The sequence below is a fragment of the Stegostoma tigrinum genome, chromosome 10 (genome assembly GCF_030684315.1).
Source record: "Stegostoma tigrinum isolate sSteTig4 chromosome 10, sSteTig4.hap1, whole genome shotgun sequence".
In the NCBI taxonomy this organism is placed as follows: domain Eukaryota; kingdom Metazoa; phylum Chordata; class Chondrichthyes; order Orectolobiformes; family Stegostomatidae; genus Stegostoma; species Stegostoma tigrinum.
Genome location: NC_081363.1, coordinates 83,102,767 through 83,224,662, shown reverse-complemented (window position 1 = coordinate 83,224,662; position 121,896 = coordinate 83,102,767). Strand labels below are relative to the sequence as shown.

At 41.2% G+C, this 121,896-nt stretch overlaps 1 protein-coding gene across 1 annotated transcript; it reads left to right on the top strand.

The window, feature by feature from the left end:
* The first annotated feature begins 3,871 nt into the window (after positions 1 to 3,871).
* capn3a (calpain 3a, (p94)) lies at positions 3,872 to 94,255 on the top strand. The gene is made up of 23 exons (XM_048538135.2): positions 3,872 to 4,532; positions 22,399 to 22,468; positions 40,975 to 41,093; positions 42,984 to 43,117; positions 43,913 to 44,081; positions 53,756 to 53,893; positions 57,057 to 57,140; positions 57,695 to 57,780; positions 59,036 to 59,113; positions 62,075 to 62,235; positions 63,241 to 63,410; positions 66,018 to 66,029; positions 66,937 to 67,145; positions 71,026 to 71,062; positions 77,610 to 77,699; positions 79,290 to 79,367; positions 80,125 to 80,182; positions 83,656 to 83,717; positions 85,559 to 85,627; positions 88,316 to 88,394; positions 89,339 to 89,455; positions 90,922 to 90,980; positions 94,121 to 94,255. Exons 1-23 carry the CDS (start codon positions 4,296 to 4,298, stop codon positions 94,145 to 94,147), a joined length of 2,343 nt encoding a protein of 780 aa, XP_048394092.1. The 5' UTR covers positions 3,872 to 4,295; the 3' UTR covers positions 94,148 to 94,255.
* Positions 94,256 to 121,896: the final 27,641 nt, after the last annotated feature.

Genomic DNA, 121,896 nt, shown 5'->3' with positions numbered 1-121,896 from the left:
TTTCCCCTCATGCTGCTCCAGGACTCAATCACCCTCACATCACTGTGGGACTCGCTCCTCTTGCGCTGCTCAGGGACTGTTTCCCTGCATGCTGCTCTGAAATCCATTTCCCCTCCTGCTACTGGGGACTCACTCCCCTCAGTGCTGCTCAGGGACCTGTTTCCCCTGATGTTGCTCAGGGACTGCTTCCCCACATGCTGCCCAGGACTGCTAAAAAGAGAGACGAGAAAATTTTCAAAAAGAATAGGCAGTGCAGGTGAGCCCTGGGTGGAAGCATCCTACTCTGCTCCCATCTTGTCAGAAAGGCTACATCTTTATATTTTTCTGTGTTTTTGAGCGTGGAATGAGACAGGAAAAAGTCTGTTTGGAAATACAAGAATTATTGAAGGATTACTGCACTTTTAAAAAGCATATTACCTGTCATTCTTTGTAAGTGCTGTTTACACAGCTGTCAGTTGAAACAGTGGGGCAAATCTAGTTGCCGACAAGCTGGAACCACTGGGCTGTGTATGGATGGAGATTTTTTTTTCTGGCAACAAATACCTCATTGGTCTGTGGAATGTTGACTAGTTATTGATGACAGGCACCTCCTGCCTCCCAGTAACTATGCGATTGACTGCCAGGTAGCTGAACAGTTTGTGGGTGTGAACGTTCAGACCAGAAATCATCAAACCTCTGAAAGAGGAGCTCCTTTCGCTCTGGAGTAGAAAGCATCTCAAGACTGAAGATGATCAGTTTATTTCCCCTTGTCAATTGCTCTAAGTTGTTACTTTTAAGAAATTGTAAGTTTTCCTCCAACAAACAAGAGAACATGCCTGGTGAAGTGGGCAGGAACTATTAAACAGCTTTTTCAGTTTTCCATATGCCCATAACATCCTTTTTTGTGTCTGTCTGTGTATGTGTGTAGTGGAAATGTTTATAAGAGGGTTAGAGTTTTAAATAATAGAGTTATATGCTGATGATTCCAAATTGTTTATCTGTTGTCAATATCTATTTGTAATAAATAGTAATGATTGTTAAGATTGTTAACCTGGACTGTCCTGTCCAACCCGGGTCTAAATGACAGGTAAATTGGGGAATTCTATTTGCTTGTTCAAATCTGTAACTTTTGTGACTACTGTGAGAATAGCAGGGCTTGACTTTTATCCTGCTGCTCCAGTGAGGTGTAGCTCATGCAGAATTTTCTGGAGAACTCAGCAGTTCTGGCAGCATCTGCAGAGATAAAGCAGTATTGGCATTTCGAGTCTAGTGATCCTTCTTCAGAATAGGTCACAGGACTTAACGTATAAACTGGTGTGCTTTCTCTCCGAAGATGCTTTGAGACCTGTTGAGTTTCTCCAACAAATGCTGCTTTTATTTTAGAATTCTGGCATCTGCAATTCTTTGTTTTATTGAGATATATCACAAAACTGACTAAAAAAACTTAGTCGTTAAATATGTTCAAGAGGGAGAGTGATGGATTTCTGTGTTCTGAGGGAACTACATGACATGTGAGCAGTATAGGAACATGGGGTTTAGATGGAAGATCAACCATGGACTTGAGTGGCAGAGCAGACATGAATGGTGAAATCACCTGTACCAGCTCGTTTTTCTACGTTCTCAAGTTTGTTCACACCCTGGGATCTAGGTATCATTCATGTTCTCCAGAGATAAGTGTGATGAGTCACTTAACAAGAGTGAGTAGTAAAAGAGAGATAGCAAGAACTGCAGATACTGGAGTTAGAGTTAACAAAGTGTGGAGCTGGAGGAACACAGCAGGCCAGGCAGCATCAGAGGAGCAGGAAAGTTGAAGAAAGATCCTGATGTGAGTTTTTCTGTTCCTCTGATGCTGCCAAGCTTGTTGTGTTCCTCCAGCTCCACACATTGTTGTCTTTGAGTGCTAAACGACACATGACTCGATATTGGTTGGATTTAATGTTGCACATCAGGGTGAGAAACATAGTAGCAAAGCCCACTTAATGTTTGGAGAGGCTCCATGTCAATCTCTAAACAATGGTAGATCTGCCCCATTTAAGTGAGGGAACAGAAAGGGTAGCATTCGTGGCCATCAGTGGCAAAATGTCAGTTATCCTAATTAATAAGCCAATTGACATCTGTTGCTCCTGAGCCTGCTGCAGTTTAATAGTGGCTAAGGGATTGAATGGAGGTCGTATTTTTCTCCCAGATCACGTGAAGTCCACCCAGCCAACCCAAAGAAATTTCAGGCCTCCTAGAAAAGGGGGCACCATAGAAATAAACTAGGGGCACAAATAGGCCATTGGGCCACTTGCCACTCAATTTGATCGTGGCTGATCATCCAACTCGGTAGTTTCTGCTTGCTCCCCATACTTCTTGATCCCTTTAGTCCTCAGAACTATGTCTATCTCCTTCTTGAACACCTACTTTGTTTCCCATGGGGGATACTGGCCGCTGAAAGCCAAACCCTGTGCTACTGTGTAACATTCATCCATCCTGGCAAATCCTGTTCTACCTTCTCTGATATTTGGTCTGGGTGTGTGTAGTTCCAGTTGCAGCCACCACGCCTGCTGGTGCTCGAGGCATCAGGAGCTCTGCAGGTCTCTGTAGGTGGGATTTCTGCCATCAGGGTCCTCAAATACAGTCAAGACCTATCTGTAGCCATCTAAGTGCCTGAAGGTTATTTGATTTTACTGGGCTTCCCTTACTGAACTGGCAGGGTTCCCCACCAATCCTGCTACCAGTGGGCAAGATCCCCTTTCTGAGTGATTGAATATGAAAGTGATTGATTGAGGGAAAATGACAATGTGAGAATGAGCTGGAGCGAGTGACGATAAGAGAGTCAATTAATCTGACTGTAGAAGTGGTGAGATATTGAGAAAAGGCAGGAGTCAGTAAGTGATTCAGTGAAAGTGAGTGAGATTTTGAGTAATAATTGAAGAAATGAGTGAATGAAATCACATTTGTGTGAGATTGAGAGTAAATTTATATGGGAATAAGACTGTGATGACAAAAGGTTGAGTTTACTGAATGACAATGAGACACTGAGTGAAAGTCTGAGTCAGTGAACAAAATGAATCAGCGATAAAGTGTGAATGTGTGCTTGACATGCCTCAGTGAATGATACTGAGAATCCACTGAACTAATAGAATATGGCAGCTGTTTTGATGTTCAGCATTCACCCTTTTACCCGGCTGAATTGTATTTCTACCCACTGCACACATCCTCCAAGCCCAACCTACTCATTCTAACCCAACCATTTAAAACCCCTACTCACTTGACTAACCTATTCAACCTGTCCTTACTCACCCCTCTCACCCTCTTGAAATCTGTCTCAATCCCGTTAACCACCAATAAACTACTCTTCCACCTTTTCACCCCATACCAAATGGTCTCACCTTCAGATACTCCTTTCATCCTCCTCTCATCCCTTTCATCTGTCACTCACCCTCCCAGCCTTTCACCCCTCACTTATCCGACCTCACTTACCCACTGCACTCATCCATCATTCCATTTCTCCTAATTAAACTGCCCACCCTACTACCTCCCCATTCATGCTCACACCCTGTTATCCACCACACTTATCCTCTCATCCATTCCACTATTTAGCCTAATTATTTAGTAAAATGGAATGATTTCTAACTGATCCTTGCTTAAAAGAAATGTTGTATAGTTGTTAGTTACTGTTATATTGTGACCACAGCATCTTCAAGAGAAGGAAGAAAAGTTGAGAAAAACAGGATAAAAATGATAAATGAACACTGATGTGTCTGAGTATATGTGTCCCTGTGTAAGGAGCCTGCAAAAACAAATACAGTTGCCACAAGATACAGCCTGTCTAAGATTATTTTTAGCATTTGATCTTGCTCGTTTCATTTCTGCATTGAGCTCAGAACAGCTGGGAAGCCTGGGAGAGTGAGCCAAGGCCAATTCTGGAAAATCCAACAGACGTATCGTTCAACAAGTGGATGATTATTTGATTTTTAAAAAAAATTTCAATGTGGAAGACTGTGGAGAAGGCTTACTGAGGTTATACAAAACAGCATTGAATCTTGTGAGCAATCCGGAACCAAAACGTTTTTGAAGTCCCTGGTGCCACTCGTGTTGTTTGGTGGAGTAGTCTGTCCAAATGATTTCTGCCTTTTACCTCAAGGAAGCTGATTGAAATGTTTTGCTAGTGTTTATAACTGAAAAAGTAACTAACCTGTTTCCCTGTTTTATGAAACCAGGTAGTTTCCTTCCTGTGTCTGTGGCCTGCATATCTTTCTCTTATTAACAGATCTCTTTTTCACTGCACTGTTTTGAAATATTGTGTTCCTGTGCCTCATGTCATCAACTCGATGCAGGAATCACGACCAGTCCAGACCCAATCCAAAATGGCTGGCAAAGCTGCATTGTATCCTATCATCAATCGTAACAAGGATATTACCTATGCCAAGAGCGGGGTCTTTCAGCAGCTGAAGGACGAGTGCCTGAGAAAAGGTGTCTTGTTTGAAGACGAGGAATTCCCTGCCAATGACTCCTCACTTTTTTACTCTGTGGGTATGCCCTTCAAGCTGGAATGGAAAAGACCCCCAGTGAGTGACATACTGTTTATTCAATAGTAGCTTAGTCTGTGGGATACATTTATACTGGCCTGCTGTAGCGTGATGGAGATTTGGGATTTGTGTTTCTTGTATATATTTAAGGGTGAGATTGATAGATTTTTGATCAGGTGAGGAATCAAGAGTTGCAGGGAATGTGTGGGAAAATGGATGTGTGGAATATTGGATCAGTGGAACAGCCTCCTGTTTCTATTTCTTATATCAGTTTGCAATATTTCCCTAGTCTGATAATTACTTCCGTTAACTTGTTGCATTTCTTTTAATGTATGTGGATGACTTGCAGCATGGTTGCTGTGAAATTTTGGCTGGCTTGCAATAAACGTACAATTTAGGAGTAGGAATTGACCACTCGAGCTTGCTGTACCATTCAATAAGGTAATGTCTGATCTAATTGTGGCCTCAACTCAACATTTCCAAAACCCCTAATTATTACTGACTCCCTTGTTAATCAAGGATCTCTCCAACTTGGCCTTAAAAATATTCAATGGACCTCACTTTGACTGTTTTCTGGGAAAGAGAGCTCTGAAGATGTACATCCCTTTCAGGAAGAAAAGAATCTTCATCTCCATCTTAAATCAGAAATCTATTATTTTTAAACTGTTCCTCTAGTTATAGTCTCTCCCACTAGGGAAAATTTCCTTTCAGCATTTAGTCTGTCAAGCTCCCTCAGGATCTTATATGTCTCAGTATGATCATCATGCAATCTTGTAAGCTCTGCAGTTGGCTACGTTGTGGTTCCAGATTTTATTACCCATCTGTTTTTATTGTCAGATTGTTTGGCCTTGATATAGAGTCCCTGCTAATGGCTGATTCATGTTGGTATTCAATAGGAGTGATTCTCTCTGACAATTGGCCACATTGACTGTCCAGTTGGTTGGTGGGAGGGAGCACTACCATCAAGGGGCCACAGTCAGGATGAGAGCATCAACTCCAGGTAGTGACTGGGAGCAGGGAAAGCTGGGGAGTTCCTCGAATAGGTAGGTAGGAGTACTCCCTCACTTCTTGGCATCCAATAATACTGACGGGCTGCTTACTTTGGGGAACTTGCAGCTTCTGCTTAGGCTCAGTGGCTGAAAAATCCCACTACGCAGGCCTTCACCAGTATGTGTATATGTACTGCACATTAAATAGGTCCCTGTTTGCCTTCTGTGCAAGCCCAGTCTGTGCCCCAGTCCCTGTGCTTTAAACTTGAAAGGGACAAAAATAAAGTTAGATTCTGAAATTTTAATCCATCCTTAGGGCGGCATGATGGGTCAGTGGTTAACATTGCTGCCTCACGTGCCAGGGGTCCAGGGTTCAATTCCACCCTCAGTTGACTGTCTGTGTGGAGTTTGCACATTCTCCCCATGTCTGCTTGGGTTTCTTCCGGGTGCTCTGGTTTCCCCCGCAGTCCAAAGATGTACAGGTTAGGTGGATTGGCCGTGCTAAATTGCCCTGGAGTGTCCAGGGATGTAAAGGCTAGTCGGGTTAGCCATGGGAAATGCAGGCTTCCAGGGTATGGGTGTGGGTCTTGATGGGTTGCTCTCTGGATGGACTTGATGGGCTGAATGGCCTGCTTTCACACTACATGGATTCTGTGAAATATTCTCCCAGGATTTAGGAGGTAGTTAAAATTTGTGATTTTGATACATTGTAGACAAGACCAGAATCAATTTCTTATCACCTGATGCATTCTCATCAAAATGAGAATAAACGTTCCCCTGTAGTTTGTTGTCATTATACCTTTAAAAACAACATAGTTACCTCTTTGATAACAAATTGTGGAGCTGGATGAACGCAGCAGGCCAAGCAGCATCAGAGGAGCAGGAAGGCTGACGTTTCGGACCTAGGCACTTCTTCAGAAATAAAACAGCAATTGCCCCTCCACTGCATTCCACTCATTGCTCCAGCTACAGCATTCAGAATGTAAACGATCCATAAAAGGAGAAAACAGAATTTATTAGTAAATTCACTAACCATTACATTGTATTCACAACTACAAAAATGGGACATTGAATTGGAGATTATTTTGCAATTCTTTCAGTCGTATTTTTTCTGAAGAAGGGTCTAAACCCAAAACATCAGCCTTCCTTGCACCTCTGATGCTGCTTGGCCTGCTGTGTTCATCCAGCTCCACACCCTTTTATCTCAGATTCTCTAGCATCTGCAGTACCTACTATCCCTGAAACATAGTTACTTCTTTGTTGTGTGATTGATCATCATCACTGCTCAACATGTTGTGTTAGCTCTATGGACTATTGGTCACTGTTTTGTAGATTTGCTGCCATCATGCTCCTTTTAGTTTACGATCTGCAAGGCCGTCTTGGTCTAGAGTGGTAGAGGGAAACCACTTGAATGAGGAGAGACCTTTGTCTTAAAAACAGTATGTAGTTTCTCGCTTGATGGTAAACAGGTTACATTCATACAAAGGCATTGTTACTAAATCAATACTCAGGTGGTACCATGAAATTTTGAAAGGGAGGATGGTTTTTTTAAAAAAGTGAGAAATAACATTTCTAACATGAATAAATAAGCACAATATCTATTGTGTGTTTGACTAGTTAAATCACTTGTGTTTCAGTGTAGGGCAAAAGACCTGACCTTTGACCAGTAATGGAAAGTGGAACATTTTTGTGGTCAAACAGTTGAGTCAACCTCTTACGTTCCTTTTTCTGAACATTCTGTTTACATTGTTTTAAAGACTTCAGTGGTCCAAGTAGAATTCAGAAGCTGATTACATGATAATATTTATATGGAGGAATCGCTGATCCTCCCAAAAAACACAGCAATTGCCCTTCACTGCACTCCACTCATTGCTCCACCTACAGCACTGAGAATGTAAACGACTCGGAGGAAATAGAAATTATCAATAAATTCACTAACCATAACAACTCCAAAAATAAGACCTTGAATTGGAGATTATTTTGCAATTCCTTCAGTTGTATTTTGAAGATTGGTTATTCTGATTAATTTAAATCCTTGAGAGTTACTTGTAGGTTAATAATAAAATCAGAAAGTGTTGGATTATCTCTGCAGATTTGGCACTGACTGTGGAGAGAGACGTTATCCTGGTGAGGTGATTCTTGTTCCAGTGTTGATGGGATCCTGTTGGATACCCTCATAATGTACTCCAAAGGATTGCCCAGGAAATTGAATTTTCTGCTGGCAATGCCTCCACACTAGGGTTCCTCCAGAAGTCTTGCAGTAACTCTGAAATTAAGTGAAATAGTTATGCAGGAAATGTTGGACTATTAGACACATTAGGCTAACTCTTGAGTAAATATTGAATGGACCCGATACTCACCTCACACCCCAGCTACACCAAACATGGACCACTTACACACTCCAAACTCTTAGCTGACTAGCCCCCTTTAAATCTAACCAACCATTCCCTTCCTCTCACCAGACTTGAAACCCCCAGGCTGGTACCCAACACCTTCACCTTCAAACTAATTTCTGAACCATTTCTCTCACCGACTCCGATCTACCCTAAACACTGCATCACTTACCTGCTCCCTCCTGCCACTTTGCATCCTATCCCCCTACCCATCTGGCACTCTACTCTCCTAGAACCCAAAGTCTCACCTTATATACTTAGCCATTTTGACAGATGCATTGAATGGTATCAGGATCTTTACATTTCCGAGTGTACTAGCTAACTGCTTTGAAAAGGCGGCCTGCTTTGTATTCCTCTGACAGTTCCACAATACAAAAGAACTGTCAGAATTGGAAGTATTGCTTCACATTCCTGAGGGAGACCTAAGCAGAATCTCCTTTCAGAAATTCTGTAAAGCATAAGGTCCAGAGTGGCAATCTGCGCAAGATTTCTCCTCCCTAGATAAATTGACTCAAAGCTGAAATTTTGAGTCCGACATGACTTCTTCCAGGAAGAAGAATCATCGTACTGAACTCAAAATATTCACTCTGTTCCTCTGTCCACAGGTGCTGCCAGACCTTTTGAGTTTCTCCACCACTTTCTGTTTTTATTTCAGCATTGGCAATGCTTTACTTTTATTTATAGATTTGTCTCTCTCATTCCCCTAAGTGCGAGTTTTCCTGGAAATGTGCCATTCTTCACAGCTGAGTTTAAGCATCTGCTGCCAGGGGAGTACTTAGCAGTGGGGGTATTAACAGCTGAGTCTAATTCTGTCTGTTGTTGACCCACACATACTAACCTGAACAGAATTTCCCTTAGAACTGCTGCATTAAAGGGGGCAATTCTTCTTGTTCTGGAGCATAATAGACAATCGAAAAAGCCACGCATTATTTGTACCATTTCCAGTGCTACTTCTAATGAAATAGACATAATAATAGCAATTTAAAATGTGTGCTGTCATTGTGATGTATTGATGGCTTTACGATGTATGTTGATTACATCATTTTTTGGGTTTTTACATATCCTTTCTGCTTAAGTTTCATCAGCCACTCCTATAAAGAAACTCACATCTCCCTGCCACAATCCAAAAAATACCTTTAACTACACTGTGTTAATTTGAATGGTCTGGGAATGATAATGGACAACTTATTGTACATGGATGATAAGCAGGAAAACTAGACTGATCTAATCAGCCTATTCCATACGTATCCCATGTTGTGGCTTGGTTAAGCGGATGCAGGAGAACCATTGTGATTCATATTAAAGTCACAAGTTATAGACTGTTGCAAAAGGTGATTACAACCCCAGCCAGAAATACATCTGGCTTTCACTTGGTGGATTTAATCTATATTCCACATGACACTATGTTTCTTCATTACTCCTTAGAGAAAATAAACTGAGAAGTACTGTATAAACACAGGGTGCAGTGTCCAGCCAACAACTAGTTATTCCAAAGTGTATGAATGGCTTGAGATTTTGACAGTGAAATTTGTTAATCTATTTTGTTTCCATGTTATGGAAAATGGTAAAGATGGAGCTAAATAAGCTGATTTTTCCTCACTAAATTATTGAAGCCATTGTTTTGACTTGTAAAATGCTTCTTACCTTCGTACAGTTAAAAATTGAGATTTTTTGGTAATTTTGAGGATGTCATTTTAAATTTGGTTTAAATCAAGGAGGTCACGTGACCTGCTCAGCTGTCTTCTGGAATGTAGTTGGATGGCTTTGGGTCAGAGAAAGGTTTAGATCGTTTCACCAGAAAGAAGATGTACTTACACTCGGAGACAACGAGCTTTCTCCTTTATAGTTGTCACACAAAGCACTGTCCACATAAAAAGTAGGAAATAGTCCACAGTTGCTTCCGGTTTCTATTAGGCTACTTCGCTTCTACTTTCCTTGTTGGATAACTTTGAATCCCAGAGTTTACTTTCACAGTCAGTTTTGATAAGTAGAACTTCCAATCTTATCTTAGTACAAAACATTTGTTAGAGCTCTGCTGGAGTATTGCGAACAGTTGTGGGAACAACATTATAGGAAGGAAAAGTATGCATTGGAAGAAGTACAGAAGCAGTTTGCTAGAATGATTCCAGGAATAAGTCACTTCAATTGAGCCAGCATGGTGGTTAGCACTGCTGCTTCATAGCACCAGGGATTTGGGTTCGATTCCGCCCTCAGATGACTGTCTGTGTGGAGTTTACACATTCTCCCCGTGTTTGCATGGATTTCCTCTGGGTGCTGTGGTTTTGTCCCACAGTCCAAAGATGTGCAGGTTAGGTGGACTGTCCATGCCAAATTACACATGGTGTCCAGGGATGTGCAGGCTAAATGGTTTAGCCATTGGAAATGTCGTGTTTTGTGGATAGGGAGGGGGATCCTGGGTTTGGGTGAGATACTGTTCAGAGGGTCAGTGTGGACTCAATGAGCTGAATGGCCTGCTTCCACACTGTGCAGAGTCTGTGAATTTTCAGGATAGACTGAAGAAGTTGGAACTACTCTCCTTGGAGAGAAGAAAGCTAAAAGGAGAGCTGATAGTGGTTTTTAAAATCAGAGTGGGCTGGATGGAATAGATAGGGAGAAATTGTCCCCACTCATAAAATGAATGAGAACAAGAGGACATCAATTTAAAGTGATCTGCAAAAAAAAGCAAAGGTGATGTGAAAAAGCTTTTTCTATTCAATAATTAGTTAGGGTAAGGAATGCACTGCCTGGCTGTGTGGTGGGGGCAGGTTCAATTAAAGCATTCAAGAGGGCATTAGATGATTATTATTGAGTGAAAATAACGTGCATGGTTTTTGGGGAAGAGACTGGAGATTTGCACTACATAATGATCCTTGTGTAACTATCTGGTGCAGGCACAATAAGCTCAATGGACTCCTTCTGCATCATACGACTCCTATGATTCTGTGAAAGGAGAATAGTGTTTAGTCAATAGTGTTTTTTCATCACTTAGAAGAAAAGTTTTAAGGTGTAAGATCTCGGCATGTCATTCTTTTAGATAATAAATGGAATTTGAATCTCTCTTTTAAAAGTTATTGATTTCAGTGAAGATTGTAACCCATTACTTTGTTGCTGTCTAGGGCACAACCCACGTACTACTGGAGAGTCAGCAAGACAGAAAGAAAGAGAGCTCCCTTAAGCCTGTGATAAAGGGAGGAGTTTATCCCACCGAGCACTAATCACTATTATGTGAGCAGCTAGATCCCAATTGTCTCTCCAGCTATTTAAATAGAAAGGAATTTTGTATTATTACTCAAGCATTTGAAAAGTGTTCCTCTTACAATGGCCTGAAATAATTGAGATTGTATTCTGTGATACCCAATTTGTATAGCTTATTAATACTCTAAATCTTTTCAGTAAAAGCTCTGGTTGCAGACTGCTGGCTTCACTTTGAGAGAAAATTCTGAATTGAACATGACAGAAGTATTAGAAGTTCTAAAATGCTGCAAAAGTGGCGCAGGCCTCATCCACCTTGTGTCGTTGATAAATTATGAAAATGACAGCTGCACTGAACTGCGAAGGCTGGAGCTGACCAATGGCTGACAGATCTTTCAGGATCAAAAGCAGAAGTGTCTGGAAAAGCTCAGCAGGCCTGGCTTTCCTCAAGGTCACTGGACCCGAAACGTTAGCTCTGATTTTCTTCTTCACAGATGCTGCCAGACCTCTGAGCTTTTCTGACAACTTCTGTTCTCGTTCCTGATTTACAGCATTTGCAATTCTTTCGGTTTCTAAATCTTTCAGGATGCTTGGGAGAAAGGAAAGGCCCCATACATCGACCTGGCATAAGATCTAATACTTGTGATTGCACTTAATGTTCCTTCAGCGCTGTGAGGTAAGAGCACCCTAGTTACTCTTGCAAAGATCTCTGAAAGTTCATCACTATATTTGGCCAAGCAGCATTAACCCTTTTGAGAGTATATGTTTGGAGATGATTACTGTCTTGAAAGGACCCTCACTTATATTATGAATACATTAAATTTTCAAGAGCAACTAGGGATGGACAATAAATACTGACCCAGCTCACAACACCCATGTTCCATGAATGAATTAAGAAAACGACACATTGAGAACTTGCTATGTGTTATATTATTGTGTTAGTTAGTGTTCTGCTGTCCTTGAATGAAGATGGTCACTCTATCTGGAATAGCGAGTGTGATTTTACAGGTTTTCTAGTGCATCACCTCAGTAACCATTGCCTTTATTGCTTTAACGGCGTTTTGAAATTTCTGAAACGTATGTAATGTTAAGCCCAGAATTTATTTTTGAAGCCAGTAGTCTGTAACCAGGATGATTGCCACAGTTGTGCCGGGTTGTTCCCAAGTTTTATTCCTGTATATGATTCATTGTCAATCTATTTAAGTAGTCATCAAATAGATCACTTTATATAGAATTTTGGAGAACAAAGAACAAGACAGCACAAGAACTAGCCCTCCAAACCACTAAGTCTGCGGCAATTTTCCCAAACTTTCCCCCTCTCACCTTGAACCTGTGCTTTCTTGTAGTTGACCTATCCACCCAGGGGAAAAAGCTTCTAACAATGCATGTTATCTATGCCTCAAATAATTTTGTAGACTTCTGTCAGGTCACCTGTCAGTCTCTGTCTTTGCAGTGAAAACAATCCACGTTTATCCCACCTCTCCTCATAACTAAAACCCTCCAGACTGGGCAACATCTTGGTAAACCTTCTCTGCACCCTGTCCAATGCATCCATGTCATTCTGATAGTGTAGTATCCAGAGCTGCATGCAGTATTCCAAATGTAGCTTAACTAAAGTTTATTTAGCTGCAACATAACTTACTAACTTTTATATTCGATGCCTCTGCTGATGAAGGCAAGCATTCTATATGCCTTTTTGACCATCTTATCCACCTGTGATGGCACTTTCAGGGATCTGTGGATTATGCCCAGATCCCTAAATATATCAATGCTCCTAAGGGTTCTACCTTTAATTGTATAATTCACACCTGAATTTGATCTTCTTAAATGCATCACCTTTGTTTGTCCGGATTAAACTTCGTCTGCCATTTCAGTGCCCAAATCTGCAATCTATCTATATCCAGCTGTATTCTTTCACAATGCTCCTAAGTAGTTTCAACTTTGCCAATATTGGTGTCATCTGCAAACTTACTAATTAGACCACCTACATTTTCCAAAGTTGAATATTTCTCAGAAATTGAGAAAAGTTGGCAATAAGAGTTTGCAGTGTGACAGTTGTAGGCCATGCCCTGTGTTAATGTTACAAATGTCACACCTGACTGTGCATACCACTTTGCATTTTGTATCATTAGCCACCGTCCTTAAATGATCTGAGAACCCCAGTTAAATATGAAATAATATAACTATGGGGGGAGTTGGTGGGGATTTAAGGTGAGAATATTTTTTCCAACCTGGAGCTGATAACTGTGCATTTCCTCAATTTCTCCCGATGTAGTCTGTGTAAGTGCTTAGTGAGATGAACATAGAGGTAACTCATGAAACTACAATTTCTGATCAGGCAAATATGCAGAATAATAATTGTGATGAGATTAGTTTATTTATTTCCATTAATTAAACCTATGTAACTAATGATAATGTAATACATAATAAATGCATGAGTAATTCCTATTTCAGTTAGTTTATTTTGTTTGATTTGTGGCAAATTTAAGCTTAAGGGCAGGGGTTGGAACTAGTTTAGAGACCAGAAGCAGATGACTGAAAAAAGTAAAGGAAAAGGGATACAATTGATTGTGAAGAAATTGGCAAGTATAAAAACAAGAAGAACCTCTCCAAATATATGAAAAGAGAGAGAGTAGGTAAAATGTGTTTGTCCAATTTTGGGCCCCACACCTCAGGAAGGACATGCTACCCCTGGAGCGTGTCCAGCGGAGATTCACACGGATGATCCCTGGAATGGTAGGTTTAACGTATGATGAACGGCTAAGGATCCTGGGATTGTACTCATTAGAGTTTAGAAGGTTGAGGGGAGATCTAGTAGAAACTTACAAGATAATGTATGGTTTAGAAGGGGTGGATGCTAGGAAGTTGTTTCCGTTAGGCGGGGAGACTAGGACCCCGGGGCACAGCCTTAAAATTAGAGGGGGTAAATTTAAAACTGAAATGAGATGACATTTCTTCTACCAGAGAGTGGTGGGCTTGTGGAATTCATTGCCACAGAGTGCAGTGGAGGCCGAGACGTTGGATGCCTTCAAGGCAGAGATCGACAAATTCTTGATCTCAGAAGGAATCAAGGGCTATGGGGAGAGTGCAGGGAAGTGGAGTTGAAATGCCCATCAGCCATGATTTAAATGGCGGAGTGGACTTGATGGGCCGAATGGCCTTACTTCCACTCCTATATCTTATGGTCTTATGTGTAGGATCCTTGAAGGATGTAATTGAGGAATTGATAATTGGGAACAAGGCAATGTCAGATAGTTTAAACTAATATTTTGCTTCAGTCTTCATGATGGAGAACACTGTAAACAGCCCAAAGATAAGGACAAGCAAGGTGCTAATGGGAGGAAAGATCTCATAGCAGTCTCTTTCGTGAGGGACAAAGTATTTGACAAGTTCTTGGGATTGAAGGCAGACAGGTTGGTAAGACCGGATGGGTTGTGTCCAAGAATTTTAAATGAAGCTAGTGGAGGCATTGGTTGAAATATTTTGAAACTTGCTGGATGTTGGGAGAGTTATAGCAGATTTGAAAACTGCCAATATGATGCCATGGTTGAAGAAGGAATGGAGACTCTAGGCTGGAAACTACTGGCCAGATAATCCGATATCTGTTGTTGGGAAAATGGTAGAGCTGATCTTTAAGGAACAAATAACAGAAATTTAGAAAAGCTGAAACAGAGTCAGCATGGTTTTGTGAAAGAGACTAGGGGCTTCATGATTTACTGTTTATATCAATGACTTGAGGGGGGGCAGAGTGTTATGCATCTTAATTTACTGATGAAAAATTGGTGAGAGAGAGCATGTTGTAATGAGGATATAACAGGAATCTATAATGAGATATTACCAGTGGGCAAAAACTTGGCAGATGGAGCTTAATGTGGCAGATTGTGAGCTCATGCACTTTGGGACTCTGGCCGATAAATATGAACGCTATTTAAGTACTTACTTTTATTCTTCTTTTACCTCAAAAAGGCACTGGCTTGTGCTGACAGGACACTTTTCACTGTCTCACTCTGGGTATATGAGACAATAAATAAATCATTCATCATTCATCATTCATTCTTTCAGGAAGAATCAAAAGGCAGCCTGTTACTTAAATGGAGAGAGATTCAAAAAAAAGTGCAGCACAGAGGGGTCTGGGTGTTTTTGTGCAAGAAATACAAAAGGTTAGCATGCAGGTCAGGAAGTAATTAAGAAAGCAAATGGAACATTAGAATAGGATAGCCTTTATTGTCACACATAGTCAAATACGTGCAGTGAAAAGTTTGTACTGTTGCTTCTTGGCACCATCTTAGGGCCAAGATACTTATGTACAGATACTTTAAGTGCTGTCACAGAATTTGAACAGTAAAAAGAATAAATTAGCATGGAATACAGAGATTAAAAGGCCAGAATGAGAATAAAAGTGCCTTTAAAGTACTCAAGTCATAGTGCTTTTCCAACATGAGTCCATACCCGCTGGGCTCCAGAACATGAGCCCATGCTCCTTTGACACACTGGCTTCAGTTCAGAGCTTGCTCTGCTGCCGGTCTGGACTCTGGCCCACATCTTGCTGTTCTCCCTGCACTGGGACTTGGCCCATGTTGGCTATCCTGCATCTCTGGGCTCTGGCCAGAAGTCATTTTTCTCCCCATTCCAGGACTTGGCTCACACTCGTTCACTTGCCACTCCAGGCTCCGGCAGTGACTTGTTTTGGTTCTCACTCCGGGACATGGCCCAAGCTCGCTGTCCTACCACTCTGGGCTCTGACTGCAACTCGCTCTGCTCCCTGCTCTGGGACTCAGCCCGCACTCACTCTGCTGCCACTCCAGGCTCCAGACATAGCTCATCTCCTTCATCTCGCCTCTATTCTCCGGGTAGGGTAGTTAAAGAAGTTAAAAGTTGGGAGGCGTTGGGGATAGAAAAACTGCTATAAATAGGGAAAAATAATTTTAAAAAATGGAACTGGTGAGCAGAGAAGGCCCGACTGAGAAGCTCTGCACCATGCTGAATGTCATTGGGCTTTGTTGCTAGGTGTTTGGAGCTTAAAAATAAGGAAGTCTTGTAGTAATTGTACAGGGTGTTGGTGAGGCTGTATCTGGAATACTGTCTCTGGTTTTCGTCGTTATTTAAAGTTCAAAAGAGATCCATTAAGCTGATACCTGGGATAAAGATGTTGATTTATTGAGAATGCTAAACAGTTTAAGGGATTTATTCATTAGAATTTAGAAGAATTAAGAATGATCTTATTAAACATGCAAGATCCTGAGGGGGCTCTGTTATACTCTGATATGATCTCAGACTTAAACAAAGGACCTAGACATTTTGTACTACTGTTACTGCAACTACAACTCCTCTGCAATAGTAATTGCTAATGAATCTGATGATGGGAACCTTTATATTTGATCACCACACGTTGTTGTATTATTTGACTATCTTAAAGGTAAACGGCCTACCTGGTTTGTAATCTGTGCATTAGTGCAACACCTATGTATTTCAGCATTCTCACAGACAGTTGCTTTATGATTGCTTCTCCCTTTTTTTTCCAGTGTTCCTCTTTGAAAGCACAATGTTACTGTTTGATGTCAGTCAATCTACCTCCATCCCCTGCTGAACCAAATTCAAAAACTTTGCTTGGTAATGATGCCTCCTAAGTTCTAACCAGTAGAAATTTTGCAGCAGCTTTGAGTCTGAATAATAACTGGAATGTCAAATTTTCTTTTCATTTCTACCAATGCGCTGGGTCAGGCAGTTACTCCATAAATTGATGCATGACACCAGACCAGATGTCCTCTGAATGTAGTGCTTCAGAGGCTAAGTGTTGTGCCGTAATAGCACTTTTAAAGTATATAATGCCTAGGTAGTTTAGGATAATTAAAATAGAACAATGTAGCCTATGAATTACTGAAAGATTAACAACCATGTTTCCAAAATATTTTACTATTATAGTTTGGCATGTGCATTTTTAGCTGGATCAGGAAATTTTAAAGTACAAAATATCAGTGTCATATTTTTGAGTCAAGAACGTGTATCTGAGCAATGGCCCGTGCAATTAGCATGCTTCCATCAGTGCAACAAGATGAAATGCAGCCTCAGAATTTTAGTGAGATGAGGCAATGTAACCTGCTTACAGTTGAAGTGTCTTCTCCATTTGATTTTTGGCTGCATTGCCCAGTCGTGATTTAGAGACACAGCCTTGCCCAATGTTTACATTACCTCTTCATGTTATAAACTAAATACTAAAGAAAGGCAATTTCAATGACTTGTGGAATCCACTCAGATGCAGGAATGGCTGAATGATTGTTAAAGGGACCACTGGCCATCAACGGGATCGACTTCTGTGCATTTGACTGTCCTGAGGCAGACACATAATGCAGCATGTACTACTTGACCCATAGCTGGGATCTGGTTGGAGGACACCAGGCATGTCAGTTCAGTAGCAAGGCTGTATATACATCTCTGAGAGACAATGTTTCTCTGAGCTAATCTTCAATATCTCCACAAAGAGGATCTATAAGATGTCTTAGTTGTGCAGGAGCTGGTTGGGCCAGCATTTATTGCCCATCATTTGTTGCCTGTGAGAAAGTTGTAGTGAGCTGCCTTCTTGAATTACTGTAGTCCATGTGTGTAGCAAGCATTTCTTGGTAACTGCTTACATGATGAAACTCGAAGTAGAGTCTGTGATTCTATGATAACAAGCATTTGGCCAGTGTGCCTTCACAATACAGTTGATTGACCATAACCAGTGCCTTGATACAGATGAAATTGACCTGAGAAAATACACTAAAATTGCAGCATCTACCCTGTCAGAGTTTTGGAAGATTTTGCAGATGTATCACTGGTGGCATATCTTAAGGGATTTGCAGTGTCTGCTATCCGTTGTTCATGTTTCCAATATGTACAGATGCACTATTTGCCTTGTAATTTGATGTTGGGTTTGAGGTCTCTGTTATCAAGTATTCTGCTCAAATGACCGAAGCCTGCACCAACATACAGGAGGCAATATTCAGTCTCATCATAATATTTCCTCTGCTGAGAAGAGGCTGGCCACTAAGGATGATGAAATAATTAATAGTGATCATTGAATTGGGCTTATTTGACGACATTGGTTAATCCCTCATTATTCTAAACTCTGGTGGAAACTAGTCTACCCAACCTTTCCTCATTAGACAGCCCTCTTGTCTAGGTATCAACTGAATAAACATTCTCTGAACTACCTCAAATATTTTTCTGAAATAAGGGGACCAATTCTGCACACAGGAATTTGAGATGTACTCTTGTAATTAAATGTAGCTTGTTTCTCTCAGCACAAGTGTTGAGTGTTGGGAAGTAAATCAATAAGATCAGAGAGAAATTCTCCATAGGAACTGAGAAGTGCACAGATTAGAATTATGGGGGAGAAAAAATGCCCCACCTGAAGTCATAACAGCCCAGCCAGGCCCATAAGATCAATATTCAATGGATTTGCATCTCAACTGGATTAAAGTTTATAGTGTGTCTCACACACAGCTCGTTGAGTGCAGCTTTATCGTGAATGCCATTTTGCTGAGGCAGACAGAGCCTCTTTCAGCTCTTTGGATGCAGAAAAAAAGATGCTTATCTCTATGTTTCTTCCTATTCTTCACCAACATTATCAACACAACCCTTCTGGCTGTTGTAACTCAGCAGTCCCTCAGTGTGTAGTTTTTGTTCTTTCTCTATTGTATCTCAGCCAATGGCCTGAGGGAGATTGTCTTTTGTACTGCATTCTGCAGGTGTGACGTTGTTTGAAATCCATCCAATCAGGAATGAGCAGCCTGGATTTATGCCAGGAGTTTGTGTCCACTGAAGGTATTGTAACGTACCAACTGATATCATTTGCTGCTGAGTGTGGTAGTCGCTGCCTCAATAGCCGTCTGTCTGCTCATAGAGATCCAAGTAAAGATCTTTTGCTGGAAACCATGCCATACACACCAACTGGGCACTTCTGTGACCGTCTGATACATGAGAGACAGAGGCGGGAGGGGGAAGGGTCGATTCATAAGCCCATCAAATTTAATGAGCAGAACTTTGTAACACTGAAGCAGGACTGCCTGCAGCAAAATATTCTGTTTGAAGATGACACGTTTCCAGCCTCAGTGGAGTCCCTTGGGTATAAAAAACTGGGACAAAAGTCCTCAAAAGTGAAGAACATACTGTGGAAACGACCAAAGGTAGGGATCCAAGCAAATTTACTTTTTAGTGTGTGTCCAACCTGATAGGATTTGTGAGGGGGAGCCCCTAAAATTTCTGAGAGTGTGCGTCAGTGCTCTGTGATAGGTGGTTGAGTATTACAGTTGTGGTATGTGAAGTGCAGCATGCACTATGATGGGTAAGTGAGGGTGAGGGAGCTTGTAATTACTATAATTGAAGAGAATTCTATGTAGTCTGAGAATTCATGCACATTTACTGTAAGTAAAGGGAAATCTGCACTCTAATAGAAGTGTGAAAGCAGGAGTACCTGCATTTACCATAAGTATATTTAGCACCCTGATAAGGGATTAAGGCTGGCAGTACTGGAGTGAATAGAAGGCAGTGCTCTGATGAGAGTGCAAGTACTCTCAGTTACTGTAAATGAAAAGCAATCTGTAATACAGTTTTATTTATACAAGTGTGACCACTCACTGTTGCTTTTGTATAATGTAATGGTTTTGAAGTGGTTATTATTCATAGTATGATGGCTCCACCTATTCTAATCAACTCACATATAATCTGTGGGTGGAGACAAGGAGTTCAACTCGTTTTCAGAAGGGCCGGATATATCTGTGAGAACTCCCTAGCATCCTGTCATTATGCCGAACTAAATGTAGTTGGATTTATTGCTGTTATGCACGGTACACCTTGTTAATCTAGGAGCAGTGTCTCTTCTGAATATATTCTATGGTGGTATATCGTGTACCACTAATCACTTGATAGGTTCTAAACTAAGCAAAGATAAAGCTCCCTAGTTCTAGTACTCTCCTACAAGAGGAAATTTCCTTTCCACATCCACATTCTAAACCTTGGTGGGAGCAAGCCTCTTACATAGCACAACCATGAACAACACTGTTTAGAGAAGGAAATAATTGTCAAATTCATTTCAAATACAGCCTAGAAAAGGTATTGATGTTGGAAACTGTTTGGGTCTCAAGGAAGAAAGGCTATGAATCTGTTAGCTTAACACTGTTATGTTAGAAGTTGTTATTATAACAGGGCATTTAAGAAAATTCAAGGTAATGATGCAAAGTGAAATGGCTTATGAAAAGGAAATCATGTTTAATCAATTTATTGGAGTCCTTTGAAGAAGCTCTGAATAAATGGGAACTGGTAGATGTACTGCACTTAAATTTCCAGAAGGCATTTGATAAGATATTGCATCAATTGTATTACAGAAAATAAAGGCTCACGGTATGGGGGGATTGATTGAAGAAAACATGGGTTTGGCTAACTAACAGGAAAATGAGTAGGCATAAATGGGTATTTTTCTGGTTGGCAAGATGTAATGAGTTGTGTGCCATGGGGATCAATGCTGGGACCTCAATATTTTACAGTTTATCAAAATTGCTTGGAAGAAGAGACTGTAGACATATTTCCTAAATTTGCTGGTGTACGCAAAGATAAGTAGGAATGTAAGTTATGAAGAGGATGAAGGGATGCTACAAAAGTATGTAGCTGAATTAACAGAGTGGGGCAGCAATCTGGAAGATGAGGTAAGAGTGTGAAAATGTGAAATTATTCATTTTGACAGGAAGAATAAAACAGAAGTATATTGTGAAAGATTGCAAAGCTCTGAGATGCATAGGAGTCTTGGTGTCCTGGTGCATGAATCACAAAAGGCTACTGTATAGGTATAATAAGAAGTTAGGAAAGCAAATAGAATGCTCTCATTTACTGCAAGGGGCATTGAATGTCTTTGTTATTTTTCAGCTATAAAAGATTGCCAGACAAATTATAGTAAATATGGTATAGATCTCCTTATTTAAGGAAGAATGTAAATCCATTGGAAGCAATTCAAAGATGTTTCATGAGAGTAATACCCTGAGTGGATGGTTTGTCTTTGGGGGAGAAACGTTAGTCGGCTTGTGTTCACTGGAGTTTAGCAGAGTGAGAGGAAACTTGATTGAAACTTGCAAAATCCTGAGATGACTGTAGAAAGGATACATCCTCTTGTGCAAGAATCTAGGACTACGGGATCATCAATGAAAAATAAGGGTTCATTCAGTTAGCATTGAGATGAGGATTTCTTTTCTTTCAGTGGGGTATGAGCCTTTGGAACTCTTTTCCAAAAGATGGTGGAAACAAAGTTTTTGCATAATTTTGTGGCAGAGGTAGAATCTACCATATGCAAGAGGGTGAAAAATTATCGGAGATAGTTTAGAATGTGGAGTTGAGGTTACAATCAGATCAACTCTAACGTTTTTGAATCTTAGGCTAGATTCAGGGCTAAATGGCGTCCTTCATCTCCTTAGTCCATCTGTTCATGTGTTATATTTAGTAAAACGTATCTTTTATTTCTAACTAAAGTAGTTGTGGTACCCGTTTCAGGTACTATTTTCAAGCACACTCTCAACCATGAATGAAATTTTTTGAGTCTGGCTTGTGTTTATATCCACTGCCGTTACTAAATTATTGTTTGTTGGCTAATTATAGCATGGGCCTTAATGAACACATTCATTTATTTGACATTATGCATTTTTTGATGAGGACATTGAAAACTATCCACTGAGTCCAAAAATCTGGTCCTTTTAGTTGTTTCAATGACTTTCATTCATGAAGGATCATAATAACATTGGGCTGATCATTGATATTGATGATATTATTCTTCTTATTGACATTCTAGTTATTAATTTACTTTACAAATGTTGGTTGCATTCATCAAGGGCACCAATCATTTGCACTGCCTAGTGATTTTAAGGATATTTAAACAGTGCTTTCAGACACAAACCTTGGCATTTTCAGTAACAATCTCAGTGCCAGTTATGCTTAAATTTGTGTCTCAGTGAAAAGAAAAGAACATACGATAGAAAATAAAAATATTTGGTGGCCATGTTTTAAAAAGGGATGAAATTTTACCAGGGTGAAGAGTGAAGTGTTTTAAAAAAGTGTTTTCAATTGTTGATAGGCTCAGCTAATTATGTGATAACAAGGTGTAGAGCTGGATGAACACATCAGGTCAAGCAGCAACAGAGGAGCAGGATGGCTGACATTTTGGGCCTAGACCCCTAGACCCGAAACATCAGCCTTCCTGCTCCTCTGATGCTGCTGGCCTGCTGTGTTCATCCAGCTCTGCACCTAGTTATCTCAGATTCTCCGGCATCTGCAGTTCCTGCTATCTCAGCTAATTATGTTTTGTCTTGTCAGGAAATCTGTGAGAATCCAAAGTTCATCATTGGTGGAGCCTCAAGAACTGATATCTGTCAAGGAGATTTGGGTAGGTCTTGTTTCATAATTTCTAAGACCTTTTTGGCGGATAATATGAAACCAACAGTCAGTAGCTTCTACAGCACGGATCTGCTGTTTTAAGATAAACATATTAAAAGATTGGTCAAAAAAGTGAACATAGGGATATTGCATGAATACTTTAAAACTGAGCCAGCAATACATTCTATTCAGGGAACCGATATGTCGAACAGTCAAAGTAGCCAATGAAGAAGACTAAAGGGAATGGTAATGGCTGAAAATATAAAAGCACTCAGTAATAAGGAAAAATTTCTTCTGCCAATGTGAGAAAATTAGATACCATCAAATTGGCCATGTTGGCCAGAGTGGAAGGTCCTCTCTCTCACATTACCATGTTGTACCTCTGTTACCAAGAATTTCTGTCAAGACAACAAGGGTAGAAATGTTAGTTTGACATCACAAAGATGTAATGCACGATAAAGGTGCACATTATTCATATGTCGCTACTGAAAGGCAGGTAGTGAAATTAAGCTGGTGGTTATAGATATTTTTATTACATTTTGTTACAAGATTCAGATGAAAAGGAAAATGTTACTGATTTGTTGGCTGATTTGATCATTTTGGCTGTTGATATCACACAGAAAATTCAGGACCCTTCAAGTCATTTTGTTATTATGCATAAGACTGCACGGCCATGGCCCAAGAAACTGAAGCCTGCCTCATGGTGTGGTGATGAAGGTTGAATTTTCACTGTGTGATCTTTGACACTCTGTGAAACCAATTCTTCTCCTGCTTCTGAATTCCCTAAAAGATGGAGGTACATTTTGTTCTGCTGGGCTCCTCACATCCTTTTTCCTCCAGAAATCCATTTCTGCATTTTCTCCTTTCTGACCAAGAGCTGTGGTGCAATAAAAAAAAGTTGCTACATCCATGAACTGATCCTTTATGTTGGTTTCTGAGATCAAATTTTGAATCGGTATGATCAGCTTACTGATTAGTTGACTTATTATGAATTCTCTTCTTACATTTACTAGTAACCTGTAGCAGGCTATTTCCTAGATAAAGTTATTGTTGCTATTAGGAAAAGAGACCATTTGGCCATAGATAACTCACAATTAGCTGGCTCCACCTTCCTGTTTTTAATCATATACGTCAACTTTTCCTCTTCAAAGATCGTTGTTTGCTGAACCCAGAAATGTACTGTTTCAGTAGCCTCCCCTGCAAACTGCTGTAAGACTACTATCCTTTGAAGACAAAGCTCTGCTGAACTTTACTTTCACTTTTCCTTTGTGGTCATTAGCATTTGAGCTTCAGCTTCCTATAAGCAATTAAGGAATACATTTGGAAACCTTTTACGTGGTTACAGTGATCAGTTCTGATAAATTACTAAGAGCTAGCAGTTTGAGCTTCTCTTACAGAAATATATATAATTAGCAGTCAGCTAATGAAATTGCAGGAATATTCAAATTTAAAACGCATTTAGAAATTTGTTAGTACCCAACATGGAAAGGCTAGGACAGGCACCCCCTTATGTTACATCTTGGGCCCCATTACAACTTAATCAGTGAACTTATGACAGCTAAACATTATCTTCAGGAAGCTCACAGAGGAATAGATTTTCAAGATTGGGCCTTTTCAGTTGTAGCACTGGCTCTCGGATAAGTCAACAAAAAGAACTGGGGGTCAGGGAGATTGAAAGAGGATGGTGAACCAAGAGAATGGATGGGCAACCATGGAGGGTAGGGATTGGGATTAGGAGGTAGCGACCGCTGTTGTGCAGAATGACTTTAGTGATTTTGATGGTTTCAGGTTAATGAGGATAGGTAATGGGAATAGTGGCTGGAAGCAACTTGCATGGTTTGACGTTCAGGAAGTATATTTTGACACTGAGTAAAAACAGAAAGTACTGCGAATGCTGTAAATCAGAAACAGAAATTGTAAGAAAAGCTCAGTACTGATTTCTCTCTGCAGATATTTTAACATTTACCATGTTCGGATTTGATGCAGTGATGTTAGTCGAAAAGTAGATGTTTCATCTAGATTTTTACCTGGGCTCATTGCTTATGCCTCTGAGTCAGAGATTTTGGGTTCAAGCTTTTCTCTAAAACTTAAGTACAAATATCAAGGGTGACAGTCCAGAGAGTAACTTAGGGAGTGCTGCATTGTCAAAGATTCTGTCTTTCGGTTGAAACATTCAATCAAATCCCTGTCTACCCTATCAGATGAATATAAAATATCCCCCAGTACTGCTTCAATGAAATGCAGGTATCCTAGCCAATACTTACTCTCAATCAATGTCACAAGAAAAAACAAATTACTATCACATCATTACATTTCTGTTTGTGGGATTTTGCTGTGGGCAAATTGGCTGCAGAAGTACTTCATTGAATGTAAAGCACTTTGGAATATTTTGTGTTTGTGAAAGGTACCATATAAGCAAACCTTTCCTTCCTTCCTGATGACAGCTATGTTCAGGCCAAGCTAGTCTTGCAGAGTGTTTGCAATCTCCTTTCTTAAGCTAAGTCTGCTTGAGGTCACTACTTAGCAAGCTGTGTTAGCAGAAGCAGAACTGGGATGGAATCACTGATAACAAAGTGTGGAGCTGGATGAACACAGCAGGCCAAGCAGCATCTCGGGAGCACAAAAGCTGACATTTTGGGCCTCGACCCTTCATCAGAGAGGGTGATGGGGAGAGGGAACTGGAATAAATAGGGAGAGAGGAGGAGGCGGACTGAAAATGGAGAGAAAACAAGATAGGTAGAGAGGAGAGTATAGGTGAGGAGGTAGGGAGGGGATAGGTCAGTCCAGGGAAGATGGACAAGTCATGGAGGCGGGATGAGGTTAGTAGGTAGGAAATGGAGGTGTGGCTTGAGGTGGGAGGAAGGGATGGGTGAGAGGAAGAACAGGTTAGGGAAGCAGAGACAGGCTGGTTTGGGACACAGGTGGGGGGGTGGAGATGAGCTGGGCTGGTTTTGTGATGCAGTGGGGGGAAGGGAAGAACTGGGCTGGTTTTAGGATGCAGTGGGGGAAGGGGAGATTTTGAAGTTTGTGAAGTCCACATTGATACCATTGGGCTGCAGGGTTCCCAAGCGGAATATGAGTTGCTGTTCCTGCTACCTTTGGGTGGCATCATTGTAGCACTGCAGGAGGCCCATGATGGACATGTCGTCTGAGGAATGGGAGGGGGAGTTGAAATGGTTCGTGACTGGGAGGTGCAGTTATTACGATTCACATTTGAACACTGGCCATTGGTATTTGTGCAGTGGCTCCCCTGTACAAATCATCATGGATGAATCAATTAAAGAAAAATTGGACAGCTTTTGAACTGTTAATAAGTGATATAAGAGCAGAAGGATTCTTCCATTCTCCATTTAATAATCCATGGAGCTGCTGAATGCTGACGAGCATAAAATAACATTGTGTGAGGTAGGTCTGAACCGCGGGTCAGTGCTTTGGAACAATGCCCATTAGGAGCTGCATCCCAGCAAGCTGCCGACCTTTGTACAGTCTATTGTTTCAGCAGACGATGTCCTAACAATAAGATATGCTGCCAGTTGGATTCTCTGTGTTCAGATTGAGCATGCTCACTCCCATCAGCAACAAAATATTTCTTTCTTGCAATCTTTTTGCGATGAGGTTGTCACTGGTTAGACCACCAATCTTTTGCCCTTCTCTAATTGCCCTTGAGAAGGTGGCAGTGAGCCATCTTCCTAAACTGCTGCAATCCGTTTTTTAAAAACAAAATCATGGGACATGAGCTTCCCTGGTTATGGCAGCATTTACTATCTACCCTTGTTTTCTTTGAAATAGTGGTGATGAACTACCTTCTAGAATTGCTGCAGCCCTTGGGGTGCAGACATACTCACAGTGCTGTTAAGGAGGGAATTCCAGGATTTTGACCAACATCCATGAAGAAACAGCAGTATGGTTCAACAGGATCGGGTGTTGGTTGGAAGGGGAACTTGCAGGCAGTGATGCTCCTGTGTATCTGTCATGGCCTTGGTGAGTTGCTGCAACACATTTAGTAGATAGCACACACTGTTGACCTTATGCACCGATGGTGAAGAGAATGAACGTTGAATGCTGATCACCTTGGCTGCCTTGTCCCCGATGGTGTCAAGCCTTGTACCTGGTGGTTAAACTATGGGTAGACAGGAACTGAATTAATCATCGTAGGATTTGCACTCTCTGACCTGCTGTTCTTACCATAGTATTTATTTGACCAGTGCAGTTCAGTTTCTAGTTAACGGTAGTTCCTGGAATGTTGGTGGTGAGGGATTCAGCGATGGCAATGTCATGGAAAAATGTCACTTATCAGCCTAAGCCTGAACATTGTTTAGCTCTTGTTGCCTGTAGACACAGACTGATTTGGTATCTGAGGAGTTGTGAATGGTCCTGAACATTGTGTAGTCACCAGCAAGCATCTCACTTTGGGCCAAATGTTGGAAGGAAGGTCATTCATGAAGTAGGCCAAGGTGATTCTGCCTGGAACATGTCCTTGAGGTACTCCTGGAGTGATTTACTGGCCTGAGATTATTGGCCAGGATCAACCATGCAACCTTTGTGTTAGGTGTTGAGTTTTCCCCTTCCCATTGACTTCAGTCTCCCAAGGGATCTTTCATGTCACCTTCTCATTAGCAATTGAATGCTAGTGATGCCAATGTCCCTGCAAAGAATAGAACTGGAAAAATGGTCATAGTCGTCAAGAGCAGTCACTGCCACCTCTCCTCTGAATTTCAGCTCTTATTCTTCATTTTTTGACCAAATCTACAACAAAGTTTTGACCCGATTATTCAAGCCCAAGCTGTGCATTGGTGAGCAGCTACTTAACAAATACTCTTCGTTTGCAGCACTGTCAATTGCTGGTGATCGATAGTAGATTGATGGCTTGCTACTTAGCTGAAGGGTAGGGCCTAGGAGAAACCTGGACAATGTCCATGCTTGGGCTGACACTACCCATCTCAAATTACCATTGAACTGAATGACTTGTCAGAGTGCAGTTAAGACTTAACCACATTGCTGTCGTTCTGAAGGCACATATTGGCCAGATTGGGTAAGGGCAGCATATTGCTTTCCCTAAAAGACATTAGGGAACCAGATGGGTTTTTGAGCCAATTGATAATAATTTTACGGTCAACTCCCTATTTATTAATTAATCAAATTTAAATTTCACTAGGGACGATGGAAACCAGGGAATTGAAACCATGTTGGTAAGGTCAGTAGCAGGTGGCCACAGAACCAGATTCCAGAAAGAGCCAGAGGCTGTGGAAGAGATTTGTAGCAAGATGAGAGAGGGTTTTTAAAAAAATTATTTATGCATTACTAGGTAGACCAGCATTTATTGCCCATTTCTATTTGCCCTTCAGAACATATTGCTTAGTTGTCACACCTGAATGGTTGGCTGGGTCATTTCAGAGAAAAGTTAAAATCAACCACATTAAAAGATCTGGAGTCGCACATAGGTCACACTATGGAAGAACAGCATATATCCTCCCTGAAGGACATTAGAAAACCACATAGATTTTAACGACAATCCAGTTGTTTCATGATCATTATTAATGAAATTAGCATTTTATTCCAGATTAATGAATTGAATGGTGGGATTTGAACTCATATCTTCAGAGCATTGATTCAGGCCTCTGGATTTCTAGTTTAGTAATAATTTAGTTATAAATAATTTTGTGTGGTCTGCTGTCTGTTTAGGGGAATGGTTATGAGTTCACACTGAAATACACAGACCAGGAAAACCCTGGATCAATTCAGGTGATCATAAATGGGTAGGAGAGTAGATACCATTGATCTTGATACTTATAGATTTGAGAAGGAAAGGAGCAACCAGGATTTCCACAGTTAATAAGCTATGACATTGGGTGAAAACTGGATCGTACTCGAGTCCCTTGCCCTCAGTCAGATAGCCAGCCAGTTCCTACACCAGGCAACATAGACAAGAAGGCAGGGACAGCTTTCCCCCTGGAATTATGGGTAAAGGTAAAATTGCCATAGCCCTACCAAGACCATTGGCTGTTATGTCATTACACAGAGATGACCAGTAGTGGTTTAATCTGAGGGTTGTATACCGTAGCGCAAATGAGTGCCTGTAGGAGAGGAGTAGGAAAGAGAAAAAAACTGGGAGATCTTTAAGGATGTGAGCTTTGTCATATGATCAGCTGAACAAGCTTGCTCGTGCTTTTTCTAAAGTTTCTTTTTTATTCTCCACGTTTTTGAGGGACTAAGGGAGTTCTCCCTCTGAGTTCATTGACACAAATAAATCAGATTAATCAATTATCAGTTTCATTGTTCATTGTTAAATACTGTAGTGGGCCAAAAGGTTGTTGCACTTGTCTACGTGACTTCAAAAAGAAATTTGTGTGAAATGCTGGTGCACATTCCTCTAAGATTTACTGATGTATGATTGAATTTAGTCGAGAAGACCGGGCTCTCATCTGCTGGTGGTGATCCAGTATAAGCCTGATCTGCTTCTTTGGCGAAGGCTGATGACATGAAGTATGCCTTACGTGGCCTGCAGAAGAACTCAAAGGGCAGAAATCCTTCTCATCATCCTATGCACAGTTCCCCTTCTACAGAGCTTCTTTTTATTTCAAAACTGTCCTTTATTCATGACAAATCTTCGTATTCATACAAAGTCACTGGACCATTTAAATTCTATACAGTCTTTGTGCCTTGAGAACAAATAAATGCGATGTATTTCATACTAGTATAAGACTTTATTTGCATGCATTTGAAGCACTGGGAGGACCCAATAACTGAATGGGCTCCCATTGTACTTTGGCAGAAAGTGCTTAAATGGTGGTCTTTCTCCATTGCATCCTGTAGCAGCAGACCCAAGCTTTTGTGTGCTGCATTGCATGTAGTCCTGGTCCATGGAATGTGCCATTTTGCAACGCTCTGTTGAGGTCAACTCCTTCCTCTGGAAGACTGACAGGTTTCGGGCAGACCAAAGAGCATCTTTAACCGAGTTGATGGTCCTCACAGTGCAGTCAATGTTTGTCTTTGTATGTATCACAAAGGATCAGTCCTTAAAGCACAGACTGCTTGGGGCGAAACTTGACAAAGACCATTGCATCTCTCACCAGGCTTCCTTTGCAAAGGCGCATTTCAGCAGGAAATGTATGATAGCGTGGTAAAAAGCCATAACTCCAAGTCATTATGGAAAGGGATAAGGATAGTGCAGAAGTTGAGTAAATTTGTGGAAGGCCAATTGCAGTATCATTAGACAGGATCTGACTAACATAGACTGGGAACAATAATTTGCAACTGGGTTTACATTTGGAAAGTGGGGGTCTTTTGAAAGCAGTACAGAGAGAGTCCAGGGCTAGCATGATTCTCTAAGGGGAAAGGTCAAGTGCAAGAAGCATAGGCATCTCTGGATATATAGGGATGTCGAGAGTTTGACAAAGAAAAATAAGGAAGCATAGTGGTAGATCAATAATTTAGATCAATATGAGGTGCTGCATTTTGGAAAGGCAAATCAGACGACTTGTACACTTAATGGTAAGGTTCTGGGGAGTGTTGCTGAACAATGGAACCTTGGAATACAGGTAGAGTCACAGGTAGGCAGGATAGTAAAGGGGATGTTTGATATGCTTGCCTTTGTCAGTGCATTGGGTATAGGTGTTGGGAGGTCATATTGAGGCTGTACTTGACATTGATTAGGCCACTTTTGGAATACTGTGTTCATTTTCGGTCTCTAAGCTATAGGAAGGGTGTTGTGAAACTTGAAAGGTTTTAGAAAAGATTTACAAGGATGTTGCTGGCGTGGAATGTTTGAGCTGTCAGGAGAAGGTAAATAGGCTGAAGTTACTTTTCCTGGAGAGTTGGAGACTGAATGGCTACCTTGCAGAAGTTTATAAAATCATGAAGGGCATAGATAAGGTGAATAGCCAAGGTCTTTTCCCCAGGCTGAGGGAGTCCAAAACTAGAGGGCATAGGTTCAACGTGAGAGGGGAAAAATTGAAAAAGGACCGAAGGGCAACCTTTTCTCGCAGAGGATGGTGTGTATGTATGCAATGAGCTGCCAGAGGAAGTGGTACAATTACAAAATTTAAAATGCATCTGGATGGGTATATGAATAGGATGGGTTTAGAGTGATATGGGCCAAGTGCTGGCAAATGGGACTAAATTAATTTAGGGCCTTGGGTCAGTATGGACGAGTTAGACCAAAGGGTCTATTTCCGTGGTATACAGCTCCATGACACTCTATGTTAGGTTCAGAGTGTTAAAAGCAGTTGAAGTCTTTGAGAAGTATAAAGAATGTAGAAGCTGCTTTAAAAAATAAATTAGGAAGGAAAAGAGAGGCCATGAAACATGTTTGGCAGACAGATTAAGAAAATTCTTAAGGCATTTTATAAATGTATTAAGGAGAAAGAGCATTATTGAGGAAAGAGTGGATCCTAATGGAGACCAAAGCAACATCAAATGCATGGAGCCGGAGGATGTAGGTGAAATCTTAAGTAATGTTTTTCACGTGTATTCACAAATGGGAAGGACATTGTGGCTGGCGATTTCATTTGGGATGGTGAGATTCTAGAGCATGTTAAGGTTAATAAGAAGGAGGTATTAGACATTTTGGCAGGCATAAAAGTATATAAATCCCCAGGCTTGATGAGAATAATCCCAGGCTGTTATGGCAGGCAAGGGAGGGGTTCTGGCAGAGATGTTTAATATTTCCCTGGCCACAGGTAAAGCTCTAGGTCACTAGAGGACAGCTAATCCCTTTGTTCAGGAAGGGCAGCAGGGATAGGCCAGGCCATGCAGACCAGTTAGTCTGTCATTAGCCGAAGGAGGTGATGGTCTAGTGGAATTATTACTGGACCGTTAATCCAGAAATCCAAGTAACATTCTGGGATGCAGTTTTGAATGCTGCCGCAGATAGTGGAATTTGAATTCAGTAAAAATCCTGCAAAAATTAAGAGTCTAATAACGGACATGAATCCATTGTCAATTTTTGAAAAAGGCCATCTGGTTCACTAATACCCTTTAGGGAAGGAAACTGCCATCCTTACCTGGTCTGGAGTCTACATGTGACTCCAGACCCAAAGCAATGTGATTGATTCTTAACTGCCTCTGGGCAATAAATGCTGGCCTAGCCAGTGAAGCCCACATCCGGTGAATAAATTTTTAAAAATTGGTGGGCAAATTATTGGAAAAGATTACACTTGGAAAGGCAGAGGTTGATCTGGGATAGTCAGCATGAATTGGTTGGAGTGAGATCTTGTCTGATTAATTTGAGTTTTTTGAAAAGGTGACTAAGTTCATTGACAAGGGTAGTGCGGTTGATATGGTTTGCACGGACTTCAGTAACGCCTTTGACATGGTCCTGCAGGGAAGGCTGGTCCAAGGCACATTAGCAAACTGAATCCAAAATTGTCTTACAAGTAGGAGGCGAAGGATGATAGTGGAGTATTATTTTTGTGATTGGAGACTTGTGACTAATGATGTATCGTAGGGATTGGTGCTAGGACCCTTGTTTGTTACATACATTAATGACTTGGAAGTGAATGTAGAACGTATAATTCGAAAGTTTGCATGTGACTCAAAAATTGGTGGTGTTGTTGATAATGAGGATGGTCTTAGGCTATAGTCTGATATCAATGAGGTGGTAAGTGAGGCTGAGCAAAGGCAGATGGAATTTATTCCTGATAAATGTGAGAGTATGCATTTTTGGGAGGTCTAGTAGGGGAAGGATATGCACAATGAATCCCAAGGTCCCTAAGGAGTATTAAGGAACAAAGGGTCCTTGGTGTACAAGACCATAGCTCCCTAAAGGTGTCAGCGCAGGTAAACAGGGTGTTGGAGGATACACATAGGATGCTCACCTTCATGAGCTGGGATGTAGAATATAGGTGCAGGGAAGTCTTGTTGCAATTTTATAGAGCATTGATTAGGCCAGAGATGGAATGCTGTGTGCAGTTCTGGTCGCCATACACACAGAAGGACACAATTACACTATGGAGGGTGCAGAAGAGGTTCACCAGGAGGTTCTCTGAGATGGAATGTCTTAGTTACAAGGAAAGACTGGACAGATTGTGTTTGTTTTCTCTGGAGCAGCGGAGATTGAGAGGGGACCTGATTAAGTTTTACAAAATTATGTAGACGGGGACAGGGTAGATGGTGAGAATCTTTCGTCCGTAGCAAATGTGTCTAACACCAGAGGGCATAGCATTAAGGTGAGGACTAAGCAGTTTTGAGAAGATCTGAGGAAAGATTCTTTCAGCCAAATGGTAGGGGAAAATGTGAAATGCGCTTCCTGAGAGGGTGGTGGAGGCAGGTATTATTACCACATTCAAGAAACACCTGGACTTAAAATACCAGGGTACGGTGGTCTGTAGAACAAATGTCATTCAAGGCATTAGTGTAGTTTGTTGTTTGTTGACCATCATTGACATGGTGGGCCAAAGAGCCTGCTTCCATGCTGTATGACTATGAAACCATATCCTGGCTACTGAATAATGTGACCCACAGCACATTGTTTTTAAGAGCTCATTCAATAATAGAACTGACAATCTACCCTCATTGAACAGAAGTAATGTCACCCAAGGTCATCCAATTGGACCATGGTTTACTAATAGACAGGATAGCAAGAATGTAACTTAGTATCCAACTGCACTGTGCTTGTCCTGGGAGTGCTTGCTACTACTGTTGAGTAATGACAGTGGAAGATGGGAACAGGAAAGGATGTAATTTCCCACTATTTATTTGATGTACATGAAATTCATCAAGTGAAAGAGCCAAGTTGTCAGCGCTTCAGAAGTGTAAGGGTGCTGGCTTCAATTTCCTGTAATTTGACGCAATTCCTTCAACTCAACAAGGACCATCCCGCAGACATCACAGTCAGTAAAGCAAATCTGCTTGGTGAATTGACATTCTTGAAAGTAATCTGATCAGAATACTGTGTGCTGAATTTAAGTTTAAAATACCACTGATCAAATTTATTGGTGTGAAATTGTAACAGGATCAAGCATTCAAACAAATGCTTTAAAATGTGAATGGATATGTAAAGCCAGTGGAGTGAAGGATTGAAACCTTGTGTCAGTTCAAATAAAACAAATTGGCTCAAGGGCAGAAAACAGAGTCATAGTTTTTCAGACTAGCAAAGTAGATAATAATGCTGTGCAATTCGTGCTAGGAATATAGTTTGTTTGAAATAGAAATGAGTTAGAAATTGGCATACAGAGTGAAATGATGCAGTTTGGTAATGATGCCAAATTTGAAGGTGTTTCATACAATGAGGGTGATACGAGTGAACTGTAACAGAACAGGTTAGCAGAATTGATAGCCAAGTGATTATGAAATTTTGTGCAGAAAAATGTGAAAAACGATGCACATTGATAGAAGACTTATTGGGCGAGGCAATGGTGAGGAAGGACATACAGGGGAGGTGGAGGGAGGACAAGATCTTGTGTGTAGATCTTTAAAAGTTGTAGAATGTGTTAAGAGAGTTGTTAGCCAAGCAAATGGGATCATAGGCTTCATTGATATATAGAGTTGGTGAATTATGTTGAATCTTTTTAGGGATCTGATTAAACTGTGCAGCTGGAACATTGAATTCAGTGCTGGGAATATGTGAGAAACCTTGAGAGCATGCAGAGGAGAATGGTTCCAGAATTTTACCAACAAGCTTAGATTGGAGTAGCTGGAGTTGTTCTTCTTGAGGAAAGGATATTGAAAGGAAATATGATGGAAGTATAGAAGATTTTGATAGATTAAGAGGAGGTGGACAAATCAAAATCACTCCCTTTGGCTGATCATGCAACAATGAGGGGACATGTTTAATATTTTGGTCAAAAGTTGCAGTAACAATGTGAGGAAGAACTTTTTCACCCATTGAATGGTAATGACTTGCAAATTGCTGCTTATGAAGGTGGGGAAGCATAGATGACAAATGCTTTTGAAATGGATTTGGATTTGTGCTTGGGAAAGTAACAATTGCAGGGCTGTGGAGATGGAATTAGGATATGGGTTGATTGTTCTTCAGAGAGCTGACTTGTACTTGATTATCTGAATGATCTTCTTTTGTGCCCTAATGACTTTTTGACTCTGGGCAAAATTTAAATCTGTTCCTCAAGACATGTCCAGAGGTGTGGGGAGCATTTCCTTTGGTTAGAGAGTAGAAGTTGGGGAATCTATTACCAAGTGGCCTATGTCTTGATTAAGCCAGCCTGTGGCTTTCCTGCCTCTGCCTTCATTTCATTAAATATTTGGCTCTTTAAGTCTCACACCTTACACACCCTCACCTCCATCCACTACCCATATCTCATCCATGCCAATCCATCCCTATTTCTACTTTCAGCACTATGCCAATTTAGTAAAAACATACTCTCATCCACCACATTTAGCCCTATGTCAGTTTAGTACCAACAAGTGTGAACTCATGTTGCTATATACCACCGTTTGCACTTACACCCATGCCAACTGACCCAGGTCCACACTGGACGGACCTTGGGAGGCATGCAAAGATGAATAACATGTTGTTTTAAATATCTAATACAGAGCTCACTATATAAACAAAACTCACCTTCAATAAAGTTAAAAGTTCTTAAACTTACTTAAACATTAAATCCATTATAAAATAAAAAAAATTACTTCAGATCGAGGACAACTTATCCTTTAATAGCATCTTTAAGCTGTCAATCAATCTGTGAAGTTACAGCACGTCTCCCTCACTGTGATAACCATCAATTGAAGAAAACAGTCAAGCAATAATAAAGTTATAACTTTGGCAGTTGGGATTATTTCAACAAACTGCAATTAAATCTGCTCACACAGACTTTCTTTAACTCACTAATTTAGGCGGCCTACTTCTTCTCAACTGTTAAAGGTCAGGCCTTTCAAATAACTTCACAATTTTAATTGTCTATTTACCTTAAGCACACTTCATGATGATTTACATCCCTTCCAAAAACCTGTAATTCCCACTCTCCAAGATAAGGTCCTTGCATTAGTAAAAATAGGGTCTGTTTCAACTGTAGAATCACTACAATGTGGAACCAGGTCATTTGGCCCAGCAAGTCCACATTGACCCTCCAAAAAGCATCCCACCTAGAACCATCCCCCTAGCCTTTCCCTGTAACCCTACATTTCCCATGTCTAACGCACCTAGCCTACACATCGCGGAACACCAGGGGCAACTTAGCATGGCCAATCCACCCAACTTGCACATCTTTGTGTGGGTTTCCACCCATAGTCCAGACACAGGGAGAACATGCAAACTCCGCACAGACAGTTGCCAGAGGGTGGAACCTGCATCTCTGGTGCTTTGAGGCAGCAGTGCTAACCATTGACCCACAGTGCTGCCCTTAGCACTGAGTACAAATGGCTCTGCTGAACCTAAGTTTCCCACGTCTGGAAATCATGTCACATCCCCTTTCTCCTCCTGACATAAAAGGGGTGGATGTTCCTGATCTCTCCATTTTTAAAATTCGTGAAATCTTTACAACTCCAAGGAATCACTCATAACTCTGTTTTGCAACTCTCTGTAACTCTTTTGCATTTCTCAGATGTTATCTGACCTGTGAAATGTTTCTATTGTTTTCTGTTTTAATTCCAGGTTTTATTGAATTATTTTATTGCAGATAAATAGATTTTCTAAAAGAAAATGTTTAAAATTCAAGGAAATGAGACAGTGTAGACAGAATAGGAATTACAACTGTAATTATGCAGTGTAGGCCATCAAGCAAGGGGCCAGGTTGTATAAGATTAAGTAAGAGTTTTAATTAGAGAACAGGAGATTTTGTTATCAGCAGAGATTTTGTAAAGAGCTAATAGTTAGTGATTGAAGCAGAGACCAAATCAACATTTCAAAGTTAGTTCAGGAGATGGCTGAAGGAGTCAACTTTTTTCTCTATGAAACTTGAAGCAGTCCACACATTCATTTTATCCTTTAGCTCCCTGTGTCAGCCTATTGCATGTTGCTGCTAATATTAGAAGAATGATTAGCTCTGCAGAGTCCAACAGATGGTGCATCATGCTGAGCTTAAATGTCACAGCAATTTGCTGAGGGAGTGCCCTGTTTCATATCTTGTGACGGTACGAGAAATATTAGTTTTCTGTTAATTGCAGGATAAATCTGAAGGTACAATTCACCTCCATTACTGCTTACATTCCTTGACTTTGGTTTCATTCTTCCATTTCATATTGAGCACCTTCACTAAGCTCAGAATTTAGCCAATTACAGAGATTCTTTGCGGTGTCTCTGATTTTATTAAAAGGCCTCTCACTTACTGGTGTATAGTTCTTGAATAATTCGTGCCTTTCTGGATGTCGTTCAAGTGGTTGTTCCTTGTGTGTGAGGGCAGACAGTGAGCATCAGTGGCAGGGGATTGTTTTACTTGGTAAATTGGGGTGGGGGAGTATATGACATCTGAGCTCCATTCTGTTCATACTCAATATCAGCACATACAGGACTAGGACTGAAGCTAATAAAGGGAAGCACTTGCCCAGAGACATCAACAGCTTCTCCAACAGAAGTCAGTAAAATCATAGAATTGTACAATGCAAAAGAAGACGATTTGGCCCATTGTCCCTGTGCTGGTTTTCTAAAAGAGAGGTCTAATCGTCCCGGATAATAAAATGTGAGGCTGGATGAACACAGCAGGCCAAGCAGCATCTCAGGAGCACAAAAGCTGACGTTTCGGGCCTAGACCCTTCATCAGAGAGGGGGATGGGGTGAGGGTTCTGGAATAAATAGGGAGAGGGGGGTGGTGGAACAAAGATGGATAGACGAGAACATAGGTGGAGAGGAGAGTATAGGTGGGGAGGTAGGGAGGGGATAGGTCAGTCCAGGGAAGACGGACAGGTCAAGGAGGTGGGATGAGGTTAGTAGATAGATGGGGGTGCGGCTTGGGGTGGGAGGAAGGGATGGGTGAGAGGAAGAACAGGTTAGGGAGGCAGAGACAGGTTGAACTGGTTTTGGGATGCAGTGGGTGGAGGGGAAGAGCTGGGCTGGTTGTGTGGTGCAATGGGGGGAGGGGACGAACTGGGCTGGTTTAGGGATGCGGTGGGGGAAGGGGAGATTTTGAAACTGGTGAAGTCCACATTGATACCATTAGGCTGCAGGGTTCCCAGGCGGAATATGAGTTGCTGTTCCTGCAACCTTCGGGTGGCATCATTGTGGCACTGCAGGAGGCCCATGATGGACATGTCATCTAAAGAATGGGAGGGGGAGTGGAAATGGTTTGCGACTGGGAGGTGCAGTTGTTTGTTGCGAACTGAGCGGAGGTGTTCTGCAAAGCGGTCCCCAAGCCTCCGCTTGGTTTCCCCAATGTAGAGGAAGCCACACCGGGTACAGTGGATGCAGTATACCACATTGGCAGATGTGCAGGTGAACCTCTGCTTAATGTGGAATGTCATCTTGGGGCCTGGGATAGGGGTGAGGGAGGAGGTGTGGGGGCAAGTGTAGCATTTCCTGCGGTTGCAGGGGAAGGTGCCGGGTGTGGTGGGGTTGGAGGGCAGTGTGGAGCGAACAAGGGAGTCACGGAGAGAGTGGTCTCTCCGGAAAGCAGACAGGGGTGGGGTTGGAAAAATGTCTTGGGTGGTGGGGTCGGTTTGTAGATGGCGGAAGTGTCGGAGGATGATGCGTTGTATCCAGAGGTTGGTGGGGTGGTGTGTGAGAATGAGGGGGATCCTCTTTGGGCGATTGTGGCGGGGGCGGGGTGTGAGGGATGTGTTGCGGGAAATACGGGAGACGCGGTCAAGGGCGTTCTCGATCACTGTGGGGGGAAAGTTGCGGTCCTTGAAGAACTTGAACATCTGGGATGTGCGGGAGTGGAATGTCTTATCGTGGGAGCAGATGCGGCGGAGGCGGAGGAATTGGGAATAGGGGATGGAATTTTTGCAGGAGGGTGGGTGGGAGGAGGTGTATTCTAGGTAGCTGTGGGAGTCGGTGGGCTTGAAATGGACATCAGTTACCCCCGTTTCATTTTTAAATTTTATATGCACTAATGATTTGAAAGCTACAATTAAACTTGCCTTCACACCCTCTCAAATTTTGCACTCCAGATCATGACAACTAGCTGAGTGAAAAAGAATTCCTCACCTCTATGAGGTTCGATTGCCAAATATGTCAAATCTGCATTCTCAATGACTTGATCTTTCTGTCAGTGAAAAGGTTATCCCTGTCTATCGTATCAAAATGTCTCATAACTTTGAGCAGCTTTTTAAATCTTCCTTCCCAGAAAAAAAGTTTGAACTTCTTTCGTCTCTCCATATAACTGAAGTCCCTCATCGCTATGACAATGAGATAATAATCAGGTATTGGAATCTTGGGGTGATCTGTCTTCGCTGATGTTATTCTAACTGAGATCAACTGAAACAACCATAGATTGGCATCAAAATTGAGACCTTTCTTGTTTATTTAGAAAACTCAACTTATGTTCAGGTTTCAATCCGAGCTGGATCTTTAATAAAACACATGAACTTTAAAGAGATACGAAGGTGTAGAGCTGGATGAACACAGCAGGCCAAGCAGCATCAGAGGAGCAGGAAGGTGGAGAACTGGGACAGTTCTCAGAGTTTTAGAGGACATGTAGTCAAGTTGGCTAGTGGAAGAGAGGGATGGAGCACAGGATTGTTTGAATCTTAGTGACAAATTGATTCATAAACTCCTCGCATTTATAGTTGGAGCTGAGGATGGAGGGAACAGGGGTTTAGGTTTAAGAAGGACAGTTTTGCAGTAATCAGACAAAGCCGGGTTGAGCCTGGAATAAAAGTCAGTTTTTGCATATGAGATCAGGACCTGATACTTCTTTACATAGATCTGGCATTGAAAGGCTAAACCAGTTGTGAGCGTATCCTTCCATATGTATGTCATTTGAACGTAAGGTACCAGAGATAACAGTCAGGGTGGAAGAAAAGCAATAGTTTTACTTGCTATCAAGGCATCAAGGTGGAGGTAAGGATATCATTGAGCGAAAAGTAGCTTCTTTGATGGCACTTGCAAAAACAGTTCTTGTCACTTTGAAGGACAGTGGTGGCAGGTGCATGGGAGTACAGTTGCCCCCTTGATCTCTGAACTGATCTGACTTGAAAAGATATTGCTGCTCAATCGCTGCCACTGGGTTAACATTCTACAAGTCACTACTATTAGTCCTGAGGAAGTACCTTCAGTGGTACACCAGCACTGCCTCAAGAGTAATCAGAAATGAACATTGAATTCTGACCTTCGGTAATGTTCACAACTCACAAACAAATAAATCTTGAATGATGTGCCACTGCTGATTCTAATTATGTTCCTACATGTTACACTGAAGTCTACAAGGAAGGTAAAAACTTCCCTTTATAGGTTTGTGAATGAGAACGTAAAAACCACCCATTATTGGAGACTGATCAGAGAGTCTGTATTTTATGACAATATTCCTTCAATATCCTTTTCAGCATTCATGCACTGGGGGGGTTGTGCAAACTGTGCAAGCACATTGCTCAGATCTGTGTGTTCTTCCCCTTGACCTCCAGCAAATTGGTGATATATTCTCATCTATTGGCACTCTGCCATCATCATTGTGTTCTGTGAATTTCTCACCCTCCCATTGGATGAAAGAATTACAGCTGCTAAGTGTGGAAGCAAGTGATTTTTGGAGCTGAAAACATTAGGCAGAAAAATGCTCCAGGGACTTGCATGTTGCTTGATCCTGAGTATCCGGTTCCTTCTCTTTCTTCACTTGTCTTTGTTATTGTGCTGAGCTTGAATGAATGAATTACATAAGCTCAGAATGGGTGAACATGAACCCCTTGAGATTAAGTGATGAGAGAACGGTGTTGAAGATTATTGGCTGTGTGGTTCTTCACCAGACCCACCAACCATAAAAGTGCTCAGTTGCTAGCCTGGTGCTGCCGTCAATCCCATTGTCTCCCTCGCAATAACAGATTGCATTCCAGTGATGTTGTCTCTGTAATGAAGTGTCTCAGGCTGACAATGCTACCTCAACAAGGTAAAGTATAATTTGACACCCCTTAAAGATTGATGCTGTAGATGAGCACCTCGTTCACTTATCTGACCCCAACGTCAGGAAAAGGTCTTGATTTAGCCCTTTTGATTAGAATGTGGGTCTGTGTGTGGGCCTGTGACTGCGGGACTGGAATTTTTCAGATTAAAACTGGGATATCTTCCCTCTATCCAGAAACCCTACCATAATATCAGATGTTATCAAAGGACTAAGTTTGTTTGAACTCCAAGTTGGAATTTGGGAAGAAAAGCTTATTGTTATCTCATTCCTTACATCCCATCCTGGTAGTCAAGTTATACAGTGATGGAGTTGTTAAATAATTGGATTAATCAATCCCTATGGTTAGTTTTCAACATAGCCAAACATAATATGAGAAAATCTCCAGTGGTGAAAAACCTTGGAAACCCACAGGGATAAAGTCACTGAAGGTACTTCCTCAGGACTAATAGTAGTGACTTGTAGAATGTTCTCCTAAACATACTTAAGTTTGTATGTCATATCTCAAATTACTCTGGTGCTTAAGCCCTAATTTTGGGTTTGGTCTGACTGGACCCTGATGATTTCTGTTTCTAACTAGGTGATTGCTGGTTTCTGGCTGCCATTGCATGTCTCACTCTTAATGAGAAGCTGCTGTACCGGGTTATTCCTCGTGATCAGTACTTTACAGAGAACTATGCTGGAATCTTCCACTTTCAGGTATTGTTGTTTACATTAGTAATATCAATTAAAGAAGCAAGCAAGTTATTGTTAGATTCAGTGGAGCAGCATGTTACAGCATTGGCAGGCTCTGCCTCTGTCTACAATTGCCAAGGACAACATTCAACCCTCTCTCCTGGAGTCCGTGTGCCACAGGAAGTCCATTGGGATGGCCTTCTCTGACCATTATTAATGGCATCGTTGATCTGGGCACATCATATGATTGACTTAGATGTGGTGGGCAGACACATCTCTCAATGTGTAGCAAACAGACAGGGAGTACACACACATCTCTACCTGGCAAAAGTGAACACACAGACAAATCATCCTAGGCAGGCACATCCTCTAGACAGATAGAGAATTAACAGACAAATCATTTCCAGAAAGATAGGGAGTACACAGGTGCATCAAATAGACAGACAAAGATTATGCAGATGCATCTCAAAGAAAAACCAGGAACACCAGACACATTATCCAGATAGTCAGGGAACATACAGGCCTGTTTCTTCCCTTCCAATCCAAATAGCTGGATGTTTCTCCCCTAGACAGATTATATTCCCTAGAGAAGGATGAGGCATCCATGAATATTTTGAGAGTGTTGAATACTTAAGTTAGGTGTATAGTTGTCTGGTCTGTTATTCTCTAATTGTTGATGTGGAAGTGACTAGGCACGACGTATTGGGAAATATCTGACACTGTTGCTAGTAAAAAGCTGTTGATGTCAGTTTGATGGAACATGTCAGAACTGAAGATGGTCATATAGAATTAAGGTGGATAGTTGGACATTAGATTTGCCATGATCAAGTTAAATCGCTCACCAAACTCAATAGTGCAAAATGATCTCATGCCAACTCTAAGTCACCCTGAATATCACTATAGTGTGCATAGAACTAAAATTAAAGTCTGCCGGTACTTGGTGTTGCTGCCAGCACTTGAAAGGGCAACGTCTGCGTCAGTGGGCAAATCATTTCTATTACAGTGCTGAAAGAAGAATGTCCTGTCATTGAAGTCGGATACTGATGACATTCTGCAAGGTGCAGTTCTAACTGGTCATACTCCCGCCTCACTCTTACACATCTCCCCCTTACACCCTGCTACACTTTACCTGTCAGATTCCTGGCCCTACCATGTGGTTATGGCTTTGTAGAAAATTTAAGGCTGGATCTTCTAAAATTTCAGTTGACACCTGAAGCTTGAAGAAAATTCAATTCTGTGTATTCTATAGTTAAAAGGCTTGGTTAAATATCCCAGAATCTTCAGATAACTGCAGGAAAATTGACAAGTGAGCCGGACGAGTTTCAGTGATCCGCAGCTCACATCTGATAAAATCCAGACTGCTCCAGTAAGAACATTCTCATGCATTCAGCTTACTGGTTTGGTTTTTATTTTGCTGCCCAAGTGTAAAATTAGCATTGTATCCCTTGTCAAAACTGTCAGATGACCATTTTTTAGAAGATGGGAAACTGGAGTCACTTGATAAAATCTGGTGGAAAGGAGCAACTTTTGGCCACTCAATGGACAAAACTTACTTTTGAATGAATAACTACAAGGTATTTGTGGAACTGCATCCATCTGACATTTGCAAAGAACAAGGGAAACAGCTCAATTGTCTGTGCCATTTTTTGAGTTCCACGTTAACCTCCTACCATTCCTCCTCATTTCCCCATTCAAAATATCTCACTGTTCCTTTCTCCCTCAGATGTTTACCTAGATTCCTGAATTTCCTAGTGACTATTTTGTACTTAAATCCATTGTAATGTAGTCTCAAAGTGGTTGCTAGTGTTTTGAGTGGGATTAGATGCCATGTCATATTTAATGAGGATTAAAAATACTTGATCATCTGGTGAAATTGGTAAATTTTTCTCTTCTCTGTTTCACTCTTTATTGCAGTTCTGGCGTTTCGGTGACTGGGTGGATGTCACTGTTGATGACCGAATTCCCACATTCAACAACCAGTTGGTTTTTACCAAATCTGCTGAGCGAAATGAGTTTTGGAGTGCTCTGTTGGAGAAGGCCTATGCCAAGTGAGTCATTGGGGTGAACTGCACTCTCATTCTCAGTCACAGTGAGTCTAAATATCCAATGTTGGTATTGCTGGTTAAAACTTCCTGATTGGTTGAAAGAAATTCACAGCTTCATTGGGCGGCAGGTGGCTCAGTGGTTAGCACTGCAGCCTCAGAGCGCCAGGGACCTAGGTTCAATTCCAGCCTTGGATAACTGTCTGTGTGGAGTTTGCACATTCTCCCTTTGTCTGTGTGGGTTTTCTCCGGGTGCTCCGGTTTCCTCCCACAGTCCAAAGATGTGCAGGCTAGGTGGATTGGCCATTCTAAATTGCCCATAGTGCTGGGGGGGTCGGGGGGAGTGGGTTATAGGGGGATGGGTGTGGGTGCGATGCTCCAAGAGGCGGTGTGGACTTGTTGGGCTGAAGGGCCTGTTTCCACATTGTAGGGAATCTAATCTAATCTAGTCATTGCTCAACTGTCTCAGAGTTAGCAAAGCTGTTCAAGCATTTCCAGGAACATTGCTGGTTTTCACCTGAGTTTTCCATGATGTTGACTTTCAGATGAATTGACAGCCCCTAGTATCCTTGTACTCACTTAACAAGAAAGCAGCGTGTGGTCAGATTAAAATTTAATACCTTCCGACCTCTGTGGCCTCAAATGGATGACTGGGTAGGTTTCTGTAGGGTGATGTTTTTTCTTGGAACCCTATCTCAGCAAGGAATCAGTATTATAAAGAGCAAAGGTCAGATAATTGGGAATTAGCTTGTCAAGAAATATTAGGCTATGCTTTGACTCTTATCCTATCCTGTCATCTAGGTTGCATGGATCATATGAAGCACTGAAAGGTGGTAATACCACAGAAGCCATGGAAGATTTTACTGGTGGTGTTACTGAATTCTTTGAGATAAAGGAAGCCCCCAAGGATCTGTTCAAGATCTTGAAGAAGGCAACAGAGAGGGGCTCCCTTATGGGTTGTTCAATTGATGTAAGTGTGCTGGTATGCCAGCTCTTGCTACTGCTCTTTTCTTCAATGATTCTGTCATTACATGTACACACCAAATGGTAATTCCATTGCTTACTTGGATCACAGAGTGGCCAAAACAGACTGATTGAGAGATGTTTTATTACAGTATATCTGTTATTTACTGATACGATCCACCGGCTGGTGCACTTCAAGGAGAAATATCAGAAACAGTAAGAGAACAGATAGTGCATTGATTAATTACAGGAGGAGTTTCCATGAATGTGATACAATACTCCCCACTCTCTTCCCCATGTGATAGCAGACCCCATACTCCAATATGATATCAGACTCTTCTCCTCCCTTCCCCATGTGATTATCAGACGCTCCTTCCCTCCCCTGCTATACAAGACCCTCCACATATGTGACATAACATTCCTGCCTCTCCCATCTAAGATTACATTCCCTCCTCTACCAGTGTGATATCAAACCCTCACTCTATATGATATCTCAGACATGATGTTCCTCCCTGTGTCTTACTGTGATTTGTAATTTGAGTTAGATTGTGTTTGAGTACCTAAGTGTGAGTAAAACCTCATGTATTACCCTTGATGATGTGTTGCTGAATACATGGTGATATTATCTGGCAATTATTGATGCAACATTTTATCAGAGGAGTTAACTTGGTTATGGCCATCATCTTCTGATAAGGTTGAAAATAGAGATGTGAAATCAAGTTAGAAGTTTCTTTGATTCTTGATTGTACTATTTATTCGGACCAATATGAGGCAAGTGTTAGAAACAGTGAATTATGTCTTGGGGATTCAATATGCACAAGCTCTGTGGGCCGGGAAACAATTCAGTGGGACTAGTATTGTGCACAGTTACTTTAACACAGTTGAGGTGCGCAATCTCCCAGCGCTACAAGTCAGGTCGAAAGACGTTGCCATCTATCTACCGCACTCATTCAAATCCTGATGATATCTACTCAAGTTGAAGGCTGTCACATATGCCCTTCCAGTCAAGACTTAGAACATGAAACATAGAACATAGAACATTACAACACAGTGCAGGCCCTTCAGCCCTTGATGCTGCGCCGACCTGTGAAGCCAATCTGAAGCCCATCTAATCTAAACTATTCCATTAGCAGCCATAAGAATTAGATGAGAATACAGAAGACATGGTTAGTAAGTTTGTGGATTGACCAAAATTGGTGGGATAGTAGATAGTGAGGATGGTTTTCTAAGATTACAAAGGGATCTTGAACAAATTGGGGCAGGTGGAGTTCAATCTGGATAAATGGAGGTATTGGATGTGAGTTTGCTCACTGAGCTGGAAGGTTAGTTTTCAGACGTTTCGTCACCATTCTAGGTAACATCACCAGTGAGCCTCCGACGAAGCGCTGGTGTTATGTCCCGCTTTCTATTTATCTGGTTAGGTTTCCTTGGGTTGGTCATGTCATTCTCTGTTCTTTTTCTCAGGGGGTGGTAGATTGGCTCCACACATTGACTTGGAGCCAATCTACCACCCCCTGAGAAAAAGAACAGAAAATGACATCACCAACCCAAGGAAACCTAACCAGATAAATAGAAAGCGGGACATAACACCAGCGCTTCGTCGGAGGCTCACTGATGATGTTACCTAGAATGGTGACGAAACGTCTGAAAACTAACCTTCCAGCTCAGCGAGCAAACTCACATCCAGAACCTCAACCTGAGCTACAAATCTTCTCAAAATAGAGGTATTGCTTTTTGGTACAACAAACAATGGTAGAGCTTATACAATTAATGGTAGGGCCATGGCTTGTATTATGGAACAGAGGGACCTAGGGGTTGAAGTACATAATTCCTTAAAATTTGCATCACATATAGAAAGGGTGGTTAAAAAGGCATTTAGCACACTTGCTTTTGCATTCATTACTCAGTCCTTTGAGTATAGGAGTTGGGAGGTCTTGTTGATATTGTACAGTACATTGATGAGGTTTCTTCTGAAGTACGATGCCCAGTTCTGGTTGCCCAGTTATAGGAAGGATATTATTAAGCTGAAGAGTGTTCAGAAGAGATTTACCAGGATATTGCTGGATATGGAAGGTTTGAAATACAAGGAAAATCTGGATAGGCTGGGACTTAAAGAGGTTTAGAGGTGACCTGACTGAAGTCTCTGAAATCCTGAGGGGTATAAATAGAGTTAATGGTAGTTGTCTTTTCCCTAGGATGGTGAATTTCAAGACGAGGGGCACATTTTTAAGATAAGAGGAGAAAGATTTGAAAAAGACATGGGGGCAAATTCTTTACACAGAGGATGGCTCGCGTGTGGTATGAATTTCCTGAGGAAATGATGATGTTGGCACAATTACAATATTTAAGAGACATTTTGATATGTGCATAAATAGGAAAGGTTTGAAGGGATGTGGGCCAGAAGCAGGCAATTGGGACTAGTTTAGTTTGGAATTATGTTCAGTGTGGACCGATTGGATCAAAGGATCTGTGGATCTGAGTCACATCCAGAACCTCAACCTGAGCTACAAATCTTCTCAAAACTTGCCAAAGGGTCTGTTTCTGTGCTGTATGACTCTATGTAACAGGCATTTAGAATTTATGCTGAACAGGAAGCCACAGTTAAACAAATCCTGATGTCCCTCTCCTGTGCCTCCATCCAGTGCCATGCCCTGATTTCCCTGCCTGTTCCCCAATACCCAAGAAAAACACTTGTTGCGTGGGCTGCTGGTATCTCTTAACCAGCTTCTGGTGCTCCTGATAAATACAGGGCTACAGCAGCATAAATTAGATGTAACCAGTTACTATCACCAGGGTTAGCACAGGGTAGTAGAAATTTTATCAGTTCCTAAATGTATCCACCTGTAAAGCAAGTATGCCTGATTGTCTAACCTTTTCTATATTTCTCCACCTTCATCTTTTTGCAAGTTTCACTTGTACTCCATTCAACCCCTGTCTCATTATTCCTTTTTCTCGCCCCCTCGGCCTTCTTTTTGAATATCCTAATTGCACTTGTGCCCTCTCTTGTCTCTTTCTCTTTTTCTCATTCACTTTTGCTACCTGTAACAGGTTATACTTAGTCTTATTTTTATATTATCTCCCAATCTTTCATGACTGCTGATGTTATCTCTATCTCATACCATTTTGCTTAATCCCCTTGTCTTCCTCACCACTGCTATCTTTCTCACTCTCACTTGTGCTATATGTTGAAACATACCATTAGGCTATTCAGCCTTTCAGACCTGCTCTGCCATTCGATAACATCATATCTAATTGAACACTTCAATGCCATTTTACCCACCCTTTCCCAACAAGCTTGTACATAACTGGTAATCAGCAACATGATGGCTCAATGGTTAGCTCTGCTGCCAGGGATCTGGGTTCAATTCCACCCTTAGGCGATTGTCTGTGGAGTTTGCGCATTCTCCCCGTGTTAGCGTGGGTTTCTGCTGAGAGCTCTGGTTTCCTCCCAAGGACGCGCAGGTTAGATGTCTATGCTAAATTGCTCAAAGTTTCCAGGGCTGCTTGATTTAGGTGGATTAGCCATGGTAAATGTACGGTTATAAGGATACGTATGTGTGGGTGAGATGCTTTTTGGAGGGTTGGTGTGATTTGTGGGCCAAATGGCCTGCTTCCACACTGTAGGGATTCTATGATTTCTGTGAAATCTATCAATCATTTCTTTACATATACTCAAAAATAGATCTTCCACAGCCCTCTGTGGTGGAGAATTCAAAAGGTTTCCACCCTTCAGTGTAAAACAATTTCTCCTCATCTTCAATCTGAGTGGCTTCGCCCTTTTTAAATTATGCCTGCTGACTTCCTTTAGCTTTCTCAGACACTGAACACAGCTGCATCTACCTTGACTATCCCTAAGAATTTTGTAAGATTCAATGAAATCACATCACATTCTTCAAAACTCGAGAGAATATAGGCGCAATCTTTCCTCAGAGTACTGCCCTGACATCCTGGAAACAAGCCTGATGAACTTCGATTGTACTCCTTCTACGGTAATAATATCTTTCCTGTCATAAGGAGACCAAAACTGCATACAGTACTCCAGGTGTGGTTTAACTAAGCATCTGTACAATTGAAACAAGCCATCCTGCTCAATACTTGATACTTGCAATAAAAAGTGACATTCCATGAGCTTCCTAATAACTTGCTGCATCTGCATGTTAGCCTTCAGTGACAGCAAGAATACCATTGTACACCTACACCTTCCAATCTCTTACCATTTAAGAAAGGCTCTGCATACCTGTTTCTCCTACCAAATGAATATCCTCATTTATTCACAATAATTTCCATTAGCCATGTTAGTATGCATTGGCCAAGCATGTCCAAATCCTCCTGAAGCTTTTTTCCACCTTTCTCAAAGCACACATTTGCAGTTGGCTTATTATCATTCACAAATTTAGAAATATTATATTTGGTCCCCACCTGCAAATCATCTTGAAACATTTTGGGTTGGGACTCAAGTGCTGATCTTTTTGGTACCATTTTACAGTAGTCATAGCCTACCTACATGAGAATGACCTGTCTATTCAAATTCTGTGTTTTGTCTCTGTTAGCTGATCCTAGTACACTATCCCTTATCCCATTTAACTTTAATTTTTCTAATCAGCCTCCTCTGAAAATCTGAGGATGCATGTATGTGGGCTCTCCCTAGTAAATATTGTTTGTAACATCTTCAAAAAATTCTTAACAAATTCACCGAACACCATTCACAAATCAATGCTAACTGTGCCCAAACATGTAATTGTCATCTACGTTTCAATTTTAAAAAATCTTTCTATAGATTCTAGTATTTTCTCTACAGCTGATGTAAGGCTGATGGTCTGTACTTCCCTGTTTTATACTTTAGTCCTTATTTAAATAGTGAGGTGACATCTGCTACTTTCTAATCCACAGGAATAACTCAGAATATATTGAATTTTGGAAGAGAATCACCAATGCATCTATTTTCTCTATGACCACTCTGGTAGGCAAACCATCAGGTCTTGGGGACTTATCAAATTTCATTCCCATTAATTTCTCTGGTACAATCGTCTTACTAATTTCCTTCAACTCCTCATGCTCCCTAACGGCTTGAATCTCTAGTTCTGGGTGATTCCTCATAGATTCCTAAGTGAGAAGAAACATAAGGCTTCTCTGCTATTTTACAATTTCCTGTTATAAATTCTCCTGACTCTGCCTATAACTTTTTTGGCCAAAGGCTTCCTTTTATGAAGCTATTTTACAGTCCATTTTATGTTCATTTGTTAGATTGCATTCATATTCTGTTCTGTCTTAATCAGATTCTTGGTCCTACCTTGACAACAAAATGTGAGGCTGGATGAACACAGCAGGCTAAGCAGCATCTCAGGAGCACAAAAGCTGACGTTTCGGGCCTAGACCCTTCATCAGAGAGGGGGATGGGGTGAGGGTTTTGGAATAAATAGGGAGAGAGGGGGAGGCGGACCGAAGATGGAGAGAAAAGATAGGTGGGGAGGTAGGGAGGGGATAGGTCAGTCCAGGGAAGACGGACAGGTCAAGGAGGTTAGTAGGTAGATGGGGGTGCGGCTTGGGGTGGGAGGAAGGGATGGGTGAGAGGAAGAACAGGTTGGACTGGTTTTGGGATGCAGTGGGTGGAGTGGAAGAGCTGGGCTGGTTGTGTGGTGCAGTGGGGGGAGGGGACGAACTGGGCTGGTTTAGGGATGCAGTTGGGGAAGGGCAGATTTTGAAACTGGTGAAGTCCACATTGATACCCTTAGGCTGCAGGGTTCCCAGGCGGAATATGAGTTGCTGTTCCTGCAACCTTCGGGTGGCATCATTGTGGCACTGCAGGAGGCCCATGATGGACATGTCATCTAAAGAATGGGAGGGGGAGTGGAAATGGTTTGCGACTGGGAGGTGCAGTAGTTTGTTGCGAACTGAGCGGAGATGTTCTGCAAAGCGGTCCCCAAGCCTCCGCTTGGTTTCCCCAATGTAGAGGAAGCCGCACCGGGTATAGTGGATGCAGTATACCACATTGGCAGATGTGCAGGTGAACCTCTGCTTAATGTGGAATGTCATCTTGGGGCCTGGGATAGGGGTGAGGGGGGAGGTGTGGGGGCAAGTGTAGCATTTCCTGCGGTTGCAGGGGAAGGTGCCGGGTGTGGTGGGGTTGGAGGGCAGTGTGGAGCGAACAAGGGAGTCATGGAGAGAGTGGTCTCTCTGGAAAGCAGACAGGGGTGGGGATGGAAAAATGTCTTGGGTGGTGGGGTCGGATTGTAGATGGTGGAAGTGTCGGAGGATGATGCGTTGTATCCAGAGGTTGGTGGGGTGGTGTGTGAGAACGAGGGGGATCCTCTTTGGGCGGTTGTGGCGGGGGCGGGGTGTGAGGGACGTGTTGCGGGAAATACGGGAGACGCGGTCGAGGGCGTTCTCGATCACTGTGGGGGGAAAGTTGCGGTCCTTGAAGAATTTGGACATCTGGGATGTGCGGGAGTGGAATGTCTTATCGTGGGAGCAGATGCGGCAGAGGCGGAGGAATTGGGAATAGGGGATGGAATTTTTGCAGGAGGGTGGGTGGGAGGAGGTGTATTCTAGGTAGCTGTGGGAGTCGGTGGACTTGAAATGGACATCAGTTACAAGCTGGTTGCCTGAGATGGAGACTGAGAGGTCCAGGAAGGTGAGGGATGTGCTGGAGATGGCCCAGGTGAACTGAAGGTTGGGGTGCCCTCTTCCAGGGATGCCTAACCTGAAGAAGTTACCCTCCTCCCTCCGGACCAACCTCAGGGAATCTCTCTCCCATTGTCTCTCCATCTTCGGTCCGCCTCCCCGTCTCTCCCTATTTATTCCAGAACCCTCACCCCATCCCCCTCTCTGATGAAGGGTCTAGGCCCGAAACGTCAGCTTTTGTGCTCCTGAGATGCTGCTTGGCCTGCTGTGTTCATCCAGCCTCACATTTTGTTGTCTTGGATTCTCCAGCATCTGCAGTTCCCATTATCTCTTGGTCCTACCTTGCTGTTTTCTAAAATCCTTCCAATCCTCAGAATTTCTATAATGTTTAGGAAACTCTACATTTTTCTCTTGTTTTGGTCTTCTGGTTAGCTCCTGTTGGCCTTTTGGGATTTTTCCACCTTGAACAAATGCATAGCTCTTTAAAGCTATTTAAAGACTATTCCATTGCCGATGTATAGTCATGCTTTTTAATGTATTTTCCAAATCCAACCCAGTCAATTTTTCCCTCATGCCTTCATAATTTCCCTTATTTAAATTTCACACCCCTGTTTCAGAATAATCTAGCTCATTTTGAAACATAATGTAAAATTCTGTTATATTGCAGTCAGTCATCCCTAATGGTTTTTCTACAAGATTGTTAATTAGCCATTTTCTCATTCCATTATGTTTGATTCAAAGTAGCAGCTCTGCTGGTTGGCTTTTCAATAAGCTGCTCTAGAATATATCCAGAAACTCATCCTCCATTGCTTTAGTGCTGAATTGGTTTACCCAGTCTATATGCAGATTGAAATCATTCACGATAACTGTGTTGCCCATGCTGCATGCTTCTGTCAACTCCCGATTAATACCATGTCCCACACTACCACTGCAGTTTAGCTGGAGTTATCTTTAGGCCACCAATGTGTTGCCCTCTTGCTATTTCTTAATTCCAGCCAAACAAATCCCATACATTGTTATTTCAACCTGAGATCTCCCTTACTGATGTTGTGATGTACTTATTATCAGTGCAACTCCATCTTCTTTCCTGTCTTGTCTGCTTTTCCTAAATATCGAATCTGCTTGAATAATCACTTCCAAGTCCTGGTCACTATGCAGCCATATCTCAGTAATGGCGATTAGATTATGACCATATATTTCTACTTGTGCCTTTAGATCATCTACCTTGTGATGAATGCTGTGCACAAACAGGGAGAATGCCCTTTTTGACATCAATCCTCTTTTGAAGCATTTTCAATGCTTGGCTTTGTTTTTCATGTCTCCGGGCCTGTTCTTTTCAACTTCCTGTTGCCAACTTCACTTCCTTCTAATTTGGGTTACGACTCACGTTTCCCGACAAGCTATTTTAAATTCACCCCAGTAGCACTAGTAAGTCTCCTCGCAAGGTTATCCGTCCCAGTCCTCTTAAGGTGTAACCTGCCCAGCTTGCCCAGGTCCTACTTGTCCAGAACTGGCCTCAGGCCTTCAGAAATCTGATGCCTTCTCTCCTACATCAGCTCTCTCACCATGCATTCAATCAATTTATCTTCCTGTTCTTATATTCACAAGCATGTGGCACTGGGAATAATTCCGAGATATATACTCTACAGGATCTCATTTTTAATTTCCTTCCTAACTCCCTGAAATCTGGCTTCAGGATCCCATCGATTTTCATGCCTATGTCATTGGCATCAGTATGGACCGTGGTTTACGGCTGATTTTTTCCCCCAAAAGGACGCTTTGGAGTCCAGACATCTTTGAACATAGCACCGGAATGCGATGCTCCATTCTAGAGTCATTTTTTTCGGCTATAGAAACACTTCATTCCTTAGCTACCTGCCTGATTCTTTTAGCCTGTTGGTAATCACCCATTCCTGTGCACGTCTAATCTGCAATGTGACCACCTCTTTATCAGTACGGTGGTATATCCAGCCATTTGTCAGGTTCTAAAACTAGCCTGAGCAGCTGGTCACACTTCCTATAGTTATTTTTGCCTGGGGCACACAGTATGTCTTTGATTTCGCATATCCCCTAGGATATATACTCCACTTAGTCTCTGACCTGTCATCCTGTAACTCCAAAATCTGTTTCTTACCCATGGAATAAGTGTGAACTTACTATGAAAACCCAACAAAATATTTCTCAGAGAAAGTGAAGAAAAGTTTTGAGAATACTGACAAACTAAATGCTAACTTTCACTTTAAAGATCTGAAATACTGACTAAACCTACTATCAGTTAACCTGCACTCGTGACATTATACTGCCATTGATTTCTGTGCTGACGGTCCTCTTGATCCACTCCTTACTCCTCTGAAGCTCATCTTTTGCTCTGGAGTCTTTTCTCTTGCAGTATATCTTAATTCAAACATATCTTTGCCCCTTTGCCCTGAATTCCTCATTGACCAAATTTCCAAAATACTTATTTGGTTTCTGTCTCACTGCAGTGAAGTCTTCCTTACTGTGACTGTGTGGCTTGCCCTCATCTTTCTCTTTGAATCTTATGGTCAGATACTGAAACAGCTATCTCCATTTACAGCAAGACCTGGTCAAGATTCAGTCTTGGGGAGTTAAAACATATGTAATATTTGTGTCAGTCAATTTACATTTCCAGCATGAGAGAACCTAACCAACTGTCCATGATATTCAATGGCATTGCCTTCACTTAAGTCCCCACTACCAACACCTTTGGAGTAACCATTGACTAGAGACACATAAATGGGTGGACATCATAATGTTGGCTTGCCACTGATGTCCATGAATGTAAAGAAAATATTGCTGCCCCAGATATCCTGGATTTGTCATAGGATTTTTTTTCAGGCGCTATATCTGTTGGTTTATCCATTTCTCCCATACTTTCTTGTTTTTATCTCTCCTGCTGTTATGAACTTTTCTTTCACATATTGTCTCACTCTCTCTCTCATTCTTTTGCTTTCTGCATCTCTCTCTCTCTCTCCCATCCTGCTGACTGACTCACTTTCTGTTTTCCTTCCCGCTCATCTGTGGTGCTATCTGTTATTCCAGGAAAGTATGTTTCATGGGACCGGTTTTATGCCAGAAGCACAGATCCAAAGGTTTCTGTCTCGCTCTTTAATCGCTGCAGATGGATCCAAGGCCAAAGTTGGTGATCAGAGCAAGAATTTTGATGACTTTCCTGTCAGGGTTTGTATGGCAATTAAGGAACTTGTGATTTGAGGCAATTAATGATTGCACTTGCAATGCATTTGTCTAACCGGTGTGACTAAGATTGCTGCAGAGCTTTTGTGGCCAGAAGTTCCAGTCAAGCCCCTCACGCCCTGGATGTATGTCATAAGTGTCTGAGCAGGTTGATTAAAATAATTGACTAACTTTCCTGAATGACAAGAAACTTAGCACAGTCACACAGTAAGTAAATCTACCATGACTGAATATGAAGTCATATAATTAAATAGTAAATCTTACCCTAATGAATAAACATGAACACTACAGTTACACAATGAGTTACCCTTACTGATAAAGTAAAATAAACAAGAAATGGATTTCTTCTCGAGTTGCCCAAATCTGGTGATATACTTTGAATTTTATGAAAGGGAGCATTCTGAGGTGGAATGCTGAAATACCATGCTGATGCTGATTGATGTACACTCAATTGGTGCTTGATGAATCCCAATTAAAAATGTTTTCTACTTTGCACGGGACAATAGAACCCTTTTAATCCTGTCAGCCTAGCTTTACTTTGCCCCCATCTTGAATGTATGTTTCTCATGACTTGGCTTATAGCAACTATAAGCAGCATGACAGCAGAAGCATCCAGCTCTGTCAGGTGGCAACTTGAGTTCTCTGCTGTGCTGAACTAATCTTGCAGAATGCATATGCACACTGTTACACTTTATAGTTGTTATGAAGTATGCAGAATTCTCCAATATACCCATGTTTACATCCAAGTTGACAGAAAGCACAGCCAGGTTTCTGTACTTAACAAACATTACTATTTATTCTAACCACAGATAAATAAACATGAACCATTCATATATAACTACTAATTAAAACTCGAAACCCCTTATAAATTCCCCCTCCACAAACAAACAGACTGACATAGGCCAGAAAATCAACATGGATGTTATGGGTGGAGGGAAAGACTGAGAAGATATTTCCATTGGCCCTGTTCACTGGGTCTGCTGAGATCATCCATTCTCAGAAATTTCTTTGCAGGAGACACAGGACAGTTGGTTCACGGCTACAAAGTCTCTGACTTACTGGCTATAAAAAAAAACAGCTTCCAGCACTTGCTGAGAGAAAATAAACTGCCTTCAGGCCTGATAATGCTTTTACTGCAGCGAAGAGGACAGCTCATTCCCTTTAGTAGATCCAATAGCTTCTTCCAAAGTTTTCACACCCCAAAGGTGTTCTGCTACCTGGGAGACAATCGCATAACTGATAGCAAGTGGAAGTTCCTTGTCATGGATGACTGGTCGCCGTTCCACAGACCAATCAGCTACTTTTAGCTGGCTGAAGCTTCATTTGTACACACCCGTTGGCTCCAGATTTTCCCACTATTTGAACAAGCAGCTTTGCAGCCAATGGTTACAGTAAATTTCAGGTTGCTTGCTTCAACAATCCTTGCCTTTTAAAGTAGTCCTTTTCCCATTTCACCCCACAATAAAAAATAAAGAAAAATGAAGATACAGTCTTTACATCACCAAAATACTGCTAAAAATGCTAATGAGATACTTTATTTGTATCTGTCTCGTTGCCATTTTATGGCTCATAGCTGGTTACAGGACTGTGCTGAAAAATGTGCAGTATATTTGAAGTTTACCAACCATTCAATTAAAGTGCTTGTCATAAAATAGGGATTTGAGAGAGTTCATGTGGTGTATAGCAGGGGAATAAGCATGCATTCCCTGAATCTCCTGCTGAAGAATGGGAATACCTGCATGTTAACACAATGCATGTTGCTTTCTTGCATGCAGTGTACCTTGCACAGGTCGCTGAGCTTCTGTGAGGCTGTGCCTGAGTACTGTGCACTCACACAGCAGTTCAGTGCAGAAATATGATTGGTTAGGAGATGTTTCCTACAGCACAGAGTGTATAGGTTTGATATGGGGGTGGGGCATTGCAGAACTAGGTAGGGAAAGAGAAAAATGTTTTCTCCTATTCTTTCCTCCTGCCCCCTCTGCAAGTTGTTGATTCAAACTGGGATATAGGTCATTGGATTTTCATAGTTGGAAGACCAGTGTTAACAGTTGGGGCATTGGATGTTACAGCCCTGATGGCTCCCCAAGAACTTGCCCAAGTGATTGTCTTGCACATGGGCCTATATTGTTTGAAAGGTGACTAGCTGAGCAAAGGGAACATGTCAAACCCTTCATTTCTGTCCTGACTTGACACATGAACTATAGGGAGAAGCTGAATAGGCTGGGGCTGTTTTCTCTATAGTGTCGGAGGCTGAGGGGTGACCTTACAGAAGTTTCTAAAGTCATGAGGGGCATGGATAGGGCGAATAGTCAAGGTCTTTTCTCCAGGACAGCAGAGTCCAAAACTAGTGGGCATAGGTTTAAGGTGAGAAGAGAAAGATTTAAAAGGGACCTAAGGTACAAATTTCTCATGTAGTGGTTGATGCGTAAATGGAATGCAGTGTACCTTGCACGAGTCACTGAGCTTCTGTGAGGCTGTGCCTGAGTACTGTGCACTCACGCGGCGGTTCAGTGCAGAGATATGATTGAGGAAGTGGTGGAAGCTGGTACAATTACATTTAAGAGGCATCTGGAAAGGTACATGAATAGGATATGGGTCAAATGCTGGTAAATGGTACTTGATTCATTTAGGGTATCTGATCAGCATGGAAGAATGGGATCAAAGGGTCTGTTTCTGTGTTGTGCAAATCTATGACTCTATATGTTGTCAAGTGGCACTGGAAATTGGAAGGCCTGATTGAAACTTTCTGTTATTAATCGAGGGGCTTGGAGACCAAAAGAGAGTGGCTTGATCTGTCACAATTGACATCAGCTCATCCCGTAACGGGCAAGGAACAAAATCACTTCTCCTGACATGGTACACTCAATAACTTGTCGTATAAGCTCCTGAGGGAGTTTGGGTAATAGGGAGGGAGGAGACCCAATCATGAAACTTTGACTGGATTTCTATCATAATTTAGAAATGAGATTACAGGTGGTGGGGGTTGGGGGGGAGGTGGTGTGGGGGAGTGGGGAGTGGGATGTTGTGGAAAGGGGTAGGCAATGAGCTGGATCATAGTGCAGAAAGAATTTATTGCCCTTTCTCTGAGGTAGTTAGGTGTTAAAGCCACACCATAAGCACAGTCTGACTGATTCTCCTGTTTTGACAGTCTTTCGTACCTCAGCAGTTTGAAACACGAACAGCCAGTGGTTTGGTCAGAGGACATGCCTATTCTGTAACCAGTGTGGATGAAGTAAGTTTTCAAAGCTGACTGCTTAGCCATTTGAATTATTGGAATACGTATATAATAGGAAGGTTCACACAAGGGTAGTGCGAGAAGAACACAAAGTGATTTGTGATATAATTCTAGGGATACACAGGGAATGACTGAGGGGTGTAACTGGGCACAGAGAGTAAAATGGGAGTGATTGTAGGGAATATTCTGGTGCAGGGAGTGGTTGAGGGGTGCACTGCAGTGTAAAAGGTGATAAATGGGGACAGTGGGATTACAGGGAGTGATTACACAGGATATTGTGGTACATAGAGTAATTGAGGAAAGGCAGTGTGGTGTAGAGAATGATATACTGGAGCTGACTGGAACACATTCAATGATTAATTCAGTATAATGCAGTGCAGGGATTAATGGTAAGAAGAATGCTGGGATGAAGGAAAGTGGAATATAACGATACAGGGAGGTATTATTGGTGGCTCACTGGGGAAAGGGATTAATGCACGTTTGTATGTTTGTATTTAGTAATCTGTGCTTGTCTCTGATTTTTCTTCTATAAATGACAATTTTGCCAACAGGTTACTTACAAAGGTCAGAATGTGAAGTTGGTGCGTTTGAGGAATCCATGGGGAGCAGTGGAGTGGAATGGGTCCTGGAGTGATAAGTATGATTTTTTTTCCTTCCAGTCATTCAGAAAAATGCTCTTGCCTCTATCTTCCTCCAGATTCAGATTTACTTTCGTTTCTCCAGACTTTCGGTCCTGATCTGCTTCTTCTTTCGTGATTTGAGTCACCTTTGACCTACTTCATAGATATCCCTCCTTAAAGCCATGCATGTTATAACTTTGCTCCATAATTGCAAATCTTCCCTTAAAAACCACCACCCCTCTTGTTTTTCAATCACTCATTCGAGGGTTCAGTTTAATAGCTCCCAGACGTTGCAGTAGCTATTAAGCTTAAGTAAGTCAGCATTTGCCAAATTTTAATGGCTTTTTCAGAGTGTTCCGTATGCGGGGGATTTATGGAAATTTCACTTCCCCAGGCAATTCTCACAAAGTCAGCTGCTTCAGGGAATCTGCAGAGTCCTGACACACAACTCTAGTTTGCGCTTCTCCCATGATTATCTGACCATTGCAATATCCAGTAAAATTGAAAGCCTTGTCCCTGTGCTGTACAACCCATATAACATTCCTGTTCTTCAGATTTGGGACATGTACAGAAGAGCTAAAGTGGAATTGATTTGGCAACATAACATATCCAAAAGATCTATATAACATTCGGTTTTGAGTGACATTTAAACAGGACTTGATGATAGTTCTGCATGGCCTGAAATTAATATTGAATAGATTTTGAAAATATCAGTCAATTTAAAAGAATGTAGAAGTATCTGTTGTAATAGCTAAACAAATCCTGCTACAATATGTGAGTATTATGTACGCTGTGTGGAGTAACTGTGATTAATACTTAAACGAGATAATACAGCTCATACTTTTTGACCTCGGACTACATTAAAAAGCATTCAAAACAAATAACTATTTTGTGTAGTATTGGTAACTTAATGTTACAAATCCTGTTTGTAGGACGGTAGTGCTTTTCTTGGCTATCACATTGAATTTTATGTCCCTTGACTAGGGAAGGTGAGAGCCAGCTTGGCTGTTCAGTGTCTATTGCATATGCTGAAAAGTCTACTTGTACCATGTTTGGACAATGTCATGGTCAGGCTCATCCATAATGCCCCTTCTTGATTTTGAAGCAACCACTGTCAGCTCATGAATGATGTTTGCTCTGAGTTAACATGGAATGCATAGCATTACAATGGCAGCTTCTGGTTCCAGTTTTAACTGAGTATGGTGGATACAGTAGTTTCTTGAGTTTTATGGGCTTTTCCCAGCTTGATTATGGAATTTCTTTTCTATCCAGGGCCCGGGAGTGGTCTGAGATTGAGAAAAGGCAAAAGCAACGACTTCAGCACCAAATGAAAGAAGATGGAGAGTTCTGGTGAGAATGAAATCATATAATTTTAACTGCTTTGGCTGGAATGTAAACACGAAGTGGGGGCGTCAGAAATTAAATGGGAGAGCTTGACTCCCAACAGGACAGGAAGTGATTGTCATTTCTATTTACGTGTTGGGAACTGCAATGCAATCACAATGCAAATTATAAGTGTGTGAGCTGAGTACATGGTCCCACATGCAATAGTGTGATGGGCATATCATTCTTAGCAGTCTGCCTCCTCATCACCTTCTGATGTTACACCAAGGCATGCAACAAAATGGAACAAGTGCTGATATACTATTAGGATATATATATCAATTGCATATATCACAATATATTTTGTTCGTTTGACTATTGTATACATTATGTGCATTTGTTGGGATGCCTACCTTTAGCTTGTATTTTGCACTGTTATGCTTCATGTTTGGCAGCCATTGCTAAGCAAAGGGGTCTGAAGGACAGCTCGCCTGTGTAGGCAACAATGTGATATGTTAGAGGTGAATCTTTAATGGATATAGTATGTGGCATGATTTGTAATCTCAAGGCAGTGTAGCATAGGTGAACAAGCAGCATGTGAAGACCTCTTCATAAACGACATGCTAAAGAGATTGGCCAAGGTCACTGATACAAGTATGAAGTGAAATTGTGACATTGAAGATGTGAGTGCAATTGTCCTGGGTGGGCGGGGGGTGGGGAGGTGTCATCTCTTTCATGTCAATTCCACTTTGTCTTCGAGGGGGTAGAGAATATGATGAATGATATAGTTCCAGTGGAGACTGACAGATGCGGGGGACCCAATCAGAGTAGGCAAAGGCTTGCAAACAAGGAAATAGTGGTCAGGTAGGGGCAGTGATCAGAACAATCTATCCATGGTGATTACATCTGGAAGTGCTGCCATGAAATTCCTGATTTCCTCCTCACATTCTTCCCTGTCATCCTCATCAGAAGCAAATTTCCTCTCATTTTCCATGCTATGTTGTATACATTACAGCAGATATTGTCAATCCTGGACATCTCTGAGCATATCAGAAGCACATTTTGAGCGATATTATGTTCTGTAATTTCTACTGTTGATCCTTCTAGTGTGTTGTAACTCTCCTCTGCAAGGCTATGGGGATGACCAATTGGTGTCATGAACCATTTTCTGAAGGAGTAGCCTTTGCCATCAAAGATCCAGCCTTGCACGTGGACAGGAACCTTAATTAGATGTGGCAGTAGGGAGTTCCTTAAAATGTATCTGTCATAAGAGCTCCTTGGGAAATAAACACACCTTGCAGGATTCTTTTCGAATAGTCACAGATAATTCGAAACATGAGGGAATGACACCCCTTCTGACTTGCAATTGCAGCTGGCTAATAGTAGTGAAAACTGTGCTACAGCCCTGAGGCTAACTGCTTTCTTGGTCTGGCTATCAGAGTTTGTTGTGAATCGAATGAATTCATTGGCTCCTCCAAACCTATATATTGCAACCTGGGAAATGCCATACATTTCTGTTAAATGAGCCACTGGTTTCAAAGGTTAGAGGCACACTGACCTGAGGATGACTGGCATGGGATTCCCTTCAGATCAGTGGGGCTGAGGCTCCTGTTGTTAGAGTTCTAGGCCAGTCTCTGGCATTGTCTCTGAGCATGTATTGATCTGTTGATGCACTTATGCAGTGATGATGTTTTGATTCCTCCTGCCTTCCTCCTCTGTCTTTTGTTGTGTGACCAAAGCCCTTCTCTGCTGGACCATTGAAAGTCCATTGCAAACCCACCGCTGAACTGTGGGAAGAAGCATGCAATGATATCAGCACCTTCACCCGTAACAACCTGCTGTTGTGCAGGTTAAAAGTTTCCTAGCAGATCCAAGTAGCACTTTCTTAGCAATTGTGTCAATAGACACTAATTCTGTGGCTCTGTAATTGGAGATCATGCACCTCCCCTCTATTATTCTCAAGCTTCTTGCCATCGCCTTTGACCCTTAATATTAACTGCTCTTACCATTACCCAGTTCCTTCATCTAAATATTTTGGAACATCTGACCACCACTCTATCCAGAGTCATTAATCTTCAGACTTTTTCTCATTATCTTTAACCATCCTGTCCTCCTCCTGGACCTTCTGCTGAGCCTCCATCCAAATTATTCACCTGCCTTCATGTTAACCCTCCATCAGAGACCATGCCTATGCTCCCACTCTGGCAGGTCCTGGTTTGCTTTAAACTCAAGTTCCCTTCTCTGACTATTGATCGGGCATGTGTAATATAGCTACTTGGACATACAAGAGAAGAGAACAGTTCATTGTGAAGCTAAGCTGAACTTTCACCTCCTCTGATATGTTATTTTCGCTGGGAATGTTTAGGGAGTCTTGAGTCTTAGGCAGTTCTGGTCTGTTGTAGTTCGAGACAACAATGTCATCTACTCCTTGTGTTACCATTAATATATTGTGACCTGTGTATAGTTACTAATAAGCCAGAAACCATATCTAGTTACCTAAGATAAATGCTTCTTTTGCTCTAACATATGAAAACCTGAGCACTAACACTATCCTCTTACAAGACCTGTACCATTTGAGGTTCTGAGAAAACACTTCCGACCCTTCATCTTTTCTGCTACTGGACTGATTTTCATCTATGCCCATTCCCATGTCACTGAGTTAGACAAAGACAAAACCTCACCACAACTCCAAATCGTGAACAACTTCACTTGGTGGACACCACCTTTAAACAATGAGAAAACTAGAGGCATGCGTTTTTTTTTGTTGCCTGCTCAGTTATTCTTGAAAGTTGGACTGAATTTGGTGTGCTTCCCAATTAATGACTACTCATGGTATGCCAGTAAATGGTAAATAGTTTCCTGGCACCAGGCAGCATGTTGGCTGTCATGTTGCTGAATGCTGCCTGCCTTATTCATGAATGCCCATGGATGACAGGATTTTAAAACTTTAGAATGTATGTGATTGTTTCTTTATTATGCTATATACAGGATGTCTTTTGATGATTTTAAGAGGAATTTCACAAAGCTGGAGATTTGTAACCTGACACCAGATGCACTATGCGATGACAAGCTCCATAGGTGGACAGTATCCATCAATGAAGGACGGTGGGTAAAAGGCTGTTCAGCTGGGGGCTGCCGTAATTATCCAGGTGGGTCTGAACTTTTTCTCTTATCAATAGTTGTCTTTTCTCTTCCATTCCTCTCTATCACCTCTGTTTTGTTAGTTCTCACTTTCTGTGAATTCTTTCTATCATTTCTTCCACTTCTCCTTGGGATGTGGTATGACCAAGACAGCTTTTTATTGCCCAACCTTTGTTATCCTGAGAAGCTGCTGCAACTGTGTTTAGAAAGGACTGTTCTTGTTTTTGAACTTCATAGCAATGCTATACAATGAGTATTCACTCAGCTAATTCAGAGACTGTTCAGAATCAAATATGTGCTGTGGAGACTGGAGTCACTTGTTGGCTCCATCTGAGTTGCTTGGCTTGCTCCACCCCTGAAAATACTTGGTTTTATAGCAATCTAAATCTAAAATTTTTGTGGCTGTATTGGTGTCTGCTCATAAATTACCAGGTTTATTGCTTCTCAAGTTTTTTCTTTTTTCCTCCTGCACTCTGGAGTTTTATTCTTTGTGTTTCTTTTCCTTTCCTTATTCTCTCAATTTGTTTGCCTTTTTAAAAAAAATTCTTTGCTTTTGTAATACTGTTTTATTTTCCTTGGTCTCCTCTGTTTGTGTCCATTCTCCCCTTTCTTTCTTTGTATTGGTTATTACGCCCTATCCCTTTGATTCCTTTCTTTCTCTTTAGTTTTAAACACTACAGAAACAGAACAGCCAAAGACCAACTCTTTCCCTCCTGTTATAGAGTTAGTGAGTCATACAGCATGGAAACAGACCTGTTCGTCTAACTTGTCTATGCCAAGCAGACATACCAATCTATAATTTTATGCTTCTCCACCACCTCCTCTGGCAGCTCATTCCATACACACACCACACTCTACATGAAAGAGTTGCCTGTTAGGTCCCTTTTAAAGCATTCCCCTCCCACCTTAAACTGTGTCCTGTTCTTGACACCACCACTTGAGAAAAAAGACTTTGGCTATTCATCCTAATCATGCCCCTCTTGATTTTGTAAACCTACGTACTTTCTTTTAAGACACATTCTGGACGAATCCTCAGTATCGACTGAAACTCTGTGAGGAGGATGATGACCCCGATGTTGCTGAGGTCCTCTGCACCTTTGTTGTTGCTCTAATGCAAAAGAATCGTCGGAAGGAACGCAGAATGGGTTTCAACTTCCACACCATTGGATTTGCTATTTATGAGGTAAATGCTGTTTGGGATATTTGCAGCCTATTCAAAAAGAGGTTTACAAAATACAACTAGACTTATGTCACCACATCAACTTGGTCAAAATTTAGCATTGCTCAGGTTATTTCAGACAGAATGAGCAAGGTTGTGGTTGTTTTCATAGATTAAAATGTGCTGCCATCAAAAGAATTGCACTTACATTTTATCTTTCATAACCCCAAAGAAGTGTGAATAACCATTGAAGTGTTTTGAAGCGCAGTCCCTGTTGCAATGTCAAAAGCAGCATATTTGCAAGACAGCAAGGTCCCATAAACTGCAACGAGCTAAGAAGGATGGAATATAAAAGGAGGAAAGTCTTGCTACAACTGTGCAACATGTTGCTGAGACCACACCTCAAGTGTTGTGTACAGTTCTGCTTCCCTGAAGACCATAAGCTATAGGAGAAGCATTAGAACATTTCAGCCATCAAATCTGCTCTGCCATTGCATCATGGCTGATACGTTTCTCAACTCTATTCTCCTGCCTTCTCCCTGTAAACCATGATCGCCATTGTAATCAAGAACCTGTCTCTGTCTTAAATACACTCAATGATTTGGCCTCCACAGCCTTCTGGGGCAATGAGTTCCACAGATTCACCACTCTCTTGTTGAAGAAATTCCTCCTCATCTTAGTTCCAAAGGGTTATCCATTCACTCTGAGGCTGTGCCCTTGTTCCTTGTTTCTCTCACTAGTGGAAACATTCTTTCCGTGTCCGCTCCATCCTTATTTGAGGAGGGATATAATTGCATTGGTAGCAATTGCGAGAAGGTTCACTAGTTTTTCCTGGGAAGAAGGGGTTTTCTTATTACGAAAAGCCGATCAGGTAGAGCCTCCACTCAGTGAGTGTAGAGTATTCGGTGATCATCCTTTTGAATCAAGGGGCTTTGCAGGTTAGATGCTGACAGGGTGTTGCCACTCAAAGGAACACCATTTGAAAATATGCATTCTGTCATTTAAGAGGAAGATGAGGCAGAATTTCTTCTCTCGGATGGTCTTTGGAGTTCTCTTCCACAGTGAGCAGTGAAGGCTGGCTCATCAAATGTATTCAATGCTGATCTGGAAAGGTTTTTGTTCTATTTAGGGGCCAAGGGTTACAGAGATATGGGTAGGAAAATGAAGAAGGGTCACTGGACATAAAATACTAACTCTACTTCTTCCCACAGATGCTGCCAGATTGGCTGGGTTTTTCAGCAATTTCTGCTTTTGTGTCTGCAGTTCTTCGTTTTGATTGATTTGGTTCTTGCTGATCCAAAAGTTTCTTCCTGGCTTCCATCAAATGCTTTGACTGGTTTGTAAGAACTATGGGGTGGCTGCTTCACTTAAAAAATGTCTTAGATCTATCAGTTAAAACTCATAGCTTGCAGAAGCTGCTGAAGGAAACATTGACTGGTTTCCTTCAGAAGTAAAGAGTTTTGACTGCACAGAACAGACAGACTGCTTCTGAACTTATGGAGTTCAAATCCCTTCTTTGTAACTTGTGCCCAGCTCTAAGCTGTTTAGGTAGCTGCGAACCAGTGATGTGGTTTTGGCAAGGAAAAGGCCATTTTTTGTCATTTGTACCTGGTCACCTGTTCATAGATCACTCAACCTCTGTTGCCATCTAACTGTGTCTATACACAACTCCACAGCCTCTGTTTGTCCACAACCACTTCAATTACTGAATGTTTGAACACTTATTTATGGGTGTCAGGTTACTTTCTTTTCAAAACATGCAGCCAACCTTTCAAAACACTATCTTTAACACAATTCTTTCTCATTTCAGTCCACAACTTAAAAAAGCCCTGAAATTATAAAGAAACCTAAACCAAAATATTCTGTTCAAAAAATATCATTGGAAACATGCTACAGGTAAGAAAACACTGATCTGTAATACAGACTTACGGTCACAGGAGGCTGAGGCTGATCCGTGTTTATTTCAGATTTGATGAGGGTAATATTTCAGAGTCATAGAGGTCTACAGCATGGAAACAGGCCTTTTGGCCCAACTTGCTCATGCTGCCCAGTTTTCACAATTAAGCTTGTCCCATGTACCTGCATTTGGTCTATATCCTCCATACCTGTCCCATCCATCAACCTATCTAAATGTTTCTTAAATGATAAAATTGTACTCACTCACACCACTACCTCTGGCAGCCCATTCCAGACTCTCACCACTCTTCATGTGAACGTTTCCTGACTGCTCCCAACATGAACTGATAGCTTTCTACCTCAATGTGGCTACAGCCCAACATGACCCAGCTATGCCCTAATCTGAACCAACTATTCCACAAGCTGAAACTGATCTGACTGACCCCCCATCCCAATCTATTCTTCTTATGTGTTGAGAGAGGCCAATTCACTTTGGAGTGGGGAAATTACAGCTCAGCTTGATTCTGCTCTTATTTGTCAGACCTGTACATGCTTTTTGTAACTGAGTCACTGGATGGAGATCAGGAGTAGAGACTCAGGGCAGTTTTACCTTGCACCCACACGTGTACAGACCCGGCACACACTAAGGTTAATTGACAAGATACTATGAATGTTTGCAAATGCTGACTTGTGTGGAGTTGATTCTTTTTAATGTTTTTTCTTTTCTTTATAAAGGTGCCCAAAGAGGTAAATGAGCAATCAGATGATAGCCATGAATTGGGGTAACATGTGTTGTTTGCTGTTTTGTTTTAATAACAGTACCTTTGTTGTAACATTGGTTGTGATGTATTTGCTTTAACATATTTTCTGTTACTTGGTTTCTGTTGTCTTGTTTGCAGTTCCTGGTTTGCTCTTTCTTGCCTGTATTGCCTGTTCCTAAAGGTTATTATATGCTTTTTGACATTTGTAATTTTGTTGGATTTAGATAACCGATCCCTCACTAGTCGGAAACTATGGTATAGTTGATCCTGCCCACCATAGTTACTATTTTGTGTTAATTGCTTCATACAAATGTCTGGAGAAATCCTGCTGTATAGTTTTACATGGTGTAAAGCAATAGTTTTATAAATACATCATTTGTGCAACCAAATATAAAAGTTACATTTGGGTAGCCTGAGCACCAGTGGATACAGCAAAAGATTTGAAAAAAGTTTTAGAGTGCTAATATAATTGGGCAGGCATGAATAAAATGAAATTAAGCTCTGATAAATGAACAACAATGTATGTTGGACTGAAAATGAGTATCATAAGTAGACAAATGGGCTGAAATAACAGAAGGAGATTTAGAGAAGGCCTGATGAGTAATGGTATATTTGTCAATTTAAATGGCTGCACCAGAGATAGAGTAACCCGTGGGCTATTGAAATGCTACTACATATGATCTTGAGGAGGCAAAACTGAGAATCTTTAATTAAGATAAATACCCTCCATAGAAATGCATGTTTTATTGGCTGATTTCTTTAGACATTTGCAACATGTTTATGGGTAGAATGGATTTTATGGGGATTGTATTGGAAGCCTAACAATTTTTGCTAACCAAGGACACTGGACTTCTTACTCCAGCCAGGGTTATTCACTTGTCTCTTTTCCCTAGATGCAAGGTAATAAACAACACCTTCCCAAAGATTTCTTCCTCTACCGGGCATCTAAGAGCAGGTCTAAGTCATATATCAACCTACGTGAGGTAACACAACGTTTCAGCCTCCCCCCTGGGGAGTACGTCATTGTCCCTTCCACATATGATCCTCACCAAGAAGGAGAGTTCATCCTGAGGGTCTTCTCAGAAAAACCGAACCTGTCAGAGTAAGTCAGCTTTCACTGATCATGTGTGTAGATGGAAGCTGGTACAGGCACAGTTAGCTAGATGGCCCCTTCCTACACCATAATTATTCTGTGACTCTGTAAACAGTATATTAAAAAGGAGACTGTCTTGTCAGCACCGTATCTCACCTGACTCATTGGCCTGTGTTAGGAGGGCAATGCTTGCAGTATTCAAAAAGAGAACCAAGGAATTCTCCCCAGGTTGTCAGGCAAACATTCCACCATTGGTCAGCACCATCTGAAGAAAATAATCAACTAGTGGCCCTTCTTTCTGCTACTCAAGCAGTTTTGTGACATACAGAGTGTCTGCAAGACAAAATCAGCCCATGTTCTTCAATATGTGAAAGGAGGCAGTAGCCTGGTGGTACTGTTACTGGGCTAGCAATCCAAAGGGTGCTCTGGGGACGTGGATTTGAATTCAATAAAAATTTGAAATTAAAAAGCTTCCCTAATGCTGGAAACTGGTGATTGTTATTAAAAATCTATCCAGTTCATTAATGTCCTTCAGGGAAGGAATCTGTCATCTCTGCCCAGTTGGACTTGCATGTGATCCTTGACCCACAGCCATGTGTGGTTGACTCCTAACTTCCCTCTTGATATTAATGACTCAATAAATGGTGGCCTAGCCAAAGACACTTGTGAATGAATAATTAAAGAGTATATTTTGTCTGAAGTTTGAAGAGTTTCTAAGAAATGTGATGCACTATTTCATAACCACAAATTTGAATAGCCTTAAGATCCGTCTTTGATACTGTGTGCGCCCATGGTGAAAACTTAGGTTACTAACACCAGAATTATTCTCAAGTTATCTGAATGAGACAGTCCCACCATTAGAATCTCTGATAACAATTAGACTGTTGTAGGTCAGTTAGTTTTTTTTTGAAAAATGGTGCTAAACGGTAAGTCTCAGCTGCCTGAAGGCCTGATTTCTATAGGCCTTGAGCTGTATAAACACAGAAGATTTGTGGTTCGCCCCACACCTAAGCCCAGTTATTAGATACAAGCTGGAGTGACAGCTTAAATTATTGCAGAGAAGTGTGAAATGATGCAATTCAGTAGGAAAAATGAGGAAAGGCAATATAAAATAAAAGGCACAGATTGAGGAATGTAGCAAGAGCAACACCTAAGGGGTGGCATGGTGGCTCAGTGGTTAGCACGGCAACCTCACAGCACCAGGGACCCGGGTTCGATTCCAGCTTCGGGTAACTGTCTGTGCGGAGTTTGCACATTCTTCCCGTGTCTGCGTAGGTTTCCTCCGGGTGCTCCGGTTTCCTCCCACAGTCCAAAGATGTGCAGGTTAATCGATTGGCCATGATAAATTGTCCGTTGTGTTCAGGGGTGTGAGGGTTATAGGGGTATGTGTCTGGGTGGGATGCTGCATGGGGCAGTGTGGACTTGTTGGGCCAAAGGGCCTGTTCCCACACTGTAGGGAATTTAATCTAATCTAAAAACCTGTTGCTTATGTGCATAAATCATTGAAGGTGGTGGTCATATTAAGAAAATGATTAAGGAGGTCAATAAGATTCTGAATATTATTACTAGAGACATGAGGAAGAAACTAAAGAAAGGTTTAGTAGATCATTATAAAACACTGGTTCATCTTCACCTGCAAGACCTCATTTGCACTTCACAGAATCTAATTGACTGGGTTCGCTGCTCACAATGTGGTCTCCTCTACACTGGGGAAACGAGGCGTAGATTGGGTGACTGCTTTGCAGAACATCTACATTCTGCTCACAAAAAATACCCTGAGCTACCTGTTTGCCTACCACTTTAACATGCCACCCTGTTTCTTGGCCAACATCTGTGTCTTTGGCTTGCTGCAGTGTTCCAGCAAAACTGAACACAGGCTGGAAGAACAATAGAGATAATGGGAACTGCAGATGCTGGAGAATCCGAGATAACAAAGTGTGGAGCTGGATGAACACAGCAGGCCAAGCAGCATCTCAGGAGCACAAAAGCTGACGTTTCGGGCCTAGACCCTTCATCAGAAAAGGGGGATGGGGAGAGGGTTCTGAAATAAATAAGAAGAGAGAGGGAGGCGGACCGAAGATGGATACAAGTCATATTCCGCTTGGGAACCCTGCAGCCCAGTGGTATCAACATGGACTTCACAAGCTTCAAAATCTCCCCTCCCCCCACTGCATCCCAAAACCAGCCCAGCTCGTCCCCGCCTCTCTAACCTGTTCTTCCTCTCACCTATCCCCTCCTCCCACCTCATCCCGCCCCCTTGACCTGTCTGTCCTCCCCAGACTGACCTATCCCCTCCCTACCTCCCCACCTATACTCTCCTCTCCACCTATCTTCTCCTCTATCCATCTTCGGTCTGCCTTATCCTCTCTCCGTATTTATTTCAGAATCCTCTCCCCATCCCCCTTTTCTGATGAAGGGTCTAGGCCTGAAACATCAGCTCTTGTGTTCCGAAGATGCTGCTTGGCCTGCTGTGATCATCCAGCTCCACACTTTGTTATCTCTGGAAGAACAATACCTCATTTTCCGCTTGGGGACTTTGCAGCCCTCAATATCGAATTCAACAATTTTAGGGCCTAACTCTCCCATGTCCTAGCCCCCACCCCACACACCAGGCCTTGTTATCACATAGCCATTACACACTACCTATTGTTAGGCACTAACAGTCCCTATTAACAACTATTCACCCTCCTAGCCAGATCGTTATCAACTCGTTTGTCTATCCAACTGCTGTTCTCGCTCTTTGGGCTCTATCCTATCGTTACTCCCTACCCCGCCCCCTTCCCTATTTTCTGCACATAAACTGACGTTTTTCCAGCTACCATCAGTTCTGAGGAAGGGCCATCAGACCTGAAACGGTAACTCTGATTTTTTTCTTCACAGATGCTGCTAGACCTGCTGAGTTTTTTCCTGCAACTTCTGTTTCTGTTACTGGTTTATCTTCAGTTGGAGCACTGATCTGATGTACACTTCTTTGCCCTGCAATTTAGGAAAGATGAGAAAAGGTTTAGAGGGGTGCAGAAAACATTTGCCCAAATGATTCCAGGGGAAAGGGAATTCAGCTACAGGTTTAGACTTGAAAAGCAGGGGTTACTCCTTTAGAGGAGAGAAGGTTGAAAAAAGGTTTACCAGCACTGATAAATTGGCAACCCTATCAACAAAAATGGGATCTACAGTTTTATGTTTGAGACGTAGAGAAGGAACCTCAACTGAAAGTGCTAACTGAAAAGTGGTCAATTTTATTTTTAATCTAAAATGGTTGATCATCTGTGATCATGTGATTGAAACCCCATCATGGGACATTCAGGGGCGTGGCAGCCATTGTGGGTTGGGTGGCATGTTATGTGAGTCATCACTCATCATCCCCATTTCATACCCTGAGCCTGTCAAGTTGGTATAGCCGTGATCCAGTCCATTGTGGGCCACCCACATTGTTGAATGTAAACCCCATTTGGCAGGAATAGAGGCCCATTATTATCAATGAATGGCATTGGTTGGCTGCCCATCATGACAATGAAAATGACTCAAGATTGGAATGATAGTGGCGAACTGGCACAGAAAATGGCAATACAAAATTACTAATCCATTCCTGCCAATCCACAACCTGCATTCATAAGAACATAAGAAATAGGTGCTGGAGAAAGCCACCTGGCTCATTGAGCTTGCTGTACCATTCGATAAGATCATGGCTGATCTTCCTGTGAAGTCAGCTCCACTTACCTGCCACTCGCCGTAGCCCTTAATTCCTTTACTGTTTGTTCATAAATCCCTGTCCAACTGACTGTGCCTTCTTGCGACATCCTGAAGTTAACTGCAACATATGGCTGGAGAAATTTAGATGAAAAGGCTTCATTTTTAACGATATCATTTACATGTAATTTATTAATTTCAGGGGAACTGAGAGCCAGATCTTAGATGACAACCCCAAGGTTTGTACCATTTTTAATTTTGAGTTCATCTTTTTTGGTTTCCTACACAAGTATTATGACATTTTATGTATTGTGATTTTCCAAGAACCTTCCCAGTGTACTCTGTTCCCAAAAGATCTCATTTGATAAATTCAACACCCTTTTTAAAATTTGGACTTATAACCAGAAAACGCTTTGGGGTTTTTTTCTTGCTCCACTATTTATGATCGGCAATGTGGTTTCCACCAAACCTTTTCCAAAGTGATGGCAGAGAAGTTGAACGAGAGAAGCCTGAGGAAATTTCCATGTATCTTTGAATGACTATTTGCTTGCCAAGTGTGATATGTCCCTGAACAGCAACTGTTCTTCATTTCCTGCCTGTGCTGAATAGGGTGCTCAGGGGAGAACAGGTTAAAATGGTCCTTCCATTTCTCGAATCTGGTTAGAATACAGCCCAAACTGATAGGATCAAAATTCCCTGTTTTCTGGCTGTGAGGATCCTTTGTCACATTTGTTTATGCATCAATGACATGTGATGAAGCAGTGGAATATCAACATGATTGGTCATTCCTACTCAACAAAGCCATCGAAAATGTAAGTGTTGTACCTAGGTTGAGAAACGTAAAGTGGATCAAATGGAATTATTCTAACAATCTATAGTTTATGTAGAAGCTTGGTATTGATATGTCAAAGAAACACAGAGTTGCATTCCTCAGAAGTAACTTGATGAACACAAGGTGGCAGTCAGTGAAATTATAACTACCTATTTGTAGAATGGATCAGGTGAGCATTTAAATTGGTTAGGTTCCATTTCCCACTTTGCTTCCACTAATTTCTGACTTAATGTTTGGTGTCTGATGTGGTGCCCACTGGTTTCAATGGGGAACCTCGTACATAAGTGCAAATCTGGGTCTTGTGATGTCAGCAGTACCATAATAGTATTTTAACCCGTTTCTGAGGCAGTGAAATATTTCCAACACTAGTAAAGTGCTTTTCTTAGTTGGGCCAGTTTTGAGAAGACAGAAGATTTGTGGCTTGTAGATTAAATCTTGGATTGAAAATATCTCAGGCTTGAAAATTCACACAATACTGCCACATGAAATGTGTTTCATCTGAAAACACACCCCAACAACTTTAAGAAGTATTCAAGTTGCACAGGATTTGTATTAATGCTGAATGTGTTAATGTAATTACACCATCCTCTTCCTGTTTTATTTCTTTCACGTTCTGAGTGAATAATGTTTCTTCCCCCTCTGTCCAACCATCTTCTGTTGGCTCAGCAACAGGTATGTGAGCTTTCCTATTCTCGGCTGTTGTATGTTTCCTTGGAGTATGTTGACTGAAAACTTTTAGAAGATTGTGGTTCACTGAGGGCAATGCTGTCAGTTAATTTCCAAACTGAGGGGCTCAGAACATTGTGTGGATGAGGTTGCTACTTTGCAAGTGGGCAAGATAGAGTCATAGAGTTATACAGCATGGAAACAGACCCTTTGGCCCAACTACTTCATGCCAAACAGTATCCCACACTGAACTAGTCCCACCTGCCTGGTCCTGGCTCATATCCCTCCAAATCTTTCCTATTCATGTATCCATCCTAATGTCTTTTAAAAGTTGTAATTGTATCTGCATTCAACAGTTCCTCAGTAAGTTCTTTCCACACATGAAAATTTTCTATGTGAAAGAGATTGCCTGATGTCTTTTTTAAGTTTCTCTCTTCTCACCTTAAAAATGTGCTCCCTAATCTTGAAATACCCCATCTTATGGAAAAGACAACTATTGGCAACTCTAACTATACCTCTCATTATTTTATGGACTTCTATCAGGTCACCTCTCAATCTCCTTCATTCCAGTGAAAAAAGTCCCAGCATATTCAGCCTTTCTTTATAACTCAAACCTTTCATATCCAGCAGCATCCTGGCAAGTCTCTTCTGAACCCTCTTCAGCTTGAAAATATCCTTCTTATAACAGGGGAACCAGAACTGGACACAGCATTCCAGAAGAGGCCTCACCATTGTCCTGTACAACCTCAACATAATGTCCAAACTCCTATACTTGAAGACTGAGCAATGAAGGCAAGTGTGCCGAACGCCTTTTTAACTATCCTATCTCTATATGACGCAAGCTTTAAGGAATTATGTACCTTCACCTCTAGGTCCCTCTGTTCTACAACACTACCCAAGGCCATACCGTTAATAGTATAACACCTACCCTTATTTGTTGTACCAAAACACATTACCTTGCATTTATCCTGGTTGGACTCCATCTGCCATATTTCAGCCCATTGAGCATTTGATCAAGATCCCTTTTCAAAGTTAGAAAACCTTCTTCACTGTATATTATGCCAGCAATTTTGGTGTCATCTGCAAACTTTAACCATGTCTTTTATATTCTCATCTAAATCATTTATATAAATGACAAACAAAAGACGACCCAGAATCTATCCCTGTGGAACACGACTGGTCACAGGCCTCCAGTCGGCAAAGCAACCCTCTACTATGACTCTCTGTCTCCTGCCTTTAAGCCAATTTTCTATCCAACTGGCAAGCTCACTGAATTCCATGTGATCTAACTGTATTAATTAGCCTACCATCCGAACCTTGTTAAAGGCTTTACTAAAATCCAAATAAACAATGTCTACTGCTCTGCCATCAGCAACCTTTTTGGTAACTTTCATAAAAAACTCAATCAAATTTGTGAGACACAATTTTCCTCACACAAAACCAAGCCGACCATCCCTAATCAATTTTTTGCCACTCTAAATGCCCATAAATCCTATCTTTTACAATCACCTCCAACAATTTACCCGCAACCAAAGTCAGACTCACCTTTCGTTCGTGAGCATAAGACATATTTAATACAGAAATTAGTGTGCCATCAGCATACTTGGGATCAAAGCATAGAGTGCAGCAAAAATGCCTCAATTTTCCTGGACATGAACTCACCTTGCAGCTACAGAAACGTTTCTGACTTTGTGATTTGAAGCATTTGTGGGTTTAATCTTGCTTGTCCTTCCCTCTAGAATAAAATAGTTGCCTATCAAAAGTCAACCGACATGTAAGAAGGAGACAGTATTTTGAACTTTTCCATTCCTGAAAATTGAAGAGGGTAGATCTTGACTCTACAGTTGTGTAAAACAGGTGGTAATGAGCCAATAATTTGTGTAACATCTTGCACTTTCCGAGGTTACTGAAAAAATTAATTGAGAGAGATATATATCGTGTACTGGCTTGCTATCTGCTGTTTCACATGGTCACAGAGTCAAAGTCTGTGTTCGCAATACCCACCTTGGATGGACTATGCTAATGTGTCAGGCAGACTGCGTGTCCAACAGCCAGAGTCACCCAGACTGCATGAGCGTGTTTGTCTCTCAGCATACTACTGGGGTAGACCTTGACTTCATATGGTTATGTAAGATGGATGATTGTGGTGGAAATGTAATTGAGGAGAGATGTTAAACAAGCTGCCATCTGCCTGTCACCAATTTTGAATATTGGAGAGTCAAATTTTACTTCATTGTATTCAGTATGCAGATTAACTTACATTTATTGGCATCTGCCTGCTTCTGAGAAGAATTGCGTTTTCTCTCCCAGTTTGCATGGTCTCTTTCCTACTTGGTGCTTTAGTGGAACTAATTGTGAAGTTCATGGGGTTGTTTTCAGTCCATGGTGTAAGTGCGTGGAAGGAAGGATTATTTTGCCATTTCTGAGCAGTCTACAGACCTTCCATTCTGCAGATAGTACTCACTCTTCTACCACTCTTTCCAGTCTATCAATTTACTGACCCTTTCAGAAAAGAAATTAAATACTTTTATACAAAAATGGTGGCAGAAGTTTGGAACTCTCTTCCAGTCGATGCTAAGTCAGCTGTTACTTTCAGTTGTGAGATTGTTGTATTTTTGTTAATGAAATGTAATTAATCAACTTGGAGAAAAGGAGGTATATGGCTGAGATCGCTGTTTAGATGTCATCTCAGCGAATGATGGAGTAAGTGGAATGTCCTACTCATTTTCTAATAGCCAATTTCTCCAATGTGCAGGCTCTCACAACCTAATGATGGGATCATGATTGTCCCTCCTGCTCTTTCCCCAACAACTGTACACCAGGATCTGTCTCCATTTCTGCAGCCTTTAGGGTCCACTGTCCTTGACTATGAACCCAAACAGCCTTGTCTCTAGAGACCCCTCAACCCCGAACCCAAAATATAAATTTAACCCTGCATCTCAAAATACTAAGGATTTCTTCCTCAAATAACATTTTAAGGGCCATCCAGTAGTATGTCAAGGATCCCATTTTTGCTCATACCTCAAAATTCAATGGCAACTTACTGTCTCTCCAGATCTTAGAAACACTTGGCCCTGGATGGCTGATTTTGCACTTTATATTTGCCAACAAACACTAGAACTGTGTGCCACTGACTGGTAGATCCTTGCATGCTGCTAGTATTTTGAGTCCTAGCTGTATGCTCTCAAGCCTGGTTTTGAATTAGTTTTGAACAGGTTTCATTCTGGACTTGGACTCATAACAAACTTTTCTTAATAAGTCCTTTTCTGATAGCTTGCCATTTTGTGTTGCTGATGCAACGTGTGGAAGCTGCTGGAGAGCAGAGTAAATATTGTGCTTTCAGCTTGAGGAACTTCAGATCTGAGTTTAGGAGCTAGAGTCCAGCTGCAAACATTGTGCCAGATTAGGGAAGGGGAAAGTACCTGCTCCAGAAGGCAATCACACTACTCAGACCAGATAATTTGAAATTGGTCTGTGATCTCGGATAGGAAGGTGTGACTGCTGGTGAGGCAGGTATAAGGAGACAGGGGGTTACAATTAAGGAGCTTCATCTCCTCAAATTGTCCAACAGTTATATGGGTCTTGCAGACTGTGCAGACAAAGTGGGGACTGCTATAAGAATGAGCAAACTGACCACAGCACCTCAGTGCAGGGAGGCATTGAAGTGGTTGGAGGAAATAGGAATGTAGTCACGACAGAGGACAGTACAATGAGAGGTGTAGATAGTGATCTCTTCAGCAGTGAATGGGATTCCAGAAGGATGTGTTGTCTGCCCAGTGTCAGAGTTAAGGACATCTCCCTGAGGCTGGTGAAGAATTTGGGGAGGGCTCCAGTCGTTGTCATGCACATGTGTACCAAGGACACAGATAGCACTAGAAATGAGGTATTGCTGAAAGATTTTAAACAGGTGCTAAATTAAAAAGCAGAATCTCCAGGGTAATAAACTCTGGATTTCAATCTGAGCCATGGGCAAACAGGCATAGGGTATATAAAGCCAAGGAATTAAATATGTGCCTCAAAGGTTAGTTTGGATGCAATGGCTTTCAGTTAATGGGGCAATGGCAGCAGTACTGGAATAGAATGAAGCTGTTCTGGTCAGATGGGCTTCATTTGAATTGTGCTGGCAGTGTCCTAGTGAATTGAATAACTAGTAGAGAGGGTATTAAACTAATTAGAGGGAGAAGGGTTTGAGAGAGAAAAGTGTGGGCTTACAAATCAAGAGGATATGGCAGCACTACAGGGCAACCATTTAGATAATGATATTCAGTGTGGAACTGAAATAGATAGCGTATATAAACACAGAAAACAGTAGTAAATAGCATCAAATGGGGGATAAATATTAAAAAGACAAAATTAATTGCTCTTTACTTCAATGCACACAGTATCAGGGGTAAAAATAAATGAAGTAACAGCTGAAATACAGGTAAACGGGTATGATCTTGTTGTCATTAAAGGAGACCCGATTTATGAGGTGATCAGAGCCAGTAAATAAATATTCAGCTGTATGTTAACATTCATGTTAACTATACTAAGGACCTAATATCAGCATAGTTCAGGAAGTGGCTGAAGTTTCCTGATTGCAGTGCATGCTTGAAAATGCCTTTGTTTTTTAGCGTGCACATCTTCAGGAAACCTTATAATGCCTCCCTCCTCGTGGAACACACTTAATCTCTGCTTTGGAGGCAAATGTTGATTTTCTGAAAGCAGCTTTTTATTGGTCCTATAATTCCTGAAGCGAAGGAACTGCTGGAACATAGCTTCTTACCTGGGAAAGAGAGGCACTGTGACTTAATATAGAGAGGAAAGAGGAGTGAAAACTCTGAAAATGTTCAGCCTTTCTGCCACCTCAAAGACAGCTCTTCCTCACCTGAAAAATGGCCATCTTTCTTAAATGGGTACGTTTCTTTTCAGTTAATTTTTTTCTGCCACTTTTCTTCCCTTCTGAACTTGATCCTTTCTTCTGTGGTTCAGGTCCTGCAGTTATCATGTGCCTTTCACTACCTCCCCAGAGTGAATTTGAATGGTGAGTGTTGTCAGGGGTTATCATTTTTCCCCTCCTCTAAAGCAGTGGTGGTCAACTCCAGATCTGCCTGGTTGAGACCAGTCAGCTCAGAGTAGGTCCACTAACGAGAGTATTTTCCTGCTCTAATGAGTCACCTGTTCATTCTGTTAAATCAGCTCAAGCAATTGACTGGAACTTGTCATTGTACCTCATGGCACCATTAAAACAATACTGCATTTCCACATTCTCCATTTCATCATATCTAACCACTCCTTCTTTCCTCTAGCCAATCATCTTTGTTTCTGATAGAACTAAGGACACTGCAGACTCAAAGACGGAGAAGGAGAACAAAGCTGAAGACAGGAAAAAGATTAAGGTTTTCCCATGTACTAGCATGGCATGGAGTACAATGAAATATGCTATGCACTGCTCTTTGCCATTCACAAGGAACTTTAAATAGTAGAGAGACACTTACACTAAAATCTCTGTGACACCAAGTGGGAAAGTGCTGGGATATGACAGAGTTGAGGAGCACCAGGGCAATATCATATCTCTGAGCTTCCTTTAAGGATAGACGTTATGGTCCAGCATAACATCGTGATTTCCAAATGCATCTGGGAATGAACAACCGGGAGAGAGCTAGACAATGCTTGACATTGGAGAAGAAAAATGAGCTGGAAATTAATTGACCTCACCAGGTTAGTCTCTTAGCGAGGGATAGTTAAACCAGTGGGACCTGATTTGAAGAGAGTAGTCTCACTAGCAGGACCTCATTCCTAGATACAGGCAGCCGCAACAACAGGATCTCATTCTTAGATAGAAACAGTCTCACCAGCAGGAACCTGTTCCTAGTTAGATAGTCTTGCCAACAGTAACTCATTCCCAGTTAGTGACAGTCTCACCAACAGAGCCTGACTGCTGGAGAGAGAGGGAGTAACTAATAGGATCTCACTTCTAGGGGAAGAGTACCACATCAAGGAGAATTGATCCCCTATAACTAGACAGCCTCGCCATAGGACCTGACTCCTACAGAGACAGTCACAGCAACAAAGCTGAATTCTAGAAAAGACACACACACACACACACACCAACAGAACCTGACTTCTGATAGGATGCATTCACATCTCACATTAGTTTTTTTTTACATCATGGGCTTTTGCCAGAATCTTTCATTATCAGCTCCTGAATATGAGGCACGTTTGTTAAAGGGAATTTTTAATGGAAAATTTCCTTATATAGAATTGATTGTGTGTCCTTCAGTCCTTTCTTATGCATTTATCAGTCAGAAATGAACGGAAACACAAGTAGTAATCTTCAGTTAGTGCTGAAGAGGTGGATTGCAAAGAATAAATGATCACTTTCAGGCAGTACAGCTCAAACAGTTCTGCTTGTGCATGTTGGGAAAGAAGCTACAAGCTTGTCTATACTTCAGTTTGCAGAAAGAAAATTATCAGTGTGCAGGTGCATGATGATTTGAAGCTGATTTGCAGCATTGCTTGGATTTTTGCAGATGGTGCAATTAAAAAGGCAAAACATGAACAGCTAAAGTAAGCAAACGTTTTGGTTGGTCTGGAATTTTAACCTTTACACTACAAATAATGTTTTCTGTCAGATTATAAATGTGCTTTTGACCACTTAAAACTCATGCAATGCAAGAACTATTGAATAGAACTGTCAGTGGTCTTCTGTGGGGTTACCTGTTGGCATGCTATCAGCATTTACCAGATTGGACCATCAGAGGCCTTTTGAATAACCAGCCATTATGGGCTTGTCAACAGGACATACTGCAAGCCTGTCACACAAGTTGCTGTTAGAGGCCTGACATTGGCTTTGAATTTTTTTTGCACTTATCGCAATTGGCTTTTGGTGCAAATGTCTTTTCTGAGCTGCTGAGAGACCCGTTATTGATGCTTTGTACATCAGCAATTTATTTTTAAGTTTTTATTAGATTTCTTTCCATTGTCAGACTGTGTCAACAACAGCTCAGGAGGAGAGTGAGGAAGACCTCCAGTTCCGCCGTATTTTTGAACAGATTTCAGGAGCTGTAAGTATTACTGGCTGCTATTAACACTTCCTTCCCAGTGAGGTTGGGTCAGTAGCCTATTCCGACCTGGGACTTCAGATGTTACACCCCTATTCAGAAAAGAGGAGCAGGTTAAAGTTAGCAACCATAGAATAATCAACCTAATGTCATTGGTGGGGAAAGTTTAAAGTCAAAATTTACAAGATTAACATTAATTATCGCTTGGAAAGTTTTGTGTTGACAAAGATCATCCAGCCAAGATTTGTTAAAAAGACAATTCATATTTTACCAACATGATCAAGTTCTATGATATAAGTTAGTGACACATGAATCTAAGTTTGCAGATGACAGACAGAAATGTTGTAAGTAGTGACAGAGTTCAGGAGGATATAGCCTGGTGAAATAGGCAGAGGCACACTTAATGAAATGTAATGTAAAAATGTGAAGTGTTGGATTGGTAGGAATAAGGTGGAAACGCAAGATAAACTAATGTCATAATTTTAATGGGGTTTCAGGAATCAACAGTTACTCCTGGCATCAGTTGATGATCTTGGTTGAGATACTATTGCTGTCAGTACCTTGACAGAGTTATTATATATTTCTGCCAAGGTTGGTAAATTTTGTCAATTTATTGTTTTTCATGACTTTAACAAGTCTAGAGGTAAGTTTATTATTGTTTTTGAGTAGCAACAAATGCTGCTAGGTTATGGTGGAGGAAAGACAAACTCTGGGGTTAAGCCTGTAACAAAATGTAAGTGTTTTATTTCGTTCACTGTAGGACATGCAGATCTCTGCATTGGAACTGAGGAATATCCTAAACCGTGTTGTTAAAAAACGTAAGTCCAATTAAATCAGAAACTTAATATCAACTCTTAATTGATGGAATAAAGTTGAGTGTGATAAAACCCAGTGTATGCACTATTACCTCTGCAGGTTGATGTTTGTTTCATTCACTTGCTGACTTTGGTGTCATTCGAATTCACTTGTTTCATCTATGAGATCTGGGTATCACTGGCTGGACAGGAAATGTTGACCATCTGAACTGACCTTGTGAAAGGGTGATGAGCCATCTTCTTGAACTGCTGAATTTAGATCGTGTAGATAATGTACTTGCAGGTTGTTCCTCGTTTTGAGTTGACATCTATCCTGGGCTGTGGGTTTAGAGTCTTGTCATCATAGAGTCATGCAGCACGGAAACAAATTCTTCAGCCCAACCCATCCGTGCCAACCAGATTTCCTGAACAGAACTGTTTCCATTTGTTTGCATTTGGCCCATATCTCTTTAAACCTTTCCAATCCATGTACCGTCCAAATGTGTTTTAAATGTCATAATTTGCTTCAACTGCTTCCTGTGGCAGCTCGTTTCATGTATGCAGCACCCTCTGTGTGTGTGTGTAAGGAATTGCCCCTAAATCCCTTTTAAATCTTTCCACTCTCACCTTAAACCTATGCCTTCTAGTTTTGGACTCCAGGAAAAAAAAATGGCTATTTGCATTATCAATGCAGCTCATGACTTTATGAACCTCTATGTTGTCACCCCTCAGCCTCCTGTGCTTCAGGGAAAATAGTCCCCACGTATCCAGCCTCTCCTTATTACTCAAACCCTCCAGTCTTGGTAAGATACTTGTAAATTCTTTTTGCACATTTTCCAGTTTAACAACATCCTTCCTATGGCAGGGTGACCAAAATACTACATAGTACTCCAAATGTGGCCTTCCCAATGTCTCGTACTGCTGTTATGGGTTTCTACATGGCTTTAGGCACATGGGGCAGAATTTCGCATAAAGCAGTGGGATTTAAAGGCTGAGGTTTGGTTTGTTTTCTTTTGCATTGTCACCTTGCTTCATCATTGAGGTATTTGGACAGAAAGCTTGATGAAAAAGTTGTCAATATTTTGAACATTTGGGGACAATCTCGTCCTAGTCATAATGTCAATCCTTGTAGGAGAGCTTCAGAGTGTTTATGTAGCATTTTCTCCCCTACACCCCCACCCGAACACCAACTATTTGAGAGTTGAGAAAACAGACAGATATTTTTCTGCCACCCAGACAGTAGCGGATTTTCAAGACTTTTGCCTGAATGCTTGTGGAGCTGGCTGCCCTAAAAGTACTCTCCAGTGGATATGGCAGAGCTATAGCGGGCATGATTTCTTTATTGCTAGTACGTTTGAGAAGCTTCCTCCCTGTGTGGATGAGAGTAAGCTGTGAGGAAGATGAGAAAACTGATCATAGCAGGGAGGCAGCAGACAGGAAATCACAGGCCACTTCAGTGGTTGGTAATATTTTAGAGACCATTATTAAGGATGATATTGTGGAGCACTTCAAAGTGCATGATAAAATAGGACTGAGTCAGCATGGCTTTATCAAGGGATGTCATGCCTGATAAATCTATTAGAATTCTTTGAGGAAGTGATGAGCAAGTTATACAAAGGAGAGCCAGCGCTCATGATCTATATGGATTTCCAGAAGGCCTTTGACAGGTGCTTCACAATAAGCTGCTAAATAAGACCCCATAGTGTTAGGAGAAGGGCACTGGCATGGACAGAAGATTGGCTGACTGGCAGAAGGCTTTAAGTGGTGACAAAGGAATCTTTTTCAGGATAGCAGATAGGGACTAGTGAGATTCCGCAGGGGTCCATGTTGAAACCACAACTATTCACATTATATATTAACAATCTAAATGAAAAAATCTGAGGACACTGTTACTAAATTTGTAGATTACACAAAGACAGGTGGAGGGACAGGTAGCGTTGAGGTAGTGGGTAGGCTGAAGAAAGGATTGGACAGGCTAGAGAGGGGCAAAGGAGTGGCAGATGGATATAATGTGGGAAAGTGTGAGATTATGCACTGTGGTAGGAAGAATAGAGGTGTAAACTATTTTCTAAAAGGGGAAAGACTTCAGAAATCTGAATTATAAAGGGACTAGGGAGTTCTAGTTCAGGGTTCTGCTAAGGTTAACATACAGGATCAATTGTCAATCAGGAAGATAAATGTAATGTCAGCATTCAATTTAAGAAGGCTAGAATACAAGATCACAGATGTACTACTGAGGCTGTCTAAGGTTCTGGTCAAACCGCATTTGGAATATTGTGAGCAGTTTTGAGTCCCATTTTGAAGGAAGGATAGGCTAGCTTTGGAGGCTGTCCAGAGGAGGTTTACAAGAATGATCCCAGGGATGAAGGGCTTGTCATAAGAGGAGTGGTTGAGGACTCTGGGTCTGTATTCGATGGAGTTTAAAAGCACAAAGTGGGATCTGATTGAAACTACAAAATAATGGGAGGCCTGGACAGAATGGATGTGGAGAAGATTTTCCATTTTTCGGAGAGATCAGAACTTGATGGCACAGCCTCAGAGTGAGGGGTTGGCCCTTGAGAACTGAAATTCCTTCAGCCAGCGAGTGGTTAATCTGTGGAACTCATTGCCACAGAGACCTGTGGAAGCCAAATCTTTGAGCATATTTGAGACAGAGATAGATAGGTTCTTGATTGGTAAGGGAATCAAGGGTAATGGAAGAAAAATGCGAACATCTCAGCCATGATGAAATAGTGCAGCAAATTATATGGGCTGAGTGGTCTAAATCTGCTCCTATTTCTTAGGGCCTTATTGTGGTTTTATTTGTGACTGATACCAGTCTATTTTCTGTGTATTACAGGAATGTGGTGATGCCAACTTCTCTATACACTGGGACTTGTGTTGGCTTGCAGAGATCATTGTTTGACAACAATCACTGCTTTAGTTTGTAGAACACTGATCCAGTGTTGGATCTCCTCATCTGTGGTGGCCTTTTGAAAGATTATTACAATTACAACATTCCAAATTACTTAATTCACTGTAAAGTTGTTTGGGATGTCCTAAGATTGTGTTAAGGACAGTATAAAATTGACTTCCTTCTTTATATTTTTGCCATCACTGAACAGTTTGATCAGGGATAAAACAATGAACAATTTAGATCCCTCAAAGCATCAATGGAACATTGGCAGCACCTTGCCTCTGAGCCAAAAGATCTGGGTTCAGTTCCTACCTGCCTAAGAGATGTGTCATTTTATGACTGAACAAGTTAATTAAAAGAAAAGTGACCCCTCAAAGCATTGCTGGTCGAAGGTGCACTGTTAAAAGGACCCCCAGACTATGTGGGAATGTCAGTATAATACATATGGGCAGTGGGATGCTCCAGACTTTGAGAGGAGTTTTGCACTCCTAGCGTACCCTGTTCCTTTTCCCCTTCATTCCTTTCCATAAGATTTAAAATGTTTATTTCTTTGATACATGATGCATTGATTATGAATATTAGATGTTCTTTTTCCTCACAGACAAAATGAAAACTGAAGGGTTCGGCCTTGAGTCTTGTCGCAGTATGGTTGCCCTTATGGATGTATCCTTTCTTCTTCTCAGTTACATGCTTTTTTTTTACAAGCAATTGTCTAAGGCATGTTTACCTTCATTTGCGACTCAACGAAGTACCATGAGGATTCAATGATGCAAGTTGGTTAGAGGTGTGACATTAATCCTCCAAAGGCTTAAGGGAACAGTGCATTATCAGTCTGAAATCAGCAAAGATTCTGTGTTATAATGCTGACCAATATTGAGACTGCTATTTTCCAGGCTGAACAACAGTGAGAATGGCACAGTTGTCCTCAGGTTCTTTTTGTTGGAGAAGGGATCAGCTGACTTCTTTATTGTGTGATAATCCAAATTTTGGATTTAGCTTATGTATCCACATTATTTTTTTTTTTGTTGGTTTCCTTCTCGTTTTCTTGTTTTCTCCTCTTCCAGTCTCATGGATCTGACTTGCATTGGGTCATGCCTCAATAGGCATTGACTAGTCTTCAGTGCCTTGCCAAGTGGCTGATATTCATTTATGAATCTTGATAAATTGGTCAACTGTGGGGCATATTACAGCAGAACACAAAGCAGTCCTCATCTAATTTCCATGTCCATGCACTTACTGCAGAACTGTTAAGTCGCAATTGAGAGAGTGAAACTCGGCCAATTTCCATCTGCCAGTGCTGGGAACCAATGTTGATTGCAACTAATTTCAATCCTCGTTTGCGATCAGTTAACTCAGCACAGAGCCAAGTCTAGGTTCAGTTTGTATTTGAATCAGAAAATTGAACCAAGTTTGCCTTTATCCTTTGTCTTTATTTTTGTTTCTGTTTGTTGTGTTTTCGCTAAAACAACTTTTCTCCCTAAAATTTGCTAAGATCTAACTTTACTGAAGCCCACCAACAATTATGGAAAATGTGCTCGTGAAATACACTTTCTAATGATAATACAGTGACCTGAAATAGTAAAGTTACAATGTTCAATGTGCGAATGTTTATTAAACCTTTTACTAACAAGAGCAGACAGAATATCACAAATCCCCTGAAATAATTCAATTTGATCAATCTACCTTTATGATTAGATTTGTCTCCAGAACATTATCCATTGTCCTTTAAACCTACTTTTTACAATTGGCTTCAATGACCTTCCCTGGCTACTTATTTCACAACTTCTTTGTCTTTTTAAATTGTTGAGCATTTTCTTGGGGCTTCTGCCACTGTCACTTCGTTCAGATTCAGGGAGTGAATCTTGACCATGTTACAGTGTTAGAGCTGAAAAAGCCCCAGTTAAATTTGCAGCAGACATATTTCTTCTCACTGAAAATTTATTTAGACTTGCACCCACTGACATGTGAAATCTTTACCATCGAAAACAAAGTCAGCTTTGTCAGTTCTATCAATAATCCTGCAAACGTCAGTCAGGTCACCATGTGTCTTTCTCTTTTCCACAGAAACCAAAGACAATTTTTTTACATTTTCCTTGCACATTAAATTCCTGATTTCTTGTCAAGCGCAATAATAGCTTCCCAATGGTGAGGAATTCAGATAAAAGTCTGATTAACTCATTACTTTGGAACGATGCTAACACTTTCAATTTGTCACATACGTGAGGAATAGACTTTGACTTGGTGCAACAAAGTAAAGCTTCCTGCTATTATTTAATTATGTTGTTTTCATACTTACAAATTAAATCCAACAGCAAAAGTAAAGGAATTGCTGATGATTGCAGGCTGCAGAGTCAATTTTCTGGTGCACAATGTACATTGATTTGAGTATAATATTGGTATTGACCCATCACCGGTCAAAGAATGAATGATCTCATTATTATCTTGCTGGACTATCATCATCTTGTATTATCTCGTATTGTATTTCTTAACATTGCTGACTGCAGACGGATGGATCTGGAAAGCTTAATCTGATGGAGTTTAAGCAGCTCTGGAACAAAATTAAGAAATGGCAGGTATGAAGCACTGGAGGGTTTGTGGTACTCATCACCAGTGTTTAAAAATGAAGCAGAAGTCTCCGTAAGAGCTTCTGCCATTTCTTTCCTAGCCTCCCACATCGTCTGAGGATGGACTTGATCAGGTCTAGGGATGTATCCGTCTTAATGCATTTTAAGGCTGCAAACACCTCCTGTCTCGTGATGTATATGGAGTACAAACATCCCTATTTGTTACCCTTATTTCCTTAGCATCCATTAAATACTGAGGAGAAATATTCATTAAAACTCTTCCATCTCCTGTGGATCCACGCATAGATACCCATGCTGATCTTTAAGGGGAGTTATTCTCTTTCTAGCCACCTTTTTACTCTAACCCTAGTTAACCCTAGGGCTACTTTTACCCTAACCCTAAGCCTTGTGGGATTATCTTTAACCTTACGTGCCAGATCTATCTCATACCCTCTTTGTGCTCTACTGATTTCCCTCTTGAGTGTGCTCCTACGCTTTTTATAACCATCTAGGGATTCACTCGAGCCCAATAGCTTAAACCTGAAGTTTGGCTGCTTCTTTTTCCTGACCAGTGTCTCAATATCCCTCGTCAGCCAAGGAAGCCTTAGACCTGTCAGCTTTTCCCTTAACCATAACAGGGACGTATTGTCCCTGGACTCTTGATATCTCATTTCCCATTTGCCAGTCATTCCTTTTCTTTCAAACAGACCGCCCAGTTGACCTCTTTTAGATCCTGCCTAATGGCCCCAAAATTAGCCCTACTATAGTTTGGCACCTTAACCTGTAGACTCCTCTTACCTTTTTCCATAACTATGCTAAAACTAAGAGTGTTATGGTCACTGGACCTAAAGTGCTCTCCGACTGATACTTCAGTCACTTGGCCGACCGCATTTCCTAAAAGGAAGTCCAGTGTTCCACCCTCCCTTTGTAGGCCCCTCTACATACTGATTTAGGAGACTTTCTTGGCTGCCCTCAGGATCTTTTGTTTTCTTCCTGGTGTTTGTCTGTCTCTCTGTAATCCTAACATACTATTTCACAGGCATCAGCAAATGCAATTATTACCGTCTCTATTGTTGAGTATACGTACTAGAGAGTGGAACTATCACAGCTAAGCCTGAATCTGTAATCATACCTACAGTACAGATTAGGGATTGGATCTGCAATGGTTTTGACTTCATTTTCCTGTCTTACTCCCCCACCCTTTCACTCCCTCATCAGTCACAATGAATCGGCCTCCGTTACACTTTGGGAAGAGAATACTAAAGATCAATGACTCTCTGAGAGAGAAAACAAATCTTCCTATCCCCATATTAAATGGGAGACTCCTAAATTTTGAACTGGGTCTCCCAGTTCTAGTCTTTGGCGTGAGAGAAACAATCTCTGAGCATTCACCTGTGCCCTGGTATACTTTATGTTTTAATAAGATAATCTCTGATTCATCTAAATTCCAATAGATACAGCCCCAATCCATCAAACTACCTGCATGAGATAACCCCTTCGAAGCCCTGAGTGAATCTTCTCTGAAATACTTGCAATGCTAATATGACCTTTCTTGAGTAAGGAGTCCAAAACTATACTCAGTAGTCCAGATGCAGTCCCACCAACGTACTATCAAATTATAGCAAAACTATTCTACTTGTGCATTTCATTCTCTTTATGATAAACATTTGTCTTGCTCTACCTTACTAATAACCTCTGTGACTGTGTACCAGGACACCAAGATCCCTCTGTCCCTCCTGGTTTTGCAGTCTATCTCTATTCACATCATATGCTGCTTTTCTTCTTGTCAAATAGGACCACATCACATGTTTCACATTACACTCCATCTATCAAATTTTAGCCCATTCTCTGAACCCAACTAAATCCCTTTGTAGACCTCTTATGCACACCTCACAATTTACTTTTGTATCTATCTATGTCATCAGCAATTTTAGCATGCATGTATTCAACCCTTTCCATCCAAGTAATTTCTATATGTTGTATCTCATAATGGCCCCAGTGCTTGTTCTTGTGCTATTCTATTTTAGCTTGCCAATCTGAGAGTGACCCATTTATCCCTATTCTCAGCTGACATGATACATCAGCCTTGTTTTTTTCCCCCTTTTGCTGGATGTGCAGGAGCAAGAGATATCCTAGCTCTGCAAAACCAGTCTTCTGAAATGGCTGACTGCTGTTCCTACATTCAGTCCCACAAGGATGTTGGATAATACGTTGAACTGGGTGACAAGGAGAAACCCTAAGAGGCTGTTCAGTTTCCAATTTCAGCTGGCAGAAAGTCTGCTTTGGGGCTTCAGGTTTGTGTTCATTGTTTAATAAAACATAAGATATTCCTCTGGCTCTCACACAATCACTCTCCATGCCCGATCAATGCCAACCTATACCCCATGGTCCAGACACCAGGGATGCCAAAATCCCATTTAAATGGCCAGCTGCCCCTGGGAACAGGGAATGTATGTACCTCCCCTCAGTCCCAAACCCAACTTTGCAAATATAAGAAAGGGCAGGTGTTGGAGCAAGACTTGGGATTTTGACGTCTTTTGTCATTTATTGCCGTAAGAGGGTTGCTTTCCATCATGGTGAAAATCAGAGCCAAAAACTGTACCACAACCTCAATCCTCACCTATGATCAAGTAACTGTATTTCTGGCCTCGTACTCATGAAGATGTGTTTTCATTATTATTTCCTGTTTCTTTGCAGGCAATCTTTAAGGAATATGACAAGGATAATTCTGGCATGATTGACAGCTATGAAATGCGCACAGCTGTGAATGATGCAGGTAAGTGGGAATCGATCTGCATAGTTTACTGATGGGAGTTAGAATATCATACAGGTGATTTTCTGTTCATTCGTGGGCCATAAGCATTGCTGCCTTGGCCAGCATTTAGGGCCTGTCCATTGTTACCTTTGAAAAGGTGGTGGTGAGCTGCCTTCTTGAACTGCTGCTGTCCGTGTGCAGTACATTCACCACAATTCCCTTTGGGAGGCAATTCCAGGATTTTAACCCAGTGACAATGAAGGAACAGCATATACTTCTAAGTCAGGATGTTGAGAGGCTCAGAGGTGAATTTTCAGGTGGTAGTGTTCCCAGGCCTGCCGTAGTGCTTTTAGATGGAAGTGGGTCATGGGTTTCGAAGACGCGGTCTAAGTAGTTACATCCACAGTAAGGGTGTTCTATAACAGTGAAGGAACAGCAATAGATTTGCAAGCAAGATGGTGTGTGGCTCGGAGGCCAACTTACCGATGGTGGTGTTTCCTTACATCTGTTATCATTGACCTTCTAGGTGATTGAGATCACACATTTAGAATATGCTATTAAAGGAGGCCTGATGAGTTGCTGTGGTGCATTTTGCATGCACTACACATTGCTGTAACTGTGCATTGGAGGTTTGGGCATAAATATTTAAGATGTTGTGTAGGGTGCTGATTGAGGAATTGTTTTATCTTAGATGGCGTCAAGGTTACTCAGTTCTATTAGAGCTGAACTCATCAAGAAAAATGTTGAGTATTCCATCACTGGATTCCATCCTGATTGCTGCCATGTAGATGTAGAAAGGCTGTCTGGAGTCGAGAGGTGAATTACTTATTGCAAGATTCACAGCCTCTGACCAACTTTTACTGTCACAGTATTTTCATGGCCAGTCCGGTTTTCTGGAACTGGAGGGAGATGTTTGGTGAGACTATCTGAGAATTTAGTAATTTTTTTTCTGCTTTGTTCTTCAGGCTTCCGCCTGAACAGCCAACTCTATGAGATCATCTCCATGCGCTATGCCAATGAAGATATGAATCTGGACTTTGACAGCTTCATCTGTTGCCTTGTGAGACTGGAAGGAATGTTCCGTAAGTGTAACACTATCGGCAATGAATATTCTTCTGTTATAAGGAACTTTTGAAGTCTTTATGGTGAATTGGGTTGAACACTTTTGTAATCTGGGTTTATAATCAGCACCACATTGATATGGTGAAGCCCTGTAATCAGTATTCTCTGTCCCCTGTGATTTCTCCTATTGTCCCCACACTAGACCCACTGCACTCTTTGGTTGCTTTCATGAGCTGCAGTTGTCTTTTCCCGATAGGCCTTTATCCCATCAATCAGACTGCCTGTGGACAGGATACAAAAGAATACTGTAGGATACCCCGGAATTCATTTTTCTAGTTTTCCCAACTTCTAAACAGCTGTTCACATGGCACATCCCTCTAGGTTATATTGCAGGCCTCAGTATACATTCTTCAAAGCCATCAGAGAATAATTTCTCACATTGGTTATATATTCAAGGGTAACAATGAACGGGGAGATGGAAATTTAGAAGTTCAATCTTTCGGCAGTCACATGTCTCATGATTCTGAATAATGCAAGCAAGAGCTCAGTGTAAACATGTTTGACCCCAGAGAGCGATGGGTGGAAAGTGGTGAGGTGGTGACAGACTTAAGTATTTTAAAGAACAATGGGACCTTTGCAACTGCCCTGCATTAATTACTTCTGTAGTACTTGCTAAATTGATAAATATGGAACTGAGCCATAAAATTAACGAGGCATAAGGTTGATTCTTGATCTCTACCGTATTAGCAGATTTAAACTCGAAAACTGTAGGATTAAACAAATTACAACATTGAAGCAGACTATTTAGCCAACTAGTCCATATTGATGTTATCCTCCACACAAACAGTTTGCCTACCATGACCCCATGTTTCCATTATCATGTTTCCTGGATGAGGACAGATTGCCATTTTGTCGTGATGACCTCTTACAATGGTCAGGTCCTTGGCCTGACACAACCTGTCCATCTTCTCTCCCACCTATCTGCCCCTCCCACCTTGCTGACCAATCCCCACCACCCTCTCCCTGCCCTCACCTATCATCATCCCACCTACCTTTCCCAGCCCCACCCCTCCTCTATTTATTTCTGAGCTCCCTTTCCCGTCTCCATTTCTGAAGAAGCATCCCGACGCGAAAAGTCAACTTTCCTGCTCCTCTGATGCTGCCTGGTCTGCTGTGTTCCTCCAGCTCCACAGTATGTTATATCTGACTCCAGCATCTGCAGTTCTTGCTATCTATAAGCTAATTGGATGCTTTGGGTTATTGTGAAGGGAATTGAATGAAGGAGCATGGAAGCTATGGTTTAGTTACAGAGGTCATTGGTGAGACCACAACTACAGGATGACATATTATCAAGGGACATACAAGAATGTGGAGTTGAAGTTAAAATAATAATCTTAGCAAATAGTGGAGCAAGCACGAAGGGCCAAGTTGTTTACTCTTTGTCCATATGTTTGTATGTGTTCATTGGGTCCTTTTTGATCTTCAGGAGCGTTTCATGCCTTTGATAAAGATGGTGATGGAATCATTAAACTCAGTATTCTGGAGGTAGGTGCAACTCAGGTAATGAGTATATTTCTTTATCAGGACACCAAGACTGCACATGTTGTTTAAAAGAAACTATGGCTTTCTAGGACATTTCAAATCCTGGCCAATGCATCCTTAAATGTACATTTTTCAATATTTTTAGGATATTGATGTAAGGATATTCCCTTTCATAGTTATCAAGTAGTATGATATAGCCATCATAGAGACATGGTTGCAAAGTGACCAGGGCTGATACTTGAATATTCAAGAGAATTTGATGTTTTGGAAGGATGGGAAGAATGGAACAGAAGGTGGGGTAAGCCTTAATAAAGAATACAGCAGAGAGAAATGACTTTGGTTTGGAGTATCACAATGTAGAATCAGTTTGGGTGGAAATAAAGAGTGAAGGAAAAACATAATGGGTGCAAGTAGCTTTTTGGCCTCGTGACAGTAGCTATAGTCTTGGACAAAGTTTGTGTCAAAAAATAATGGGACTTGGAATAAAGAATCGTAATGCTGGTGAACAGTTTTACTTTTCATAATTTGGTAAATTAATTTGGAAAATGAAGGAGCACTTCATTTGGGACAGTTGTTAGAACAAAATCTTGTGGAACTTTGAATAAGTATTTGTATCTGGCTTCACAATAGAAGATACTCAAAGCATTCTAAGATTAGTAGAAGATCAAATGGCAAAAGCGAAATAATCACTATCATTGGAGCAAACTTGTTTGGCTAACTGATGAGATTAAAGACTGACAAACCCTCCTGGACAGGATGACTTACATCTTAGCGTTTGAAACTAAATGACTGCAGAGATATTAGCTGTATTGTTTATAATCGTTCAGAATTCTCAATGTACTGGAAAAGTCCCAGCTGATTGGAAAGCTATTTAAGAGAGGAGCGAAACAGTAAACAAAAAGTTTTAGCTAATTAGGCTAACATCTACCATTGGGAAAATGATAAAATCCATTCATCAGGATGGAACAGCAAGGAAATTAGAAAATCACAATATGTTGAGGCTGCATTAACATGGTTTTGTGAAAGAGAAATCATAAAGTGGATAGAGGGAAGTCAGTGGATAGTGTATTTGAGTTTCTAAAAGGCATTCAGTAAGGGGTCACAGAAGAGGCTACTGCAGAAATTAGGGGAACATAGTATTAGGGTGATATATTAATATGGATGAAGGCTAACCAACACAAATGGACAATCAGAATAAATGCATCCTTTTCGGGTGCACAAAATGTAGTGAGTCAAGTCACACAAAGGCCTGTGCTGGCCTATTTAAAATTTATATCAATGTTATGAATGAAGGATTGACTTTTATCATGGTAAAATTTGCTGACAATACAAAGATAAGTAGAAGAATGAGTTGTGAGGAGGATAGAAAATGATTGCAAAAAGATATAGACAGGTGTGTGATTTTTTTACTTTGGTAGGAGGAATAGAAAACAGAATATTTTTAAATGGAAAGAGAATGCAAAATGATATGGTACAGAAGGATTTGTATGGCTGTGTACATGAATCAGAAAATGTCAGCATGCAGATACAGCAAGTAATGAGGAAAGCTTATGTAGTTTCAACGTTTAACGTAAGGAGGATAGAATATTAAAGTAAGAACGTCTTTGTACTATTCAACAGCACAGTAAGACCACTCCTATAGCGTTGTGTACCATTTTGGGCTGCTTACTTGTGGAGTGACATAATTGAATTGGAAGCACTTCAGAGAGGGTTCACTGAATGTCGAGGCTAAAAGGACTGTTTTGTATGAAATGGTTAGGCTTGGCAGGTTGGACCTATATACATTGGTGTTAAGAAGAATGAGACCATTTATTATTATAACATATACAATTCTGAGAGCTGTTGACAGGTAAAATGCTGACAGGGTGTACCACCACATGGAGAAATGTAGAATGAGGAATGCATTTTAAAAATAAGGTATTTTCCATTTAATATGATGAGAAGAAATTTCTTCTGTCAGAGGATAGTTGGCGTTTGGACTTTTCTTCCTCAAAGAGCAGAGGAGATTGGATCATTGACTATTTCAGTGCTGAGCAAGACAGATTATTGGTCAACCGTAGAGTCCAGAGTTATGGGGGGCTAGCAGGAAAAGTAGTTAAGATGATAATCACTCATAGTATTATTGAATGGTACAGGCATAAAGGGTTGAATAGCTTACTGCTACTCCTATCTCTTGTTAGCTTATGATCATGGCAGCCCTGAAGTCCATGAACATACAGTCTATGGCTGGGAACAACATGATTTTGGCAGACCTCTTTCACCAGTTGCAGAACCTTACTTTGAGAAACAAGGCCATTCAGTCCATCGACTCCACACTGACCCTCTGAAGAACATCCCACCCAGATTCCTACCATATCCAATAGCCCCACCAATGCTAATCCATCTAGCCCATACATCCCTGAACACTACGGACAATTTCAGCATGTCCAATCAATCTAACCAGCACATTTTTTGAATTGTCGTAGGAAACTGGAGCACCTGGAGGAAACCCACACAATTGCCCAAGGTTGACTTAAATCCACAACTCTGGTGCTGGAGAGGCAGCAGTGCTAGCCACTGAGCCACCGTGCCACTCTTAACACAATTATTCTGCTCGAAGTCAGTTTTAACGTATTGACTTGGGTTTTCTAATTTAATGAGTTATGACTCAGCCTGGAGACACCATTCTGTACTGAAATCAGTGGTAATGAGTGGGAATCCAACTGGAACTGCAGATTGTTAAAATCCCTGTCCTGAGTATGTCAAATAGTTTACAGTGCTGTTGGGACCAGGGTTGTAAAATGTGATTTGCTACTCATCAGAATCGATTTGAGAGGATTAGGATGAGAGGAACTCATTGGATTTTCTTTGAATGTTAGGGAGAAACTCCACAAGACCTTACCTTTCTGACACATTACCTGATTAGTTATCTGCTTTGCTTTGTTGTTTTACCATGAGATCCATTTTAGAACACTTTAGGAAGCTTCATGTGACAGATTTGGTTTTTTGAAGGTCAATGAATATTTTTCATTTTAGTGGGAAGATTGGATGGTGCAAATGATGTTTTCTTCTCTGTCCCTTCCTCATGTTCTTATTGTGCTTTGTCGAATATACTGCATTCTGTACTGCTGGGATTAATGTTTATTCTATCCCTATTTCCACAGTGGTTGCAACTCACCTTATATGCTTAAATGTCTCAGGACATCTGGTGGCCTACATGCCTGGCTATTACCTCAAGTTCAACACTCAAACCTCAACAGCAGAATATGCAAAGTCAGCCTCTTCTACACATGATGACATTCAATGGAACTTCAGGAATCTGCGTGGAAAGCAGCCTTTTATTTATTGTTAGATCAGCATGTCGTATTACAACTGTGTGATTCTTTGCAATTGGGAAAATGTGAAGCCAGGATGAGAATACAAGTCTCCTTTATCTCTCTTGTATGATTTTACAATAAGCCTCGTATTCTAACTTCTGCTTCTGGTGACCTGGTAGATAGACACATTGCCTGCGTTAACATTGAGTAGAAAATTACATCTTCACTGTTTGGTTTGTGACATTACCACTGATTTCAGTATCCCTGGGAAGGGAAATAATATCTACAGTTTCATTCAGTTGGCTCTGGTTCATCAATGATGTTTGGAAGATAAAGCAGTGAAGAAGGTTATCTAAGAATACAGATAGATCTTGATCAATGGCTGAGGAGTAGCAAATGGATTTTAATTTAGATAAATGTGAGCTATTGAATTTTTGTAATACAAATAAGGATAATACTTGTGCAATTAATGATACGGCCCTAGGTAAGTGTTGTAGAATGTACAAATGTAGAGGTTCAGGTACATAATTCGTTGAAATTTGCATCATAGGTAGACAGGATGCTTAAGAGCCTCTGTCTCAGTGTGTAAATGCTCTTTTTTGGTCTCTGATTGGCTGTACTCTTCCTTTAACCGTTCACTTAACTGGTTTTATCTTTTAAAGACTTTGGAATTTCCCTTTTTTGTTAGTTGCTGGTCTTTTATAGTTTATCTTTGCGTGTCTCATTTGTTGTTTCACCTCCTCCTATACCTTCAGTATTTCTGTTGGTTCTCATTTGAATTTTCTGCCTTAAACCTGTCACAAGCATGCTGTTTCTTTTCTAATGTTAACTTCTGCTTCCTTTGTCATCCAGTGAGCTCTGGATTTGTTTGCCCTACCTTTTTCATTAGAGGGACATCAACTGTACTGGAACCATCTGGTATTTGAAGGTAGCCCATTATTCACTTGCTGTTTTTTTTCTGCCAACCTCTTATTCTAGTTGATCAGAAACATTGATGAAGGGTCTAGGCCCGAAACATCAGCTATTGTGTCCTGAGATGCTACTTGGCCTGCTGTGATCATCCAGCTTCACACTTTGTTATCTTGGATTCTCCAGCATTTGCAGTTCCCATTATCTCTTATTCCAGTTGATCCTGTTCAGCTCTGTTCTCGCCCCATTGAAGTTCGCTCTCTGCCAGTCAATTGCCCTCACTCTGGATTGTTGCATGGCATTCTCTGCCATCATTCTGAACTTTATAATGCAATAATCACTGTCTCCAAAATGTTCTCTCACTGACACTTAATCCATTTGGCTGACTTAATTTCCAAGGATCAGGACCAATCATACACACTTTCATGTTGGAAAGGACACATACTGCAGTATTAAACTCTCCAGAATACAATCTAGGATCACTTGCCCCTTGCCGCTCTTTACACTGCCAGTACCTCTGCCTATATTTGGGTAATTGAAAGCCCCTCATTATAACTTCTCTTTAAAGTTGACATTTCACTGTAATTTCAGGGCGGCACGGTGGCTCAGTGGTTAGCACTGCAGCCTCACAGCGCCAGGGACCCGGGTTCGAATCCAGCCTTGGGTAACTGTCTGTGTGGAATTTGTACATTCTCCCCGTGTCTGCATGGGTTTCCTCCGGGTGCTCTGGTTTCCTCCCACAGTCCAAAGATATGCAGTTTAGGTGGATTGGCCATGCTAAATTGCCCATAGTGTTCAGGGGTGTGTGGGTTATAAGGGTTTGGGTGGGATGCTCCAAGGGTCAGTGTGGACTTGTTGGGCCAAAGGGCCTGTTTCCACACTGTAGGGAATCTAATCTAAATTTTCCTGCAGATTTGTTCCTCTACATCCTTTCCAGTAGTTGGTGGTCTGTAGACTACACCAAATAATGTAATCCTGCCCTTTCATTTCCATAGCTCTGGACAAGTTCATTCTGTCCTTGAACCTCTGAGACATTCTTCCTTCTCCAGCATTGCAGTGTGCTTCTGAGCTATTACTGCAACCCCTTCTCCTTCCGTCCCTTTGCTAACTTAATAACTTAATATCTCACTCCCTGACCTTACGATGCTCAATGCATTTACAAGCATACACATTTACTCTGTTTTGAACATCCTTTCTTTCTCCTCTACTCCAACTTCACCTATTAACTTACTTTGTCAATGCTAGGTCAGCTGTACCCCTAAGTTTTTTTTTCCCTTCATCCACTGATTCAATGTAAACTTGAACATTGGTGAAAGGCCAGAAAATGCTGCAAAGATGAATTTGGCAGAGAGCGCCAGTACTTAATTTTTCTCTCCCCAGTTATGTTGTACGTGATTTAAATTGCAAAATACTGGAATGTTGATCTGATAACAGTGCAGTGATGTCAATGTTGCATCTAAGGCCTCGTGAACATCATGCTCAATCGTTTTATTGCCTTAATCAGTGAAAATAACATTCAAAGTTTCAGGAGTTCCTCAGTGCAGCATCTAATGACCTTACTTGTTACCCTGGTCAAGGAGATAAAACTGAGTAAAGTGATCTCATTGCCTTAGCCAGTTAAAAAGAGACAAAGTGAATGATGACAGAGGAAGTATGGTGAATTAGAGTCAAACAAAATTTAGAACAAACTATTAAAAAGAGGTAGTATAAAAGAGTGGAGTAGGAAGAAAGAACAAGCGCTAGAAAAGGAAAAAATAATTACGTAGCAAGCAGACAAAGAGGAAATTCTGACCCTATTGTAATTATAAGCTTCTATGTTATTCCTTGAGTCGTCCTTGAGGGAGTAGCAGAACAGATGCACACAATGTACAAACCCTTTCATCTTGAAGTATGGAGCCAGTAAACTCATCCTTGTTACTAAGAACGGTGGAACATACGTTTTCTTAAATTCTGTCTTGGGACATAGGCATTGCTGACTGAGTCAACCTTCATTGCCTATCCCTAGTTACACATGAGGAGGTGGTGGTGAGATGCTTTCTTGAACTGCGGCAGTCCATTTATTGTTGGTAGACCCACACTTCTGTCAGGGAGGGAATTGTTATCATAGAAGCATAAAAAAAGCTACAGTAAGTCTGAACCATCTAGTTCACCTTCTAATACCCTGATAATCACATGATTATACATTTGATGACTAATCTTAGAATAATTGATAAAGGTTGATATTTTATGACAAGCCTGAAATACCTGTAGTTTTGGGGACTATAGATCCAGAGTCACTTGTTGCTCTTAAGCCTGCTGTACATACAACATGTTAAGTCTTAAAATTCTACATATACTGTCTTTCGGGATGTTATTAACTGAAAGAAACCTGTCTAATTTTCATTTCTGTGTGAAAACATTTTGAATTCTCGTTTTTGTTGCCTTCTCAATCTTGCCAAGGTTTCAATGGCAAGCAGAGAGCAATAGACTGCCAAGACGCACAAGAAGGATTAAGAAATACTCTCAAAACAATTCCTTACCTGCTGGAGTGAGACCCTCGAGTTTCCTTTCATCACTTTATAGATTTCTAAAGTTCAGTGTCAATTCAGGACCATAAATTGCATCATCATCAGAGTCCATATAACATTATTTCCAAACAATAAATGACCAAGAGAGGAATAATTCATATTTTCATGGCAATTAATAATTGTCATTTGACTTTGATGAAGCTAATAGCAGAACACTGCTAAATATGCAGAAATTTATTTCTCCCTGAAGATCTTCCGCAAACTAATAATGGTGCGCAAAGTTAATGTACCATTATAACTCCAGCAATTTCTGGTTCAGAATTTCTGTCTAACACTCTAAACTTGGATGTGAATTCACAGAATCATAACTCTTTACATGGAGGAATGTTTCCTGTAATTTGGCCTAAATCACTTACATTTAAGCAACTGCAACTCTGACAACACCTTTTCCCAACACATAGAGCTCAAAGAAATCACATTGCTGGAAACATTTCTCAAATTCAATGTTAAACATATTACGGTGCTGTTATTGCACAATAGATAAAGTTTACAGCCAGAAGGTGGCTGCAGTATGAACTTGGGCTGATCAGAGATGTCAACAATATGGCTTCCAGATAGTTGAAGGAGGAGGTGCACAGCAAAATTAAGGGTAGACTGTGGTGGAGTCTCATCACTGAGTATTTGTGCAATCATGTCACATCTGATTTATTTAGATTTCCTGTTATCTGTGTAGTTGTGGTATAAAAGTTCTGCTTGAGGACTATACATTTAGTTATATAAGTGTAGGACCAAAAAAAATCAAAAGTAACCTGCACACCATTGTTCATTTTGGGTTATACCAGAATCACTTGACTCCAGACCTCAGGTCAACACCGGTCCAAATATGGACCAAAAAGTTGAATTCCAGAGGTGAGAGTGACAGACCTTCATATCAATGAAACATGTATAGAATAAAAGAATATAGAATAAAATTGAAGTCACTAGCACTAATGGGAGAAACCCTCCACTAGCTGGTGTCATACTTAGCACAAAGCAATTTGCTTTTTGTAATTATTAGAGGCCAAACAACTATTTGCTGAAGGAATTCCTTAGTATAGCATTTTAGGCTCAAACGTCTGTATCTGCTACATCACCTATTCCAATGCCCTTCCTAAAGTCAGTTATGAGTGTGGTTGCTGAAGAGTGTAAAGATTAAGGAGAAGGAAGATGTGGAGGAAATTAGTGTCATTAAGAAGGTTGTACTGGAGATGTTAATGGGGCTGGAAGTTGATAAGTGTTCAGGCTCTGATAGTCTACATCAGGTGAAGGAAGATGGCTCTAGCAACAGTCAAACCATTAGTAATCACCTTCCAAAACACAATTGATCTTAAATAATTCTTGCAGATTGGAAACTTGCAACTGTCACCTGTTTATGAAAGGAGCGAAGAAAAAAGCAAGCAACTACAGACATGTAACCTTATATCAGTATTGGGGAAAATGCTAGGAACATAAAGTAATAAATGAACACTTGCTGCGAAAAAGATCTGATTGAGCATTGCCAGCACGTTTTTGGAAAGGAAAAATTGCACTTGACAAATATGTTGGTGTTTGTTTTAAGGATGCTACTAACAAAATTAGTAAAGAGCAGTTGATGGATGTATTCTATTAAGATTTCCGTAAGGCTTTTGATAAAATCTCTCCCAGGTTAAAGCACAGAGTATTGGAGGTAATGTACCCATCTGGATTAAGGGATTGACTAACAAACAGAAAGAAAAAACTAGGAATAAGTGGATCATTCTTATTTTGATGGACTGTGAGTAATGAACTGAATGGGTCCCACTAATATTGATATATATGCATGTGTATATGTAGTTTTTATATGTATAATGATTGGATGTGTGCAACAAATGTGTTATTTTCAAAACTGAAAATGATATTAAGTAGGAATGTGTATTGTGAGGAAGATATAAATGTTTTGAGAAGGATTTGGACATGCTTGGGGATTGGGTAGGAACATGATAGGTGCAATAAATTATGGAAAAATGTGAGGTTATCCATGTTGATAAGAAGAACAGATATGCAGAATACTTCTTAAATGATGAGGGTTGGAAAGTATAGATTTGCAAAGGGACCTTGACCTTGGTGTCCTTGTCAATAACACACAAGAGTGGTAAGCTATGAGGGAGGCTAATGCAATGTAAACATTTATTGCAAGAGGAGTTGAGTACAGGAGTAATGAAGCCTTGCTTCAGTTATATAGGAGCCTGGTTAGACTGCACCTGAGTATTGGGTGTAGTTTTGGTCTCCTTATCTCAGGTAAGATATTGCTATAGAAGGAATACAATGCAGGCACACCTGACTTGTTCCCAGGATGGTAGGTCTGTCCTAATGAGGACAAATTTGGGAATCTGAACCTCTTTTGAGGAATGAGAGGTGATCTTATTGACAGTATAATTATGTGATTATCAGGTCGGTAGAAGGTGAACTAGATGGACCTCTGACTTATTGTCACCTTCTTGTGCTTCTGTGATCACAATTCCCTCCCTAACAGTCCTCATTAATAGCTATTTACCATCCTGGCCAGATTGTTATCCACTCTGTGTCTGTCTAACCATTCTTCTCTCTCTTTGGGCTCTATTCCCCCACTAATGTTTACTCCTTATCCTGCCCCCAACCCTGTCTTCTGCAGATAAACCAACATTTTCCGAGCTACCAGCAGTTCTGAGGAAGGGTCTCTGGACTTGAAACATTAATTCTGATTTCTCTCCACAGTTGTCGCAGACCTGCTGAGGTTTTTCAGCAATTTCTGTTTCTGTTTCTGATCTTATTAAAATTACAAAATACGTATAAGTATAGGCAGAGACACAGATGTTTGGCCTGTATGGAGAGACCAGAACCAGGGACACAACTTAAAAAATAAAGAGGATACCATTTTGGATCAAGATGAGGAGAATTTTATTTTACTCAGAGCTTAGTGAATAAGGGAAGTTCTCTACTCCAGGGGATTGTGGAAGTTCAGTGTTTGAGTATGCTTGAAATAGAAGGTGATACAACTTTTATTGTCAGTGTCATAAAAATTAATGGGAATAGTGTGGGTAAAAGACGTAAAAATGTTCAACAGGACATGATAATATTAAATGGCTGACCAGGCTTGATGGGTACATGGCCCACTGCTGTTAGTATGTACCTAATTGTTAAGGAGGAGACTTGTGACACAATGGTTATGACCCTGCCTCTGAGTCAGAAGGTTAAGGTTCAAGCTCCACTTGTCCATGAGATGTATCATAGGATAGCCAAACAGGTTTATTTTGAAAGAAAACACTACAAAGTGTTCAGGATTATTTGTAGCAGCACAGATATTGAGGTATCTTGCGACCACCTATCTGAAGACTTAGATTAACATTTCATGGGCTGATTAATGGTAGGTACCATTTTATCTACAGAAGTGCCAGGCTGTGACCATCTCCAACAAACAAGAGTCTAATCACCTCTATTCCTTTCTCATTTGTTGAATTATCATTACTGAAACCTTCATTATCAACATCCTGAAGGTTACCATTGACCAGCAACCGAACTAGACCAGCCATTTAAACACTGGCTAGAAAGTCAGTTCTACAGCAAGAAACTCACCTTCTGACTCCTCAATATCCATAAAAGAGTGAAAGGCACATATCGTGATGTGATGAAATACTCTTTATTTGCCTAATTAACCTGTTCAGAGATGTTATTAAAAATTTAGTGGTGTAAGTGGGACTTGAATCTTGGCCTCCTGGTTTAGACGTGTGGACACTACTACTGTGCCACAAGAATTGTATTGTCATGCCTTCAACTGCATCCATCTGCATTTGTGCTCCTACAAAGAAAGGAATTCTACTAGAGCAACCAACTTCAAGAACCTTCAATGGATATTGACTTGGTGGACTCTAATTGAATTAATACGTCATTTATAAAGCTCTTTGTAATTATAACTTATTTCCCTTGTTCCTTGTACAATTGTATGCATGTATGTGTTGCCAGTTATAGCCAGGTTGAAACCTTGGATACATTCACCTTCTTGATTCAATCCGAAAGAGAGTTTGTTGCTGGTCATTTAACATTGGATTTCATAAACCGAGGCACGTACTATGGCCTATTTTGAGAGAGAAAATAAATAAAAATATCGAAGAGATTAAAACTCACCTCTGTTACAGGCAGAATAGCAGGAACATTAAATAATTCCATTCATCTTTCCCTTTTGTCTGTGATACCTTTTGGACCTCTCACAAAGTGCAGTACCCAGAGCCAGACAAGTTGCATTAGTTGAGGTTAATCATTTTCTTAGAAGGTTTATCATAACTACATTTTTAAAAATTCTCCTCTATTTATGAAGCCCATGATCTTGTATGTTTTATTATTTGCTTTCTTAACCTATTTTCAATAAAATCAGGAGATTATAACTCAATGATGTGTGCTCACATAATTCCATGTCCTTGGAGGCTCTTGTGTTGCAATGTTACTGTCCCTGTCTCTGAGCCAGGAGGCCTAGGTTTGAGTCGAACATGCTCCAGAGGTGTTTCATAAAATTTCTGAACAAATTGATTAAAATATTTAATCCTGGATCCCTCTGTTCCTGGATCCCTTCAGAATTATACTTACTATTTTACATGTCTCTCCTTACTGTTTTTACCAAAATGAATGACTTCACACTTTTTTCATTCAACATCTTTTGCCAGTTGTCTATGTAGTCCACTAAGCTATGTATTTCCTTTAAGGTTTAGCTCTATCCTCCTCACAGTTTACATCCATATTTGTGTGATTAACAAATTTTGGAATTTGCCCATCAATCTACATCAGTGATGTCCATGTCATTAACACTGCATCAAGGCACAGTGATCAGTACACTTAGCGCAGTTCCTCCATTCTATGTGCCCTCCTCTGATTTGAAAATGCAACTGATCACCTGAACTCTGTTTTCTGTCACCTAGTCAATATCAGACCTGTGCCACTATTGGCCCCTTCAGTTAATAGCTTTAATTTTGCTGATAATTGTGTTACGTAGTATTTTATCAATTGAGTTTTGGAAGTGGATATACACCAAATCAACCTTCTGGACTAACTCTTGAAACGTCTGTGGCAAGAGAAGTGAACAAAATTTGCCCTTAACAAATCCAAGCCATTTCTAAATCTGTATTTGCCCGAGTGACTGTAAAATTAGTCTTTAAAATATAGTTTCGAGAAGCTCTCCTATCACGAGCCTCTCATTGCTGGGTCTATCCTTATACTCCCAGCAGCACCCCTGTGTGCATAGAAATCATAAGATTGCAATAAATTAGCACAGGAGTAGTCCATTTAGCTCAATGAGTCCATTGTGCCAATCAATAAGAATGTAATTTATATACTTGTGGCCTTAAAGGCATTTTTCTGCCTGCCTACCCTTAACCCTCACTCCTTTATCAACCAAAATTCTGACTCGATCAGCCTTGACTGTGTTTAATGATCCAGCTTCCACTGCTTTCTGTGAAAAAGAATTCAAAGACTCTGAGAGGAAAACTTTCTTCCTCATCTCCACCTTAAATAGGAGTTGCCACATTAATGGACCTGCTTCCTAGTTCTAAGATCCCCAGCAGGAAGTCTACATTGTCAAAATTTTATGTTTCAATTTCATTAGCTTGCATTTTTTTCTTAATTTTAAAGATTATAGATATAATCTTCTCAACTTTTCATCATAGGACAATTCCTTCAGCCCAGGAATCAGCCGAGTGAACTTGCTCTGAATACATCCAATGCAAGTAAATCCCTCCTTAAGTAAGGAGGCCAGACTGACATGCAGTACTCTAGGTATTCTCTCACCAATATGCAGTATAGTTGTAGCAAGACCTCCCTATAATTTCAACTCCCTCATAGTAAAGAATAATGTTCCATTTATTGTTTTGGTTGCTTGCTGTACCTGCAAATAACTACCTGGTTGGGTAGGAAAGCAAATTGTGAGGAGGATTTTGCACAAGGTAATTGTTTTTGTGTCCTAGATAAGTATGTACCTGTCAGGCAGGGAGGAAGCTGTAGAGCACGGGAGCCGTGGTTTACGAAGCAGGTGGAATCTCTGGTCAAGAGGAAGAAGAAGGCTTATGTTAGGATGAGATGTGAAGGCTCAGTTAGGGCACTTGAGGTCTACGAGGTAGCCAGGAAAGAGAGAGCTCAGAAGAGCCAGGAGGAGACATGAGAAGTTGTTGGCAGATAGAATCAGGGTAAACCATTAGGCTTTCTATAGGTATTTAAGGAATAAAAGAATGACGTAAGTAAGATTAGGGCCAATCAAGGATAGTAGTGGGAAGTTGTGTGTGGAGTCAGATGAGATAGGGGAAGCGCTAAATGAATATTTTTCAACAGTATTCACTCTAGAAAACGACAATGTTGTCGAAGAGAATACTGAGATACAGGCTACTAGACTAGGTGGGATTGAGGTGCACAAGGAAGAGGTATTAGAAATCCTACTGAGGGTGAAGATAGATAAGTCCCCTGGGCCGGATGGGATTTATCCTAGGATCCTCTGGGAAGCCAGGGAGGAGATTGCCGAGCCTTTAGCATTGATCTTTAACTCATCATTGTCTCCGGGAATAGTGCCAGATGACTGGAGGATAGCAAATGTGGTTCCCCTGTTCAAGAAGGGTAGTAAAGACAATCCTGGTAATTATAGACCAGTGAGCCTTACCTCAGTTGTTGGTAAAGTGTCGGAAAAGGTTATAAGGGATAGGATTTATAATCATCTAGAAAAGAATAAATTGATTAGGGTTAGTCAGCATGGTTTTGTGAAGGGAAGGTCGTGCCTCTCAAACCTTATTGAGTTCTTTGAGAAGGTGACCAAACAGGTAGATGGAGAGTAAACCGGTTGATGTGGTGTATATGGATTTCAGCAAGGCGTTTGATAAAGTTCCCCACAATAGGCTATTGTACAAAATGCGGAGGAATGGAATTGTGGGAGATATAGCAGTTTGGATCGGAAATTGGCTTGCTGAAAGAAGACAGAGTGTGGTAGTTGATGGGAAATGTTCATCCTGGAGACCAGTTACTCGTGGTGTACCGCAAGGGTTGGTGTTGGGACCACTGCTGTTTTTCATTTTTATCAATGACCTGGATGAGGGCGTAGAAGGATGAGTTAGTAAATTTGCAGATGACACTAAGGTCGGTGGTGTTGTGAATAGTGACGAAGGATGCTGTAGGTTGCAGAGAGACATAGATAAGTTGCAGAGCTGGGCTGAGAGGTGGCAAACGGAGTTTAATGCAGACAAGTGTGAGGTGATGCACTTCGGTAGGAGTAACCAGAAGGCAAAGTACAGGGCTAATTGTAAGATTCTTAGTAGTGTAGATGAGCAGAGAGATCTCGGTGTCCATGTACACAGATCCTTGAAAGTTGCCACCTAGGTTGACAGGGCTGTTAAGAAGGCATACAGTGTTTTGGCTTTTATTTATAGAGGGATCAAGTTCGGGAACCAAGAGGTTATGGTGAAGCTGTACAAAACTCTGGTGCGGCCGCACTTGGAGTATTGTGTACCGTGCTGGTCACCGCATTATAAGAAGGACGTGAAAGCTTTGGAAAGGGTGCAGAGGAGATTTACTAGGATGTTGCCTGGTATGGAGGGAAGGTCTTACGAGGAAAGGCTGAGGGACTTGAGGCTGTTTTCATTAGAGAGAAGAAAGTTGAGAGGTGACTTAATTGAAACTTATAAAATAATCAGAGGGTTAGATAGGGTGGATAGGGAGAGCCTTTTTCCTAGGATGGTGACAGCAAGCACGAGGGGGCATAGCTTTAAATTGAGGGGTGAAAGATATAAGACAGATGTCAGAGGTAGTTTCTTTACTCAGAGAGTAGTAAGGGAATGGAACGCTTTGCCTGCAACGGTAGTAGATTTGCCAACTTTAGGTACATTTAAGTCGTCATTGGATAAGCATATGGACGTACATGGAATAGCATAGGTTAGATGGGCTTGAGATCGGTATGACAGGTCGGCACGACATCGAGGGCCAAAGGGCCTGTACTGTGCTGTAGTGTTCTATGTTCTATGTTTTGAAAGAGTTAATATTGAAATATCGTTAGCCACACTCATTCTGTTAATGACACAGAATCCTACACTAGCCTTTGAACATGTCTGACACCCAGATCCATCTGTGCAGCATCACTCTGCAGTGTCTCCACTTAAAAACATTGTGCTTTGCTATTCTTCCTGCTAAAATGGAACCTCATAGTTCACATAATACGACAGTTGCTAATTTTTTTGCACATCCATTGAACCTATCTATATCCCATTGTAGACTCTATGCCCTGACTCTATAGTATATACAGAAGAGGCATTGCTTTTAGTTCATAAGATGTTTGGTTGCATGTCAGCAATAAATACAATACAGATCAGGAGTAAATATGAGGACTCTAGGGAACTGTTTAGAATGCATCTACTCCCTCCCTGCAAAGTCTAGATTGGAATCAGGGGAGGAATTTTCTACTGGTTTGGATCATACCTTTCTCACAGGAAGATGGTTATGATAGAAGCCAGTCATCTCATTTCCGGGATGTCAATGCAGCAGTCCCTTAGAGTCATGTCCTACACGCAGCCATATTCAATTGCTTCATCAATTCCTCCATGCAAGGAAATTGCAGCAAGATGCAGAAAATTATAGAATAGTTAAAATGGGACCTAAAATGACTCCACAAAGGTTAGTAACCCATCTTTAAGTCACCCTTTATATACACGTCCTTGACACTGATTTAGCTTCCACGGTGCCAGCTCTCAGAGTAAACATAATGCCTGATGTTTCTGTTTATGTCCAGAATCGGGGACAACTCAAATTCTATGAGGTGTAATTGGCTGACCTTACTACAGTCACTACAGGGGTTTAAAATTTCTGAATATAGCCTGGGATGGTAGTAGTGTAAAGGGCAGAGAAGTGCAATAATTCCTAGAGTGTGTTTGTGAAAAATTTCTACAGCGGTGTGTTTCCAATACAATGAGAAATGAAGCAGTGCAGAATCTGGTTCTTGGGAATGAGGTGGATCAGGGAGAGTATACAAAAGAAGATTGTACGATGTAGAGTAAGAACTGGAGAAAGCCAACTTCAATGGATAAGATGGGTCTGGGCTGAATAATTGGAAGCAGAAACAAGCCAACACCAAGGTATATTCCCTCCAATGTGAAAGAAAGGCAAACAAAGCCAGGGCTCCATAAATGTTAAGAAAGTTAGGAATTCAGATAAAGAAACAAAAACAGAAGGTAGAAAATACAGTTGACAACCTGGCTCAATATTGTGAGTCAATAGGGGAGGTGACAAAGCAAATAAGAGAAACAAAGAGGGCGTCTGAAAGAGATTGGTGACTTGCACAGAAGAGAGCACCAAAGACTTCTATGGTGTGAAGAGGTTATTTTGTCCTTTTTTGTTGAAGGTAGATTGTAAGGCAGAGGTGAAGAGCTAGCTACTGAAGACCAATTGTGTAAGGGAGGCCTTGGGTTTTTTAAAATGCAGCCTTAATGGACATGGCCAGCTCACATAGATCAGATTTCCAAGTAGTATCAGAAGCTATTGAGGCTGCAAAAGCATTGGAAGCTTCAGTGAATGTCTCCTGGCTGCTATTCTCTCTGAATTTTCTCTTACTGTTTTCCTCCTAGATTGCAGATCTGCATGTGAAAATCTGTATATGAATTTTCCGTTTTTTTGCGAAGGGGTGTGATTACGGGATATTAATATTGTGACAGTTAACTAGTAATAGTTACTGTATCTATTATTCTGTTAAGTTTCCAAAATAATTAAGTTATTCTAAATTTCCTTCTCTTTGGTTGTATTTTAACTACTAGCTTTTAAATAAATTGTGTTTTCCTTCATGTTGAGTAGATTGACCAGTCTTATTGCATCAGGAACAGATACCTCACATTTGCCTTTGAAATAAGAAAACATTAGGGTCTAAGCTACTTTCTTAAAATATTTTGAGGCGGTCAGATCTAGTACACAACAACAGGCATATAAAAGTAGAATGGTGAATTAAAAATAGTATACCCCAGTCAGGGGCAATATAGATTTTTACAGATGGAGATGGGGGGGCATATTGAGGTGTTAACTAAATAGTTGCATCTGTCTTTACCAGGGAAGAAGTTGCTAACCTGGCTATGGAGAAACAGAAGTTAATTCAGTGACTAGATAGATTTACATAGATTGGCATAAAGAGACATTGGATAGGCTGTCTGACTTAAAGTTAATAAAGTACTAGGACTGGATGAGATGCATCCTAGAATACTTGGAGGAGTCAGAGCAGAAAATATAGAGTCACTGGCCATAATTTCCTGTCTTCTTTTGACTTGGGTGGTAACAGAGGAGTGGAGAATTGCAAATTTTTATGCATTTATTCTAAAAAAGTATGGAAAAATAAACCCGGTACTACAGAGAAAGTCAGTTTAGATTAAGTGAAAACAGAAATCAATATTTTAATCCATATATTGATGGAAATCTTCTTCATTACAATAAATCCATGGATTTTAGGACTGTTGGAAGTATCAAGTCTGGGATAGATAGATATAACAGGGTGTAGAGCTGGCTGAACACAGCCGGCCAGGCAGCATCAGAGGAGCAGGAAGGCTGATGTTTTGGGCTTAGACCCTTCTTCAGAAAATCTGAAGAAGGGTCTAGGCCTGAAATGTCAGCCTTCTTGCTCCTCTGATGCTGCTTGGCCTGCAGTGTTCATCCAGCTCTACACCTTGTTATCTCAGATTCTCCAGCATCTGCAGTTCCTACTATCTCTGGGATAGATAGATCATTGTTAGTGAAAGTGTAAAGGCATGTGGAGAAAAAGTAAACAAATAGAGTTGGGGTAAGGTCACCCATGATCAAGATGAATGAGGGAGCAATCCTGAGGGGGTAATTATCTTCTTTGTTCTAAATGTTTTATTCATATTTTTTCATAGGGTGTGTGTGTTGCTAGCTGGGCCAACATTTGTTGCTCATCGCCTGTGTTAAGGTGGTAGTGAGTCATCTTCCTGAACCTCTGTATTCCATGTGGTGTAGGTATACCAGCGGTGCTGATAGGAATGAAGTTCCAAGATCCAGTGATATAGTTCCAAGTCAAGATGGTACTTGGCTTAGATGAACACTTGCCAATGTATCTGCTGCCTGTAAGAAATAGGCTTTTTTAGAGGGCTCAATATAGACAGAAATGGTTTGGAATGTGATGATAGATTATGGGTGAGATAGTCATTTATTGCAAGGTGGGGTCATAATAGTTAGAGACTGCAGACATAGCAAGTGTAAGAGAGATTGCAGTGCCGAGGATGTGACCATGAAGGGTGGCAGCGTTCAAGTGACAATAAAATGTAAAGTAAAAAAGTAAAATCAGGGGAGGCAGGATAAGGAAAGTTAAATTGGACATTGAAATGATGGAGGATTTGGAGACACTCAGTGTAGATTGAATGAATAAAGCATTGGGTGATAGATGATGTGATATGCGAAAGGGAACCAGACGATTAAAGGTGCAAAGAATAAAACAATGGGATGCTTTGATTTCACAATGGGATGCTCTGATGTTACAATGGGCCCCTCTGAAGTCACAATGGACCCTCTGATTCTCAATAGGCCCCTCTGTTGTTACAATGGGCCACAGTGAGATCATAGCAACTGCCTCAAGACAGCATTAAGCAGTTTTAGATTTTCGCATTCAAACTTAGGAAGATGAGATCCTTCAAAACTTCAACATATCCCCATTCCCTCGTTATTTAAACACTTCTTGCTTTTCTATTTTTCCTGCTGAGGTGCTTAACTTCACATTTCCTTATGGTATATTCCATCTGTCATATATGACCCACTTGGTTAAACAGGTTGTATTCATTTACAGCCTTTAGCGTGCTTCTTGCAGCTTACTTTCCCTGTTAACTTTGCTGGACATCAAATTTGGGTAAGTACTTTTGTAAGTATTGTAAATGCCCAATGTCCAGTGATATCCTACTAATTGCAGCTTGCTAACTCAATGGTCCATTTAATCCTACTCTCCTCTGCAATAACCAGTCCTCAGTCCAGACTGGTATATTACTGTTAATCGCATACACTCTAATTTCGTGTAATAATCTCTTGTGAATACACAACATCCATTGGTCCCATGATATTAACACTGATAGTTACAATTTCAAAAATACTCAATAGGTTTGTGAAATGAAGTTTCCCATTCCAAAACCCATATTCACTTTGCCTAATTATGTTCTGATCCTTAAGTTCTATGATCCATGTGCTTTATAATAGGTTCTAGTATTTTCTCACGATATGACACTTGATCATTCTAATTTGGAGGCTCCTTGTAGTAGAATGTGGGTCACTGTGCTGAAAGCAAAACCAGGTATTTTAGGATGGTGGGGTTGGGGAGCCAGGGAAACAAAATGGAGGACAGAGTTTGTGGTCTGAACTTGTTGTTGAACTCTATGTTACCAAGACATTGTAAAGTGCTGAAATGGAAAAAGAGGGATTGTTCCCCCAACTTGCATTTGGCTTCACTGGAGCACTGCAGCAAAGCTAATGCAGAAATGTCAGCATGACAGCAAGAGGGAGTATTGAAATAAAAGGCAAGTGACCTATAGTTTGTGGTCAAAGTTGCAAATGCAGTAGAGGTGTTGTGTAAAACAGTCACCTGTTTTCAGTTAATAACAGAGAAGTGATGTGTTTTATACTGTAGAAAGAGGTTAGGTCAATAAGTGGAACAGAAATGGAATGTCTGGGGAAGGCTAGAAGTTGAGGGAGTTTAGAGATCACAGGTGTGCCAGAACAAAGGGCACAGGGCAGTATTATTAGCTGAAGAGAAGAGATACAGATCCAGAGTGGATCTATAGCACAATAAAGGTCAGGGTAGATAATAACTCCCTTGTCCTCACTTTCCATTCTGCCTGCCTCTGTTCTAAAATGATTGTGCTCCTCTATTTCCAACCATCACCATCATAATGCAACCACTACATACATCTTTGCATGTACCCCAACTTTAGCATTCTGAATGGATTGTCACTCCTATGAAACTGTTGTCCACACTTCTGTCACTCCCCCCAACACACATATTTCAGGTGAAGCAATAATTTATTTCTATTTCTTTTAACTGGTCTACTGGTAATGGGGGATAGAATCCCTAAAGCATATAAAGAGGCCATTTAGTCCATCAAATCTGCATTGACCCTGCGAAGGGCATTCCACCCCAAAACCCGCACCTAGTTTATCCCGATACCCAACTTTTACCATGGCTAATCTATCTACCCTGCACATCCCTAGACCTACAGACAATTTAACACCTATTTGCACATCTTTGGACTGTGAGTCTTCCAAGACTGGAGTCAAACCCAGGTCCCTGGTGCTGTGAGGCAGCAGTGTTAACCACTGCGCCACCAAGCTGCCTGTTTGCTCCAAGGTGGATTTGTTACTGTTTGAGACCATAGACATAATGAGTTTTCACTTTGGTCTTCGGATCTGAAGAAACTACTTAATTGTTTCTCTCTCCATAGGCTTGTTGAGTATCTCCAGTACTTTCTGTTTAAATCTCAGATCTCTAAACAACCTGCAATAATTTACATTTGTATATAGATAATGCCACAGTGTGCACACATTTTTAAAAAAGGGCTGAAAAATTCCAAAATAAAGCAATTGATTCCTGCTTTGCCTGAAAATTTGATCACAATGTTTAGTAACCCTAAAAGCAATCCCATTAGACCGACGAAAACAAAAATGGCTGGAGACACTCACATTTGAAAACCGGCCATGTGACCAATTTTGAGGGCAAAAGGTTTGATGGTGGATCCAAAAGATTGTGGAGCCTTAATTTTCTGAAGTTAGACTCAAAACACACTTGGGCCCGAAATTAAACGATCTTTTAAGCTACGCTTAAATTACTGGGGTCTCTGGGCATAAATCCAGACAAAGTCTGGGCCTACCACCACAACTGGAACAAACATTGAGTGGAAACCTGAATTCCATTCAGAAGTAATGAGTCCCTCTACAGGGCTGGAATGATAAAGTGAACTGTGCACCGTGAAATTGTGTTGCTTTATAACACAAGGTTGACATTACTTTAAATAGTAACCAGAATATCAGCGCAAAGAACGTACTGTTAATAAGGAAATGCACCACTTTCTGTTTTGTCCCAATCTTTCATTTATGCCATAGCTTTTATCAAATAATGGAGTGCTTTGAGAAAAGTACCTAAATAATAGCATCTGTTGTAAAAGTTCTGAACTCACTGAACCCATTGTTTGGGTTGCAACTTCCTAGATGCCCTGGTCCTAAGCTGGTGTTGCTGTATCCGTATTACAGACATGAAACATGTAGCAATGGCAAGGCTGTTCTCAATTTGTGCGCACTTTCTAGCTATTGCTAAATGCAGTGTTGTGTTAGCAACTTCCTGAAATAGGCACAGGATCCATATTTAACATGGACATACTATCACTGTGCACCCAGTTCTGAAACTCTTCACAAAATTGGTAATAAACAGTCAAAGCTTGCATTGTCATATGCTCCAATTACTTACACAGGTTTGAACCATTTGGCCTTAAAAAGAATGCAACTATGTTTCTTTCTTCAACTCTTAAGTTACGGCTGTCCAGATTAATCAGGTACCTGAATGACATGCTTCATCAGGAGAGTTAACTGGCTCCTTGAGCTTTGGATATTGTGGCTATCAGGTTCAAGACCCAGTTCAGGATAGTCCTGCATTTTTTTCATTGAAGTTTAACCTAGCTATACAATGCACTAATTGTATCCAGTTTTGGTGCTATTGAATTTAGGCCGCCTTATATCTTAGCTTCCTTATATATCATAGCTTTGGGTGGCATTGTTTGCACAAGGTATTACATCACTACTGTAAACCTGAAGCAACTTACATGGAGATAAAACACAATGTTTGTAAGGTTAACACTAATACTTGACTTGGGGATTCTTCCAAGCAGATGTGGTAACTTTGGCTAAAGCCCCAAATGCACTGCGCAACAAGAATTGCTGCAGTTCTCCCATTGAAGTCATTTTTCTGTCCATGTATTTTGCTGAAAAAACTCTTTATCATAGCTCCATGAGTAGATTTGGCAACAATGGATTTAGAAACTTACAAGCTAATTAATGGGAATGTTAGAATTAATATTATGATTCCATAGAGACTGACAAACTACTGAACAATGCCAATACACCATCAGACAAGACTTTATCTTTTTCTAACTGCAACTTTAAAAGTACAATTGAAATCAATATTATTAAATGATTAAGAGATAATGGGAACTGCAGATGCTGGAGAATTCCAAGATAATAAAATGTGAGGCTGGATGAACACAGCAGGCCAAGCAGCATCTCAGGAGCACAAAAGCTTTTGTGCTCCTGAGATGCTGCTTGGCCTGCTGTGTTCATCCAGCCTCACATTTTATTATCTTATTAAATGATTAACATGGTTAATACAAAATGTAGTTGACATATTTAAATAGCAGGTACAACAAAAATAGATCTGATGGATTTATTAGGTAGTCTACTCAGCCTGTTTCAACTACTTTAATTTACAAAGTTCTTCAGAGCTCTGCACTTGCTCAGATAGTCTCTTTTCTTCAAGAATTTAGCCATCAATTCTCCGATAGCAGATCCCACTCAACATGTGTTTATGTGTACAAACTGGTGCACTTCTCAAGAACTCTCCCAGCCCTGCTGACAATGGTTTTGATGATATGGATTCACTAATATCACCTATTTGCAGACTGTCAGTGATGGCCCAGTCCACTAGATGCCTGGTTTGAGTACTTCAACGTGAATGAATAAGCAGCAGGAGCCCTTGTGCTTCTTTTAACGACCTGCTATCACTTTCATTTGATTCCCAAATCTGACCACACAGGCTCATTGTCACTACAGTCAGGCTCATGTGGGAAGAAGTGTCTCACATGTGCGTTCCGGCAGACACTCAGTCTTACAGTGCATATGGTCAGCAGCCTGATGTCAACTTCCTGTGTCTCCTTCTATCTCCATATCTGACTTGGGTCTGCTATTTAACGTCAGCTCGAGATTTCACTCCCTTAACCTCCTGAGAACTCCTGACCTGGTCCTACTCTAGCCTCTTAACTGCCCTTCTGCCCATTGTATTTAAAGGGCTGGTCCAGTAAAGTTTCTCAACTACCCTTCCTGCCAAAGTGGATAATCTCACTGTCTCCTACACTCAACAACATCTGCCAGCATCTTTTACACTTAACCCGTCCATATCCTTTGTGGCCTTCTTAACTTTTGTCACAGCTTACTTTCCCAAACAAGGTTGTATAAGAAGTAATACGCAAACTCTAACTTTAATTCCTCATTTCAGCCATAGATACAGATCCGAAATAGCTGAGACCCCAGCCCTGATACTTAGGTAAAGAAATTAGTCAAAACCTATGAAGTACAATTGCTCTTGTACACCCTGCAAGACAAATACAACTGAACAAACTATCACCCTTTCAACCTATCATCAATTTTTTTCATGTCAAATATTGTCAACATGGTTACCAAGCAACACATTTTCACCAACAAGGGTGTAAAGCAGAAAAGATGCATCAGTGAGAATATTGTTCTCATACTTAGGTTAGAGAACAATGCTTCTGAGTGAGAGGTGTGGGATAAACCAGTGAGATGTTTAAAGGAAGAGAGTTCCAGAGGATTATGAACTAAACTGTAGTCTAATGATGTGTCACACCACCTCAACATAACCAGAGAATTTCTTTTTAGGGGAATCGTATCATCACTTTACAGCCAGCTTTCCATTAAGGCCATGCTATTGATGCGGTTAAACATAAACAGCACATGGCAGGAGGGACAGACTAAACAAACCTAACACTGAACCAGCAGATAAGACAAACGTAGAGTATTCTATCACACTCCTGACTTGAGCCTTATGTATGGTGGACAGGTTTTGGAGAGTCAGGAAATTAATTACTTTTGCAGGAATCCATGCCTCTCATCTGATTTTGTACCCTATGTTTTTATATGGCCACTGCAGTGAAGTCTCTAGTCAATGGTAATCCTCAGGATGCTGACTGTGGGAAATCTTTGATTGCAATGCCATTGAATGTCAAAGGGTGTTGGTAACATCTAAATGTTACTCATGACTGCTTAGTCAAAGCCTGGATGTCTTTGCTGCTTTACACCCTGAGACTCTGCTGAACAACACCTTGATGATTTCCACCCCCAAGCAGCCTAGTGGAATTCCAGTCATAGCCAGATTAGCCATCATCTTGTTGAAAAGCAAATGAGACTTCATAGAATGCCTACAGTGTGGAAACAAGCCCTTCAAATCAACAAGTCCACACTGACCCTCAGAGCATCCCACCCAGACCCGTCCCCCTATAACCCACCTAATGTACACACTATGGGCACTTTAGCATGGTCAACCCACCTAGCCTGCACATCTTTGGACTGTGGGAGGAAACTGGAGCATCCAGAAGAAGTCCCTGCAGACATGGGGAAAATGTGCTAACTCCATACAGAGGGTGGAATCGTTCCTAGTGCTGTGAGGCAGCAGTGCTAACCACTGAGCCACCGTGTCACCCCTATACAGTACCCTAAGCAAAAATCATGCTCCTAGACCCTCAGAGCTGTACAGCTTATGACTGTCCCTATTTATTAAGAACTTTTGATCTCATTGTGGATATTCCTATCCCCCTCAGCCTCTCATGCCACAACTGTAACATAAGTTGGGGTAAGAAACTGACAGTCATCACACCCTCATAAGTGTTATGCTGGCACAGTACCAGAAGCATTATTTAAATGATACCTTGTTCAGTAACAATGCCTAGGCTTCCAGGTCTGCCATTACTACACTTGTGTACTCCACTACCAATAATGTGTAGAATCACTGTATCCACATTTTGGTTTTGAAGCCAATACCGTATTTTTGTGGCAAGACACTTCCTTTGATCTACTGTTCTTGACAAAGTGAATGTCTTTATCCTTGAGAGTTATCTCATCCATTTGGGATCATAAAAGCAAAAATCTGATGTCCTCTCAACCTTCTCTTTTCCAGTGTGAACATGCTGAATGAATTGCAAAGATGTTAAATTTATTGGACATATTTCGGCAGATAGTGGCATGAACCACAGTGGAGAAAATTATAGGAAGGTTTTGGTAAACCTTCTGTTTGTAGCTCCTCAATTTCTCTTGTTATCGAAGATGAATTTCACTTCTTTTGAGGTACATCAATTTTCACCTAGGCTACCTTGCCAAAACTGGTCAGGTTTACTTCAGTCAGTTATTCTTCCCACCCTTCAGTTTACATACCGTCGATTCCAGTAGAGTTTGAAGACAGCCAGGGTGTAAAATGGGTATGGATCCAAATTGGTTTGGATTGTTTGGTGCACTAGATTAATATTGGACTTGGAGGGCATGTAGAGGAGATTCTCAAGCATGTTGCCTGGGATGAAGCATCTTAGCCTTGAAAAGAATCTGGGTAATCTTGGGTTGTTTTCTTTGGACCAGAGAAGGTTGAGAGAGACATAATAGAGGTGTATAAGATTATGAGGAGTGTGGATAGTGTGGATAGAAAGCAGCTGTTCCCCTTAGTTGGAGGCTTAATAATAAGGGGGTACACTTCCAAGGTTAAAGGTAGGAGGTTTAGAATGGACTTGAAGAACCTTTTAACCCTCAGAGGGAAGTGGGAGTCAGGAATGCCCTGCCTAGGAGGGTACTTGAGATGGGAAACCTCACAACCTTTAAAAAGTACCAACCTCCTACACAATTGACACAGGACTTCACTACTCCCATACTCAAATCTTCTTGCAATAAATGTTAACCCTCTGTTAGCTTTCCTAATAGTCTGCTGCACCTTCACGTCAGTCCTCCATCATTCATCAAGTCCCCCTTTATACGTCCAATTTAGAAATAACCTACGCAAAAGTTTCCCATGAAAAAGGTGGTGGGAGTGCTATGATTTGCTATGTTCTTTGCCCAGTCAATATGCCTGTCTAAAACCTGCTGAAGCCACACAACATACATTCACATTTAGTTTTGTAACATCCGTAAATTTGGAAATACTACATTTAGTCCCCAACTCCAAATCATCAAGATGTATAAATATATATATATATGGATATACTGATCCTTGTGATTATCTCTTTGGTCATAGTCTTCCTACATGAGATGACCTATTTATTCCTACTTTCAGTTTTCTGCTTGTTATCCAATCCTTAATCCATGCTAGTACAGTACATCCTATCCCATGTGGTTTACTTTGTTTTACTAACCAGCTTCTGGGTGGCCGTGAGATGCGGGGGTGGGGATTGCAATTTTATCAAAAGCCTTCTGCAAATCTAAGAATACAAAGTCCATCAACCCTTCTTTATTAGTCAAAAAAGTGGACACTATGAAATGATGCAATCTTATCAACTTTCTTCCAGGCTAGTTGAAAATAAATGTTTTGCAAAAGCCACTAATCTAAAAACAAACAAAAACCCCCACAGATTTCATATTCTTTCAGTGTTGCTCCTAACTGGTTGCTGTACTCTTGGCAGGGAATTAGAGGAAATCGATTTTTAATTGTGCATTTGAGATTAATGCCATTTTTTGAATTGGGCATCCAATTGGCATTCTCTACCTTTGGAAGGTCAGAGCGAGGATGTTTTGGAAATGCACTCTACTCAGTCAGAGAGTGTGATATTGCTGGGAAGAGGCAAAGTCAGTCCTGTTCAGTGACAAAATAGGTAATATCTGCTTTGGACATGAGAACTGAAGTTTCCAGCTCCAACAATGCAATTATTCCTATCTTCACCTGTGAAACAAAATGAAACTCATCTGCTTACAGATAGTACAGGGCAAAAAATATTGTGAATATTGCAAATCTGAAATACTTAAATAAAATGGAGAAGTGTTGTAAATACGCAATAGGTCCACCAGCATCTGTGGAATGATGTACAGAGGTAACGTTTCAGGTCTAATAGAATAATTGCTGATTTAAATGTTTTCACAGGGTTCTCCCACAGGCTTTAGGACCTCAACTAGGCACCCCTGTTCCCAAAAGAACACTTTCTGGGACAGAGACCCAGGGGTGTAGGGGACTATATTCCTGTGGGTGCCAGGCTGTCTCCCTTCTCACCATTGAATCATAAGGTAACATCTAGTGACCAACCCAGTAAAATACCAGGATCTTTTTGCTGTACCAATGCCTGAAATGCATTGCCCTTTGGTTCATGATCTTCATCAACCTTCTGTTTGTCAAATCTCAATCTCACAGTAGCTTCCATTTCCTAACCCATTGTTGGAGTTTGTGTAAACCTCTTTCGAATATGTTTGCACTAAAATTCAATTTATACAACTGCTCCCAACAGCTGCAATTATTAGGAAACAATTATTAATGATATCATTTACAAAAAATGATGTACTACTGCGATAGGGTTTCAACACGGAAGTAGATGATATGCCATTCATAGCTTGTTACCAATGGGTCTCTACTCACTGGAGTTTAACAGAATGGAGGTGATCGCATTGAAACATTTAGGATTCTTAAAGAACTTGACAGGGTAAATGCTGAGAGGATGTTTCTCCTCCTGCGAGTATCTAGGACAAGAGGACACAGTCTCAGAATTAAATGGCACCAATATAAGACTGACACGAGGAGGAATTCCTTCTTTCAAAAGATTGTGAGTCTTTGGAATTGGTTGCCACAGAAGGGTCTGTTTGTAGATTTAAGGCTGAGTTAGAGAAATTCTTGATCAGTAGGGGAATCAACAATTATGGGGAAAAGACAGATAAGTAGGTATGAGGAAAGTTGGATTAGACATGATCCTATTGAATGACATTTGTGTGGTGCAAATGTGCTCATTTGTTGTTGTTCTTATCATATTGTTAAACACTTTTCCAGCAGTGGAATTAAGTGTCAGGGGTTTGTATGTTGAAGGCTTATTTCACTCCCCTTATACTAAAATCTTTTGAGATCTCAAAGTTACTCATTTTCTAGGATAGAGCAGCAAGTAGTGCCTGCTCAGGTCTGTGTCATGCGATGAATTTTCCCCTGACTTCACCCAATATTCAACAAACCTTAGACGTGAGCCTGCACTTCAGGCCAAACTCCACCGTGGGACAGTTCACTTTCAATTGCTCCAGCTTACCCATACTGTCATTTCAAAATATGGTCATGGAAGTGATGACCATCGTTCGTGATTGTGCTGTGCTGTCACATAGAACAAATGGGTTGTACTTTGTAGTGGGAAGTAGAGTTTCAAATTAATAGTAAGAACTTCATTGACCAAGGACAAATTGGACTCATTCCCTGTAAACCTTAAGAGCACAGAACGCCAAGTGCTGATGCATTGTACATTTACTGAATGGAACAGCATTTAGGGACCTCAGTGCAAAAAAGATGCTGCTACTTTGGCCTCACTCACAAGATAACCCTACAACCTAACAAGAAGTGAAGGCCTGCTGTCAATACAGAACTGGACTTTATCGTCACTGTTCCAGCTGAGATAGTCATTTGTCAATTAGAAGTAGCTTGGGCCTCATGTCAATATGAATGATAATGTATTTTGTCTCTCTGGCTCTGTTGCCTACTTTAGAATTCTAGATTCAGGTGTATAAACCTTCCCTTAGCAATTGATTTCCTGTCCCATCTTTAAAGGAACATAGGAGCCAAAAAGTCCAGATTACAGTATGGAGCCACTGACACAGAGGAAACAAATGTCTTCCACCTCCTCTGGACAGTGCCTTCGGTGAAAAAGGTCTGGGGATGGGTTCTATCAATATTCATCCTGAGAAGCTCTGTCAAGCACAATTCCCGGCTGTTCCCAGGAAAGCACCAGGAGACGACAGGTGCCAGAAGACAATCGGAGAGCTGCGTGCCAGAAGGCTGGTGGTAGATAAACTTCCACTGAAATTAAGTTCCAGGACTGGTGGTTGCAGACTTGGACAGCCTCTTCTGAGGCTCAATGTGCAAAGACCACTCCTATGGCAGAAAGTCGTGCAAAGCTCCTTCGACTGCATGCCTCAGCCAACCTTTGACAGGAAATGCATATTGCAAATATATCCTGCAATCCTAAGAGTAGTGAGACGTCTCAGTGTGCCAGGGCGTGTATTGAAAGTAATCAATTGATTGTGTCCCTAGCAAAGCCAGCATTTGCTGCCCACCTCTCTTTGTCCTTGATGTGAGTGGCTTGCTCGGCGATCCCAGGAGGCAGCTAAGTCAATCATATTTCGTGGACCTGAAGTCACAGACAGGCCAGACTGGTTAAACACGGCCGTTTCCTTCCCTAAAGGGCATTGGTGAACCAAATAGGTTATCACGATAATCATTGATCATTATTGCAGAGATTCGAGATATTTCTGAACAGGTTGACAGAAAAGCAGGGCTCGGATTAGCACAGTTTAGCTGCGCGAAAGACCTGACCGGTCGCATTGCCAGTGAGTGATTTTATATTGACCTACGTCCTCCAAACAAAAGCTCTTCTGTCAGCAATCCCGGTTCGCGCTTTCCCCACCCCCCCCCCCCCCCCCTCCACCATTGGTCAACAGTCGTCATCTTGCGATAATAACCTGGTCGCCATTATTTCTGGCGAGATTTTGACAGGTTAAAACTGGAGCACACATTCAGTGCAACAGTGCACTTCTGTTCCGTGCATTTGACACGTGGGCTAAAACAAAGGCAGCGCCAGATCCCCGAGGGAACAGCGAGGTGTCTTGAAGTGAGTTCTGTTTCTTCCTCACTGTTGTTTCATTCCTTAGGATCCGCTTTCTTGGCTCCTCCCTCCACCTCCCCTGCTGCGTCCACGGAGCGTTAAGCAAACGCATCCTTTCGTTCTGCGAGATCTAAGAGTCTGGAAAACCCAGAATCTCGATGGAAGAACGCAGTACAAATTATTTCTTGTAATCCGCTTATCACAGGATTGGGAACTGACAATATTCATATTGCAAAAACCATTGGAAATGGTAAAACAAACCTTATCAATTATTCAAAGAATTTCTAAATTACTATTTAAATTTACGCTATATGCAATTTATGGTTAGAATCCTTAGACTACTGTTAGCAGTACAAAATATACAGAAATGTAATAGTTATGTTGTTATTGGGAATAATAGCAGTCATTATTATCTGTGAGAACAATCTTGCAAAAAACATACAATACGATAACTGATCTATTTTCGGTTAACTCTAACTTGTAAAGAAAGAAAACGGAGAGATTTTAAGACATGCAGAACACAAGAGAAGGTGGAATTCACCCCTTTCCAGTCACAAGTGGGATTGTGTTGCAGGGTTAACCCTCTGTATTAGATCGGGGCTTATGACAGAAACGTGTGCATTTTCTATTTCCCAACCGACCTCTCCGTAGACATTATGTCTGGAACAGGGGGACGACTTAAATCCAGGTCTCCCAGCCCGAGGTGGGGGCAGTACCACTGCACTACAAGAGCCTTTGCAAACGAGTGAGTTTTAAATGAAGACGAATTACTGAGTATACTGAGATCAATGATTCCAAACAGGACTGGACCTCGAAGACCCAAGTGAAACTGATAGATGTCATGTACATTTTGAATTTGGACCAGTATCTGTGATCCATTGGTGGGGATTATGGTTTAATCGTCCGTAACTTCCTGCCTTTAAGATATGTATCCTTGTATTTTCCACCGTATAACTAAAGATTTTCCATTTGACCTGCCTCTGACGACCCTGGGGCAACATTTTGCAGGGATTATGGCTGTGGCCATGCCTTCCCCGCCATAGTGGAGTACCTGCGAAAGGGAGGTCACGTTGCGGCTGCACGGGACATTGGTTAGTCCACTTTTGGAATACTGCGTTCAGTTCTGGGCTACCTGCTGTAGGAAAGATGTTGTGAAACTTGAAAGGGTTCAGGAAAGATTTAGAAGGATGTTGCCAGAGTTAGAGGGTTTGAGCTATAGGGAAGAGGCTGGGGCTATTTTCCCTGGACCTGATGGGTGGCAGCAGAGAGATTTATAAAATCATAGGGGCATGGATAGGGCGAATAGCCAAGGCCATTTTCCGAGAGTGGGGGAGTCCAAAATTAGAAGGCATAGGTTTGAGGTGATCGGGGAAAGATATAAAAGAGACCTAGGGAGCAACTTTTTTCAGGCGAGAGTGGTGCATGTATGGGATGAGCTGCCAGAGAAAGTGGTAGATGTAGGTACAATTATAACAGTTAATAGGCATCTGAATGGGTACATGAACAAGAAGGGTTTCAAGAGGTATGGACCAAAGCTGGCCTATGGGACTGGATTGGTTTGGGATGTCTGGCCGGCATGGACGAGTTGGAATGAAGA

Coding starts and splice junctions, on each gene's coding strand:
- capn3a (XM_048538135.2), top strand. CDS start 4,296: ATGCAGGAATCACGACCAGTCCAGACCCAATCCAAAATGGCTGGCAAA. Junction 59,114..62,074: donor AAAGAAGATGGAGAGTTCTG/GTGAGAATGAAA, acceptor TGCTATATACAG/GATGTCTTTTGATGATTTTA. Junction 89,456..90,921: donor GAGACTGGAAGGAATGTTCC/GTAAGTGTAACA, acceptor TTTGATCTTCAG/GAGCGTTTCATGCCTTTGAT.